General features: G+C 36.2%; 6 protein-coding genes across 13 annotated transcripts in view; 1 reads left to right on the top strand and 5 right to left on the bottom strand.

Moving 5' to 3' along the window:
- The window catches only part of LOC141426619 (uncharacterized), a 72,242-nt gene extending 61,826 nt beyond the window's left edge, over window positions 1–10,416 (bottom strand). For both annotated transcript variants that reach the window (XM_074085660.1, XM_074085650.1), the window contains exon 1: window positions 10,213–10,416. The gene's annotated coding sequence lies outside the window, so the exon portion shown is untranslated. The remainder of the gene's footprint in view (window positions 1–10,212) is intronic.
- An 18,273-nt stretch (window positions 10,417–28,689) lies between these two features.
- KFase (kynurenine formamidase) lies at window positions 28,690–55,487 on the bottom strand. 4 transcript variants are annotated; one of them, XM_074085614.1, is made up of 6 exons: window positions 55,333–55,487; window positions 42,905–42,961; window positions 39,092–39,220; window positions 37,419–37,520; window positions 34,065–34,278; window positions 28,690–31,227 (listed from the first exon to the last, which is right to left on the bottom strand). In XM_074085614.1, the coding sequence occupies exons 3-6, from the start codon at window positions 39,207–39,209 to the stop codon at window positions 30,768–30,770; spliced, it is 894 nt and encodes a 297-aa protein (XP_073941715.1). In that variant the 5' UTR covers window positions 39,210–39,220; window positions 42,905–42,961; window positions 55,333–55,487; the 3' UTR covers window positions 28,690–30,767. The 4 variants fall into 4 exon arrangements, with proteins under 4 accessions (XP_073941715.1, XP_073941692.1, XP_073941708.1 ...); XM_074085591.1 differs by lacking the exon at window positions 55,333–55,487 and adding an exon at window positions 47,555–47,585; XM_074085607.1 differs by lacking the exon at window positions 42,905–42,961 and having other exon boundaries at window positions 55,333–55,483.
- A 20,589-nt stretch (window positions 55,488–76,076) lies between these two features.
- Window positions 76,077–86,322, bottom strand: LOC141426608 (carbohydrate sulfotransferase 4-like). The gene is made up of 4 exons (XM_074085638.1): window positions 85,186–86,322; window positions 83,658–83,837; window positions 82,476–82,692; window positions 76,077–80,905 (listed from the first exon to the last, which is right to left on the bottom strand). Exons 1-4 carry the CDS (start codon window positions 85,905–85,907, stop codon window positions 80,795–80,797), a joined length of 1,230 nt encoding a protein of 409 aa, XP_073941739.1. The 5' UTR covers window positions 85,908–86,322; the 3' UTR covers window positions 76,077–80,794.
- Window positions 86,323–93,603: 7,281 nt separating this feature from the next.
- Window positions 93,604–97,150, bottom strand: LOC141438492 (ATP synthase F(0) complex subunit g, mitochondrial-like). 2 transcript variants are annotated; one of them, XM_074102400.1, is made up of 5 exons: window positions 96,955–97,150; window positions 96,190–96,279; window positions 95,018–95,124; window positions 94,681–94,827; window positions 93,759–93,849 (listed from the first exon to the last, which is right to left on the bottom strand). In XM_074102400.1, exons 1-4 carry the CDS (start codon window positions 96,995–96,997, stop codon window positions 94,720–94,722), a joined length of 348 nt encoding a protein of 115 aa, XP_073958501.1. In that variant the 5' UTR covers window positions 96,998–97,150; the 3' UTR covers window positions 93,759–93,849; window positions 94,681–94,719. The 2 variants fall into 2 exon arrangements, with proteins under 2 accessions (XP_073958495.1, XP_073958501.1); XM_074102394.1 differs by lacking the exon at window positions 94,681–94,827 and having other exon boundaries at window positions 93,604–93,849.
- Window positions 97,151–98,397: 1,247 nt separating this feature from the next.
- LOC141426779 (uncharacterized) lies at window positions 98,398–102,628 on the bottom strand. 3 transcript variants are annotated; one of them, XM_074085966.1, is made up of 3 exons: window positions 102,469–102,628; window positions 101,450–101,661; window positions 98,398–100,694 (listed from the first exon to the last, which is right to left on the bottom strand). In XM_074085966.1, exon 3 carries the CDS (start codon window positions 100,633–100,635, stop codon window positions 100,249–100,251), a length of 387 nt encoding a protein of 128 aa, XP_073942067.1. In that variant the 5' UTR covers window positions 100,636–100,694; window positions 101,450–101,661; window positions 102,469–102,628; the 3' UTR covers window positions 98,398–100,248. The 3 variants fall into 3 exon arrangements, with proteins under 3 accessions (XP_073942067.1, XP_073942059.1, XP_073942052.1); XM_074085958.1 differs by having other exon boundaries at window positions 101,321–101,661; XM_074085951.1 differs by lacking the exon at window positions 101,450–101,661.
- A 21,846-nt stretch (window positions 102,629–124,474) lies between these two features.
- Window positions 124,475–144,179, top strand: part of LOC141426861 (beta-1,4-glucuronyltransferase 1) — a 114,326-nt gene continuing 94,621 nt past the window's right edge. The window contains exon 1 of the mRNA XM_074086085.1: window positions 124,475–124,704. The gene's annotated coding sequence lies outside the window, so the exon portion shown is untranslated. The remainder of the gene's footprint in view (window positions 124,705–144,179) is intronic.

Raw genomic sequence — 144,179 nt, forward strand, 5'->3', positions numbered from 1 at the left:
CTATTCTAATAAAATATTTACTTAAAACTATCCTAAACTTAAAATAAAAATATAAATAACCTAACCAACAAAAAGTTGGAAAACCCCCGACATTGTTACTTCAAAGTTCAATATCTCAAAACCGGATGAACCGATTTTGATAAAACATGTCTAATAAGTAACAATCGCTAAAAAAATGAAAGAGTTATCTTTACCGACAAAATACGATAGTCCGGTCGGTTACGGGTTGTTCCATAGCCCAGAACAAAAAACTTTGAAAAATAATTTATGTGTCTTTGACTGGTTCGTTTTGACAGGTGACACTCTTTACCGTCCCTGATAATACCGACATGGAAATGCCGACCCTGCTTTTCATGTAAACACCCATAGAAGCTCATGTCACACTATTTTTTACTCGACTACGGCAAAGGCAAAGGAAAAGTAATGATTTTTTATGATTATCTTTTATACAATTTATTGAATCAGGCGTTACTTTAGGGAGGCTTTACTTTTTTAACATTATCTTTTATGCCAGAAGCTGTCAAAAAGCCGTGGTAAGTGTGGTTTGACCTATGGCCTCTCAAGCAGAGGATCTTAGGGTCAAATCAAGAAGCACGCTTCTGACTTTTTAACCCCCGACGCAAAAAGAGGGGTTTTATAATTTTCACCGCTATGTATGTCTGTGTGTCTGCCTGTGGAACCGTAGCTCTTAAAAGGGTGAACCGATTTAAACACGGCTTTTTTTTATTTGAAGGCAGGATTCCTAGCGATAGTTTTTAGATATGTTCTATCTAAATCGGTTCAGCCGTTTTTGAGCGTTAATGCTTTCCACCGTCGATATATTACCTAATTTAATACATTAATTTTAATTCTTTCATATAGATTACACGTAATTTTCAATGTATGCACTAAATTGACGGCACATTGATAAATGTTTATCTTAAATGTAAATGACAAATTATTTTAAGGCCTCTGTACCATAACAAATAAGACAGCGATAACACGGCCGTCGAAAGGCCGTCGGCCGTGCATGTCCGATACTTACACTTATTTAATGATTAAACTTTGAAGATCAATAAATTATCTAAATTTTCAGTTAATTTTAAAATGTTACAAAACAAAAGAAGCTCAGCTATACGAGTAGAATCGAATCTTGCGTTTAAAACCCCATTGTCAGTGACACCCTATATACTTCCTTGTTCCCCTAACATTTCCAATATTAATTGGAATGTAATGGAATATAAATAATATGATTAATAAAGAGTTAATGAATCTGAATTCAAAGCCTCCCTTTCATAATTTATAGCCGGTCATTAGTCTGCACTAATTGCTGGTTACGGAATTTCTTGAATTATTCTAAAGGAGCTTTCATTTAGCACCCTGATCGAAGCTGACTTGTTTTATTAAATTTATTATTTCATTACTATGGAGCTTGTTGTTCACATTTTATTTGTTTGGTGAGATATTATGTAGATACACAAAATATCACACAATGATATTAAATTTTATAACAAAGAGAACCATAATTATGAACCAGTCATTATGAAGTCAGCCGCGCCGGCCTTAGCGAGGTTGGGTAAGAAAGTTCAACGGTTTAAACAAAAGCTTTATTTAGGTAAATAAAAAAATCCTCAAATAAAGAACAAAATAAACGTCAACACATGTGATTTTAGTTTCAAATTATTCTTTCAAGCGCACATGATTGTGTAAATAAATTAGTATGGAAACCGTTCCACCTTAAGGCTTATAATCTCGAGGTGAAAACTTTGTTTTACACTTCGAATGTTAGAAAACATAGATAAGCAATGAACTGCAAAATCAGAATTCTATATCATCTGCAGCTCTCATAAAAAAACGCAATTGTGTCACGGAATTTTAACTATTAGGCATTATTTTTTACCCGACTGCCTGAAGGAAGGTTTTTTGTTTTTTTTTTTTTTTATTCGACTGGATGGCAAACGAGCGAGCTCGTGATGGTAAGAGATCACAACAGCCCATAAACATCTGCAGCACCAGGGGTATTGTCGATGCGTTGCCAACCTAGAGGCCTAAGATGGGTATCTCAAGTGCCAGTAATTTAACCGGCTGTCTTACTCTCCATGCCGAAACACAACAGGATTAGCGAGTAAGATTGTGGTAGCAATCCGGGCGGACCTTGCTTGCTTTAGTCTTCAGTAAGTATTGTCTTAGTAATGTGTATGATTTGTCTGTTCTTTAAAAGCAAATTTTGGTAAAATTTGTAAAAAAACGGTAAACCAATTCATTTCGACACAGTTCTGTCGTTGTCACTTAAATGGTAATAAAAAACAAAACAAAAGCAGTTAAATCTTGCAAAACATTACTTTTAACAGTTTACACATCGTATCAGAGCAGTCTTACCTATTTGGCTCGACATCTTTATGTAGAGTTTGCTAAACTAATATAATGAAACCGGCCAAGAGCGTGTCGGACGCGCCCAAAATAGGGTTCCGTAGCCATTACGAAAAAAAAATATTTTTCTAAGGATTTCGTATTTTATACGGAATCTTTCAAGTTTAGGTATATTTTATACCTTAGGCTGCTATTTATTTACTTTTAAACTACTAATAATTCTCAAGAAAACTTAGCCGTTATAGTTTTCCTTGATAGTTTGATATTTTAAGTATGAATTTTTCCACCCACCGGTTTAGATTTTAGAGGGGGGGGGGACGCTCGATTTTCATGAAAATTTGCACTTTAAAGTTGAATATTTGGCAAACAAATCACTGAATCGAAAAATCGTCTTAGCAAATCCCTAATGGTTTTAAAAGGCATATCCAACACACACTATAGGGTTGGATGAGAAAAAAAATCACCCCCACTTTACGTCTATGGGAGGTACCCTAAAAACATTTTCTTTAGATTTTTTTGTTGTACCATTTTGTCTGCATAGTTTACATATATATCCGTGCAAAATTACAGCTTTCTAGCATTTATAGTCCCTGAGCAAAGCCGCGGACGGACGGACAGACAGACAGACAGAGATGGCGAAACTATAAGGGTTCCGTTTTTGCCATTTTGGCTCCGGAACCCTAAAAAAAGCATGTCTTCGGCATAGCTTCGGCCATCACAAATTTATATCCTATCGTAATCGTTAGAGTATAAGTACAGACGAGTTGATCTCTGACCCGTCAAAACGTTTTCACAGTAAATACTCATCATAATTTACCTTATTAGACAATCTCATTTTCTTTTCCACATCGGGTCACTCACTATTCAGTTCCTTCGGTAATACCTACCTACGTTATATTACGAGTATGGTGTAAATGTGTGTACTTTTGTTAGATGATAGATACGACCGTGCCGGCAAAATATATATTTTACGATATTTTTTACATACAACATAATATTCTACCCAAACTAAGCTTAGTGTTGGAATAAAACACCACTTGTTTCCACCATAATGTCTGATTTTACAAACCGAATAAATGAAAAAATATAGTATACCATAGCACTAGTCTCGTGCTTCAGTAAGTCATTCACCCGTTACAGGTCAGTGCAAACGAAAAATGTGCCCAGAACGCTCAAGCTTTTGTCTTGGAGTAAGCCGTGCGTTCGGATGTCACGCAGGCCCTATACTACGAAGAATAAAATTCGAACTTCGTATCTTGCCGTCCCGCTGACGCTAATATTATTTCATGCTAGAATGAGAGGGACGGTACGATACGAACTTCGATTTTCGAATTTGGTAGTAGCCCCTCTGGACTCGGCTAAGTCGGGCACGTAAACGCTACGCTTGACCGCCGCTAGAACGACCTTCTGTATTTTATATTTCTATTTACGGTTAGGTACCGCTCTGAAAAATACCGCTAAACTCGTCCTCTGTTTTCTTAGAATGTTGCTGTAACAGTACATTGTGTCTTAAGGGCGGTAAATAAGGAATTACGAACGAGAGTCTATTAGAAGCCCGAAATCGAAGACTGAGGGCTTTAATGAGTCGATGTTCGTAATTCTAGTACCGCCCGTGCGACATACAATGTTTTTCATCACATTTATGAGTAAAATTGTATATATATTTGTACTTAAAAGAAAAACTAATATTTTTTTTAAATTGCCGATACCGCTGACTACACTCTTGGCAGCGCCAGCTCCCCGCCGTAGGATGACCATTTAAAAATTTTAGAAAACTGTAAGGTTTCAACGGGAAAAAAATTATGACAAATTATGATTCGGACAAAAATTACGGTATGATTAGCGAAGAGTATGCGAACTTTGGCGCTTCCTTTTTAAGGGTAAAATACTTTTCTGTTAACACCTTTTGTGCCATTAGAACTTGTGCGTGGTACCAATTAAATAGGGTCACTATTTAAATGAAAAGTGTTACAGTTCTAGTATTTTCATTAGTGTCCGACCGAAGTTTCGGTTTCGGTTTCGGCCAATTTCGGCCAAAAAAGTGATTTCGGCCGAAGTTTCGGTTTCGGCCAGTACCCGGCCGAAACCTTCGGCCGGGCCGAAATTACTTCGCGGCCTCTCGCGACTCTCGCATCGGCAGCGCTCGGCTTAATTCGGGCGCACTCGGCCGGGTAGGTATAGGTAATGCATCGGCGGCCGTCCCAGCCGGGACCAGCGATAGCAGTATGCATGCAGTTTGTGACGTTCACGTTGGTTTGTGAACCACGTGCCGCGCGACAAAATATGATGAGTGTTGTTTATTTATTAAATTATTATTTACTTTTTAGAATCTGTTGATTGTTTTTAGATGCTGTGATTAATGAACAATAAGTTTGATATTAGGATTAGATTAGACGTGATAAGAATAGGTTGTTTGTTTTGAATAACCTATGCCGCGAATTAGTGCATTAGTGATTTATATGTTAAAGTAGCATGAATGCTGTGATTTCTCTTGCAATGTTCGACTTTGTCACACGAGATATCATACTAAAACTTTGTTTAAAGATCTCTCTGATTACAGTGATAGTACTATAATTTATGTAAAAGTTGATTTATGTTTAAGCTGTCATTTATCTTGCAATTGACTTTGTCCAGGTATTATATTAATTAGGTAACTTTGTTTAAAAGTTTAAAGATTTGATTTTATTTGGTTTAAAATGTCATAATTTACCTCTAATTATATCTATTTTCATTAAAAATAAACGATTTTTATTTTGTTTAACAAAAAAGTAACTGTTCTTATATAAGAAATTCTTACTCTCTCTTCTTCTCTCTCCTTACGATTTGTACAGTAATTTTGAATATTTTGATACGTCTTCAAAAATTTCGGTTTCGGTTTCGGCCGAAATCAGAAAAAAAAACGAATATTCGGTTTCGGTTTCGGCTAAAAATCGTGTTTCGGTCGGACACTAATTTTCATTTAATAGTGTAGGTATTTATAGATTCTCGTAAGTTCATAGATGGTAGAATATCAATGCGCGTGTGCAATCATACAATTTGTGGATTACGCACTAATGAATAAGTAGATATGCAGCTGTCAACAAGTGCTTGTTTACCTACAGAGCCCGTAGGCACAAGATCAGGCCTCGATAAATTACGCATATAATATTAATATAAGGATTTAGTATAAAGGTTTAATTTAGAAACGTTAAACTTGATCGTGAAAGCGTCCGCGTCGTTCGAATTATTATAATTTTTATCAAAATGAAAACGAGGAAAATAACAGATAAAAAATAAAGCTCTATTAAAGCGCACAAGATTCATGTAAGTATCTTGAGTTAAGAAATAGGTAGGTACTTTGAATAATACTGACTATTTATGTAGGTACTTATATACGTAAGTACAACTCAATATTATGTTTATATTTTTTGTTTGACTACAAATTGACCTGCGATGAATCGAGTTTAAAAAAGCTATATTTTGCAAAATTGTTGTTTAAAATCGCTTCGATTATATTTACGGAAAGTACATTTAGAAAAGCATTATGTCTCGAGGGCTTAGGATACACTGCAGTCGCCGTCATGTACCCAGAAAAGATGTGGCCGGGCCAATCAACTTTTTTACCCACCCTAATCTGTCCGCGACATTTTTCAAACAATTGCGGATTTTTGTAAGTAAACATGTTTTTTCTGTAATTTAATAGATGGTGTACTTGAATACATGCCATCCTATGTAAGTTCAACCTATTAAACCGTGAAATATCTGGTTGGAAGTACGATTTTATGGTAACGCCAGAGACAATTTTGGTAACGCAGGAGACGCCCAAAGTGTCGGTAAAATAGTTGATTGGCCCGGCCCCTATTCTTCAAGATTCTAAGGCTTCTGGATGTGCTAGTTCAGCGGCTAGTACACCCCTTGCCAACAGACATGCGAATTTGAAACGGTCGACGAAGTTAATCAGGCGTATACCGAGAGGTGCCCGCGTTTGAATCGCCCAGAGTCTAATGGAGTAATTGAGGAAAGTAGTAGTGGAAAATTCCATAAGTTCCTGGGAGAATCTCCTTACTTTTGCGTATCGCACCTTTCATATCGGAGATGATTCAAATAACAGATCTCTCACCTCTATTATTAAACTAGTAATAAAAGACTAGATGGAGGTACACTTGTGCCCTGGTGTCTCGCACGTGCTCTAGTTTGGGACGCCACTTGCGTGGATATGCTAGCACCGTCTCACGTCACAAGCACCGCTCGGAGAGCCTGGGCTGTAGCCGAACAAGCGCAATTAATAAAGTGCAGAAAATACTCACAGCTATGCGCTAATTACGAATTCATTGCGCTGGCTGTGGAGACTTTGGGCAGCATGTGGTCGTCTCATACGAAGACGTTGTTCAAAGAGCTATCTACACGTTTTTGGTCGGTGTGTTCTTACTAGTTCCATTGACAGTAGTATCATAAAACTCTATTATAGTACTGTCAATGGAACTAGTGGGAACACACTCATGCCAGGGTCAGCCAGTTCTGTAAAGTGGCGGCGGTGACAGTGGCGGTTGTAATTGGCGCTGTATGCCACTTTAAACAAGCTGTTTATAAACTTTATTTCGTTTGTTGTTTGCTTCAAAGAGAAAGAAGAGTATACAGTATGTATGTTCGTCATAGACCGAAATAACTGTAAGAAAATGAAACAATAATAATAGCTAAACAATGATGATAAGATAATCGTAGCGAATAGCGTAGTGTCCAGTCTACAAAATGTTGCAGCGTTGTTTTTCAGCAGAACTCACTATAAATACCAACACGGAAAAAAACTGTACTCTGGGGAGGTGAACGCCAGCGGGAACTAGTTACAAGAATTGTTTACACGTATACACCATTACACTCCGTTTACTCTGAAATATTTGAGAAATTAAATAAAAACGAACTTAAATTAAAATTAATACTACACAGGACTTAACACTTATATTGCTGTAATAAACTCGACGTTTCCGTCACACTAGCAGAAATAAAAAAAATAAAAAACGGAAGCCTTATAGGATCACTTTGTTGTCCGTCCGTCCGTTGGTCTGTCAAGATATTTTATCTCGGGAACGCGTGGAGATATCGAGTTGAAATTTAAACCATATACTCAAATCTACAGTCCCATGAAGCAGTAAAAAAAAACAAATTTCTAAGTTTGCAAAAAAAACAGAAACGGCCGTTTATGCCGCAAAAACCTATATTTCGGCATTCTCAAGGGAATCAAAATTTGTAGGTTATTTTCTTTGACCTAGAATTATGAATTTTTTACTGGTTTTTCATAAATACCTACAAATTTTCACGGGACCCTCTGTGCGCGAGTCCGATTCGCACTTGGCCGATTTTTTTATTTAGTTGACAACTCAAATACCACGCTCCAGCTTATAAATTTTAACTTAAATAAAATGAGTTGTTATGCTATGCATATGCCACTTTAAATAAACGAAACTTGTAAAATAATACCACTTTAAAATTAACAATCAAAACTACAGTGAACTACCACTTTAAAAATCGCCATGCTTATGTACAACTTACTTACTTAATCTAAATTACCAGTTGGTTTGCCCTTTTTTATATTCACTTCTCATGCTCTTAAAATTTTACTTTAGTCTCTGCATATCGGGACTAAAGCTCCTTTTTATTCTCTAGGGATTAAGGTTTTTTTTTTAATTTACATTGGAAACCCCTAAACAGCTAACACTGCATTTGTGAATGGAGGATTTATTAGGCGTGGAAATAACCTCAAAATGACAACTGTGCAAAAATATAAATAAAAAACACGATTTAATTTCGTCAAACACAATTAATTATTTCGAATATGAATCTATTTAATTATATTAAGGATTAATTAATTTTATTATGCATAGTCCAATTAGTTTTAAAATAGTTTTAAATTTTGAAACTGTTAGCTAAATATCATAATTTCATAAACAATGAAAGAAAAGAAAAACCACGCAACATTTTTTTTTCTATTTGTATTTTGAACAGATGGCCTGTCCATTACTCGAGCGTAAGTTTTTAAAAAGTAATGTTGTAATTTTGAACAAGACATTGTTTTTATCCTCGCATTCAAAGTGAAAAGTAGAGTGTTTAACGCGAGACTAAACAACCATAATGCCACTCGAACTATAGCCACTCTCGCTCTGCTCGGGTGGCTAAACATCTCGTGTCACTGTGACTTGTTTTAGTCCTTTGTTAAACAATCTACTATTAACCAGACTGACACTAGAAAAAATAGTTAATATGCAAAATATTATATTTTTTTGCATATTTCGTATTGTATTCGTATTAGTTTGGAGAATAAGATATTTACTTAACTGAACAAAAACTAAACAGCGCGCGCGCCAAAATTTCCTCAAAGTTTCAAACACATATTATCATAGAACTAGAATAGTACCGAAGAACTTTAATGCCAATTAATAATAATAATTTATTCAATAATTTGCAGTACAAAATAACAATAGATACAATGTTTTACAAAATTCACGTCACTAGGGTTATTGTTATTAGAAAACTCTGTGTCGCAGGCTTAAGAGAGCTAGCATAAAATGAAATAAAATAAAATTACAAAGAATTATATAAGCTTAACAGTACAAATAGATACTATGAAAGTATGCAGACATTAAATAAGTGAAAACAATAAAAAAGTAAAAACAAAATATGCGTAGTAATCACAAATAGTACAAATAAATCAATTGAATTTTAGTATTTAATGTATTATGAGTACAATTAAATCATTAATCATTATTTGCGAAAGAAAAAATAAATTTTAAGTCCCGTCCGCATCATTATGGTAATGAAAAACTAGCTAAGATATGGTAGTTTACTTATGAACAACTAGCTTGTGACCGCGGATTCACCCGCGTGGAATTTGGTTATCGCGCGCTGTTTCAACACATACACACACTTTCGCATTTATAATATTAGTATGGATTATTGTTTAAAGTAAATAGTCCTCACATTTTAAAATGTCTCCGTTAGTGTATTCCGCTACTGTTATGATTATGACAAAAATAATCGTTGACGACTTATATTGCGTCACGCTAGACTTGTCTTAGTGCTTGTCTTGAGATTGAAGAAGAAATTAAAATGTCGCTTTTTGGTTAAGCTGTAGGACGGATACCTCCGAGCCAGTGTCGCATTTAATAAACCCTTGCAAATTATTGCTTATGATCTTTAAAACCGAAAAACTTTGTAAATATCAATGTAGGTACATCCATAAAATTACGAAGATTTTGGGTTTTAAGGGACTCAAAGGAATCCACGAAAGTATTTGTCCCTCTTGAGATTTTAATTAGCCGCTAAAGCATTTCATTTCAAATTTTGACATATGTGGTCTAATTAATGTACCACATAGCTCTGAATCCTAAGAGAGGTTTCGCATCAAATAATTAATGGATAATACAAACCAGTATTTTATTTACCCAGGCTTTTCAATTCTGATCTAAATAGAAATTTAAATTTTTAGTTAGTAAGAATGATAAATAACTTGTAGCCTTATTACGCATTCTGTAATGTACTTAAGTAGAATATGGTTACATTTTGTGCAACGTAGTTTATTACAGATACTTTTGGGCCAATATTTATATAAAGTTTTAGACCAATAATGGTAGGTACATGTTTGCCAAACACAACATATTATATACCTACTATCAAACTTTTTTTTAATGTTCTTAAGACAATTCTAGTTTCGCTTGAAAAAAAATGCTATTTAAAACTACAGCATTTTTCATAGGAATGATAATAAAGTGATTAAGTACAGCGGTAAAAGTAAGATTTTTTTTAAGCTGAAAAAATAAATCCGCAAGCTCTAATCCCATTCGCATAGTCGTTAAAATACTTAGTAAATAGTTCTACAGTTATAAATCTTACCTCAGCTGTTGCGCGTAGGTAATGTCCACGTCAGGCAATTCGCGTCAAAGTAACTTGTAACTATCCTAAGTAGTTTTACTGTGTGAAATTAGCGTTTTCGGGTTATTCCTCGATTGGGATTAAGCGTCGTATCGGTAAGTTAGTGTGTAGAACCGAAGGCTCACGGTATGTGTGGCCTGGCAGGCGTCCGGCCGCGTTGTGCAGCCTTCGCGACTCCACCCGCCTTTTAAACCAAACATCCCTCAGCAAGCGAAACATCAACGCAACTTGACATGGTCGCCATTGGCTGAGAACCGGTAGGAGGATATTTTAAGGTGCAGTTTCTGGAAGGTTTTAACTCTACATGAATAGGGTAAAAGAATTAGAAAATTATGTATTTAATTTCCGCGGGACAGATTAACTATTAATAAGAAAGCCTTAGCTGAAGGCAAAACTAACTACTATTTAGTGCCGTTAAACAGTTTTATTTAACTTTATCGTATTAAAGCTATACTGAACTTAAGTTTCAAGTGTAAAGAATAAGAAAACGAAGGGCCTCGCATACTTCAGAAGCTTCCGGAAGCAAATTTTCCGACGCAAAATCGTCCACGGGCAATGTGTAAGAAAAACATAAAATATAAAATGATGTTAAAAATATGAGCAGCAATCATTTTAGAAACAACAAGACGAAAAGGAAAATATAAAATTATAGCCAGAAATAACTTTGTGAGGTGTTTTTTGTACTGGATGATATTTTGTTAAATACGTTTCCACTTGTATGAAATGAAAAATGTACCTACGTATGTATAGACCGAGTGATTAATAAGGGCATTATTTATAATACCCTTATTAATCACTTGGTCCATATATTGATCTTAATGTTAATTAACAAAATAGATACCTATATAGTCAAAATACCACAAACGGGACTTATCACGCTATTATTATACAAGTAATATTTCTCCTCGTCTCTCGGTGGCGGGGGGTGTCTACTCGTGACCACGGCAACTGTAACGTTGCCGAAACGTCGAGGTAAATATTACTTGTATAATAATAGCGTGATAAGTCCCGTTTGTGGTATTTTGACTATGAGTGAGAATCACGAAAGTTTAAAACGTTAGATACCTATATAATCTGAATAAATTAAATTATTATTATTATTATTAATAATACCTGGGCATTACTGGGCAGTCGGCACCGCGTCCAGAATTGAATACAACCATTATAGATAATTTTCTTTGCAGGTTTTGATAGATATTTAATTACATAGGTAAATGCTTCTATAAAATATAGGAATTTTATGTCAAAAATATAAATAATAGTAATGAAGCATACCTATATTTTAATTACTCTGCCCAATAGGTGATAAACATTATATAATGCCCGGGTAATTTCATTAAATAAATAAATATCACCGGACATTATTGACACCAAATTGACCTAGTCCCAAACTAAGCAAAGCTTGTACTATGGACACAGGCAACGGACGGATAAGTATACTTATATAGATAAATTACATACATACATCAAAGACCCGCGAACAAACATTCGTATTATTCTTACAAATATCTGCCCCGGCCGGGGATCGAGCCCGGGACCTCAAGCTTCGTGGTCAGGTTCTCTAACCACTTGGCTATCCAGTGGTCGAATTATTTGAATAGTTATTACCTATTTATTATCAAATTGCCATCTCATATTGGTCATTATGAAAAATTACCCATTTATCACTTGGTCTACAACAGTATAATTTAAAACAACACTTACCTAATCTCGACAGGTATCTACGAGTACTACGATTTACTTTTTTAATAGCAAGGAGATCAATGCAATGAAAATAGTAATGAATTAATGATACACTGGCACTTGAGGTATCCCATCTTAGGCCTCTAGGTTGGCAACGCATCTGCAATCCCCCTGGTGTTGCAGGTGTCTATGGGTGGGGGTGATCTCCTATCATCAGGAGACCCACTTGCTCGTTTGCCATCCAGTTGAATAAAAAAAAAAAAAAAAAACACATATTTGCAAGTCAGCACGCCAGGGTTTGCATATTAGAAAACAACCATTCAACTAACCTAACCAACAAAAAGTCGGAAAACCCTCGACTTTGTTATTTCAAAGTTTAATATCTCAAAAACGGCTAACGAGCTACGGTACCACAGACAGATAGACAGACACACACACAGACATACAGACACACAGACACACATAGCGGTCAAACTTATAACACCCCTTTTTGCGTCGCGGGTTAAAAAACGAAAAGCCTTAAGTACGAGTAGGTACACCCTATGCTATGTTAATGCAAAATTTACCTTTTCTGTATCTGGCAACGAAATTGTTAAGACATATAAAGACAAATAAATAGTAGCATAAAATTTTAAAAAGCATTTACGCGTACTGGTTGAAATTATCTTCGTGAGATCCTCGGCTAGGTATATAGATTCGTAATGACAATATTAAAATTTATTTGGCACCGACAAAAATGCCGTATTATAACAATGCTGGTATATAGGTACGAGTATCTGCCACTAACTCTGTTGGCTTTCAATAAAGGCTGCCCGCATACCCACTGATAGGAATCTCTGCGACTGGAAGGTCCATTTATGCGGATGAATTATTTCAGTGATGCCTTTGTTGCGATAAAAAAAAGCTTTTGTTATTATGCCTTGCTGACGACCTGGCCGGTGACATGACACGTTGTAATTGTAATCGGAACAAAATATAAATCAGAAAAAATCGTCGTGAGCAATTGTTAAATTGTTCATAATGTAATTATTGTTATAGATTTATTATCAATGGATTTAAATATAGTTGGTTTTTTTTTCAATGTTTTCAATAAATAATGTTTTCTTTAATCGAAACCATTCATCAACATTTATTTTTAACAACGTGTGTTGGTACATTTTTAAGTACATAGATAAAAACGAAAACTAAAACGTGATATGAAAAAAAAAATACAAACGTTCGAACATAGAACCTCCTCCTTTTTTGAAGTCGGTTAAAAAGGAGTCCCTTTAGGCATAGTTCCGAAGCAGGCAGCGTTTCCTTTTTCAATAGCTAAGCTTATTCCTTGCCCGAGGTAGCTTTCGGTCCCCTGTCGACGTCGACTTTTTAATTTAATTTAAAAAATATTCATACAAAATGACTGCTACGAAAAAACAACGTTCTACGTTGCTGCAGGCACTACACCGTAGCAGCGTAGCGGCGTAGCCTACGAACAGTGGCCCTATTGTGTAAGGCCGAGTTTAGACTTGCAAGAAAACTGGCCAAGTGCGAGTCGGATTCACGTACCGAGGGTTCCGTACAAATATTTTTATTATATGATGTAACTAAAAATTTATGCTTTTCACAATTTATCCTTTATCTGTGCTATAAGAAATTGCTTCGTACCAAATTTCAGGATTCTGAGTTCACGGGAAGTACCCTGTAGGTTTTGATTCCCTTGCAAGTGTCGAAAATTTGCAGCATAAACGGCTGTATCTTTTGATTGCGTTAGCTTAGAAGTTTGATTTTGTCACAGCTCCAAGGCACAGTAGACCTGAGTATTTGATATGAATTACAGCTTGATACCTCCACGCGTTCCTGAGAAAAAGGGTCTTGGCAAAGACAGACGGACAACAAAGTGATCCTATTTACTTATAAGGGTTCCGTTTTTTCCTTTTGAGGTACGGAACCCTAAAAATCGTGCAAGTTGCATTACATTGCGTGGCCGTAAAGCCAACGAGCATGTAGTGGTCAATCGAGCGCCGCAATGTACTGCAACTTGCGCGATTTTTCATGCAAGTCTAAACTCGACTGAACGCTCTGGCGCTCGCGATCGCATACACTAGCTTATTCTTTTATCTTCCTACGCCGTGTGATAGAAAGAAGTGGTGAAAGCGATCGTGATTGCGAGTGCGTTATATAATTATTGCGCAGCTTTAGGGAAGTAAAATGACAACATGCGCCTAAATTTAAACGCCCATCAACCAAGATAGATGACCCTTTAATCCTTTGGGTTGTGTTGACAAGAAAAGGTCCAGCTATAAGTAGGGGCTGCGTTATCATTACGCGGTTTTATATACCTTATTTAAAACAGAATTCCAAAACATCAAAGGCATAATATCTCCACTCAATCCTAATTGGGATATTATGAAGGGAACGTTAGTTTTTTTATAGTACTTAGCAGTCGCGATAAAAAGTTGAATCCCAGTAGATATATGTATATCGGTATACATACCTTACTAACGCGCTTGAAAATAGTGTTTTCATTATACATATTGTTGAGCTTATGGGCAGCTCTGGTTTATTAAATTGCAACAGAACTACATTAAAAAGAAAAATGTCAAAGATTCACGTGTCGCAGATAGATAAAAGAGTTGAGACCTGAGGCCGTATTGCCTAACGTTTCTGACGATTGCGATCGCAATCAAATGACAGTTTTTGTATGCGTAATCTGTCATCTGATTGCGATCGCGAGCGTCAGAAACATTAGGCAATACGGCCTCTGAACAGGAACCAGATTCTTAAAGCGCTTTCTTGAGTAATACATTGTGTTGTTTTTGAAACTATTTATTTATTTATACAAACCATACACTGTTTTGTTTTGTGATCCGTCAACTTTAAAAGAACATTCACCAGGTCAAATTAATTTAATTCTCTAAGAAACTTACTTATTTATAGTGGTTTATCTCTTTTTATCTAAAAACGATTAAAAATAAAAGTCTATAATATATAAAATTCTCGAGTCACAATGTTTGTGACCAAACTCCTCCGAAACGGCTTGACCGATTTTTATGATTTTTTTGTGTATGTCATTCGGTAGGTCTATGAATAGGACGTAAACTTTTTTCAAACTAGTAGACGGTAGTAGTAATTTCTAATTTTGTATTACCTATCCGTAATTTATAACGCAATATTAATTTTATACTTACATGTTTCTTACCAAAGGTGTTTTTAGGGTTCCGTAGTCAACTAGGAACTCTTATTTTTATATCCGTTCTTGAAAATCATAATTTGGTGAAGTGGAACTGATGATGAAGACCATAGTTGACCATCGGAGTTACTACTTAATAACAAGTATTTCACGAGTTGAATTTTAATTACTTTGTCACAGTTGATAAGCAATTAATGCTCCTCGTAATACATATGGTAAAACGGGTGGTGAAGCACCAGTACCCCTAGTGTAAGTTTTCGGTTACAAAATACGTCTCGATCGCGTTCGCGTAAAACTCAATTTGTATGGAAACACGAACATCGCCTCTAGTGGAACGTTTGCGATGTTCGTGTTTTCATACAAATTGAGATTTTAACGCGAACGCAATCGAGACGTATTTTGTAACCGAAACCTTACACTAAGGGTACAGGACTAATAATGAACGTCTCTGCATCGGAAAAAGCAATCTATCGTAAAAGGTGACAAGCAGTTGATATTACTATTCTTGTATATTAGAGTGGAGACTATTATTAGGTAAAAAATAGAAAACCAAAATCAAATGTTTTATATTTTTAGAACAGAAATTACAAATTAAACTTAAATGCAAAATACTTATCGGATAGTACGACAACACTGTTAAAACGCTGGCGGCTCGTTAAAAAAAAGACTGGTCTATTTTTTTTATTTTTCTTTCGGACGGACTGTTGCTGTTAGCCTCAAACGGCTTTTACAGCTTACCGGAGAGAGGACGAGCAACCAGATGGGCTGCTCAGCAAGTGTCCTAGACTGGTCTAACGTCTGCGGCGAGGTTTTATGCAGCGCTGACACGCGAGACGTTCCCCCTCCGCCCTCGGCCTTAACTATCTTCTACACGGCCTCTCCTGACAGGAGACCGTCCTCGGACTCCTTTTTAGAGTTGCGTTAGTTCAGAAGGTCGGACTACGGCAGCGGCCTGGGACTTCTGGGCTTCGTCGAGTCCGTAGGCATGCTGGCGGCAGATGTGTTGGGCAGCGTTTCGGGTTGAGCGACCGCAGCGGCGGCTCGTGGCTCCCCGACTAGCTAAGTCGTGTTAGGGCTTAATGGAATCGTTGTGAGATGTACTTTGGCTACAAATCACTCAAAAGTGAGAAATAAAGATTTTTTTTAATAAAAAAGTAAAACCGACTCCAAAAAAATAAAAATAAATACAAAAAATGGAACCGACTACAAAACCCTTGGCAATATTTTTCTAGGTACGTACTAGGAGGGATTGAAACACATAGTATGTAAAAGAGGTAGACGACTATTGTTCCACTCCTGCTGGCTCGTGCTGAGTCACCCACTTCGAGCTATAGTTTAAAAATATTGTCAAGGGTTTTGGAGTCGGTTTTACTTTTTTCTTAAAAAAAATCTTTTTTATTTTACCACTTTGTAGGCGTGACTGATATTGTAGGTATATATTCATGCCAAACCGGATTTTGAGTACTAGCGGTCTCTGAGCTTAGCCGCGGACGGACAGACAAACAGACGGACAGGCATGGCGAAACTATAAGGGCTCCTTAACTGCGGAACCCTAAAAAATGTTACCACGAAAATTGAGGCAGTTGAAACGCTCGAATAATGGCCTAGCAGCATGCCGTAGCGTAGGGTGCTACGAAGACGGACTCACTATTAACAACATTAGCTATGTCGACCATATGGACGGTGCTCTCAGGAAATTATGATATAGGAAATGTATGTGAGACCTATGCGGAGGCTCAAGGCAAAGCTTGGTTTAGAGGTACAATGCGAATAAGTTTTTGTTAAAAAAACATTTTAAATACAATCTTATTTTGTTGACTGTACTTGTATTGTCACCCAAACTACATTTGCATACCAAATTTCAAGTCGATGCCATTAATCGTTGGAGAGTTCCGTCCTGTGGAGACGATCCTGGCCGGACTACCAGGATGTCACTACCAGATTATTGTGTTTTCACGCAATCTACATAAGTATAAAAAATTTCAAGTCAATCCATCTACTGGAAGTTGGTCGAATTTAATTTGCAAGATGTGATTACAGACAGACAGACAGACAACGGGACGGGTGAAACTAAATAAAAGCTTGTAAAAAGAGTGAGTGTGTGATGTGGTTTTTGACGGTGGTGGTGAGAAGAATGAATTGTAGCTACATTCCACCTGTATCATTTTATGGTATGAAACAGAGTTGTTACTACGAAGTTTGAGATCCCGGGTTCGATTCCTATATAAGTATGTTTATCCGTTGCCTAGTTTCCATAGTCCAAGCTTTGCTTAGTTTGGGACTAGGTCAATTGGTGTCAGGTGTCCCATGATATTTATTTATTATTATTTATTATATCCGCGCTCGCTCAGCTTCACTTTCTACCCTCCGTGTGACAGAAAAAAGTAGCGAAAATGATTGTGATTTCAAGTGTGTCAGACAATAAGGTCGACGAAGGCTTCAGTACTTAAATATGGCAACAATCGTGAAAGACGTTTCGTTGTTCAACGTTTTCTGCTGTGTAGGACCTTGCCCTTTCGATATTGGTCTGTGGGTCTATATCTATATCAATAAACGACAAGTGCGTGACTTTTACTTTCCCCTCCCTTTTTATTTAATGATTGTTCCTTTGTCCCTGTTTTTCTTTATTAAAACCAAATCAAAATGTACCCTATGACATTATCTATACGGTGGCTTATAATTGCGATGTGTTCTTCAATGTTTCATTGTTATCGATGTAGGTACAGTTATTGAAAATTGATGTCGGTGACTCAATACCTCCGTCACAAAGTCCTCCGTATAATAAACACAATAAACAGGATATCGCATGTAATGCGTTTCGTTTTCTTGTAAGTATGTAACCAAGAAATTGCTTAAGCACCCTAGGTCAATCGTGCGTGCGTGCGTGCGTGCGTGCGTGAGTGTGTGTATTTATGTGTATTTTACAACAGATTCGCAATAGCCTACTATAAACAACATTTTATAATACATGTAATTAAGTATACGGTTTCAAGATTTACTAGGAAATCTTGTCAAAAATTGGAAACATAAACTATCCAGTAAAAATACGGTTTAATTTCATAACAACAATAATACATATTTAATAATCCAGTGCTTTAACTAAATTACTACAAAATATTTATTCTATGTAACTCGATATAACAATGCATCCGTATCCTCGTAACTTAACTTCATTAACCAATCAGTTATAGATCTTTTACATTTGTATAACAGTAGCACAGGTGAGCTGACTGTGCTGCAAATTGCCTTTTTGCAAATACAGACTTGGTCGTCAGAGTGGGGGCAACGCCGCGCTTTCGTCTACGTTCTTGAGTCACGGGTTTATATTCTAAAGTTTTATGTAATCTAAGCGTCACAGAAAGAATGTACAGTTTCCTCATTGATAAAACGTTAGTTAGTTGATAAAGTTCAATAGTTGGAAATCTGTAGGGCTTAAAGTACATTACTTTTAACAGACAGCGTTGTCCCCTCTCGACCTCCAAGAACTTAGTTTTTGTTGAACCACCCCATACTGATATACAATAACACATGACGGATTGGGCTAGTGTAATATATAATTGATTTAAGTGGTTTTTAGTGGTAATGTGCCTAAGTTTTTTAAAAATCCAAATCAATTTACGTATTCTGGTATTGACGTACTCAATATGTGTATGCCATGACATTCGTTGGTCCAACATTACGCCCAAGTATTTGATGGAATTTACTTTAACTATTTCTTTACAACTATTACAAGAAGGACGATCAGAACTTTGACAGGTATGGATTTTCAAGGTAAGACTGTTGTTTGGTTGCGTATTGTTATACTTTGTGAAACATATATAGTTCGTCTTATTAATATTAAGTGTTAGAAGGTTACATGTTAACCAATTGAATACTCTATACATACCCGTTTCTGCACTTTTAAACACAGACTCCCAGGTTTTCCCTTCAAAGACTATGGCAGTGTCATCGGCGTAAGACAGGATGTGCCCACACTGTAATCTAAGGTTAGTCAAGTCGTTGATATAAATTAAAAACAGTTTCGGCCCCAAAACAGACCCCTGGGGGACGCCGAATGTTACTTCAGCTTCATGGCTTATAAACTCACCAATTTTGACCATTTGAATTCGCCCCTGCAAGTAGTCACTCAGCAAACTTAATGGTTTTCCCCTTATGCCAATCCTCTCCATCTTACGAATAAGAGTGGAAAGAGAGACGGTGTCAAAAGCTTTTTTTAGGTCTAAGAACACTGTAAACATTTATTGCCCTTATCTGTCCCACCAGCTATTAGTTTAGTTAGTTCTAATATCGCATCTTCAGTAGATTTAGACTGTCGAAAGCCGAATTGTTTTTCAGATAGAATGTTATATTTGTTAAGGTATGAGATCAGGCGGTTATTTAATAGCTTTTCAATTACTTTTGAAATAGCAGGTAAGACCTATATGGGCCTATAGTTATTGACATCATCCCTCTCCCCACCCTTATGAACTGGTGTAACAATGGATTTTTTAAGCGGTGTTGGAAAGATGCCATCATTAAAGCAGAGGTTTGCCAAGTGACTAATTACTGGAGCAACAAGAGCTACGATCATTTTTAGGAATCTAGTTGTAATGCCGTCCCACCCAGGGGCACTGTCCGATCTCAAGCCCATAACAACGCCAACGCCTGAGGGTCTGTGTCTAGAAGAGCAAACGAGGATGTTGTCCAGTCTGAAGAAGTTCCATCGTTTACATTATAGTCCGTATAAAAGTCACCAGGACTATTTTGTTGATTATTAAGAATGTCCTCAGCTAAGGACTTGCCTACATTTGCAAAAAACTGATTAACAGTCGTATAAAAAAAAATAACTAAATCGACTGAGTCATTAGGAGATGATTCTTTGGTTAGCAAATCGAGATTAGAAGATTTGATGGCTTGGCTGTAGTGAGTAATTTCTCTTAAAGTTTTCCATAGTAGTTTAGAATTTTTTGAAACGTTGGTTAATAATTTTCTTTCATAGTTTCGTTTTATTTTTTTTATTAAATTATTGCAAAATTGCGGTATCTTTTGTAGGTGACACCCAGGATCTCATTATACAGTTCTAAGCGTACCTTCAGTTGCAGTTTGTTACGATGTCTTATACATCGCAGTATACGCATAGTCATCCAAGGCTTCAATGTGCGTTGGCTTCTAGGTATAAGCTTTATAGTTATGCTTTCCTCTAATGATTGGTTTAATTTATAAATCAATTGGTCAGCTACAAATCTTGAGTCACTATTAAAGAGAAGGAGTTCCAGGTTCTTTCCCATAAGTATTTTAATTGCGTTTTCATAATTTACAGTAATTTGTTTTTTCGTTGTTTGTATGTGTGACTTTACATTATTAGAAAGCGATAGAAGAATTGTGAGATGGTCGGTTATTGAAGTATTGAAAAAAGCACAAAGCGCCGAAAATTCATAACTGTTTATTTTTAACATAAAATGGTTCATACAATTTGAAAGCCTAGTAGGATAAATGTGACCCGGTAAAATACCGTGTAGAGCGAGCATATTTAAATACTGCTGTCTATTAAGATTTTCATAAGTTCATTCGTTTTGTCTGGCAATGAGATTAATGTTAATTTTACCAGTTATAATTGTTAGATGAATGTATATGTTCAAGGTAGGTATTGAGAGAATTGATAAAAGTTAGTGCATTTACATTTGAGGGTGATCTGTAGATACCCAAGATTGTGCAGTCATTAATTTCAATTTTAATACAAGTTGAATTTTCTATTTATTTCATATAATCTAGCGTTTAAGCTGGTATTAACGTAAACCACCACCCCATCATTTTGGTTCTGATTAAAATTAGTTGCTAAGCAGGAGTAATTGCTGAGGACAGGTAATGGTAAATTGGGGTTAACACGACACTCTGTTAGGATTAGAACATCAACCTCAATTTTCAGTTCCGAGAGACTCAACACAAGATCATCAAAATTGCTATATAGTACTTAGATACAAAGCTTTATAAAATATATATTATACATAAAACAAAGCGTAAAAAACCCCCGCACAGAAAAACGAAAGCAAATGTTATATAAATTACCTAATGACTTATCGTTGGACGGATTTCCTAAGGTGCAATAAAGATGACATAGAATTTATATACATTCGTTTCTCATTTTAGCTTAGGTTCTGGCTGCCAAAATCATTTCCGGGCGTGTCCGAGGATATCTAACACTAGTTTCCATTTTTATCGAAAATTATACCACTACCTATTCGTAAAGCGTAGTTTCGACTCGGGGTAAGGCTTAGATATAAAACTGTAAGTTTTTGCAACAGTTTCAGGCTTTCAGGCTCGGGAATGCTATTGGGCAACTTGTCACTAAGTAACAACTTTAAATAGCAAGTACGCAATTGGCATTGTTCACTTTTTTTACTACTCTTATTTATCTTATTTTTTTAAAATATAGATAATTTCAAGGTACAGTCAACGTCATAAATAAGTGATCATTTCTGTACCTTGTCGCTCTCAGTTGTTACACAATTTCGTATGGCTTTTCAAACATGACGTTAAAGTGACAAGGTACAAAAGTGATCACTTATTAATGATGTTGACTGTACTAATTTGAATATCTTGGCATAGTTATTTTTTTTTAATAGCTGGTACGACGTCTCGTAAATTACACATCACGGCTGAAATCAAGTGAAAGGTCAAGTAAAATAATATTTAAAATAGTATTTTATGCAACTGTATCGTAATAGGGGTTCTTGAAGCACGAGTCATAATAGGGTCACATGAGTGTTTTAAGGCCTAATTACGTACAGTTGCATACAATATTTTATCTATATCCATATATTAAATCTTCTATCATGTGTTCAAGAACCATTGAGAAAGACCTGCATTAACGAGAACTAGGTAGGTATGTCTGCCCCACGAGCTGCGCCCGCTGCGCGCGCGACGACCTGCCAGATTTCTGTATCGTAATGACCATTACGATACAGCCGTGTTCATTATAGAATCTAATGTCGTAATGCTGGTCATTATCTATGGTTTTTGAACGCATAATTGAGGATTTACTATATAAGTGTAGATAAATATACATGTAATTGTGTATACAAACTATGATACAATTTTATTTTAACTCATGTAGGGGGTATTTCAATAATAATAATAAAGTCATTGATTGCCAAAGAAAATAAGATAGGACTACATATATACACAAATAAAAACTAAAAACTTTAGCTTTACTACCAAGCCTCATGACATAATAATAAAAATAACATTAAAAATTACCTGCAGTAAATTTAGTAGGTACTTAACGCGATTTTCAGAATAAACTATTAATATTTTTTCTATATTCGGAACAGTTAAATTACGGCGTCTTTCTGTAAAAATCCATTTCAAAGAACTGAACGATCTTTCTACGTCGGTAGTTGTAATAGGCGCGAGTACATTAGGGACTTAATCTCTTCAGGTTCATATCATAATGACTTATCTGTTTCATTTATTTAATATTATGTTTTAATGTTTTTTTTTCAATTAATTACTCATTAGGCAGAATCCTGCAAGAGTAAATTCTGTTTTTTATATCAATACCTACTCTTTGGCTAATGTCAAACATGTATGTGACAACTGACTGATATCAATGTCTGCCTGCGACTAGCTAGCTACATAATCTGTGCCTGCGACCTGCGGGGTTACTACGAGTTTCGAAAGTCGAAGTTCGTGTCGTTCCGTCCCTCTCACTCTCGTATTAAATAATAATAAGCGTCAGCGGGACGGCAAAATACGAAGTTTGAATTTTGCACTTCTTAATACGGGCCCTGCTTGACAGATACCATAGATAAACCTAGATCCTTAGGGAATCACCTTTCAGGTAAAGGGTTTTTTTTTTAAATACGAAGGTCAAACTAAGATCAAACATATTTTTGCCTGTATATTCGAAACCCTAAAGTATTTTCGAATCAGAATAGGACAAAATTGTTCAAAAAACTTATCCCTCGAAATGGTTTTCAAATCAGGGTACATTGGTAAAATATGAACAATGCCAATTTCAAATTTTAAATAAAGACAAAATTTATTTAAAATTCATCGTTTTACGAAAACAAACGAGTATGAGGCCTGTTAAATGCATGAGATTACACATGTAAGTGTAGTTGGTAGTATAATAATGGATGTAGACAAATATGTAAATTATAAAGTTGAAACACACGGGGTAAAGGTACGGGGTTTTGATCCAGACATAGGCAAGAGATTAGTTTAGCAAGTGGGTTAGAGGCACGGAGATGAAAGCGTAGGGTAGGCGTGAGGCCCCAGGGTTCTTATCGTTTGCACGAATTTCTTGCGTAATAATGTACCTACCGTTTTCCACAAATTGATTTATTTCTGAAACAGTGTTTTATCAGAATCATTATTAAGGGGCTGTTTCACCACCCATTGATTAATTTTATTTGACGGATAACTGATGCCGTCTCCGTCTATTCGAACAAAACAAACAGAGACGGCATCACATTTATCCGTCAAATAAATTTAATCAATGGATGGTGAAACAGGGGGTAAGTATACTAACCTAAAGCATTCTAAAAGATATTTTCAAAAATCCTGTGAACAGCGAGTTCTTATGTATTTTACGACATATATTGTTATCGCAAAGGAAATAATGACTATGGAAAAATTAAAACTAAATGATACGGGACCGGGACTAAGCCTTTCAAATGTTTTTGTTAAAGCTGCGAATCGAATAATCCTAGTTTCCACTGCAGTCATCAAAGAAAACTCGAAGAGGGTTTTCAAGACTGAATGTACAGAAGCCAGGCATAAAGACAATTTTTTAAAAGAGTTTGGGCTTTCAATTGCATAAAAAGTGTTTGGTCAGCCGTAATTTCGAGCAAAACCAGTCATAACCAGTCATACGTGTTACATAGAATTTAGTAAAATATTGTATCTATTGTTATTTTGTACTGAAAATATTGAATAAATTATCTTATCTTATCTTATCTTATAATAAAATTAAGTATGTAGGTACCTTTCTAATCAAACTACCGAAAATATATGCCACGTCTTTACGAAAAAGAGCGTGGTGTAAATTATTTGAACCGTTGCACATAAGTAACGACTAGGTACATATTTTTATCATACTGGGTTTGTATTGTACGCGGTTACTCGTACGTTGGACAAAAACATGAACCTTGATTTGGAATCTGTTTTGATTCAATCGTCTGTATCGCTGCCCGGCAGATACAATAGATAGAAGCTGTAAAACAAAACGATTGGCGAAATATTGTTTTGTGTTCTTTCAATTATACAATAAGCGCACAAATGATAAGCAGTGCTTGACTGTAATGGTTAACACAAAAATAATAAGTACCTAACGAATTCCATGAAACTTTGTATCTACATTTCAGTAAAGCGTTGTCAACTAAATCAAATAATTTTATTTTTACCTCAGCACCTGAAATAGACAGGTTTTGATACTCAAAAAAGCGAACAAAATGCTATTTTACTCAATTTTATAGACTCTTACAGAACATTAATATTATTTATTATATAAGCGCTCGTTATACCTAAGATTTCTTTACACACTAGTAGTCCTGATAACAATATAGCATTTAATAAAACTGTTCACTCCTATGAGTCTTATTTCTTCCCTTTATTATTATAAATAGGTATAGGTATCCTACATACACTGGGATAATTACCTGACTATATATTTCGCAACGTTTTTCTTCAACGAAAATCTCATACTAGGTGAATTGCAAGTGTAATTTCGCACGCAATTTCTGAAAAACTCAGATTTGGAAGTTCGGGTTCGAACCTAGGCTGCCACGGATTTTATCCAACTAAATAGAAAGAAGAGAAAGAAGTAGTCATCATTTTAATTATTCTGTAACTCAAAATCTGTCGCCACTCATCGCCAACTGTTACCTTCCTTGCACATGCAAGCGAGGGACTGTTCATTGATTGTCTTACTGCTTCCATTTGATCAGTCCACCGAGGATGTCCTTCCACGTGGGAGTGCTTTCGACTCAAGCCTGAGTGTATAAAGTCTACAACAAATGCTATCGTTCTACGTTCCTTGTATAGATTTGTTACGATATGGACATTGAAAGTGGACTATTGGACATACTAGTTTACAGCCACATAATTTGCTACCTCATACAAGCCTTTACTTAAATTACAGTTTTCGAATGTGAAATTTTAGTATCGCTCGGAAGTCATTTTTTTCCACTTATATAATAGGTAGTTGAATAACACATATTGTATTATGGTTGACATATGTATTTAGGTATTGAGCTCCAATGGCCATGAAAAAATTTATAACAAAAAATTTAACCGACTACAAAAAACATGAAAATAATTTTCTCCCAGTCTGAAATCGGTCGGTACCTCAGCACGAGTCAGCAGGAGTAGACCTATAGTCATCTACCACACCTACGCAGTTTATATTGGGCTTCAATCACTCGTGCTGGCTCGTGCTGAGGCACCGACTGACTTCATACTGTGAGAAAATTATTTTCATGTTTTTTGTACTCGGTTAAATTTTTTGATAAGTATAATTTTTTCCCGCTTTTTAGTGTAATTAATCTAATATACAATAGTTTAATATCAACTGCTCGTCACCTTTTACGAAAGATTGCCTTTTCTGATGCAAAGACGTTCATTAGTGAGGAGTCCTGCTGCTTCACCACTCGTTTTACCATTTGCATTACGAGGAGCATAAATTCAAAGTAATTAAAGTTATTTAAAGTAATTAAAATTCAACCCGTGAAATACTTGTTATTGAGTAGTAACTCCGATGGTCAACTGTGGTCTTCATCATCAGTTCCACTTCACCAAATGATGATTTTCAAGAGCAAATGCACGAGTTACTACTAAATACATATATCTAATTTACTTACTATAGGTGTCCCTACAACATTTGAAGAGTTCCCTCGATTTCCTTAAGATCCTATCATCAGATCCGGATTTAGTGATTATGGGACCTAAGTGGAACATTCCTAGACGAACGCAAAAAAAATTCTAATCGGTTCATAAATGACGGAGTTCTGAGGTAAAAAACATTAAAAAAAACAAATTGATAACCTCCTTTTTTGAAGTAGGTTAAAAAAACAAAAAATAGCGTCAAAAAATATAGCTTCCTAAATCTATATTTTAAGTCTTGGCGTCTGATGTATTTAGCACATTTTATAAGCTATTTCTATCGAATTGTTGGTTTAGCCCTCTCATTCTAAGAAAAGGCCTGTGCCCAGCAGTGGGACGTCTATAGGCTGGGGATGATGATAATGATGATAACTCGGTTTTTAAACAGTTCAATGCGCTTAGGTACTAGGCCTGCCTGATAGAATGTCTGTGGTTAGTAACCTTAGTAACTTACCTACCTATCTATAAATAACTTAGGCTTAATTATCGAACACCTGGCTGAGCGAGCTTCACTCGTCCTAGCAGTGGGAGCCAGATGGGTCGATTCCTTGCCACGTGCACGAAAGCATTTTTAGAAAAATAATATCGGTATGTAGCTAGCTGGACATCTGGATTAACATATATGTTTCTACTTTTTATCCCGATATTCTGATTTTATATCTCAAAATTTCACCAGCTCCAATTATTTTTAACCACTTTACGTGTTGGTAAGAAAGAATCTTAACTTTGTCTCCGTAGTTAATGTAGGTACGAGTAATAAAATAAATACCCATGCATAATTCATATAGTAGAAAAAACACATAAATATATAGAGCAGAATAAGCTTTCTGATTGATTTGTATCATCCTTTGTAATCTAATTATTCTAAGCAAATAAAGAATTAGGTATTATTATTATTATCTGTATTTATTTTCATTCTTAGATTTTATTATTATAATTACAGCTTCCTAGCTAAAATACTGTTAAACTACGAAACCATAAAATGCTTTACTAGATTATTTTTCAATTAATTGTAAAATTTTATTTTCACCTCAGCACCTCAAACAGGCAGGTTTTGCTACGAGAAATCAGTGAGCAAAATATTTTGCTCACTCCGTGAGACAAAGTAACTTTTTAATTTTTTTTTTAAATGCCGAGTACCTACAGTCGACGGGTCTACTCACTGAATTCTTAATATTTGAACTTTACTTTGATCTGTTATTTCACTTTAACACGAAAAAAGCGAGAGATAGGATCAAATGTGCTGATTACAATCTTAAATTCAATTTTTGATTATTAAAAATATATCGATGCCTAATAAATTACATGACAACGAAACATTTCCAAAATGTAAAATTTCCCGATCTTTTAATAAAGTATGCAACCTCGTTGAACGAAAGCCACTTCTCTTGTTTTTTTTTATAAAATAATTCCGTATACTGCCTCTACAGTTGGAATAAATATTTGTTAAATTGAATGATTTTTTAACAAATCTATTTATGTCTATGTAAAAGAAATCTTAATTAAATTCATATTTAAATGTTTAATAACATTTATAATAAATTATACGTTAATTGTTAAACCTTTTTAATGACCCCAAGATGAGATTTTTTGCAGTAAGTATTAAAAAAATAAGTGTGACATATAGCACAAGAAGTTCTAAGTTCAAATTACAATGCATGTTATGACTGTATGAGTATGAGATTTGTATTGTATCTACTGGACACTTTTTTATGGTTTTAAATGTGATTATTACATTTGTTTCTTAATAATCGGATTATATTTTAAAAAAGTGTTTGTTTTGTGAACAGGTAGGTATATGTGGTTTTATTCTTAATTTAAATGATGTTCTCGCTGCTGAGGTGAAAAATTGTATGTGTCACACGAATCCAAAGTTTTTTTGCATCTTGTGTGTTTGAATCCCTTGCTGCTCTCAGGATTCTAACCTAGAATCAATTCAATTATAGAATCCTTCGCTTACTCGGGATTCGAAATCAACACTCGCAACAAAAAACAGCATGTTGTACAAATAACTATTTTAGATGACTAGAAATAACGTAAATATATAGTTAACTAAGTAATTGAGTTGGTAAAGAAATTATGCAGCTATAGCTTGTGGAGCCGTATGAGGAACTAGTCTCTAAACTAGGTAATGAAAGTATAATTTCTTGTATGTTTTATTATTTCATCAATTTATTTATAATATTTCATTCATACACGATAAAAATCATAGGAATCCCTTATACTCGTACAGAGATTCCATCCTTGCACAATTTGTTCCCTCAAATTCAATTCCTTTCTTGCCATTTTCAGTTCTTGTCTCGAATCTAAATTAGCATGAAATTTTTTATATAGAGAAATGGCATAAATGGATTTTTTCCTTATAAATTGCGTAAATACCGTAATAGAGGCAGACCGAAGAGGAGATGGAGGGACGACTTAGATGCCTATAATGTGGGATGGCGGGAGCTCGCCTTTGATAGACAGGAGTGGAGCAAGAGAGGAGAGGCCTTTGCACAGCAGTTGGACACAAAAATAGGCTAATAAAAAAAAATAAAAAAAAATGCGTAAAGCTAACTAGTTACTAACTAAAACCGTCAAGGATGAATTCTCTTTGCAAATAGGGGCAGAAATGTTAAAACTTTGGTACCACAGTGATCAGGGGTGTTTTTTTAGTAAAAGTAGGTACCATTCTTAAGCAGGTGGTGGAATCTGCGTGTTGCTACAAACCTACCATGACACTAAGCCTATCATTTTCTCCTACACTACTCATATTCCAGTTTCAACACAGCTTTCCTGTATTTTCGAATGCTGCCTTTAATTTCACATAAGAACCTAGGTACTCCGCAGTCATACGAGCAAGACAGCGTTCTGTGAGAGATATAGATATGTTTTACCCGTCCTCCTCCGCTTTACCTTAAAAATCCGATGACATCAAAGAGTGAACTCTTTCTCTTTGCTGCCGTCGAGACTTTATGTTACACAGACTGAACTACACTATGTGTCGCATAGATGTAGCCGTCTTGCCCGTACACCTTGCAGAGTAGCAAGGTAAAATTTTGTTCATTTATACAAACTATCGCCCGACTCACTTAATTTCTTGTTACCAATACTTTAATAAATTTGCCTTTAAGCTACACACTATTTTTTATGTACAGTGAGCAGCAGAAGTAGACGAGTGGTTGTGGTGTTCAAAATTATCTAAACACTCTTATGACCTTGGCAGTAGAGTCGTGTGTAGATCGTTTAAGCACCGTAACCGCACATCCACTTCTGCTGCTGACTGTTCTTAAATCTTAAGCCTTAGTTAAAATTATAGTATAAAGAAGTTATACATTCACAACAGCCTCTTGTTAAAATGCCTATGAACACAATTAGTGATTTAAAACGATAAAGATAACAGAAGGTACTTATTAGTATTATTATCAAAACACCTTATAACAATCACTTATTACTAACCATTTCCGAGTAAGCTATATAAAGATAACTTATAATAAACCTAATTGATTAATATCATCATTTTCATAACAGCAGGTTTAAAAGGGCACCAAAGATTACAAACAACAATATTTAACTTACATTTTTACTGCTAAGTTCATACCGCATTTTAACACAGTGTGAACACGTTATTACATAGGGTACAACTACAACTTATTAAATTATATAGACACAGCTCGGGAAGCCATCTTAAAGATATCACGACAATAATATATTTTTAAGCCATTTTTTTTGCGGTTTAATAGAAGGATCTTGAATGATTTAAACTCAGTGAAGTTTACCCAGGTGCTAAAACCAGCACTGTACCCAGTGTCCAAAGGCGTCGCCTCTAGAGGGCAGGGAGGGGCAGCTGTCCCCCCCCACCCCTAGAGATTCTAAAAAAGTATACTTTCTCATTCTCAATATCAACTTCCCCATTTCTAGGACATAGTTTGTAATAGATTAGTATCCATCTAAATAATTCATAAACAACTTACATTATACCTATTATACAAGACGTCTTCAAACTCTACCGGAACATTTCAGGAGATTATTGGGTTAGTATAACTGAAAGCCCCTACCAATAATGTGCGAGGATGTGTGGCGAGGGATGTGCTTTTTATTAACCAATAAAAGCGCTTCATTTACACATGCTCAGACAGCACATCTTTGATGGAAACAGCTGAGCGTAGCGAGGCGAGGTAAATCAAGCGTTGCTATTGGTTAATGCAAAACATATTTTATATTCCTCACAACAAAATATCTTCGGACATCACTGGTGGCAACGATGCTTTAAGGTTTTACATTACAATTTTTGACTTTTTTGTAGTCACGCCCCTGACGCAGTATACTTTGAACCTCATACATAATAATCAACCTCTATACGTGGACGGCTGGGAACCTTTGCTAAGTATAATTAAAAAGTCCAAAAAAAACAATATATCTCATGAAATCAATCACCTGCTGAATTTAATACTGGAAGAATTTTAAGACATCTTGTACAGGCAGGTAATTCAGTTTTGTATTTAACAATTTTCAAGTTTTAAAATTTATAATAGTGACGCTAATACTGCATACAGATGTACTGAATAATATTTTTTCATCGTATTGTCGGATAAGTTCGTATTTATCTTGCTATCTCAATTAGTTTCAGTAAATTTTAGTAAGTTAGTTGAGAAAGCCAAATGAAAACGAATACGACGGCAAAACATTATTCACTACAATCTGAACACAAGCTACAAAATTAATACAAATATAATGTTAGGTATATTACGAATAAAAAGGCCCTTACAAAATATTGTGCAATACTTTCTAGTGTAGGTACACTAGACTATCGTACGGGGCATTACAGATGCTTTCTAATATCGTGAACGAGCAAATTCTTCAAGTAATTGTTGTCTTTAGCAAAGCATTCAACGATGTCAAAGTGGTCCATGTCGTCTTTGATTTCTAGGTACATATTTTGCATGAGGCAGTGATTGTGCAGCAGCTCATAGAACTCTCTAGATTGTTTTTTAAACGTAGGACTATCGTTCTGTGCAGCCAGGATGTACAGCCTTATCCTACTGGTTTGTAGGTGTGAGTAGGAGTCGAATTGTGGGGAGAGAGGGATTGCCCACTCCGATGGTAGCTGGACGGCTTCGTTGACGCTTGTGTGGACGACATCGCGAAGATCGTAGACTCCTGAGACGAGGAAGGCGCCTTGGAGGCGGTTCGAGCCGGGTGTGTTGTCAAGGAAGTCAGCGCCGGCCAGGAGTTTCGCCACCAAGTGGGCGCCAGCTGAATGGCCCGCGAAGTATACCCCCCTGCCAACATAATAAATATTTGATAATATGAAAAAACAATCTTAGCGTCAATTAGACGAAGTGCACAATAAATCTGGATAGTAATTGAGTTACGATTTGATACCGTTGATATACAGCAGAATCAATACACATTACATATACAATCAATTTATTTCAAAAATATTCTGGGTCACGTATACGACGTTAGATACCTCTAAATAAATTTAATGCCCAGTTTTTTGGTCACCATTATTTTTATATTGGCACTCGTAAAGCATGCACTTAAGGGTATTCCAGAGGACGACAGGTCTTTAAGTATTCAGTACCACTACCATGAGTTTACAGTGATCGTACTCGATAGCGACGGCGTAAATTATTTGTAGAGGCGCTGTACAATTCTCCATACAAATAATTTACCTCGTCGCTATCGAGTACGGTCACTGTAAACTCATGGTAGTGGTACTGAATAATAACTACAAATTAGCTTAATAATGCATTATGTAAGAAGGATAAGCGTGTGAGCGTCGCTCGAACGTATCTGTATTTATTTTATTTATATTTTCTAGTCTTGAAAAATAAAAAGCATTACTATATTATTATTATATTACGCCTGGTATTTGAAATAAAGCAAGAATTAACAGCGAGGGCTTGAAATACGCGGATCAAAAATATTTTTATAGCAATACAATTTGTTATTTTCAATACCATTACACATACATCGCCGCACACATTATGTACTGAAAAGGCACATTTTTAGGATTCCGTAGTCAACTAGGAACCCTTGTAGTTTCGCCATGTCTGTCCGTCAGTCCGTCCGCGCCTAAGCTCAGAGTCCGTTATGAAAGCTGTAATTTGGCATGAAGGGCATAATTAGGTACCGTTTGTGGCCACTATACCATTTATATTTATTGATTAAACATTCGTTTGAAATAAATTTATAGTAATAAATCATTGTAAACTTTATTCGTTTCAGTATAAACTTTTGAAAACTCACTAAGCATATTATTAATACTATAACTTTTGATATATGCCTGCAAATGTCAAATGGCGAAACAAGGGCTTAAGGTGGCGAATCGGTAAGTATTATCAGGCACGCCGACAAAATGATATTTTTTTATGGTACCTCCCATCTTAGACGTCTGTAAAGTGGGGGTATTTTTATTTTGCAAATTTTCATTAAAATCGAGCATCCCCCCCTCCTAAATTTAAAGTGTTCAGTGGAAAAATTTGTCAAACAATCAGAATGGTAGTAAATATATCAAATTTACAAGGAAAATTATAGCGGCTAAGATTGCTGGAGAATTATTAATAGTAGATTAAGAGCAGCCTAACATAACATCATAACACCTAAACTTGGAAGATTCCGTACACAATACGAAATCCATAGAAAAATATTACTTGATTTTTTCGTATTGGCTACGGAACCCTATCCTGGGCGTGTGCGACACGCTCATTGCCGGATCTAGCAGAGGATCGTGGGTTCAAACCCCGGCTCGCACCTCTGAGTTTTTCGAAATTCATGTGCGAAATTACATTCGAAATTTATCACGAGCTTTATGGTGTAGGAAAACATCGTGAGGAAACCCGCACAACCCTGCGAAGCAATTCAATGGTGTGTGTGTGAAGTTCCCAATCGGCACTAGGCCCGCGTGGGAACTACGGCCAAAGCCCTCTCATTCTGAGGGGAGGCCTGTGCCCAGCAGTGGGACGTATGTAGGCTGGGATGATGATGATTATTTTGTTAAGTAAAAACATAATATTTAAAAACAAAAAAAACACAATATGTATTTTCTCGAGTTTAACAAAATGTTAGATGTGCTCTTTCGCATTTCGACAGCAGAATAACTGTCACCAAAAGTTGATTTAAATAGTAGATTGTTCAACGAGGGACTAAAACAAGACATAATAACACGAGATGTTTAGCCACCCAAGCAGAGGTACTTTTCACTTTGAATGCGAGAAAAAAAAACGACGTTCTGTTCAAAATTACAATAAGTATTACTTTTTAAGAACTTATGCTCAATAGGTACGACTAATGGACATTTGTTCAAAATTCAAATAACAAAAAAATTTGTTCCTCGGTTTTTTTTTTCTTTAGTGTTTTTTCGTAAAGTGTCGCTTTAAATGCATATTTAGCCAACAGAACTATTTTAATTGGAATACCTATGCATAATAAAATGAATTCATCCTTAATATTAGAATCATATTCGTAATCATTAATTGTTTCAAGAAATTAAATCGTGTTTTCTAAGTAGGTATTTTTGGACAGTTGGCATTTTGAGGTTATTTCCAAGCCCTAAAAATTGTCTATACTTACACAGTCACTGAAAATGGCGATAATCCTCCATTCACAAACATCATGCTTGGCTGTTTAGGAGTTTTCAAAGTGAATTATTAAAAAATACTTTAATCCCTAGAGATTAATGAGGAGCTCTAGTCCCGATATGCAGAGACTAAAGTAACATTTTAAGAGCATGAGAAGTGAAAAATAGTATACATACATATATTTACTGAGCGGCAGGAAATCGACCATCAATGCAGTAGGTAATAGGTTATTTTGTATGTAGTTAGAGTGGGCCAAATTTTGTGCCACTGAGTATATTTGATTTTATTAATGCAGAAGATATGCAGACGTTTTGTTTTCGACGGATTTTTAGCGTAATTTTTGTCAGAATAATATAGTTAACGGCGACGACTCTGGGTAGTACTACTTACCCACCTATACTTACTAATTATACCTAACTAGAATAAAGGTATTACTACAAAAATATAGAAAGTCTTTGAACATTGTGTTTATCACTTATTGTTTAAGAAGTTATCAATTCGGTTGTAATTTTTGCAATAAGGCTTTAACATACCGTGCATTCAGTTTTTCGGCATATTCAAAGACAAATTTGGCAGCGTTCTGGATTTGGTTTACAATTTCTGGCAGCGTCGCGTTGGGACAGAGGTCGTAGCCGACGACGACGGTTTTCACGCGGCAGCGGTGCAGCGGCTGTACCGGATACCGGGAAATCTCCCGGTTCAACTCCTGCCAGAAACCGCCGTGGACGAATACCAGGATCGGCGCATCTGAAATTTACAGAAAAAGTAGTAAAAAAAAAACTTTATGAGAGGAAAATCGTAACTACTTTGGCGACCGGGTGGCCGAGTGGTTGGAGAAACTTCTACGAAGCTTGACGGCCCGGATTCGATCCCTGGTCGAGGCAGATATTTGTATGAAAATGTTTGTTAGTCTTGGTTGTTTATCATGTATTTAATTAAGTATCGAGTTGGAGTCTGATCGATAGGAACTGAATCGTCATCACCATCGACATATTATTAATAATCACTCTAAAGAACTGGATTCGATAAGGAGTCGGAGTCGACAAGTGGACTACATGGATACATACATACATACAAATATATCCACTAAGTCTAGAGCCATGCAATTTTGCACAGATTTTCTTTTTTTTTTTTTTCGGATGGACTGTTGCTGTTAGCCTCAGACGGCTTTTACAGCTTACCGGAGAGAGGGCGAGCAACCAGATGGGCTGCTCAGCAAGTGGGTTGTTTACTTAGCATGCCAAAGGATGCTCCTATTGAGCCGACCTCGGACTTTGGACGCTAAGGGAGAGTTGCAAGCAATCGGATTTTTATGCTACGTCGTTTCGGAAGGACTACGTTAGTCTCGACTGAGAAGAAACGACAAGAAACTCAGTCGGGTTGAGGTCTGATAGGAGAAAACCTACCCGGGACATGCCGGTATCGGTTGAAATAGTGGGGTCGCCCACGTGTGGTGTTCTGTGGGGGACGGCGTCGTCGCCTCCTCCGGAGGGGGCGGTGCGGTGAGTTCAGACAGCTAGTGTCGCCCTGTGATGTTCTTGGGCATCTACTATCTATGTCGGATCGAGCTTGGTTAGCGACGGTGATATCGTCGTCGGGGTCCGTCAGGTCGTGACGGGGCCTCCGGAACCTACGGGAAACATCTGGAATCGGATGGTACTCCACCGCCTCCCTAAGGAGATGGTTGGGGTGGTGATGAGCCGAATCGAAGTACCTACGTGAGGACAACTTCATAAACTGAACGACGGTGGGAAGTTGCGCGTCCCAGTGAAGATCGACGTTGCGCTCAAACCATTGAGCCCCGATAGCACGGCGCAGGAACCTGTTTTGTAGAACCTGTAGAGAATTGAGAGCTGGGCGCGAGGCGGCGTGCGCAAACACGACGCTCGCGTATGTAAAAACTGGTCGTACACAAGTCTTGTAAATTGTGAGTTTATTGCTAAACTTGATATGTGGCCTAAACGTCATCCTGCTATCCAGGGTGACACCTAAGTACTTGACTTTCTTAGTCCATGGAATAGGACTACCGAAAAGTCCTACTGGGGGAATGCGCGAGGTGATTCGCTCTGGATTACGCTTACGCGTGAACAGAATTGCTGAACTTTTTTCGGGATTGACTTCGATACGCCAACGCCTAAACCAATCACCGAGAGCGGTGATTGCCTGCTGTAACCGTCTAACTATCACAACGGGGGACTTTGAAGTGGAGTAGATGGCCGTGTCATCAGCGAATAACGCATAATGCACGCCCGAAACCTTTGGAATGTCGTTAGTGAACAACGAGAAGAGAATGGGAGAGAGAACAGACCCCTGAGGAACCCCGGCCCTAATCGAATGCGAGACAGAAAGCGTACCTTCCACTTTATAGCGAAAGCTGCGATTACGTAGGAAATCTTGTATTATGCGTACAAGTCGGTCAGGAAGTCCCATGGCATAAAGCTTGTAAATCAAGCCATTATGCCAGACTTTATCGAATGCTTTCGCTACATCGAGAAAGATAGCCCCTGTAGGAGCACAGATTTTCGTCACAGAACTTAAATAAAAACCAGAGGCCGTATTGTCTAACGCGCTGATGTTCGATCGCATTCGCCATCTCTTTCTACCCTCGTCCTATGCCATGTGACAGAAAGAAGTGGGGAAAGAAAGAAGAAGACAGAAAGTGGTGAAAACGATTGTGATTGGACGAATTACATAAAATTTGGGGATTTCAATTCTACTGCCAGAGGTTTGCGCGAGCGAAACCGCAGTTAAGTAAGGGTTAACATGTTTCGAATAAAGGCTACACAGTTTATATTTTATCCCAGTATGCCGTGTACAAGGTTGAGCGGATTACTAAGGCTTATCTAAGGTACCTATTGAGAAGAGAATTGGTAGGATATTAATAGAAACCGTTTGCTTTGTCAGCATTCAAAGCGTAGATATATTAAAGAAGATATACCTACTGCTAAAGATTTTAAAATGCGATACGCTTGCAGTGCCGAGTTGAAGGAAAGCTTAAAGGTCTCTGCCCACTATAATTAAATAATTGTAATTAATTAGAAACGTGTCAGGATCAGGAATGGAATGTCAAGCACATACATGACACGCGACGGCGACGGTTGGTTAGGAAACGTGCTCGTGGGCATAGTCTCATACTTTTCAATAGGTACAAGGAATATTTTTTGCCTGACACATTGCTATTACGGTCATGGTACGAAACGTTAAATGAGTAGGAACCTTTATATAGTGAAACCCCAACATACAGAGAACAGCTAAATAATATTTACGTAAGTACCTAATGCGAACATTGCGACACAATTTTCCTCTCCTCTCATCCACTCAAAGGTTAACTGGTAGAGATCCCTTAAAGGGATAAGTCCGCCTTTGTACAAGTATCTTAAAGTTTGTCAGTTGTATTTTGTTAATTTTCTTTTGTACAATAAAGATTTTACATACATACATACATACAATTTTAACAAACAAACACAATTGACAAATATATATATCTACGGAGAATTAATTCTCTTAGCTTTATCAGTCAACCTTACCCTTGATAAGGAAAGTGGAGCATTTAAATATTTGACTATAATTAATGTAATATACATGACTATAATTAACAATTACCGACCGTCTGTATCCGATAATCACCGCATAGCAATTTGATAGAAATAGACCTGTTTGCGTGATCAACAAAATAAATAAACACACAAGAATGTTCGTTTAAAGATATGATAAGGTTCAGTTCAAAAAGCTATAATTTGTAACTTCCTAGTCCTACCGTCCCTCTAACTTTTTGAACTCCAGCCTTAATTGCACGGTATTTCTAGCATACGTAAAGTAAGCTATACATTCGTTTAATTGTGTAAATGCCGATAATTGGTTTTGAGCTACGTTAATGAACGTCTTACCGTTTGGCAGGTCAGTGCCGAATATGTCGAGTCGCTGGTTTGCTGTCGGCCCGTATTCGATCTCCAGTTTATGAGGAATGTTGTTAGTCGCCTCCTCGCTCGCTGAAACATTTTTATTACAAATTTGAGCTGTAATGATAGAACAAAACCCCACCCCGAGTTATTAACATTGATGTTTTAAAAATACAAAAATCCTTATCGTAGTCAACAACAAGTGCATAAGTAGTGAGAGATGAAAAAATTACATAAGCCTGACTTATTTAGCGCAGTCTATTCTAACAGAAAAGTATGTAAGTAGTAATTTCTAAAATTTTCGTCATTTTTCATTTCGGGGAGCTTTTCAGCTCCAAATTATGTGACATTGAGTAAAATTTATAATGTCAATTACAGGTTAATTAACAATACCCATGTAACTATACCTAATTGGATTGTATAATACCTATTCAATGTGGCACGAATGGTAGATAAGATTTTAGAAATACACTGAGTATTTTTTATATAAATATGTGAGTAGGTATCTATTGTTTTTTGTTTTTAAAGTGATAGCCTATATTCACTATGACTTTTATCACTAAACGCCCAGATTCTCTTCGCCTGTGAGTAAATCAGATAATAATAAGGTACCTACTATGACCAGAATGCGATAGCGTCAATTTTAACCTTTTCCACGCCAACGACTCATATGTAGGTATATACGCACCGCAGGTTCCACGCCAACGACCTATACATATATACGTCCATTACTTCAATGCAAAAGCAACCTTCGTTCAATTATGTTAGGTTCAATTTTAGACATTGCAATATAGAAGCCTGGCGTATGGGTGATATGTGTCTTTTGTTTTTGACGTGGCGGCGAAAAGGTTAAGATCTTAATTTTAGGTTAGTATCGAACTCGATCTTGTAGTTAATACACACTTCATCTTAATACTGGCAATAATTTACTGAAGCCTGCGTATAAATGTTAAATTTGCTCTGCATTTACATAACAATAAAATTCGCAAAGCGATTTTCAGATTATAACAAAAATAAACAAGTTAGCGTAAAAAACATTATTGTTACAATTTTATCGCTGACTGTACCTTTGGCTGAATGCAATTTCACCGGTATTACATATATTTGCGGCATGTACGTAGTTGCCGATATTTCAATGCAGTTGCATGCATCATGATCACGGGTCGAAAATCGAAGTTGGTATCGTACCGTCTCTCTCAATCTCGTATTAAATAATATTAGCGTCAGCGGGACGGCAAGATACGAAGTTCGTATTTTACACGTCGTATTACAGGCCCAGGTAGACTGGCATACTCGTGATCACAATGTGTGCAACTACGTGAAATATCGATAAGTCATTAAAGGTAATCACGGTCTACATCCCTTAACAAATATAAATATCTAACGTAGTTGGACTTGCAACCAATTTACACTTACCAAATTTCAAGTCAATCTTACCCACTAAAAGTGGGTCAAAGACGACATTTTAAAACGCTTCTACGACAAGCCGTTTATTCTGGCAAGATTATATAGGTACATGGCCCGGTTGAATAGCCAACTACAAGCCGGCAAAGCACAAAACTCCGGAAATATTTGCTCGGGCCTTTGCCTACAACAACCTTCATATGAAACCTTCACTATAAAGGCGGCTACACATTAGCCGTAGGGTTTAATGTACGCACCTGCCGTTACGGTCTGAATGTGGCTGTGAATCACGTCCTGAGCGGAAGCGAAGCGCGTCGACCACTGGCTAGGAGAGTACTCCCTCTCGAGGTCCGAAGAGTCCGTTATGACTGACATGGCGATGCAATCTGTGAAAATATGGACACTAAAAGTACCCGTATATGTTCAACCATGAGACAAGGTGCGTACCTACCTATATGAAACTGATGCTTGGTGGCATGAGAGCAAGATAAGTAAAACTTTGTAATTATTTCGCTTGTAGGCGTCGTCGAATTCGATTGTTGTCCTTCATATTTCGACAATGATATATTGAATATAGATTTATATTGTGAATTTGAACGGTTGTATTTAATAATAAGCCATACGAATAAATAAACAAATATTTCAACAAAATCTAACAGGACACGCGGACTGCGTTTTATGAAATTACGAAGCAACACAGTTCTGTATTACACAATCCTGATCCAATGATTTATTCTTACTATACTTTTTTTTCGAGGCTAAGCGCACCTCTGTGACTATGCCAGCCCCATTGGAAGACTCGATGTGTTACCATACTTATTACACACCTTTTACATTTAGTCGATACAAACTGTCTTTTACGACGTCTAACTAAAGATTGGTTCATCTTACTAGGTGCATGCCCGCCCAGTCTCATTAGATTGTTATGTCAGCTTAAACCCTAAACAAAGGAAGCTTTATGTACTTAATATTACTCGAACACATTTACATTTTCCTGTAATGTATCTACATTGTAGTTGTATTTTTCATTAAGTACACTGTTTCATACACTGTTCAAAGGGGCTTCCTAGGAATTCTGTGTCAGTTTTATTCCAAAACAATGGAAGTTCACTATAGGCTTAGAGCGTTTATACCTGCTGAGCTGGCAACGTTGCATTTTTGTTAGTTTATCTCGATTATTCCATAAAAATTTAATGAAAATTAAAAATGTGGTCTGATAGAACTCTTCTTAACATACAAGTTAATGTGTCTACTCCAATAATTATTCGTGATAGACTTTTATATATTTTTTAAAAAAGAACAAATGTTTATTAACGGTTTTTAAAGGAAATAAAAGTCTATCACGAATAATTATTGGAGTAGACACATTAACTTATACATATATATTAAGAAGAGTTCTATCAGACCACGTTTTTAATTTTCATTGAATTTTTATGGAGCTCAGCAGGTAATAAACGCTTTTAAGATAATATAATATTTACAATTTGTCTACAATAGACTGCACTGTTAATCAGAACCTCAATTAAAACGCAACTGCCTACTGCCGACTGCCCATGTATACATTTTCCATTGCTGTCGGCAAAACTGCACGGGATCTGCACGCCAGCTGCGCTTGAATTGTGTGAGTGAACGGTCCACATTTGCGGTTCAGTTGCAGTTTGAATGCAGTCAGTCTGTAACAGCCCTAATCAATGCGGGAGGTCCACTCTTCTGATATCGCGAGAATATTTATATTACAGGAACAATTAAAGTTCGGAAGCTAATTATTTAGAAGAGCGATGAAATTCAGTTCAAATATTCGTACTCTTTAGAAATATCAAGTTGTTAGTCGTTATCTTTTTTATTCTGACTCGTGTAAATTGTAGGCAAATGTGATATTTATCGTTTCTTGTATGGTCTCACTTTGTTAATAGGTAATGAAAGACACTGCGATTTACTTATCCTAGCTAATTTACTATCCCGAATAAAATTGTCTAAAATAAAGTGGCTCCGAAGCGGTAACGTTTCGTGTGCTCTGCCTACCCCATTTGGGAATACAGGCGTGATGTTTGTGTGATTCTGCCAAATGAAGCATGTAGTGAAATTTCAAAAAAGGATAACTCGGCTTTCTATGTAGGTATATTCAAGTTATGACGAACCATAACTCGGCTGTACCTACCTACTTAGTTTCATATCAGGCCTACGCGTCTGTTCCAGACGAATTTTGGCGTGTTGCCCTACTTAGTGTAGAAGTTAACCCCTTTATTTTGAACTTTTTTGCTATATTTTTTTTATTTTTTATGTTTATCAAGTTTGTCTAACTATTGAAGACTTTTTTAGTTTTGAGATGACCCTGGCTACTGATTAATTAGGCACATAAATAAGTAAATTAATACTATTTGCCTATTTCAAAGTCATAATATGATAACAATAAGCATTCAATTATTAAAACTACCTATCCTAAACTTAAAATACCTACTTGCATAAGATAAAATAAAATCTAAATTAAAACAAATTACTTTAAAAGTACCTACCCCTTTTGCAAAGTCCCGAAGATGCTGGCAGCGTTTTCTCTTTGAATAGCCAAGCTAATTATTTGTAGTACATTTTCATCGAAACTGAACTATGTAAATGCAAAGTTTTGTACAGTGCCATTAACTATTGATTAATTATTGAGGAGTTCCATCCTGCGAAGACGATCTTGACCGTACCCAGAATTTCACTACCAGATTATGTATTGTCACCGGATTTCCATAAGTTTACCTAGTTTCACCACTATCGGATACCAGGCAGTGGTCAAAAACTATCTTGCAATTTTTCACGGCATACATACATACCTACATGCAGAGATCTCAAATTAAACATTATGTCTTAAACATTATTATATTGTGTCTTAAGGGCGGTAAATAAGGAATTAATTACGAACGAGAGTCTTTTAGAAGCTCGAAGTCGAAGACTGAGGGCTTTAATGAGTTGATGTTCGTAATTCTAGTACCGCCCGTGCGACATACAATGTTTTTCATCACATTTGCGAGATTTTTTTTATATTTCTAAAAGAAAAATATAATTGTTCAAAATATGGGGTTTCATGACAAGCACTTTAAGGTCGAGGGTTTTACTTGGGGGGTTGCAACCAAGCTAGCCTGCATGTTACGACACTGTTTACGAGCCAGTGTGATGAAAAAGCTTTTAATGAAACTATAATTTATCATATGTCAATCATTAATTTATTTATGGTTATAAAGTACACTAGCTGTTGCCTGCGACTCCGTCCGCGTAGAAATATGGAAAATAGTTTACGTCCTATTCTAAGATCTACCAAATATACACAAAATAAAAAAACGTCAAGCCGTTTCGGAGGAGTGTGGTTACAAACACTGTGTCACGAGAATTTCATATGCCTATTGGATTTAGCTCCTCTGCTTTGCCTATCACCTATGTACCTACTTATGTGTAGGTACACAAGACCATTCCATTTGGCATTTTTCGGCATTTGGGTACCAATGTAACGCACCTGCGTTACATTGGTACTTATACATTTCTTTTCATTATTTTAATTAATTTTCCTCACTCTCTCCCTGTAGCTGTAGGCATTAATTTTTGTCTCCTCTTAATTGAGGCAAGGGAGACCTTGTTCAAATTAGGGTACTTGTTAATAATATGAAATTACGTTTCTGTGCATGCCGTCTCGTTGTGACCGTCTCGTAATCAATACGTTTCATAAAGTAATATAATAACTGTTTATTGACTTGTCAAAAACTACTGAGATACCACGAATGCAAAATACGTCAATAAGAAATAGTTTTTGTGAACAAGCATATTGTTAACTTTCTTAATTGAATAAATTTAGGTATAGATACATATTAGAAAATAATTAATATACAAACTGCTTCATACTTCAGTAAAAAAAAGCGTTTTAGCTACTACAAGCAACTTAACTATCTTTACATAGTATAAAATAAAGTCACTTCCCGCCGCCTCTGTATGGTACGATCGTTTAAACTAAGCAAAGGATTTAAATGCGGTATTTACCATCAGTTATATAATTGTTCACAGCTAGAGGGGTTTATATTATTATATAATATACGTACATGCTAGTGACGCGCCCCGGCCCGGCTTCAGGCGGGTATGATTTTTGGGAAATGGAGCTGAAAAATGTGAAAAGTGAAAATGTATAATGTTGTGAACCAAGTGATAAATCGGTCATTTTTCATAATGCCCGGGCATTATGAAAAATGAGAAATATGAGACAGCAATTTGATAAAAAACTATTCAATTAATTACACTGCCCGGGATAAGTCTATCCCCTATTCGGCAAAGTAATAACAATTTTTTTTTACCTAAAATAATGAATGTACAAACATCTATCAAAATCTGTAAAGTAAGTTATCTTAATGGTAGAATTTAATTCTGGCACTCGCCGGCCGCTACCGCGGCACGCTCGCTTCGCTCGCTTGGGTCGCGCTTGTTTTGGTCGCAGTTGATCCTAACACGCTCCTTCTCGCTGCGCTTGCCGTCACACGAACAACCTAACATTCCTATTGAATGAATCAGACTTCAGCTAGCCAAATATCAGTTGTAATCAAATTACCCAACGATCATGTACCTAGCAATATTCATAATACCCGGACGGACAATGTGATAAATAATGAAGTTGAGATGATAATTATCATTTTGCCTGGCATTATACATAATGCCCTTATTACTTAATCACTTTGTCCATAACATATACGAGTACCTACATAGGTAAGAAGTGTGTGTCGCTAGTATGAAATAAACATAGCTAAAATCTAGAAAGCTAGCGCTAGCACTTGTTTAACTATTTATCTTTTCTTATTATAATATTTTGTTATTTTTATTTGTAAGAAGGTACCTAAAGTGGTTGTAGCTCAAGCATCAAAGGCTAAGCTGTGGCCAAGGGCATTTCGGGTGTGGATTCACATTATTTCCGACCCACACACTTTTCATTGTTTGACTGCTTTAACTATATCGACCACGAGCACAGGCAGCGCCTACGAAACACAAACGGAGGTCACACAATGACAAATTAGATTAGCGACAAAACTTTCCTAATAAACTTTGGCCGCATGTAAGTGGACCAAAATCAAAATGAAAATTACTTTTTCCCAGAAGTCTACTTTTGCGTGAACGTTGAAAGTATTGTCTTACAGTTCCCACTATCTAAACTTAGGACAACTTTACAGGTAAATATGTCTTAAAATATGTTTAATTAACCTTTCGAACGCGGAATGTAAAAAAGTGCGTTCCAGTCTACTTTGTTTCAAATAACAATCATAACGCAAATAAAAATAGAAAAAGATAGCCTTAAATGTTGGACTGATCCGGGCCAAAGCAATATGTAAGGTTAAACTAGTTTGCTAGTGCCGTTCCGAACACGAAACAGAGGATCGGTTTTCTTTTTCTTTCTCATAATGAGTCTTCAGGAAAACGAATAAAACCGACGAGTCCCGAGTGACTTTAAGGGCATGCGCGCACGAGCAACTTTTGTCTCCGCGACTATTTTGTCTCTCACATCAAGTCTATGGGTTAGTATGGAAGTGCGCACTCGTCGACGCGATTACCCATAGAATTGATGTGAGAGACAAAATAGTCGCGGAGACAAAAGTTGCTCGTGCGTGCATGCGTACCCTAACATTATGGTTGTAATGTAGTGCTGTTCAAAAAACAGTGTTGGTTACGGGCTCTCAACTCAGGCAGATAGTACCTATGAATGACCAGATTCGCTCTTCTGATATTTCGAAATACGGTATTTGACAACTCCTGATTTTGCCATATAATATTATTATGAAAATATAGATATACAGATAGTGTTTAGCGAAGAGAAAATTTAAATCGGTTGAAAATTGGATTTATAGTGATTTTTTGAAAAATCTATATACCTGTCTCTTTCTCAAACACTTTTCTCTATGCAGCAAGTGTGGCGGTACTGGCGTGTGACGTCACATGCCAGTATGTCTTTCTCTGTCTAATCTTGAATTTCAAACCTTTATAACTTTGTTATTTGTAAAGTTAGCTTAAAAATTGTTTTTCTATTCGATAACAGGCATTGTGTAGTTTTAATTTATAAAACGTATACAAAATAGTCAAATACCGTATTACGCGCGATATAAAATTCGCAGTAAAAAGGGTTTAAATCTACGCACATCCACTTTACGCAATTAAGTGCGTCCAGACCAATACCCTTCCATTTTGAGAGGCCTGTGCCCAACTGTGAACGTATATTTATATCTTTTGCTGTGTTTATTATTCTTTTGTAGGTATACAGATAAATTGAGAACCTTTTCTTTTAGGGTTCCGCAATAAAAATCAAAATAACCAACCACTTTTCTTTAGCAAAGAAAATAGTACCTACCTATATGTAGTTCATTTATGTATTTCAAACTTAATTCGTTTTTATTAGAACACCAGTTTATAGTACCTAAATCAAATTTGACTTTCAACATATAATAAATAAAACTCCTTGTGATGTTATAAACTGGTTAATAGATTTCTCATTTACTTAGTAGATACTTATTTAATTCTGTACAAAACCCCCATAGACATAAATGCTTGTTAAACTTCTGCTAACTTATCACTCATTTGTCTTTCAATTACTTTTTAAACCCAGTCCATGAAGACATCATATGAAAATGGACCGAAAAATGCTTTTGGAATCGTTTTATAATAATTATTTTCGTGATAATATCTAATTGTTTCTTATGATTAAAGACGCATATATTAACAAGTAATTTGAAAAAACAATGTCCATACATGTGTCTGTGCTGAAGCTCATAACACTGTAAATGTAGAGCATTTGAAGTGCACATTATCTGTACCTATTAAACAGTTGGAGGAACTTTGTTTGTAGAGGTAATCTCTAAAACTGAGCCGATTTTTAAAATTCTTTCAGCAATAAAAAGTTACACTACCTATTCTTAATTGACATATGCTACTTTTCCTCCGAAGAAATTGTACCTACGTAGTAATCTCAAAGAAATGATAATGAAAAAATCACGCGTCTAATTTCAAACACAACATACATTGTAAATGGAAAAATTTGTATTGTTAGTAGTTTGAATGAAATTTGGCACGCAATTTTGCATCTTCCTAGAAAAAGAGTTGCTTATGTCAATCAGGGATAGTGTAGCTTTATATTGGCGCATGAGTTTTTAAAATCGGCTTAGTACTTTCAGAGATTAGCGCCTGTACTGAGACAATTATTATTATTATTATTTAGAAGCCTGTAGAGGTGTCCCACTGCTGGGCAAAGGCCTCCCCCATGTCCTCCATTCTACCCTTTCTTGGGTGATCTCTGGCCAGCTGCGAAGAAAGGCGTCCAGATCGTCCCGCCATCGACGCCTGGGTCTACCACGCTCCGAAGTCCATTTTGTGGTATCCAGTCTGTGGCTATTTTAGCCCACCTATTGGGTTCCATACGGCTGACGTGGCCTGCCCAGTCCCATTTCAGCCTGGCAGTCTTGACACCCACATCAGCAATGCGTGTTTTGGAGCGCAATATAGTGTTCCGGATCCGGTCAATCCGTTTCACTCCCAACATACTGCGCTCCATTGCTCTCTGGCAAACCTTCAATTTGGTCTTCTGTAACTCAGTAAGTGACCATGTTTGAGCACCGTAAGTTAGGACAGGCAGTATACACATGTACTGAGACAAAAACTACATATTTTTTTCAAAGTGCTTTTGAAGCTTATGCTAACTACCTAATTGTTAACTTAATATTCGTTTGTTTCTAAATAAGGTAGTTGTTACTTTGACACTTGCTTTTGACTGTGCTGTACCTTATAGGATTGTAACTTTTTACATATAATTATAGATGTAAATCAGTATTTTTGCCTTAACTATAATGAAGTAAGTAGTTTAAATCTATCGGTGCATTGTATAAAATGAATATTTACTTATGACTTTATACAAGTATTAAACAACTCTATGTCACTGAAATATAGAAACTAGGTACCTAATAGTAAAGCATAAACAAAGTTAAGCGTTAAACAATTAAAATATACATTAATGATAATGATTTAATAGTTATATTAACTTCTATCTTCCGTTAATATACATTGTCATCTAGTGCGTCCACAGACCTACTAACAAAGTGATTTATAATACATTAATAATATATATTTATAATATATAAAACTATTTCTTATCAAGAATATCCCATTTAAGGTTTATGTTTATGTGAAGCTCGGTAGTCTGTGTGTTGATATTTCATTCTGAGGTTAAGATTACCTGTTTTCCGTGTAAATAAACAAATCAGTAATATCTCTTTACGATCGGATAGGTAGCAATCTGATAGAAACGCTCTGAAAGACAAGTTAATACTCACGAAGAATATTTCAAAGTTAGGAAATAAAAAATACTATTATGAATTAAATAGTGAAGCAAAATGTACCTAATCAAGAAACATTATGTTAAGACACAGTTACTTTAACGCATTTCGACATATGCATCCAAAAACGAGACGGTAAATGAGGAAAACAAAACGTATCAAATTATAAACTTTGCATCAACATCAATCAATACCGTTTGAGAAATATCGTTGTTTAAATTCATACCGCATACAAAGCATTTCCAATAACTTTACAACATAAAAACAGTAGCTATGCTTATTTGTGCCACATCGACGCCATGTAATTGTCCGAAACCGCAAAAGAATCTTGTATTCGTAAAGAAGATGCTAAATTAACATAATAATTGTCCAAAAAATATTTTAAATACTTACTGGAATCCATTTCATGTAATTAAAATAGTCATTGTGTGTCCATATTACTATCTTCGTCAACTACCAACACATAACTACATGACCGAGTGTAACTCTACACTGTTAATAGGTCGGTCGTCCTAAGGTATCGATATCCGATATCCTTACAATGCAATGGAAGGCTTATTTAACACCAGTATCGACACATGATTCATGCAATATGTTATTTATCTTCCTAATTCATTAGATATTCTATACAAATAACAATGATAAAATGCTAACTTTGTTCGTTTAGTGTGTTCCGTGTTTGACACCATTCCCGCCTAACAAAGACTAGATTTTATTTTGATGATGCAAAAAAAACAGTATTAAGTAAATCTTAATATTTATCAACTCATGGGAAAAATATGGCTAATGACCGCTATATCGGCTAAGGTTTTCAATATTCAGAATTCAATCTAAAGTAAGTAATTGATGTAAACTAGTATTTTTGCCATAATTCATTCGCAAATTGTATAACAATACTAGCTTTTGTCCGCGGTTACGCTTGCGTTAAATTTGGGGTAGCATAGATTTACTTTCTACAATCCTTTTATTCCTGTTTTGAATGATTTTTTGGAGGATTGGAAATACAGATACAGGCACAGTCATTGTTTTAGGCAGATGGTGTAAATTTTTGGAATTCAAAAATCAACCTATAAATTACTTGTTTTTTTGCAACATCTGTACAATTTTTATATAAAATAAACAAAAATTAAACTTGATAGCTAAATTACACGTTTTCATCATCTACAACCTGTATTTCAGCCAAACAATCATGACACATGTACATGCAATGTTAGTTGCACAGTAACTTTTCACATCTATTGCACCCTTTTCTCGTCTTCTATTTTCTTGGACGGACATACTGCGCATATTTTGATGATCCAATGTCACAAATCAGGCGATTTGGTTTCAGTTTGTGCAATTTGTTTAAGTTGGGTCTTTTAATGATGTGTGGTCTAGTTATCGCCAGGAAAATTTCTTTCAGAAATGTTCGTCATAACAAAGACTGGTTAGTATTTTCTTTGTATAGTATCTGATTATTTAATCAAAACAAACCAAAAATCAATGTTTTTACGATATTACATCAAAATAATACTATATGCAACGTAACGGGGTTGTCGTGCTACGGGGATGTTGTGCGTACGTTGTCACGGGGTGGTGTCCGTGGAAGTTGTTTGAGTAAAGAAGAAGGCAGGAACAGGGCAGATAGTAATATTTATTTAAGATAATAACAAAAGGGCACCTGCAACAAACAGGCGCGGTCTTAAGTTTCTAAAAGGTATGCTTTGACACTGTATCAACAATTATAAAAATACATAGTTAATCAACTTACGTTTCCGTGCCCAGTTCTTTATTTATATAATTCAATGGCACTGAAGTCCAGCAGTATTATTTAATAATCTAATAAACTTAAGAAACTTCACAAATGCACTGTACAATTATTTGAAAACTGGATAACTTCTGGATCAGGATAAAACCTTCCTTCGTATAGGAATAATAAATTATAAACTAGTTATGGAGTTTTAGGAGATTTGTAGGATCTAGGATAAAAGAAAGGTATGTGTTCAGCTCGGAGGCTCTACGTAAATCGAACAGGTGTGGAATTAGAACAGGAAATTTGAATTTAAATGTTATTTTTTCGAATATGTGCTAAACCAGACAGTACAAAGAGTTAGGAAGAAACGAGCTGATGACACCTCGTAACTACGTCTCTACTGAATGAGCTCTAAACAACGATACTCCACTCGATGGGGTAGGTCAAAAAATATTTGGTCCTCCTTTTGCTCGTAATATTTTACTGTGAAAATTTTAAGACTGTAGCTCCAACCGTTTTTCGGTAAATTTGAGTGACTGTGAGACTGACGGACAAACGGATATGTGAGCGAGACCTGTTAGGGCTCCATTTGTCATCTCATACACTTGATATTTTATATTTTTTATCAGATCTGTACCTAAATATTAAGTTAGTTCCCCTGGGAAAGGGAAAAGCTAATTCAATGCGGACGAAGTCGCGGGCACATGCTAGTTTAAATAGATACAGATAATATCCAGTGTTTACCGATAGCGATATATATATATATATATATATTTATGTAGAATTGATTTGTCGCCTTTTTGTTCCTATGGCGCAACGACAACAATGCAGTTTATGTATTGTATTCTTACTTTAACCAATCATCTTCTTACCTCCTTGTCTATCCGTTTTGTTAAACTATCGACGCTAGCGGGTATTCCCCAACTCACCTATTTGCTACACTGCTTAGTGCTTATTAGTCAGCCTATTAAATAATATAGGTAGTAAAAATTTTCGGCGATTAAAGGTATTGTCCTCTCGGCAATTTAAATAAATGCTTCAAAATTATACACAGCAATAGAACTCAATTTAAAGTGATAAAAATGTTCCCTTTTTCACAAAAAAATATCTAATTTTTACCGGCTCCTAAACAAGCTTTCGAGCTATGTAGTTAAAACGTTAAAATCTTTAAAAGTATTTGTTCAACAAAGGGCTATTCAAGGGCTTATTCCCTAATTAATTGGGTAGGTACAGGTAATTGGGCTAAAGAAAGTAACAATGAAATGAAGTGAAACCGTGACTGACAGTCGGACAACAAAATGATCCTATAAGGGTTCCGTTTTTTTCTTTTGAGGTACGGAACCTTAAAAATGGATCTCTTGTAATATGCATTTTTTATGCCGTCTAGTTTAAATCGGTTTGGTGATTACCTACTTTTGTTTTTTCCTTAAATTAAAAAGTTTTTATTTATCTAATATACCGAACTTTACTACCTATGTACCTACCTACCATACCTATTGTTTATTGACTAATAATCCTGTAAGTGAATTTTAATAAACTTCAAATGGTCAGATTGACTTGATATTTGATACGTGACAATGGCAATGTTATTTTTAACTAAAAACTCATTTTACTTTTTAAAAACTTTTAACTACAAGAATGTATCAAAGTATCCGACACATCCGAGTTTGATGATCGGCCGTACATTCAATTAGAATTGGAAAAGTGTGTCTGCAAAATATTAATTCGAAGTCCTTTTCGCGTTGTAGAAATTAGGTACAAAATTAGTTGGGTGTAAAGCAAAAAAAAAAGAAAAGTATGCTCTGCGCATCTTCGTTTTATCCCACGTAGATACAACATGTCGTCTTCAAGGTCTCTCGCCATGTATCTCCAAGTTAAGTGGTTTAATAAAAACAAGATAAGAATTTCGTCACTAAATCGTCCACGTTTTGCCTACTTTTTCGTATTTCATCTGTTTCGACTGTTAATGGTAAACAACCTGTTTTTAAACATCTGATTAGCAAAATGTTTATTAATATGACATTCAGTTAATCTACGTAGGTAAGATCTGAGAGTATATAGGTAGGTAACGTATTTTTAACGTTTTTGTTAATTAACTAAGTATCTGAAAGGTGTCGAGTAAAAAATACATTAACATGATCTATAGGGCTCTGCAAATTAATGCATGAATCAATCGATTATTTAAATAAATAAGTATTACTAATTTTAACTTTTAACATGGTTTCAAGATTTTGCATACTAACAATACTAATAATAGTAGGGGAGCCCAAGAGGGGATTTGGCGTTTTACTCAAGCGCGTCAGAAAACCTTAAAGGGAGAATCCTTGTACCCTGTAATGAACCCCCACCATATATGAACCCTTAATATAGGGGCGTGCGTTGAGGGTAGCCGATCAGATTAGTAAATACGCTCGAAAAAACATAACCCTCCTTCGGGCAGTCGGGTAAAAAAATCAAATCTCAGAAAAACTCGAGTGCGTCAGATTAAGACAAGGTCAGTTAATTACACGGAGACAAGTGTTCATTTCAATTATCTGACGATTTGAGCATGACATAAAAAATGGGAGGATCACGACAAAGTTGTAAAAAAAGTCGAAATATTCAAGCGCGATTAATTTTTATTTTATTTTGAAGGAAATCCTTTTTATTGCGGAAAAAATTACGACTGACTGATGATTTTCTCAAAAAGCAAAACAACCATTACTTTTTTCAACCTGTCAGATAAACGAATGCCCATCATATAATTGACAGATTTTAATTTAGGACGAGGACATTAACCTGAACCGTCTATATAAAAATCTAACGCGCTTGAACATTCAAATGTCACGTTTTATTTTACATTTTCAAAAATCGGGTCATGACTTTTCGTCGCGTTCAAATTTTTATTTTGTTGTTTATTTTGAAGTAAGAAAAAAAAAACACCCCCACTTTTCGTCTATTGGAGGTACTCTGAAATTATTATTTTTTGATTTTTTTATTGTGCTATTTTGTCGGCATAGTTTACATTCGTGCAAAATTACAGCTTTCGAGCATTGTTAGTCCCTGAGCAAAGCTAATAAATATTATAAGAAATTGCCCGTTAAAAATATGCTGCAAATAATGAACTGGGCATTTAATATCACAATCGATTGGTTATGAATACGATTTTAAATAGTCACTGTAAAAGATACGAGTACGACACGTTACGGGCAACTGCAATTTCTCACACACTTTTGTTAACATTTAACGACACCCACATATAGCATATACATATCGCACCTTCGGTGAGACAAGGGCACAATTGTCGAAAAACCCAAAAATGAGTTAAGTATACAGAAAGTTCTAAAAACTATGTCTTTACATGGAGGAATAAAGACATCTATTAAATTCCGCGTTAAATCGCCTGAGGGCGACAGTGACTTTGTCTCATTGGTGCGTTTCTTTGGTGTATGTTGGCACGACAAAATCTTATTGGCCAGTTGCCCAACAGCCCGCGAGTGAAGAGATCGTTTGCTGGAGCAACGAGGGCGTAAAGGTTAATATGCCTTTCGTTATTTAAATTTTTGGAAGAACAAAGTCACATTTGATGAATTTTTGCGTATAAAATGGTCACGCATTTGGAGATACAAAGTCGCTCAAGCAATTTTGACTTTGTACTTCCAATAACCTTAAAACTTTATAGTCTTAAATTTAAATGCGGCCTTGTTATTCCATTCCATTAAAAAAAAATGCCATGTAAACAATTATGACCTTAGTATTCCAATATTTACTTAAAATAAAATAAATGATTACTATTAATGATGTTGTCGTTCCAATTATATTTTTATTTGAGCAGTCATAATTTACAACTATACTTCATGTAATTTAAGGTTTGAATTAACGGTCAAATTGTAACACACGTTTCTCGGTATTTCAAATATAAATGGACTAAAAATACCTACATGTACATTTATTAGCGGTATTTATTATGTTTTCATTATAGAAGTTAACACAATTACTCTCGTGTGGCCTCACCCTTACTTTTATAAACTCACCGGCTAAAAATTTGGCCCACAGTCCACCTTTCATACAAACGAGGCTACTTTGATATTTCTACACCAGGATAGTGCCCCGGTTGAGATTTGATGATGGATATCCAGAGCATCGATAATGGTGGAGTATGCGGCGTCCACACAGCACGATCGGCAGTTTAACCGATAGGGACACAGCTATATTTTAGAATGAGAATGAATAACGCAACTAGGTGTGTGGGTAGGTGGGTATCTTAGGAACTCTGAATGCCCTTTATCAATGCTCGGAGTAGCCATCATCAGAGCACAGCCAAAGCACCGCCTAGTGAAGAACCAAGACATCAAAGTGACCTCGTTTGTATGAAAGGTGGACTGTGGGCCATATTTTTTGCCGGTGAGTGTATTGAGTTGATTCCAAAGGCTATTTCTTTTGATCTCCTGACTAAAGTAAACACAAAGTTGCTAGACTTAATGTAAGTAATAAAAAATAAATATTTTATAAAAATAAACGAGTTTTTTTAACGAATTATTAGTCGTAGTTTTAGTTTGAACTCAGTCATAATTACAAATTAACTTAAACTTTGGAAGAACAAAGGCATAATTATATGTACACCTTTGCTTAAGAAAATATTATAAATGAATGAAGGGTTCCTAATTCCTATAAGCAATATTTCGCGATTCACTAAAGTATAAGGCTTGTTCCATGCGAAGATAAATTACTTCAAAGCTATACGAGCAACACAATACAACATTGAACACAAAAAAATCTTAAAAATGTCTCTCCCGTAAAATCATAAAAAGTGTAGTAATTCCCTTGTCTCACCGAAGGTGCGATATGTAGTCTACATATGCGTCTACTAATTACTAATATATAACGATCGAAGAATGCTGTAGATAAGTACCTGTAGTGTAACCATCGTACCTATTATTTGTGGTTGTTGACTATATTCATTAATTATACTACACGCGTAATAAGAACAGGTATTTGAAAAATCCATAAATAACATGTGATACTTTTATTTCATCGTGCAGTTTATGTTATGAACATTAAAATAAAGGACAACTGTTCTGTCTATCTTCTCTAGTACCTACTTAGGAAGGTATGTATATAAGTGCTCGTAAACTAGACAAAACTGTATCGCTGGACAACGCGAGTAAAAATCGCTTCTAAACTTGCAATCGCGCGCACTCGTAAGGTGGATATCGTCACTACTTTGAAAAAAGCTCGTACCTTAAAATTGATACTTTTCCAAGTGAACCTTATGAACATTATTTGTAAGGTCAATTTTGTTGACGTATTTTTTTGAGATACGAGATTTTTAGGGTTCCGTTGCGGAACGAAAACGGAACCCTTATAGTTTCGCCATGTCTGTCTATCTGTCTGTCTGTCCGTCCGTGGCTTTGCTCAGGGACTATCAATACTAGAAACCTGTAATTTTGCACGAATATATATGTAAACTATGTGGTACAATAAAAAATTCAAAAAAAAAAAGTTCATTGTACCTGCCATAGACGAAAAGTGGGGGTGTTTTTTTTTCTCATCCAATCTTGTAGTGTGGGGTATCGTTGGATAGGTCTTTTAAAATAATTAGGGGGTTGCTAAAACGATTTTTCAATTCAATGATTTTTTCGCAAAATATTCAACTTTAAAGTGCAAATTTTCATTAAAATCGAGCGTCCCACCCCCCTCTAAAATTTAAACCAGTGGGAGGAAAATTTGAAAAAAAATCAGGATGGTAGTAAGTATATCAAACTTACAAGGAAAACTGTAACGGTTAAGTTTTCTTGAGAATTATTATTAGTTTAAGAGTAAATAGCAGCCTAAGGTATAAAATATACTTACCTAAACTTGGAATATTCCGTACAAAATATGAAATCCTTAGAAAAATATTACTCAATTTTTTCGTAATGGCTTCGGAACCCTATTTTGGGCGTGTCCGACACGCTCTTGGCCGGTTTTTTTTTTTCAAAGTATGACGATATGTAGGATTTAACTGGCGGCGTGTAGCGTTTTGTCTGTCACCACGGATTGGGAGCCAGCAATTGGGATAAAAAATGATAATTTTATAAGCATTTTTTGTTTATAAGCCAAATTCTTTTTGTATTTTAATTAAGTACATACCACTGGTTTTAAAATGTTAACCTAATACATGCAACAAAACTATCTGCGTACAATATACTTATTAACCTTGAAAGTTACATTCGTTATGATGACAACATCGTTTTATTTATATTGCCATATAAAATAATCACTTTGATATACAAAACAACGCTCTTTTCATAGTGTACAACAACCCGACGAATTTTTAATGTTTTAGGGATATTCAACAATGTATGTAATAAAGAGAAATCAGACGCTATAAATAACTTGTTTGTTTACCATTGTTGATAAGCGACAATCAAATGTAAGAATAAACAAGAAAACAAATTGAGACTAAAAGCTTACTTACTTTAGTTTTCCAGTATGGGGGCACCGGGTGGAGGAAGCCGGTTTTGTTGTTTGTAAATAAATGCGTCGTTAAACTTGCCCACGCGCAGCCAGCGCGCCGTGTGCCAGTGGAGTGCGCTAGACCCCTCCTACCGTGACGCATTCTTATTATAACTTGAACTAGTATTTGTTCGGATTGTTTGACCGACAACGCAACCAGATAAAAAACTCTATCAGCTGACGAGGAGCGGGCATTTACTAAATTACGAGTACATACCATACATCATATTATGGAAGATACGCTTTCGAGCATTTCACGTAAGAGTATAAGTAACGTAGAAAGTGGCGCCCTCAATAGGTACTACCTACTGCTTCGTCTCACTATTATGGTAATGTTTGTTTGGATTCCGTAGTCCTACAAGGACCCTTTTATAGTCTAAGTATGTCCGTCCGTCCGCATAGATACTTACTGTTATTGCTACACGGCTGTGATTTTGCATGGTCATGTATAACCACGTCAACAAAGCAGCAAAATATTTTTTTAAGAAAAGATTGTTAAAGGTACCTCGCCAACACGTAAAGTGGGGGTGAAGTTTTTGCCCGTCTTGTCATCTGTCAAATCTGATATGTATCGTTGGATAATTCTTTCAAAAATATTAAAAATTTGCAAATACCCTTTTTCCATTTAGGCATCCGTTAGCAAACTATAAGACTTATTTTTTGTTATAGGCAAATGTAGGCCCCCTCCACAAACTAAATCATGATGGTAGTAGGTAAATTATGAATTTATGAGGAAAACTATCACAGCCTGGTAAGTTTTCAAGGTAACGAGTAATAATCCACACCAACAACAATAATAATGATATTCTTTATTTATTTAGGCATAAAATTTATCCATTAAATCAAAATACAATTTTCAAATTAAATTAAATTTTAATTCAAAGTTAAAATCAATAAAATAAAAAAATCATCATCATCCCAGCCTATACGTCCCACTGCTGGGCACAGGCCTCCACTCAGAATGAAAGGCCTTGGGCCGTAGTTCCCAAGCATGTATATTAAAATTTGATATATCTACATAATGAGTCAATTGACATGATACCAAAATTGAACTAGTCCCAATATAAGCAAAGCTTTTATTATGGGCCCTAGGCAAGGGATAAACATATTTAAATAGATAAGATACGAGTACATGCTTAAATACATAAACATCCAAGACCTGAGAACAAACATTCGTATTATTCATACAAATCACTGCCCCGACCAGGGATCAAGCCCGGGACCTCAACCTTCATAGGCAGGTTCTCTAACCACTTGGCTATCTGGTCGTCGAATAATATTATGTTTGTATAATGTAATAATAACTCATACCTACACCGTCGGGTGACAGCCAAAACTAAGTACCAAATTGACACCACGAAGATAAACGTGATTATATATTTTTTGATTTTATAAATCTGTGTAATCTAATACCTTTAAAGGAACAATTCTTGTATATATACAATCAGAATCTCGGAAACGGCTACAACGATTTCGATGAAATTTGGTACCCCCTACGTACGTACGTGTTCGGGGATGACAAATCGATCTAGCTAAGAAAAAGAAGAAGATCTAGGGAAAACACTTATTATCGAGTTTTAGCTACTTAAAATTATATAGATAGTTTAATAGTAATCACGATAGTGAATAATTACTTAAATTATTATTACAGCGAAAAATTAAAAAGTTAAAAAGATTGTAGGCGCGGTAGCTCGACAATAATGAATTAGCGCGCCTGCAATCAGTCACATTTTTTTTTAATTATTATTATTTATTATTATTATTATAATGGCCGGTATCAGATATTTTGTTGGAGCTCCGGACTTTTTCCGGATTTTTAACTATTCTATTTGTATGACCTCAAAGTTGAAAATTGACAGAAGGCACGCCCATCTGTCAAGTGTTAACTCCAAGTAACCGTACTGTACTTAGTTTGTGTTTCTGCTTGTAAATGTTACTTCTTTATAAGAAGTAAAATTTACGCATGGCCAGGAATGACCCTTGTCAAAAAGTCTGAGTGATTTGCTAAATAAAATCGATAATAGGCTAATAATAGGCAACAGCCGTTGCCTTAAAATAGTTCCATTGCGTATATCTTTTTTTTAAGTTTCACTGCCAAGCCATAAACTAAAAGAAAAAACATTTTTGAAGTTTAAGAAAATGCAAACTTCTTTCAGCCGGATCATTTTGAAATGATGTTAGAGTTATCACAACAAACATTTTTCTGTAATAAATTTCATTTTAAATAAAATTAAGGATTTTAAACAAATTTTATCAACCTGCGATGGAGGGGCAACTCAGGTAAAATAGGAGTTTCCTATGAGGTAACACTCTCATAATCGTATTTTGATCGTATTGCTCCCAGACGAAGGAATGGGCCTTGTTTGGGCGAGGCGCTGAACAGAGTTGTAGGTACACTGGTACAGGCTTTACCTAGATACCAGTACTCAAAATATACCGAGCGGCAAAAAATTTGGCCCTCAAATGTATGCAGAATCGGTAATTTTGTATGAAGGGTGGGCCAAATTTTGTGCCGCTGAGTATATTTAAAGCATTAACTAACTAAGACATGTTCAGCAAGTCTTAGGTTTATTAATTGTCATTGAAGTAAATTGGTCTATAGAATTGAATTTCAATCCAATTTATAAAAAGTGATTTAAACTAAGACGCCATTAACCCGGCCAAAGATATTTAGTGATGTGAAAACCTAGAAACCTATTGCAAAATAATTCATCTGTTCACTAAAACTAAATCGATTAGATTAATTCGATTATTAATTTAATAGATCAAAGGTTTTTTGTCTATTTTATTATTTGTAATAATTGATTTAATTCCAAAGACTGTATTCAATTTTAAAAGCAGTAACTTTTTTTTTTATTTTAAGGTAAGTAAGTGGTAAGTAAGTAAATAAAAGCCGATTGAAGCCGTGGTGGCCTAGTGGTTTGACCTATCGCCTCTCAAGCAGAGGGTCGTGGGTTCAAACCCCGACTCGGACCTCTGAGTTTTTCGAAATTCGTGTGCGGAATTACATTTGAAATTTACCACGATCTTTGCGGTGAAGGAAAAAATCGTGAGGAAACCTGCACAATCCTGCGAAGCAATTCAATGGTGCGTGTGTAGTTCCCAATCCGCACTGGGCCCGCGTGGGAACTATGGCCCAAGCCCTCTTGTTCTGAGAGGAGGCCTGTGCCCAGCAGTGGGACGTATATAGGATGGGATGATGATGATGATGAAGTAAATAAAAACGCTTATGCAATCGAGCATTAACCGGTTTTTAAAATGTCAAATTTTTCACCATCTCTACGCTAGTCTATGCTCCTACATATTATACACGTGTTTCAGTCAAGAAATATCGTCAGATTGGAAATATTTGTATTGACGAAAATTTTTCTAATGAAAATTAAATATTGGAATCGAGTGAATTTTGGTGACAAAAGTGATTAGACGTCTACCTAGTTAAAAAACACGAATTATAGATAAATGTGTTATTGAATCGATCCAGTGGGTGTTTAGGTATTGCAAGAATATTGATGAAATCGGCATTTTATAAATTGGGTTGATTCATCTATCTATACATATACACCGTGCTATATTTGATATCCGTTAACTTTAAGGGGACAATCTACAAGTAAAATGAAGTTAATTTCTCTAAGATGTAGGTACATGGGTCTAACTCTTACTGTTTAAAAAATTATTAGCAGTAAGACAGCGTTAAGGTTCTTAATTTGTGATTTTTTAAGTCCATAACTAATCAGTGTTTAATTCACACATATTTAGCAAAAAAAGGTTAAATATGTGGATTTTTTTGATGCCTCTCTTATGTGTCACGTCAATGTCACTTGTCAAGTTTATTTATTTCACAATTGGGTCTTATTTCGCCCAGAGGCTGAGCTTAGCCGTGCAGCGAGGGAATGCCGCAAGCATGCTAGGCACATGCCCCGCGTAGGAGAGATACAGGGTTTAGATATTTTTTAATCTACATATATAATTGTTATCGTTTCTTTTTATACTATATTATGTTTGTTGAAATAAAGTCCCTTCGACATAAGAAGCACTTAGGTAACTTCGCAATTTTTATATATTGAATTGATTTCATTAACAATGAAACCGATAGTGTCTTTTCAAACCTCGTCATTGGCGGAATCATCGTTAGTTTCGATGGAGCTATATTTCTCCTAAAAATTGAATTGAATTGAATTAACAATGAATGTGAAGCTATTATATGCAAGAAAAAAGATTTAAATTTTCGAAAAAAAAAATTCGCGATAAAGTTAATTATCGGGTAGTTCATATTAATGAAATGAGTCGTCTGCCGAAGTTAACGGATATCAAAAATAACACGGTGTATAATAAAGGTGAAGAGGGTTGAAAGTCTGTATACATTTTGCAGGTGGTAGGACCTTGTGCAAGGTCCGCCCGGATTGCTACCACCATCTTGCTCGCTAATCCTGTCGTGAAATATGTCCGAAATAAAGTTGGCTGGGGATACTAAGAATCGATTACAGAACACGTTCCAACTGTTTTTAATATTTTTGTATTTTTATCGTTTATTTATACGCGCATCACGTGAGAACGGCCGAACGGATTTTGATGCAAGCTTTACTAATCTGTCGAGATAATTCCCGGCCAGGTAACAGCAGGGCTACTACGAAACTCGAAACACGAAGTTCGTGTCGTGCGGTCCCTCTGACACTTATACTATTTAATACGAGAGCGAGAGGGATGGTACGATACGAACTGCGAGTTTCGTCGAGTTTCGTAGTAGCCCTGCACTGGCTATAAAAATTCAACCTCTAAAGGGGGGGGGCGGGGGTAGCCACTACACTCGATTGAGTTTAGTTTGCACTTGAATCTTATGAAATTACTAAGGAAGGAGGTGCAAACTTTTTTTCAACGACTTCGAGTGCCCTGCTAACCTAACAGATGGCGCTGAAATTAAAACATTGCTAGACATAGATACGTTGGTTTGTGACATCAATACGTCACTGAAGAAGGATTTTTCCAAATTAACTAAATTTTGAAGAAGGGTACGGATATCAACAAACTTAATTGAATAATTGATTGAATAATACCTATGGTCTATTTCCGCAATGTAGATACTAAAATGACAGTCTGAAATGTCAAACGTAAAAATAATGTGGCCAGCATAAAAGGAACAGTGCTGCTCCATGATTTCGGTTTCGTAAATAATCGATAAAATGTATATTTTACGATAGCAAAAATAACATTAAAGCATTCAATATTCTACTTTCCATTTTGAAAATATAAATACACTTTTACGATAAAGTGATAAAATCTAAGCACAGGTAAAAATACAGTGTTCATCAATTAGTGCCAACGTAAAAAAATATAATACTTACAGAGGGGCTACTACAAAACTAGAAAAACGAAGTTCGTATGGTATCGTCCCTTTCACTAGCGTATGAGATAAGCGTCAGCGGGATGGCAACATACGAAGTTCGAGTTTTGCATTTCGTAGTTAGAGCCAGCAGGGCTACTACGAAATTCGAAAATCGAAGTTCGTGTCTTTCCATCCTTCTGAAACTACTATGACACTACTACGAGAGTGAGAGAGACGTTACGGTACGAACTTTGGTTTTCGAATTCTGGAGTAAGCTATCACACAACGTCATTGTTCATGTTTTTCGTATTGAAGTGGTATTCAACCGACATTCGTTACTTTACTCGTATTGTCATCGGATGTGATCAGTGCACTTTCTCGTGTTATTGTTGCTGTTATTTGTTAAATTTGTTGAGTTAGACTTTTTATTTGTTAATTTTGTTTTGTTTCGTCGTGTTTTTGTTGAGTTTTGTTTGATTAAACATGGACTCTGAGCAGCCAAGTACTTCGTCGCATAGACGACGCAGCGAAGAAATACTTTCGCCTCGGAAAAAACGGAAAACTACTTTACAAAACATTTATTTAGTAATAATAAAGCTCATTTCAGTTTTCTAAAATTATTACAAATGCGTCTATAATTACAAAAAAAATACAGAACAAACAAGAAGAAAATAGGATATCAAATGATGAAAAGAGATTCGGAAACACACCCGAGAAAAAAAAGCACAATGACACGTTCTGAAACGTGGTTTGTCATTATTTCATTAATATAAATGCGTTAGTGTTTTCATTCTTGTTATTAGATAAGTAGGTATTGTTGTTATTTATTAATACCAAAAAAAAAATAGATAACATTTATTTACATTTTGTTCTATTACATAAGTTTTTTCGTCTTTATTCAAAAAAAATAACGACATATAGGTAGATAGATATGTGGTCAAATTCAGAACGCACGGAATTAATGTAAAAATTACTGGGTAACTCACTTATCAACGTCCAACCCAAACCCTGGATCTAGAAAGCTGAACTTATACTTGGACTTCTAAATTCCCTCTTTTTATGGAGACAAGAACGTGGATGTATTTTATATTTCCATGGGATGAGAATTCTGCGATTTAGAAGAAGCCATTGGCATAAGCTAGCTAGCATAACCTGGAACTGATTTATAAGAGTGTTCAATTTATTTTCTTCCATCTACATTTTTCTCGCTGTCGTGAGGTGAAAAATTGTGTGTTTCGCTCGGCTGTAAAGTTGTTTAGCATCTCGTGCCTTTGAAACCCTCGACTTCGCTCAGGATTCTTCATTTGAACCTCTTGCTTTGCTCGTAGTTCAATCCTAGAATCCTTCGCTTGCTCGGCTTTCAATATAAGCACTCGTGCCAAACAGTTACTTTCCAGCCTTGCATAACAAATAACTAATAGGTATGTATGCGTTCCCCCCTTCTAACTTCTGACGGTTGAGCAACTACGTAACCGTACACTGAGCATGGCTCGACATGCGGTTGCCTGGTTTTATTAAATTTAGACATTTATTAATAGTAAAGAATATTTATAATTTGAGAAAGTCCACCTCACAAAATATTATATCATCTGAGAATGTGCTCTATCTGAGAAAATGCACTTTTTGAGGAAGTGTAGCTATTGGGAAGTGCAATTTTAGAGACAGTGTACGTTTCGAGAAAGTGAGCTTTTCAAGCCTGACCCGAGAAAATCTCATTATAGGTACTATGGAGTATGTGTAAATATCGAAATCTACGCAGACGAAGTCGCAGGCAAAAGCCATCGCCCTCTGCCTTTGGACTCCCCCCGCCTAGCCAACACCCCCCCAGTTGGATATTGGCCGCCGTCTAGCTAATCCACCTATTAAATTTACTTGCCGTCGTTGCCCAGAATGCACCAGGCCCAGACGCTACACTTCTCCATCCCATGAGGCCAATGGATAGTGGGAAGTTGTAGCGTCCGAGCACGCGAGGATGAATCCGACATTGCACCCCCCCCCCTACGTTAAGTTTAAGATAAAAACTGTTGACACTAGTACAAAAAAGTTTCTCCTTTCCTTTTTCTAAATTCACCCCTGTTTTTAATTTCAGTGATGAGCCTCCTACCATTTATGAAAAAGTAGCCATTGCGTTGAATATAATGGGATGCATCGGATGCTTATGTTTTACCATATTTTTAATTTTGTGGGCAATAGGTAAGTTATTTAAATGTAGTGCTAAAACCTACACTAAACGACTTGGGATCTACATATCGTTAAGTTAAGAGTGGTAGGTATATAATAAACAGAGTGATCTTTAATCAGTAAGTATGTTCTCGTTCATATTACCCGTCCATCATAATTCAGTTAGCATATCTGCTTCATTGGTATTTTGTTAGACACTAACTGAAATCTTGTGCTATTTAGATCATAAACTTCATATTACTAGCGAAAATAGACTTACAGAGGTGCGAGTGAAGAAACCGATCTTTACGGCATAAGCTATATGTGGGAAAGAGATAAAATCAAAATGACAGCGTGACCCGTTTTGAATCAGTGAGCCTCCTTTCGCCTCCTGTCAAAATTTTCTTCGTATTTGTTTTGTGTTTTTTTCTGCAATCCTTTCGATTTTTTGCATAAATCGGTAGGATTCCAAAATGGTGTCGTGTTCTGTGTTGAGCTGTGATGCAACCTACTGCAATAACCCAAATAAACGTACATTTCACAGGTAAATATGATTGTACAAGTACCATTTTCACAGCTCTTATTTTCATTGAATGTATTCTCAAATTTACTTATTAGTATGCTAATATGAAGCGGTAAACAGTCTATTTCATAAATATGGCTTGATTTCTAATAATTATGTGTTAAATAAAAATATATTGTATCCGTGAATTGAGCACTTACGGCGTAGTTTGAATATTTTTTATCGATATGGCGCCATTTCATGATATACCTAAAAGTTGATCAGGCATATCACGATGTGCCTGAGAAATAATACGGCAGATCGATTAGAGCAACGCATTCGTCGATGTATATTCCTAGGTCTATACCGGGCACATCGCGATATGTCGAAAAAGAGAAAAATTTAGGTACTACGAGCGAAGCGAGGAGTGTTAGTATGAATTGTGACAACAATGCACCAGCCGAGCGAGCGAAGCGAGCGTGCTGCGGTAGCGGTCGGCGAAGTGCCAGAACCGATATGGCGGCGTTTTATGATAGGTATGCCTAGATATTTCATGATCTGCCTAATCTTCACTAGGCAAATCGTTAAGCGGTCAGTTTTGAACGATATGGCGGATGTCCCTTAGCCAATCCATGAAATGGCGCCATTTCATGATATGCCTAAAAGTTGGCCAGGCATATCACGATGTGCCTGAGAAACTAAACGGCAGATCGATTAGAGCAACGCATTCGTCGATATTCCTAGCTTTATACCGGGCACATCGTATATGCTGAAAATAAGAAAAATTTAGGTACGACGAGCTAAGCGAGGAGTGGTTAGTATGAATTATGACCACTACATAAACCACCTTAATTCTGTATAGCGAGAGCGAGCGTATCGAGCGCCACATTGTCATTATCGACAAGCACGTTAGCAAGAGGCGTCTACTCAAGTAGGTATATGATGACTAACTAACCAGCCTTTGACTTGCAAATGTGCAAATAACTTGCAGGCGTCACTTGTTTTTAATCTTATCCCATATTACGCCCTTCACAAAATGTGCTGACATTTACGTGAGCCGCTTATCACGAACATAATTACAAAAGCGAGGCACTCTGTCACACCTAACTGAACAACTGAGAAGACTTCAGTTTAATTAATAAAAGCTCGCCGAGTACTTATGACACCCTGGTATAATTAAATTACTATACGTCAAAATTTGAAGCTTTTTGCCACCATGTTTTGTCAAGTGTCTAGGATTCAATCACGTTACGTACATGAAGTCTCAAACACGTTTATATGTTTGTCTACTGTTACACACGTTTCACTCTAACAACATAATTATCGACGTGTTTGTTGTTTTACAAGCTTTTATGTAATTTATATAATGGTCGTATCACTTATTTATTTTCAATCTTGCAAGTCGAATTTCACCAAAGTACTTCTAATGATCAGATTGACTTAGATGAGTGCTTAGATAGTATGACAATGCAAGTACACTCAACGAACAGTGCCGTCAGAAAGAAAGGTTGTATTTGTGGGGAATTCCAAATTTATCTTAGAGGGGTGAATGCACGGTAACCATCTCTGGATGTAGGTGCTTCGTAGAACTGCCGCTGTATTTCAACGATATCTTGGAAGTAGGACTATTGTAACCCTCTTTGATGAGTTCAAGTACATATCAGGCTCTGGGTACACTATTTTATTATCTTCACATCTAAAAGGTCCAACTAGAAGAGTAAATATTAAATAGTTGTTACCTATTTAATACATTTATGTAACACCTTGGTCCCAAAAGGTAAAATCGGATATGACAAAACGGATAACGTGCTATTTCTAACTCATCAGGGAAAACGCACAATCCACTTACGACGAGAGTTAGCTCAGCTTTGCTCTATATTTTCGCTGCTAGTTTTCATCGGTGGCTAGCTATCGTAACAAAAAGAGAAAACAAAGATTGTAGTTTAATGAAAAATAATAATAATGAGAAACTTAACTGCTTACAAAAACAAATTGATTCCCAATATTTGCATCTCACAGCCGCCATGTTTTTTTTTAACGTCACCTATCTCAAGACAGGGTTGTCGGGACAATACCTTAATTGTCTTAATCCGTTCAGCCGTTTCAGATATTGTATGCGGTAATAAAGAATATTATAAGTACACTTAGGTACATACAAAATACGCGCGAAAGAAACAACTCTTTATCTCTCTCCTTGCAGTCGGGTATAAAAGCGATGTTCCACATGTAACAGTTGCCACCTTATTGTCCCATAATATTACTGCCATCTCCTGTTGCAGTAGGTACCTAGGTACTTTGAGAAATTGCACGATGTATAAATATTTTCGTGCTGCTGTCGGAGACAATACAAGAGTGATTGACGTGGGTTGAACGGTAGAATCATCCTATTTGGATTTATGAAGTGCAAAAGTGGACACGGGACCGGCAAATTTTCCATACATTCGTATAGCAATATGTGGATATGTTTCAAGTGAATCAGTGTACTGCTTGCTAAGCTACAGTTTTGTGACAAAATCCACATAACTTTATCAAATATCTGAAAAAAATTACGTCTGGAGAATCGCTCAGTTCAAAAAAACAACATCCTGTTTAGTCAATAACAAACATGCCAAGCTGAACTCAATTTAAGTCACGAGTTATCAGGATTTATTTCACTACCTGTTCATTCACAGAAAATTCAGAGTAGGTACCTAGGAACTTTAAAAGAAACAAAACCGATTGTAAGAAAAAATACATAATAACAAAAAAAGTAAAACCGACTCCAAAAAAATAACAAAAAAGGGAACCGACTACAAAACCCTTGAAAATATTTTTCTAGGTACGTACTAGCTCGAAGTCGGTGCCTCAGCACGAGCCAGCAGGAGTGGGACAATAGTCGTCTACCTCTTTTACATAGGTACTATGGGTTTCAATCCCTCCTGCTGGGTCATGCATGCTGAGTCACCGACTTCGAGCTAGTAGGTACTGTACTAACTTGTGTAGTTCTAATTTTAATAATAATAGGAAACGGACGCAAGGGTGTTAAACAGAAGAGTATCTAGCTGCCAACGTAGGAACGTGATCTTAAAATATACAAAATAATAACGAGTGTTTTTCTTAATAAATAGGGAAATATTAAGCTTGGACCGTTGCAGTCTGCATTTGCGCCAGCCAAGCTCTTCAACTCACGATGTCACGCCACATCATGTTGTCATCAGTATCTAGTCAGAAAATATTTTTAAATACAACATGCAACTATAAATTCATTAAAAATTATACATTCATCATTAATTACTTTTCCATTAAACATTCTCATAACATAAATATATCATCTCTTAACCAACGGCGAAAGTGCTTCTAACCTCTTGTGTCGTTGATTCGATGCTGGCAGCATAGTTCTAATTTTAAATAATAATAGGAAACGGACGCAAGGGTGTTAAACAGAAGACGGGTATGCTAGCTGCCAACGTAGGAACGTGATCTTAAAATATACAAAAAATAATAACGAAGTGATAGGGAAAATTAAGCTAGTGGACCGTCCGTCCACTACAGTACCTACGTAGAAAAATATTTTCAAGAGTTTTGAAGACGGTTCCATTTTTTATTATTTTATTATTTTTTTGGAGTCGGTTTTACTTTTATGTTATTTGGCTGATGGAAAGGAACCTACCAGTAGATCTGCAAGTGTGCGCGGATACGATAGGTGTGGGATGGAAAACAATGACATATAATTGACTGTTTAGGTTATTAATCTGTGGTGCTCACCTAATCTGATTTGAAGACCGATCACCTTTTATAATTAACTAATACTTAACATTTTTTTTTTGTTTTCCAGGGGTTATATTACCAGAACCTGAAATTGCCCCTGCCCTAGCTGAACTTATAAAGGCAGGTAAAAACAAAACGACTGTGAGGTTCGGAATGCAAGAATATTTCTCAATCTACGATTTGTTCTAGGCTACAACTCTAAGATATTAGGTTAGGTAGACACCTTCATTTTGTTTTAAGTTCTAGTACTTATAGTATCTTGAGCACAAACATGCAATAAGTGTACCTAAGTATGCATTATTTTTTAATTTTAAAATAAATTTGTTTTTAAATAACACGTTTTTAATTTACATTAAGTATGCTGGGCTAGATTTGGTAGGCGAGAAGAGACGGTTGTTGAGCTGAGAACGATTGAGAATAGAAGAGGGATTATGCTGGGGCACCTGGAGAGACATGATAAGTAATTACATAAAATCGAAGGGAAAATATTTAGGGGCTGTCTCACCATCTATTGATTAGCGTTAACCGACGGTTAAATGTGATGCCGTCTCCGTCTATTCGAACAAAACAAATAGAGACGGCATCACACCTAACCGCCTGTTAATACTAATTAATGGATGGTGAAACAGCCCCTTAGAGGGCAGGAGAGGCAGAGGAAAACCGAGACGTGCGTTTATGGATCAAACCAAAGAGATTAAGGTTAATGTAATGTCATATCAGGAGCAGGAGCTCCAGCGAGGCGTGCGTAAAGGCGATTACTCCAATGACAACTGCTGTACTCTTAAATTTATGATGATGATGCTGGGCTAAAAGTTTTTTTCACCTCAGCAGCTCAAACAGGCGGTTTTGCTATGAATAATCAGTGAGCAAAATCGCATTTTGCTAACTCCGTGAGACAAAGTAACTTTTTAATTATTTTTTAAAAATGCTGAGGACAGTGCTGGATCCACTCACTGAATTCCAAATATTTGAACTTGACTTTGATCTGTCAAAAAAGCTGTGAAAAAAGCAAGACATAGGATCGAATCGATACTAAGTTCTGTAGGCCCAAAAAGAAACAAACAAACGTTCGGATACACATATAACCGCAAAATTACGTGTATATAGTGCATTACTTAATTAAAATAAAGGATAAATTGAAATTAACAAAACACAGTGAATTGACAGCAAAATATTTCCGAAATGTTAAAATTTTCCCACTTTTAATAAAGTATGCAACCTCGTTGTACGAAAACCGCTGCTCTTGTTTTTTTTAAAATAAAATCGTTCCGTATACTGCCTATCTCTTAAAGTTGGATCAAATATTTGTCAAATTGAATGAATTTGTAAGTAATCTATTTATATTAATGTTTCAAACAATAGGAACTCTAATAAAATCATATTTAAAGCTATATTTTTATAAAAAAATATACGTTTATTGTTCCACCTTTTTAATGACCCAAAGCTGAGGTTTTTTGCACTATTAAAAAGTATGATGTTACGAGTATGAGATTTGTATCGTACCTACTGAATACTTTCCCGTTCCATATTCAAAACCTGTCTACTTACCGGAGACTTTTGATCGTTGTCTGGCATTCTTAAGTGACTTTTTAAAAATGTAATGGCGACTGTATGAATAATTTTTGAGAAAAAGTTTTAAATACGATTAAGTAAGTAAGTAAAGTTGTTAAAAAATTAATATAGTTATTTAACATATTTTAAAGTTTTTGATATTTTTTGTCTTCTAAATATATGTGGTTTTTTTTTAACCTTTAATTTAAATGTTCTCGCTGCTCAGGTGAAAAGTTGTATGTGTCACACGAGACCAAAGTTTTTTTGCATCTCGTGTGTTTGCTAATCCCTCGCTGATCTCAGGATTTCTAACCTAGAATCACGAGTGTAGAATCCTTCGCTTACTCGGGATTCAAAATCAACACTCGTACCAAAAAACGACTGCTCTCTTGTTGCCATCAACTAATTCTTTTAAAACTTTGAGGTATTAATGCGGTGCAAACTAAGATCTTAAATATACTCAGCGGCCCAAAATTTGGCCCACTCTACGTACAAAATTACCTCTGCATATATTTGAGCTCCAAATTTTTCGCGCCCAGTTTATGTAGGTACGTAGTTAGAACGGTCGGGTTCATTAATTTTAATTATATTAGCTTTGTTCTGACACTTAACATGGCATTATTATATTTCAAGTAAGGATTACAAACAGAGATGTAGAAGCCATTACAAATTAAATTCGTGTCTTTTTTCACTCCATGACAGTTTTTGTAGTATGAGAAATCTGACATTTGATTGCGATCGCGAGCATCAGAAACATTAGGCAATACGGCCTCTGGTTTACAAAGGCTACTTAAAACTCTTAAGTATTTTTCATCACACTTGCTCATCAATGATGTTATTCCATGCCTTCATACTAAAGGACAATGGCCTCAATTGTTCCCGCGGGAACTATGGATTTACGTTAGTTTTTCTCCCCAAGGGAGTTATGACTTTAAGTTTTAAAATTTAGTAGGTGCGTCATTTTGGACTAGAGGTTTCAAGTCAGCCAAATTTTTATTTTCATCTTTAAAACTAAGCTATAACCCAATTTTACCCCATAAAAAATTGCCACGCTTCATGAAACTTCGTTATTTTTACCAGGCTTGTTCGCTTTTTTTTATAATTCTATTATCTTAATAAATAAAAGCTTAATATTCGTTATTTTTACATTTAAAATGTATATCAAATAATTTTGCAATAATTTTAGGACCTAAATATTTTTTAGCACGTTGGAACAATCTGGCCGTAAGACCATTTGAATTCTAAACTAAACAGTTCTTCGCATTATCTTGGTACTTAGACGACTCGAAAAAAGTGACAATCAGGGGGGCTACTACGAAATTCGAAAATCGAAGTTCATATCGTTTTCCTGACGCTAAAATATTATTTAATACGAGAGTGAGAGGGACGGTACGATACGAACATCGATTTTCGAATTTTGTAATAGCCCCCTGTATTGGCGGGTCGCCATTATTTTATTCCGATGTTTTCTTAGCACCTTTCTTTTGCCGACCTGTGAAGTGTTTGGACACAAAATAATTTAATTTATTGCATTTTTTTCCTCGCAATGTGATGAAAATCATTTTGTGTATCATCATTTTGTGCCTCTAGGGCTTCTAAATAGACTCTCGTTAGTAATCTCCTTCTGACGCCCCTTAATGCTCAATGTACTATTATATAACCTAACACTTCCTTCCTACCTATACTTTGCTTGGATGCTCTAATGAGCAAGTGCTCCCAATCGCAACACAATGCAGTTCATTATTTGGCACGCTTTTATTATCTAACTGTATCGTAAAATCAATCAATCCGCTAAGGGTCCAGTAGTTTAATTGTGTTTAGTATAGATAGCACCGATAAGCTCAAATAAACTGATGAAACTTTCCGCGTGTCAGTAATGTGTCAATGTTTGAACCAGATGTTCATTAAACATAATATTGTGATATTATCCTAGTAATAGGCTAATTGACCAAAACAATATTATCTCAGTCATATTAATAGATAATTATATTCTAGTATAACTAGGATCATGAGGGCATTTGAAGCAACGGGAGGTATGTATAAAATTAATAGATAAATAATTTAGATACAGTAAAGTTCAAAAGTACAGGTCAATGCACAAGAGCTGGCAAGAATGAATTAGGTAGGTACCTTTGTCAAGGCATAGTGCAGATAGCAAAGCAACAACAAAGTTAGTACAATATAATTAGAATTCGTTAAAAATAGATACATATTGTTAATTAATCCCTCATAGGTAAACAACATAATACTATGATTTACTTTGTGGTACCACATCTAAAATCGTGAGGCCTGAAAAGGGTTATAAATGAATATAGGTACGCGTCGACTTGAGAACCTCCGTATTTTTCGTCGGTTAAATGAACGTGCAGATAAAATTAATAATGTTTTCTCATCGTACTTTGTCGGTAAAGTTCGTATTTATCTTGCTTTCTCAACTAAGTATCTTACTGAAGTTTACTGGAGCTAATTGAGGAAATAAGAAAAAAAACTAATTTATCCGACCAAATACGATGGAAAATCATTATTCACTGGATTTTGATTTGACGACCGGATGGCCAAGTGGTTAGAGAACCTGAACATTTTTTTTTTACTTTTTTTTATTGTACCACTTGGTCCCCGTGACTGATATCTATATTCATGTCAAATTACAGCTTTCTAGTACGTTACGGTCTCTGAGCTTACCCGCCGACAGACAGACATGGCGAAACTATAAGGGTTCCTAGTTGACTACGGAACCCTAAAAACCAAGTGGTTCCGTAGTAAAACGGTAATAACCCAAAAAAGTTAATATTTTTGTTCTTCTAAACTATGGATATTTTGTAGTGGTTTTTGTGTTATTAGTTCTACTGCTGAAGATTTATAAATGACAAAAAAAAGATCACGGACCATTGATTTTTATGACATAAATCATTAAGTCAAATTTTCATAACACAAAAAAAAATTAGGAGCGACCGCTCTAAATAAACTTATTTCAAATAAAACTTAACTAACTTTCATTAAACTATTTTCATTTACTTAAAGACCCACACAAATAATTAAAAAAAAAAATATTGGATTGCAACTTGGTCAAAATTTAAAAATAATCAAGAGGTAGAACAATTTTATTACAGACACAAATAATAGGTTCATCTATCTACCACAAAACTATCTAGAGCGATCGATCGCTCTCATTTAAATTATTTTTTGTTATGAAAATTTGACTTCGTGATTTGTGTCATAAAAATCAAAGGTCCGTAGTCATTTTTTTAGTCATACTAGAACTAATAGTATACCTGAAAACTGCTCAAAAATAATATATATTTTTTTGAGTTATTACTGTTTTACTATATACGGAACCACTTGGTTTTTTTTTTTAATATTTTGTATGTAACGGAGCTAGTGAGTAAACTATATAAAAAAATAGCTCAAGGGCAGATGTTGTTCCCTTATCCAACTACGCCCTTTTTAGATAATCTACTCGTAATCAATAATAATTGTTATTGAATTTTCTAAGAAATAAAAGCTGTTCTGCCTGGTACTTTCAGTTGTCATAGAAACTTGAATTTTGGTATGATTCATTACATTGAATTTGATTACATTATAATATGTTTAAAGGAATCTTGTTTGTTAGTTACCTAAATCTATTCAGGTAATTTAATGAAAGCAGGATTGGATTCACTCGCATCAAAAAAAAAAAGTATACGAGAAATGTGGTCGTAGTCAATTTAAGTGTAGGAGGTTAAAGCTAAAGATTTAAATGGAACAGACTGGCTACCTACTACACGAGACCGGCAGCACGGCAAGCGTTTTCTCAATTCGTAACGATTATTCGCAGTTAAAGAAAGAAAGAAAGAAAGAAGATATTTATTCACTAACACAGAAGCACACATATACTTACAGCATAATTTATAAAAAAAATACAGGAAAACACATGAAAATAGTAAATTTATACATATACCTACACAATTTTGTATGTCCCCGCGAAAGTGAAACGGTCGCTCACACAGCATATTATTTTTAGTATGAAAAGAAAGGAACTACTGCGAGTAAACCTTCATTACTCGGTCGAGATGGTCGCCAACTAATGGTTACCAGTACCCTTAGTGTAAGTTTTCGGTTACAAAATACGTCTCGATCGCGTTCGCGTTAAAATCTCAATTTGTATGGAAACACGAACATCGCAAACGTTCCGCTAGAGGCGTTGTTCGTGTTTGCATACAAATTGAGATTTTAACGCGAACGCGATCGAGACGTATTTTGAAACCGAAAACTTATTTTTTTCTTATTCGACTGGATGGCAAACGAGCAAGTGGGTTTCCTGATGGTAAGAGATCACCACCGCCCATAAACATCTGCAACACCAGGGGTATTGCAGATGCGTTGCCAACCTAGAGGCGTAAGATGGGATACCTCTAGTGCCAGTAATTTCACCGGCTGTCTTACTCTCCACGCCGAAACACAACAGTGCAAGCACTGCTGCTTCACGGCAGGATTAGCACTACACTAAACTAAACTTACACTAAGGGCACTGGAGCACACACTGTGCGCAGAAAAAACACTCGCCGCGCCGTCGGTCGCACATTGTCATGGCAGAACCTTAACAACGTAACCGTCGTATCAGCGTATTTTGACACAGCTCCAGTCTCCCCGACTTTGATGGAGGATTATGGGCTTGGTGTTAGTTAACTAGATTTTTTTGTGTCCTTTAGGCTTCCAGTTCTACATGGCAGACAGCAGACTCTCTAACAGTGAGCAGGCATTCAACTCTGCGCCGGATCCCGGCTACAATATCGCAAGAGACATACTCAACATGTCAGCCACCACCATGGTGGTGTGTATCGTCATTGTTGGTATCTTCGCAATTTTCGTCAAAATTTATTGAAACGATAACACTCCATGCGGCTTATATTATGAGATGCAAGGTAGATTAGGCGGTCTTATCGCTTAAAAGCAATTTCTTCCAGGCAACGATTTGTGAACAGGAACTATTTAATACAATTACGTCGAAGTAGCTGACGGAATTAAAAGCACTGTAGAAACAAAAATCTAAAATATTAAGATATAATATTTTCAGTCTTATTTTTAATGCCTTGTTATCAGCTGCCGCTTGGACTGTCACTAGCTAACAAATTATTTAAAAAACTCCTACAGATATTTTTTACCCTTTTTCTGAAATTTTTTAATAAAGCAACTATTACCAAAAAGGCATTTAATTAAACAGTATATTTCCTGGGTACTTCATTTTTTTATTACTCAAAACCTTTATTTATTTTCATGTGGCAGAGATAAAATAACACTATAAAATTTATATCAAGCTTTTGAAAGACATTAAGTAGGTACTTACTTGCTTTTGTTTGAGCCGTCGGTATCTATTCAATTGCATCGGTCATCTTTATTAAAACCTAGTTTTGTTTTAGTAAAAAGGTTAAAGTTAAGGCCGCCTTACACATGCTCGTTACTAGCATGCTAATAAGCATGCTCGTACCTGAAGTACCATTATGCCACTAAATAAGTATGCTTAATAGTAAGCAAGTGTCCTATACACACATGCTAGAGTAGGTAGCATTTGCTAAATAGTAGAATGCTTTCGTGCTAATAACTAGCATGAGTAACAATGTCCTTACTAGAACACAATAACGCTTATTTTATTTTCATAAAACAATAGTTTTTTAAAGAGACTTCAGATTTCTTATTGCACTTACAATAGTTGATTTTACAACAAGAGCATAAAACGAGCCATTTTACCCGAGAGGTTCATATAGCCACCCGAGCCGGTACGGCGAGAGTGGATAGAGACGTCGATGGGAAAATGGGTTTAATGCTCGAGTTTTACACTCTGCTCGTAGTTAATAATTATACACATCATAAATATTTCGAGATTTTGTCCCATGCGCAACTTATTGGTATGAAATTTCGCTCGCATCGTCCACCCTATCGCTGCATCCACAAGAGCTGTGTGATAGAGCTAAAAAAACTACCAATACAATTGCATTTTCGGAAAACTGATAAAAAATTACAAATTTTTTTTTTTTTATACAAAATCGCAAATCATAATTTTGTAGTATTTCAAAAATTAAAGTTACAAAGAAAGCGGCGCCCCCATTTCTTTAATAGCTACTTTTTACCGTCGCACTTTTAACCATCAGATCTGTGGGAGTAAGTGACAGCATAGATAGGCGTATATGGGGGGTGGAGGGGGCGGTTGGACTGTGCCCACGCCATTAAGTATGGTCTAGTGCCCACCCCAGGATGTCGCGCTACCGATTCTAAATTCTAAAATACTGCTATCTATTTAATATCTACACAAAAAAATCCAGGCCAGATGTACCGCATGGACGTCATCGATCGAAGAAGGACATGGACGTAGGTACAAATGAAATCAGAAATCACACATGAAGCACGCGGACTGTGAACCTGTTAAGATAATAAAATAAATAATTGAAGTAAATATGGCTATGGCGCTATGAATATGGTGGCACTATAACCTAGGTCCTAGAGGGTATGTACATCGGGGTGCAATTAAACAACACCCATATTGGAACGGCTCGTCCATTTATTGTAACTTATCAACTTCAAACAAAAAGATAATACAATGTTTGCAATGAGTAATGCTGGCCGTGCTATGTACTTAACTACAGAGTAAACTTTCAACATTTTGTGTTCACTCAATTAACTCTTAGGCTAATAAGGCTACCCTTAAATTCTACGGCATCCAATCGGAACATGGGCCTAACTTTTCGTCTAAATTTAGTTTGAACAATATCAACAAAATATTGGAGCCAAAAATACGTGAGTAAACATACAATGATTTGTTCATAGTCCACGATTATTTCCAAAAAAAAAATCATTTCAAGAAAATTGATCACGATTTTTCTTAACCCGTCACGCGTCCTAGAGACTACATTAATCCCTAACTTTTTTGTGCAGGAAATGTCCTTTGATGTAATTTAACTTTCTGTAATGTAGTCTCTAGGACGCGTGACGGGTTAAATGGGTTAATAGATACCTATAAAATCCTCGAAATTATGCTTTTACGATATTTAAACACATTATTCTTATAAAGAAATCAGAAAAATAAGTTAAAATATACATAACTAGAATGAAAATGTTGAATATAAAAATAAAGTTATACTCGATGGTGTAAATCATGAAAAAAATCGTGAGCTACGATAAAAAAGAATGTAATTTACTAATACAATTACAAATTAATTAATTATGTACGTATTATAAGACTATTAAAATATTTAAACATAACAAAATAATTTTATTGTAATAAAACTAAGAGTATTTCTTATCGACGTAAAGTAAAAGCGCATGTAAGTAAGCATTAGAGAGCTTAGCTAAGTGCGAGCTTAGGTTTTTCCGCTCGTTTACGCTCGTTTTTGCACGCTCGTAGGCTGAAACTGGCCAAAACCAGTTCATGCCCGCGTACTCACAGACGAAGGGCGTTTCATTCGAACGTGCAAAAACGAGTTAAGATTCGCTATTAAAGGCCTAAATAGAAATCACTCGAATAAATATCACTAACCAGCACAAGCAACCCTTTCATCGCAATAATCACTCGTCAGTGTATTAATATCTTATGATATGCTAATGATATGATAAAAAATCTACACTGGGTCCAGCCAGCCACCAGAACGGCATTATTAAATAGGTTTATTACATGTGTATAATAGTTTCTAACATGCAATTCAATAATAAAATCTTAATTATATCACTACCAGTATTTCGTTAAGGCATAACTGAATATTTTATTATATTGTCAGATCTATTAGGAAGCATGTTATCTTAATTAGTAATTGATGGTTCATATTGACATGATTTTAATACATTTTCTAAGCACATTACTGTAAACATTATAGTTATAACATATAAGTGCAATATTTTCGTCAAACTACTTAGGTACTATTGTAATCAATGTTTAGGCAACTTTTAGGCAATAAATATTAAGGCAAAAATATTCTAGTTTATATCTTTGTTTTCAGATCCTCTAATACCTTTTCACCAGCGATTATCTTTGTTTTCAGAACCTCTAATACCTTTTCACCAGCGATGAGAAGTTTCGGCAATTCTATAAGTTGGTACCTTGTTAGTACCTATATATTATGAGAATGAAGAATGTTTTATATTTGCGATTTATGATCATTAACAACAACCTTTATTATAAATATTAATTATAAAAAAAAACTTATGAAAGTAGTAACGTTAATTTTCATCGAACTTGATATTTAATAATTACAAATGACAACTTTTGAAGGATGTATTTCTAAATGATAAATAAAATTCGATGATGTGTTGAAACATACCCTTACTTTAGTTACAATGGTGGTGTTATGTTCATTATTTTTAAAAACTACGTATTGAAGAATTTAAGCTGGCCTTTTTTATGTGTAAAACGCACTAAATCTATTATCACTATAGTCCATTTATTGAAGTCAACTATAAATATTGAACTATTACAAATAGGTCTAGTTTATAACACGTAAAACCCTTGCCAGGCTTTCCTTAGTTCTTATTGTTAAATGGATTAACAATCGAGTAAAAAGATGCCCAATATTAAAACTAATTTAATCGACTTAAGGCCGTGCAATTATCCAACCGAGCTTCAAAAACCTAAAAATTCTAATTATTATTACATTAATTTGAGTTTTTGTAGTATCTTTGTAGCCAATTATTTATCATAGCAAATATTATTCTTAAAGATTTACGTCAGTAGGTACCTATGTTGATCGTCAGAAGACAAAATGTTTCAATTGCGCAATTATTTATAAATAAGTAGAGTAATATATTTATTCATTATAATTAAATATTTCTAAATACGTAATACATTAGAGACGATAATTATTTAAGTGAGTATCTTTATTGATTTTCAAATTTGGGATGAATCAATTTATATTATTCTAGGTAATAATTATTTTATTTTTTGTTAATACATAAACATAATATTTCAGTAATATACATTAATCTTTATTCAGTTTAATATTTAGGTTTCTAAGTTGGGAAGTGAACGATACACTTAGAATAAAATAATGGTCCATCCCAATTAGATACATAAATCAATTTTACCATCCAAAATTAAAATCAATCAAAGGTTTACGAAAAGTAATACACTCAAATTTAATGCTAACGTTACAATCGGTTTTTAACCTAAATATTATATTACCTACAACCTTACGAACAAGTGCACTTAATGACTTCTCACTACGTCAAGTTTTATCTTCATCTGTTCGAGTTTTTAGTAACTAATGAGACAACAAACCGCCACGCGCCATAAAGGTGCGCACGCGAGCACGTAGTATAATAACAGAGATGTCGCACTAAGGCGGGTGCTTATTTATAAAAAAATAAGCATGGTTTACTATAGTAGTAAATTTTAATGTTTGGAAAGGGCTATTGATCAACTTTAAACGAGAACTCAACAGCTGAACTAAAAGACTTTCCTTGCTCACCCGCGACCTTAAAAAAGGTGAAAGTCAAGGTTAAGGTCGCGGGTGAGCAAGGAAATTCTTTTAGTTCATTGACATAGACCTCCGCAAGGTAACGCCTGATTCAATAAATTAACTCAACAGCTGTTGATCAATAGACGCTTTTGGTGTTTATAACAAGGGCCGAGTGCTTGTGATTTACCACTGAAGAGCCCCCGTACTTGACGCCAGTCGACAAAACCAGTTTAGACCGTATCAATCAGACCGGAACAATCTTAGGCAGGCAGGCACACACACACTACTGTAGGTGGTAACAAGTCTCCATGGGGCATAGACTCCGTGCTCGCAAGACTACACTGGCATAACACAGAACGTTTAATTAAACTTCAATTCCAAATCAATTCGGTATTAACCAAGCGCATCATAACTTACTAATTTATCTTTGAGTAGCAAAACATTTGCAATTTATAATTTCTCAACGAAATGCCGTGAAATATGACTAATTCTATAACAGTGCAACTAAGCATTTTTTCAAAACGCGAAATATTTTTTAAGTCAACAATATCAGTCACAAGTTATTATTGCGAATACATGGAACCGAGCTGGCTTGCAGTTCGAGATGTCGAAGATCGTATTTATCTCATGGACGGAGATTATTCAGCTTTATAGTTCGTATTTTGTTTGACATGAACGAAGATAAATCATGTTGTAAAACGTTATGTTTATTACTTCACCAAGTGTCCGGTAAAGTAAGCACTTAGTGAGTGGGTGTTATACGTAGAGTAGCGTAACCGAATATTCTCTAGTATCGAAAGCCACAATATTAATGTAAAATGTATCACATCAGGCAGCTGCAAAATGCACTCGCCAGACCCCTGTTTATTCATCAAATCCGCGCTAGTCAAAGCTGTCTGTATATTTGCAATTATATTATATTATATACACACAGGATGACTGGAAGGTTAAGATATACACTTAAGAAGAAAATACTTCTTATGATAAAACCTAATTATTTTCGAGATAACCGCAGTTCAATGAACTTATTTCAAAAAGGAAAATTTAAGTTATGTAATAATTTTGTATTTGCAGTCAGTGGTGTAAGCAAAACAAATGAGAAAGTAAATCGCGGTTTTATATCAAGGAGTAAGGTTTGACGTCAAAGAAAGTTTGCCTCAAAGTGTACCAAAATTACTTAGTTTATCAAATTACCCTTGTAAATGTGTACCGACCCACCAGCCGCCATGTATCTGCGTCTCTAAACTATAACAGTGTTTAAATTGAAAGCATTAACAATTCGTCAATTCCATCAGTGCTAAATGCCTAAACTTATCAGTAATTGAAATGCATTAAGTAGAAAAGACAAAAATTGCTTGTGCACATGTACCTACTTAAGATACATTGCTCTTAACTATAATACCGTATCGATTAATCAAGCAATTTTGACCTCTCGTAATTTAAATGGTCCATCTTTTACTTTTGGATATAACAACAACACACCCACGGTGTTTCACACAACCTGAGCTAATAATTACATCTAAATTTTACTTCATGACATAATTGGAGTTTAATTTTAAAGCGCAAACTTTCTACTGAGCTAATAAATTTGTTAGTATAATCATTTGGAAGAGGAAGGACAAACGCTGGAAATGCATTCAGTCTTCAGAAAATTCACAATACGTAACATTACGAGAAGCAAATTTTGAAACCCGTTGATGGCTAAATTTAGTAGAAAAGTGCATTTTTTTATCGTGTTCCAAAGGTTTTGAATTGAACATCCGTCTAAACGTTAACGGCATAAAACATTTGCTATTCGCTATGTTACACACTGTTTGAATGGTATTATGTTCTTTCAATGTATTCATTGAAATAGACACTTAATTCAATTGAACATTCAAAACCCTGTTTTAATAAAAGGGATGTACCAACACGAAACTAAAACACACACAAATCATCTTAATTCAAATAATATCGTTAATTCCTGCGCATGTACATCAGCCAAATAAGTGGTCTACCAATTTTTAAACAAGTTCCTCTCAAATGAATATGTCGCTAAAGTCGAACTTTCAAGTTGACAGACACGTTTATTGGCGTTATTGTTTCATGGCATGCAAACGATTATCAACTTTAGGGTGGTAGACCACATATTTGGCTGATGCTACCACGCTTTCAGCTTTTTTTGTAACTTGTGTCTTCGACACAGATAGTACGACTTTACACTAATAAGAAAATAAATAAAATTAATAATATATCAATTCGAGTTTTGTCCGATAATTCGCTTTAAAATACTGGTAGACGAGAAGCAATTGTCCTTTAACTTATCTCAACTAAAAACTTACTTACAACAGTATAAGCCCCTGTGGGAAGAGCAAGAGCAAAGCCATTCGGAAGACACCTTACTATGATTCGATTCAAATTCTTTTATGATATGACCCTAGCAGAAGCAATTCACAAGTTAGGCCGAAACTAAATTCTGATAAGGTTTAATTTCACTCAACATGAAAAGTTTTTAACCAATTATTTTGAAATTGATTTGGTAAAATTGTTAGACGTTTAGTGTTCCTATCAAATTCTAGTCTGAAAATGCTTGCTTCTATTGAGGCGTCTCAAGGCTGGCGTTGCATGTTTGATTTAAAATAATTCTAAAACAGAATCCATCGTGTAAATACCATAAAATTATAAAAACTATTTAAAATATATGTACTTATGCTCCTCTTTTTGTTTCTAGGTTTAGTGAGCATTTTCACGGCGTAATAACGTACTTCTCTAGGGGGTGGAACTCTTTGCTAGTCATATGCGTCGCGTTGTGCGCCCTTCGGTAACCCCATAAATCCATGGCCTCCTTGCACGCCATCTGAAAAAAAAAGCAACGTCATCAGAATACTTAAACGCGTGGCCTCCATCAGACCAAGGTTTCTTTGCGTCTTTGTACAGGCGGAACAGAGACGCAAAATCTGATCTCATTCCCTCGCTTTACATGAAAACCACGTTATAGCATCTATACCTCTATCAGCCATTTTTTAGCACTGCTGATTGCGGCAGAATTAACGAGGTAGCGATCCGGACGGGCCCTGCACAAAGTCCTATCACCTAGGCAGAAATTTAAACTAACCCTTGCAAGACAAAGACGAAGGAGAGTACCAAAATTAACGAAATGTATGATCGAATTAGTGGTAAGTAGGTTAGGTAAACTAAGCACCCTCACACGATTTTGCGACATGTTATTTTGGTTATAAACTATAAAACAGAAATTTCACTTTCATTATGTTGCAATATTCACGCCTCAACCTGAATTAAAAAATATAAATTTTGATGTTTTAAATTAGGTCTTGGATTATGATTTAGATTTACGACGTCATATGTCAGACGAATGGTGAATGGAATGGTGGGAATGGGAATGGGATGGGGTTCTATGGAGAAAGTCCACACTGCCCAAGTTCAGTAACAAAAAAAAAGTCTACACTAAATTTAATTTTTCTAGAAACAGATCGAATGCAAACATTATTCACTCTAATCTTTTGATGATTTTTATGCAATTCGTTTTATTGTCCAGTTTCGTATTACGTTCAATTATTTAAGAGCGAATTTGTGTTCCAGGCATATTTCCTATTAAGTATTAACCTTCCTATCAAAGGGGCTACTCAAAGCCCCAGAAGGCCCAGCTTACAGTAGCATTACCAATAGTATTGTGTGCATACATAGAACCGAAATTTCAGATTAAAAAATCTGCCACACAAGCATACCAGCAATACAATTCGCAGTGGCACAAAGCTTTGAGTAAGCCTCTTGGAATCACAATCGTTTTCACCACTTTTTTCTATCACACGGCATAAGACGAGGGAAGAAAGAGATAGTGAATTCAGTCGCGAACGTCAGTGCGTTAGACAATACGGCCTCTGGTCTCGTTGTACTGAAATAAAACTTAAAAACATTCTATACCACTTCTAATCTTTAATTTTAACAAATAAATGTGGGAAGCGTGCACGCGTTGACCTGTATAAGGGTTAGCTTACTTCAGTTTGTACACTGAATCTGACACTAATAAAAAAGACATAGGTATACTTGCATCAACTATCAATACTTTGAAGTTGTCTGAACAGGCCTTACTTAAATATGTTCATAATGCCATACCAAATAAGTATGCAAATGTGGCTTTAAAGTCTACAAGGTTTTCTTGTAATCTGTTCTAATGCCCTGTAATTTGCGTCATCGCCCCATTACTTCGCCCGAGTTAAGTACTAACATCATGTATCTTTTTAATCGGAAATTAAAATTTAAATCCTTAATCAAATATGTTTTTCAAAACTATTGGAGATACTGGTTTTTTGGGTTCAAAATATAAAATGCTTATGACGGTCGCAGAGCAACAAGGTAAGATTTAAATTTCACGAGGCGTTTTGGTTCTTGCGATGTTGGTTTATTACCTGAATTTCTTCGACATAGTCAAAGTCCAGAACATTTCTCCATCTGAAGGGCACATCTCGGGAAATTCTGAAGGTTGAGCTTACACCTGCTACTTCCAGGTTGGTGTGAGAGTGAAGAAACTCGGAAACCGAGGACTGCATACTGAGGCCAAGGAACTTAAATAGTTGATGAGTAGTGCTGTTTGGATCTAGAGCTAACTCTTCATATCGCAGGGCCCTGTAAATGTATGTGAAATTGTATCCATAACATGTATAAAGTGATATTACGCTAATAACTTCCTAAATCTTAACATAACTGTACAGTTTTGTAGGAATTACAATAATTCCTGAGAAATGTTGCAATGAATAAATAGTAAATACCAACTGTAATGACTAATGAGAATTTATTCAAGCTAATAGATAAAATAAAAATCCTCAACATTGTCATTTTAAAGTAGTCTGATATCTCAAAAACGGCAGTACCGATTTTAATGAAAATTAGGTAAAAACTTTATTGATTACCAAAGCCCGGACGACGGGAGCAAAAATGCACTTTTCACTAGTGCTTAATTAAATATTGACTATTGTATCAACATCCATATGAACAATTTTTGAATCAGAAATTTATTGATCAAACTTATTATCTTACGTGTCAGGTTGTTACACAATATTACATCAGGTACCTAGGTAAGCTTATTGTATATTATTTCAGTTAACTAATTACATACAGCAGCGCCGAACATGAACCTCCGCGAGTCAGTCAATTGCTAGCATCGCATTGGCTCAGGCTCTTAGGTTAAGTTAGGTTTAAGAACTATTTAATGTAATTTTTATATTTAAAGTAAAGTTATTCCATCTAATTGGGTTTTTGGACTCTTCGCCTGCAACTTCCATATTTCTCTTTCATATCTTATTTGCTTATCACAATTATAAACAACCGCTATCTGACATTGACACAAGTCAATCAATGTCAAAAAAATACAAACAGCTCATTTTAATTTTGTTTACAACTACCTATAATTTTTCTGAATTTTGTAATGGTGGTCCATCATGTACATCATGCTTTTTATCAACTTCTAAAATGTGTGTCCTTGCACTAATGAGATGTTCACGCATAATTTATCCCGTCATCCAGGCTTTGTTGATTACCCTAGCCAGGCGTATGAGGCAAACCTTCTGTCACTGAACAAGATAGGAACTTACATTAGCCTGTCAGGGAACTTCTGTAGTAACCTTCCTGCTGCCACATAATCACTTATCATGTCAGCACACAGGAGCTCTGGTTGCCAGCAGTCAGGTGCGGGCTGGCAGAAGTCCCGGTGTTGCCTGGACTGCATCACCCCGCGTGGGTCACGGATCAGCAGCACCACTTTTACATTAAGCCTGTGACAACAATAAATAGATATAAATCATTTTAATAGGTACACTTTAAAGGGCTTTAGCCTATAATCAAAAAAGTTTTTGTCAGGGTCTTAGCTAGTGCAAACAAAGTATTAAGTTTATATACAAAGAAGAAAAGCTGGCACATTACCATGTTTGGGCAGCCTTTGTCTAGACAGCTTTTCAAACTGAATCTAAAGCCTTTTTACTCAACTGCATCAAAAGAATAATATTTTAGTGTAATATATAACCATCTGTATTGTAATAATTAAAACATTTTTTTTTGTTACAATTGGACACGATTATATGGAGCTAAATGAAAGCTTCCTGTGAATATACTCTGTTATGATACTGATATTTAGTAGGAGTCAATTAAATAATGCCAAGGGTCATGCAGCGTGATTGTTGTTGCCATATACTACAGCAGGGTGCAATGTGATTAAAAGCTATTTAAGTGGAAGGAAATTAAAACAAAGAGTACATTTTTTTAATTAGTTATGGTAGCCATCATAAATTCAAAATAGTCTTGTCTCTCAAGAATATCCGAGCATATGTAAGTATGTATGCAAACTCTTTATTGTACAAAAGAAAAGAAACAAAACACAATTGACAAACTTTGAGATTTGATTGCATATAATTATACAATTGAGAATGAGATTATGTTGAGAAATTGTTGTGTTTGTGTTTGTGAGGGGTCCAGGTAATGTTTGTCAGAACAATCATTTTTCATAGCTCTTTTTTCTCTGAATCCAATAAGTGTTCAGAATTGTTATGAAACAAACCTAACCTAACCTATAGTTTTCTATAGGATGACCATTTAAAAATTTTAGAAAACTAAGGTTTCAGTGGAAAGAAAATTATGACAAATGATGATTCAGACTAAAAATATGGTATGGCTAGCGAAGAGTATGCGAACTTTGGCGCTCCCGTTAGAGGTCTAGATTAGACAGCTCTATTATTTGTTAAGGTAACAGTGCATAATTAAATTACAGCTATCCCAGTGTTGTGACATAATTAATTTGTTCAAGTTTTAATAATGTTTTTGTCTAGTACGTTATATGTATAGCAAAATGAATGCATAATTAACAAAAAAGGTTCGGATATACTATTTAAAACTCGACGCCACACCAATCTTGCACACACACCTCAAGATTTTAAATAGTATATCTGCTCTGCACCTTACATAATTATTGTATTTTCTGTATCCATGGACAACTAGAGAACTGGGGCCTTGTTACATATTGTTTGAGGACTATGTATATTTTGATAATAGGCACTAAATGATTACAAATACCATCAATGGTTCATTATAAATCATCGTGACTGTTTGTAAAAGGTGAAATAGACTTACTCATTGTCTTCAAGGATGTCCCGAATAAGGTTGAGCCTGAGGCGCACAATCTTCATACTTTGGAAAGGAAATAGTTTACAAAACCTTGAAGTGAAATCTGCATCTAAACAAAGATCTTTCTTATATTTACAGTGGTCCCATAGTCTTATGTTGTGGCTGAACTGGTGCCAGTGAGTCTTTCCATACTCGAAATAGTCCTCCATACCATTGAAGTTACAGTTAAGCATACCCTTGATAGTGCTCATTGCTTTATCAGCATGCGGCTGGCCCCTGATCTGGATTATTTCATACTTTAGTAGAGGCTCGTAGTGGTAGAAATTTCCGGGTATAGCATTCAGAATGTCACCCAAAAACGTAGTACCCGACCTCCAAGTCGATATTATGATGCTTCTCAAAGGCTTACCCCCTGACTCCATCAGCAAGTCCTGTAAACGACGAGCTCCAGAATGTGTGTAGTTGTAATCCGACAAATCGAAATTGATTTTGCTTCGAGTCTTCTCGAGTATCTTATCAATGTTAGGCGAGCCGTCATAGGGGTTGGTCGGGAGGGGCTGGAAGTTGTCGTCGCCATCCTCGACCCTCAAGAAGTTCCTGATATTCCTGCGACTCTCAGGATAAGGACGGTTATTTGTGTTATCTGTATATCGACTTCCAGCAAGAATTAAGAGAACACTTAGGCCGAATGCGAAACATATCGAGTAAAAGTTAACTCGCCGCAGCATTACGATGTAAACACGTGAAGGAAGAGCGATCGACGACTAATTGTAAAGGTAGATAAATTGTAGAACACGAGCACTACCAAGATACACTCACTCCCATTTTAAGTCTTTGGGTGCATTATAATCATAATTCTTGGATACTTGTTACTGCGGAAACACCGCAATGCACCTTCACCGCCATTTTGAATAAAATGACGTAAACGTCAAAGCTTTTTTTTTCAAATTTACCCTATTCTGTCACGCTGTCACGAAATGCTGCATACGTCACAACTCACAACCAATTAGATGTCAAAAATTTCGTAAAGTTTACCGCCGAACGCAAACTACCGAAAACTTACATTATTTAACAGATTACGATTTTATTCACCTTATATTTTATAACTATGCTCGGTACCTACTGAGCACGTCTATCACACCAGGCGCCTAATAATCAACTAGCTGGCTAGCTTCTAAAACATCCGTTAACTAAGTTTTTTATTATGAATACGACTGTACGCTACTTAGTGCTACGCTTACCAACGAGACTGCTACTAATACTATCACTCATTTTAAGACACTTTACAGTGATACCCATACACTGTACTGTCTGTAGGTAGGTAGGTAGGTTGTATAAAATATACTACACCTGTCGAAAGTATTCGCTTTGATTTACTGACTGTGCTGTCGGTTCAGTTTGAACAGAAGCAAAATACTTAAAAAACGATAGTTAGGTAGGTACTGTGTCTACCCAATACTTTGTATCTAATTCATGTAATCCTGGTATGTACGTACAGTCAACGTCATAAATAAGCGAAATTGTGTACTTAATGACTGAAAGCGACAAGGTACAGAAATGATCACTTATAATTTATGGCGTTGACTGCACATGCGCCAACCCAATGGTTTATTTTTATGTGCCTTCAACGACGAAAACCAAGAACGTGGACCGGAAATAACTAAGTAGGTAGGTACATGTAAATCACGTAATTTAATTAGGTAGGTACGTATTTTAGAATGTATCTATCTATATAATTATATTTATCCATTGCTTAGTACCCATAACACAAGCTTTGCTAAGCTTACTTTGGGACTAGGTCAATTGGTGTGAATTGTCCCGTGATATTTATTTATTTACGTATATAGGTAGGTACTTGAAAAGGATAAATGGAATCCTTCTAAATCACAATGTCATTATGTGTCTGTGTGTGTGTGTCATTGTGTGTTATGTGTGTGTGACTATCTATCTATAGCATATCTATAGTGACTAGGTAGGTACTACAGGAGAAATGATCTGTGGCCTTATTGCCTAACGTTTCTGACGGTTGCGATCGCAATGACATGACAGATTTCGCATACAAAAACTGTCATAAGATTGCGATCGCGAGCGTCAGAAAAGTAAGACAATATGAATGAATGCACACACACAACACACACCCGCACGCACACACACACACACACACACACACACACACACGCACGCACACACGCACACACATACTTACACTTATTTTTTACAATTATTTTCTTCTTTTATTTTCTTATCTGCGTTGATATATCAGTCAGTCAGTCAGTCAGGAGTTTGAATTTTATACATAGATAATTATCTTCTATCTTTCTATACTTATATACAATTCAAAGTCCTGAATGACTGACGGACTGACTGATATATCAACGCACAGCCCTAACCGCTGAAGCTAAACGCTTGAAATTTTGCATACATATACCTACCTTAAACACACACACAACGTACACACATATTCTCACACACGTGTGATGTATACTAATTATAAATAATAATTATCTTCTATCTTAATTAATTATTTTCTTCTTCTATTTTCTTATCTGCGTTGATATATCAGTCAGTCAGTCAGTCAGGACTTTGAATTTTATATATACTTAGTATAACAGACTTCAAATTTGGCATGCAAGTAGGTAATACTAACTGCAAATAACTGTTTTCTGTATTTTTCGAAATTCTCACGGGATAGGGAATAAATGGGATTTATATTTTCACTTCCAAATGGCTCTATTTCCGTAACTATAATTATAAGAGACTTCAAATTTGGCATGCAAGTAGTTAGGTAATACTAACAGCTAAAAACGATTTTCAGCATTTACCGAAATTCCCACGGGATAAAGAATAAGGCGTACTATTTTATACTAGCCAACTAGAGTCATAGAGGTAGGTAAGTAAAAAGGGATTTTTCGATATTCCCGCGGGATAGGGAATAAATTGGATTTATATGTCGCCTCAAAGTGGCTTTAACTCTGTAATTATAAATATGAGACCTCAAATTTGGCATGCAGGTATAACACTAACAGGTAAAAACTGTTTCAAGATTTCCCAAAATTCCCACGGGATAAAACGTTTAAAGGGGATTATCTAACTGAATCATAAAACGCACAAGCTAAACTAATTAACCTAAGGACTGTAGATTTGACATAATTATGTAAATCTGGTGACAATACAATAATCTGGCAGTGACATCCAGATAGTCCGGCCAGGAATGACTCCGCAGGAACAAACTCCTCAAAAGTTAATGACACACACAAGAAACTTTGCAAGATTACTTATTCAATTTCTATCAATGACAATTCATATGAAAAAAAAACTGTTTCAAAATTTTTCCGAAATTCCCACGGGATAAAACGAATAAAGAGTATTTTATATACCAACTGAATCAGAAAACGCACAAGCTAAATTAATAAAACTAGGGACTGGAGATTTAGCAAACTGATGTAAATCTGGTAGCAATACATTTAGCAGTGACATCGTGCTCATCCTGGCCAGGATCGTCTTCGTAGAAGGGAACTCCTCAAAAGTTGATGGCACACACAAGACTTTATATTATTGTTAAATTTTAATGACAATTTGTTTATATGATATACATCACCTGATGCACGTGATGTCTACTGATGACGGAACTCCTCAAGGGCTGATAGCACAGATACGAAATTTTACATGTACGTTCAACGACACAATTACTTTGCTCGCCTGCGACCTTTATGATAGCTACTTTTATGCATAAAATGTGTGTTAATGCAGTTCCTCCACCTCCACACTGTAAGGAACACACACAAATGACACAAATCCATCTATCACCACCACCACCACCACATTACACTGGCACGTTTCGAACTCAACCAGAGCAACCGTTCGGCATGCTACAGTACCTACGTGTGGAGGTGGAGGAACTGCATGAAGACACATTTCTTGCATAAACGTATCATATAAGGTCGCGGGTACGCAAACTAATTGTTTTACTTAATTGATATAGACCTATGCAAAGTAACGCCTGATTGAATAAATTATGTACGTTCAGTTTTGATGTACTCGTACACATCACTTGAGAGTGAGAGACTTAAATATACCTACATATAGCTATGAAAAAAAAGTTTTCAAAAACAAGCTCTAACTTAAATATGCTCTAAAACGAAAATAAACATTAAATACCCTCCCTACGCCAAACCAATCAACTCATTACGTGACACAATTTATTTATAATTACCTAATCCTATAATACCTGAACAGTACTGACTGTAGTAGTTGACTGGCTGTCTGACAGACAACACATAGCCAAAACTACTGGTTCAGAGACTTGAAATTTGGCATAGATGGACCTAAAATAATACAGAAGTGCACTAGGAAAAGATTTCTAGAAAATCCCATGGAATAGGAAAATATTTCAACTTTGTTTGTTTCTTTGTTTGTTGGGGACGTTGGGGATAATCTCTGAAACTACTGAGCTGATTTAAATAATTCTTTTACCAATAGAAAGCTACACTATCTCTGATTGACAGACTAATTAAAAAAAAAACCTCAGAATCAAAATAAGTGAATTCAATTTCGGGGCAAATTTTCAAGTCTTTCAATTATACAACAATGTGTCTCTCATCGACAGTTAAGAATATTAAAATAGATCATAACAGTAATTCATGTTCCGCGGGAACTTTACAATTTCTCGGGATATAATCCTATATCGTGTATGGAAGTCGTGGGGGAGAAACGCGTACTTAGTACATACACCTACTTGAACGCTTTCTAAAATTCCACCCCTGAATCAGCGAAACAGCAGGGTTTCAAAGTCGGTACGAATTAATTTAGGTAATTACGTATGTAGGTTGATTTTTGAATTCCATAATTTGCACCATCTGTCTAAAACTAGTCTAAAACAACGTCTGTTTGTATTTGTATTTCCATGTAAGTATTGTAATCCTCCGAAAAATCAATCAAAACACGAAAAAATATTTGCAGAAAGTAAATGTATATAACCCCAAATTTAACGCGAGCGAGGCCGCGGGCAAAAGCTAGTTATAATATATGTACCAAGCACCAGAGTGGCTGGGTAACGAAATGCAAAATTTGGGGTTGGAAACGAGGAGCTGATGGAACCGTCGTTGAGCCAATTACCACCACTGATCCTCCAGCGCCTGACAAGGCGGCATCGTGCTGACTTACTTATAAGTATTTTTTGTCGTGGCAAAAGTGGTTGACCCCTGTACTCGTATAAGTCGTTTATTTAAATTTTTAAACTTTCCTGCCTTGATATAAAGTATACTTACTCACCGGCACAATATTTGGCCCACTCTACATACAAAATTACCTATAACTGCATAAAATTGAAGGCCAGATTTTTTGCCGCTCAGTATATTTTTCATCCATTAAACAGCTGGATGAAAGTCCATTCTAAGTATAAGACTAGTAGATAAAAATTATGTTTTCGGCTGTAAGTAGGTCGTCGTTCATTGTATGTATGGAAAAGATTAAATTTGATTAACACATAATTTTTAATAGTAAATTTAATTTAGAAATCCAACTGCTGTTGATTTTACATTATAACGAGTAAAAGGTAACCATTTAAACATTCAGTGAGTCGCGGTTGCTCATTTTACCTCCGGGTCAGGGCCGCGGTGCAACCTTCGACGATAAAATATTTATTTACTAGAACTTATTAGGAGCCCCACGTCGATTACACGAAACTGGTTAAAATAGCAATGTTTCGTCAGCAAATTCATGGATACATATAGATACAGATACATAGGTACTTAAAACTATAATTATGATTATACTCCATTTAATTTAAGATTTGAATTAACGGTCAAATTGTAACACATGTTTCTCGGTATTTTAAACACAAATGGACTAAAAATACCTACAGGTACATTTATTAACGGTATTTACTGTTTTTATTACAAGGATCTGGACTACTAAAGGATTTTTTAACTCGGAAATATTACTACAGTATAAATGAATAATAGAAGAATAAAGAAAAATAGTTATCCTGTTATTATTATTGTAATTAAAGATGATCTCATTGCACTAGGTATTACTTGTCCTATTATCTATTCATTCTGTGATACCACATAAGTTTTAAGTTTATGTTATTTCTAGATAAATGTATAGTTTATTTAGATACCTTACATAAAGTTAATTTATACTTAAGTGTTCCTTAAACCTCTTCCTAAAAATTACATGAGGTTAAAATAGCATAATATGTTTGCCACGCCCCAACAGGGCATCATTTTTTATATTTTTATGTAAAAGGTGTTGCAATAAATAAATACTGAATACAATTTTAAATAGTTTCGTTGTTTCATTTTAAAACGTGTGTAAATTTCACTGTTAAGTTTCAAACTCGTTTCAAATGTTAAAATAAATGGAGTAAAGGTATGAAGAATGCGCTTTTTGGAAGAGGAAACTTCTATCTGTATTAATGTAAGAAGGCACAGATTACATATAAATATGTAAATAATAGTTACTACGTACCCTTACAGCATTCGACATTCGCGCTTGATAATTAGGTACTTTGATTTGCATGTTCAGCTACCAGCCGCAGCCGGCCTACCGCCGACGGTGTAAGTAAGCAAGAAGCATGCAAGAAGTAAGTAGGTAACAGTTGAGACACTCGAACCGAAAAAAAAAACACTCGAAACAACTGATTCGTGACCCACTGGCCCCCACCCCAACTTGGCAAGGAAATTTATTGACACTTACTGTGAGAAAGTCTTACTGTGGGTCAGGAATCAATGGCTCTGTGCACGACATCAGCGCCACCTAGCGTCCGCAACTTTTTTGGCTCTGATACTCTGACGTTTCGAAATTTCATCGCGACATTGTGACAAAAATCAAACCTATAACGTATTAATTTATAATACAAAATTACTGTGATACCGTGATTTGGGTGGACAAAAGGTTGTGAATTCATTTTTGGTCATTAAAATTAAATAAGGTAAGTAAAGTTTATTTAAAAAGTTTGTTTTATTTTAGTTATGTCAGGGTTTGTTTACTTCATGTTTAGTTGTACTTTTACTGTAAAACGAAAAGATAAAGCTATCTTATTGGTTTCTTTGAATAATAGTAAAATTATATAATTGTTCTTATATCGCTAGTAATAAATTAAATATTGTTTTTAGATCAAAATGAATATCATTTTGAAGACTGGTTTTGTGAGTATCACTCAATATAAAATTTCAACCACAAACCGTTTCATAAGGAAAATTGTTGCTGGACATGTCCGAGATGTAGAGGAATTAAGAACAAAACAGGGACAGTGTTCAATAATTCAAGCTCGCATCATAACACAAACATTACTAAAATTAGGTAGTTAAAGTCTATACAAATTGCTTTGTTAATGACAGATTCATATGAGTATGACAGATGACAGGGCCACAACTATTTCTACTTTTGGCCACCATGAGCGCTGCGATAGATTTCATCACCCCCACCTAGTACCTACTTCGCACCCTCCCAATACATTTCAGTCTGTCAACTGCCAAAGAGGAGAGATAGGTTTTGGCTTGGACGCGTGAGTACGCGTTCCCGCTCGCGATTCTTTTAGCGTACGAGTATTTAGGAGTACGGCGGCTGACAATGTTCCGCCAACTTGAAAACAAGAATTTATGTACACTTTTTAACTGAAAATTTTATAAAAATTGCTGACAGTACTAAGCATGTATAAAGTATGAAAGAAAGTGTTTAGTCGGTATTTAATAGTATAAGTAAAAATAAAAAAATATATGAGGTGTCAAGACTGACTGTGACGTGGAATTCGGTATTCGGTAGTTCGATATTCGTAAAACTACTAAAACTAGTACGGTGTACATACGCAATCACGGGAGCGCATTTACGGGAATCATTTTGTTTACGCAATGAGTCGATTGAGTTAAGTACTCGTAGATACTCGTGGACCTAGTCATTGGATCTAGTCTTTTTGTGGACGCGTACACGGTACACGGTAGCCCAATGCCCCGCAAATATGTCACAGTCCGGCATCGCCGCCAGGAGCGCATTGAGCATCGCCAGCGCGCGCGGCAGCGGCGCGTTGCGGCGCGACACGGTGCGCGACGCCGGATGATAATACAATCAACAAAAAGTACAGTCAGCAAAAAAGCTTGTATTAAAAAAAATAACGAAATATTTTTTTCTTATTATTAAAAAAAGTTATCAACCGACTCGTTAATGTATAAAAGCTTTTAAAAATTGGATATTATCACGAAATTAATTATTAAAATATCCCAAAAGCATTTTTTCAGTCCATTTACATGACGTTTTATTTAAGGGATGGTGTATAAAAAATGGGCCACCGGATCTCCAGGCAACATTCAAAATCATAATTTGCAAGCTTTTCTGAGTTCAAAACTATTCACAGAATGCGGTCCTCATATTTTGCATACTCAACTTCCCATGGCGCCTGCTCCAAAAATTAAAATACAGTTTTAAAATTCCAGCAAAGAAATTTTATTTTCAAAATCACAAATACACAAAAAGAACAACAAAGAATTTAACAGGTTAAACTCGTACTTTATATCCAACGATATGGAATTTCCCAATGGTTTCACCTAAGAAGAACCAGAGACCAATTTCAATTGCCACAAGGATTAGCAGCCAGGCTTGTTTGACGGTTAGAAACTTGTGACAACCAGTTTTGAAAAAGTCCTTCAGCAATTTGAGGTCTTCAGCCAACTTCTGTGGAAGACATATTTGATAATGCAGGAGTCGTTACAACAGCTTAGGCATTTACATTTTACATTTCAGTTTCATTGCGCCAAAAATGAGGATGAATGTGTTGTGTACATTAATCGCAACCAATATCTGACACAGTGCCAACAAAGCACGACACTATTTCTAGGGCCGGTAGGACGTCTCAGATATTTTTGCACGCTCCGCTGTAGCAGATACTGGCAGATACTGTCCAGGAGATGTTGGCAGTTGCGGTTACGGAACGCAATCTGTAATAGCCCTAAATTTGGTGACTGAAAAAAACAACTAACTAGTAAATTAGTTACTATAGGCAGGGGCGACTTTATAGATAAGTACTTTAGTATCGAGATTACTTAATTTAGTTGCTTTCACAATTTTTTTTTCATCTTTTGAGGATAATAGTGAATTATCCAAAAGTTTGAATCTTAAATTCCGGGGTTTAATTGGCCAGATGGCGATTATGGTGGGGGATAACCACTCTAATACAGTCGAGGTCAAAGATATCTTTAAGCCGGGTGCCGGGTGTTGCATGGTCTAAAAATTTTTTTCCTAAAATTTTTTGGTATAATATTATATGACATACTTCTTTTTTGCATACATATTTTTTCCTAAATCACTTTGTCTATAGTTGTTTAGTCAACATTTTTTATTACTAAAATGCTAAATCCATAATATTGTTAGATCTAATTATTATTTAGTCAAAAGAAATCATTAATTCCATGTCCTAAAAAATGCGATGACAACGATAAGGTCGTTATGACATACGAGTATGCCTGCAACAGCGTAGTTAAGGGTTAAAATGGAATAGGTACATACAAGTTAGTGGGGTATCGAGTAATGTGTCGTGATCATCAATTAGGGTTCAGGGAGGCTGGGCTGTTGTTTACGCGTAAAGAAGTCCACGGGCCAGGCCAGTTCCGGATTGAACGCCCAGACCAGGACAACAAGTAGTAAGTAGAACACCTGCCCGAAGATCAAACAATGTCAGTGTCAAGAGGAACGCACGAAAGCATCGAATAGGGACACAGAGGGTTTTACTTTCTTAATTATTACTTGAACAGCATCTACTGGCATGACTTTATCCTAGTCTTTAATTTAAGAATTCCCATTTGATGGTGTATGATTAACTATGGAAATTAGAACCTAAAGTTACCTTCATTTCACCGGACTGAACAGGTGGTGCCATTTCCAAGGTATAAAATCCCTTGGCGACGCGCATCTTTGCAGCTAATTCTGACTTGGATGCCCGCTCTGCTTGCTCTGCAAAAGTGAGTTAATTTACGCTCAATAATATTACTACTTAGGTCATAATTACGTAGGTGGCAAACCTTTAAAGAAAGAAATTATTTATTCGTACCAACATGGAAAATAACCTAACCAACAACAAGTTGGAAAATCCCCGACATTGTCACTACAAAGTTCAATATCTCAAAATTGGCTGAACCGATTTTGATGAAACGTATTTAAAACCATCGCTAGAAACGCTGCTTTCAAATAAAAAAACCGCGTTCAAATCAATTCACCCGTTTAAGACCGGCTGTTGTTCGACGGAGCTCCGCCAAAGGCCCCAGATCCTCTCTCTGGGTATTTTGCCCTTCGGGTGCCTTCGGGCAACTGAAGTTACCTAACTAACCTAACCTACCTATTTTTGTATTAAAGTATAATATTTATATAAATAAATGCAAATATAATATTTCCGGGTTGGACAAATTAGTTGGACCACGGGTACGTCACTAAACTTATAACACCCCTCTTTTTGCGTCGGTGGTTAAAAAATAAAGAATGCGCATTGTTACGGTGAAATGGTCCCAAATTCTAACTACCGTTACGGTGAATACCCATATTTTTATTATATATACAAATAATAATCTGGCAATGGATGACATAAAAGGAGCAAGACCTGATGATATTCTTAATGATCGAATGTAAAATTAAAATATCAATAAACTTGTAAATTATTACAAAGCATAAATAGTTGAACGTTACAATAAGTATCCAGGTACAAGTGAAACGTAAGCTCGAGTGATCATAAATAAAACTTTTATCGAAAAATGAATTAATGATACCAGATCGCAGCATCGGTCTTGAATGACACTCTAAACCTTATCTTTTATGTTTTTAGCATATACCGATTAACAGGGCACCTAAGTATTAACAGATTCGAGTTGGCTCCTTTGATTGTAAAAGTTTGTGTTTTTTTTTTGTAAAAGCTGCGCAATGACCACAGATAACTAAGTAATATGTAGCTAGTTGCAATGAAATGACTCCCCAATCCGCAATGACAGGCTTTTGTGTTAACTGTTTTATCATGACATTCATGCATACCTTTAATCAACTCCGTCAATTTATCGCGCCTTCTGAAAGCTTCACGCTTATAGACTTCAGACAACTCTAACATCATCTGAAATCGGTTCCCTTTAAAGAATAAAGAAACAGCTAAATTAATGTAAGTAGTATCAAAGTCTTTATGTGCTACGTTATACACATATTTGGGTAAAGGCCAAAAAGTTTCACATCTGTTAAAGCTGCGTTAGCAAGTACTTATAATTACTATTAATTTCTTCCAATGTTACACGAAAATTATCCAAGTATTATGATTAATTTTCGTATCACAATGGAAAAGTTAATGGTATTTTTTTAACTAGGTACAGTCACCAGCATTAATATCTGCCACAGCAGAGCGTGCAAAAATATCTGACACGTTCTAAGGCTCTAGAAATAGAGTCGTACCAGATATTTATGCACGCTTGTTGCGTCAGATATTGGTGCTGGTGACTGCACTACTAGCTAACGCAGCTTTAACGTGGTGTGTAATTTATGTACAAATAGGTAGAAAACCAAAACATGATTCCTTCCTTCGCTATAGAATGCCTTGCAAAGATTGACTAGGTACTTATTATTATAAGCCTACAGCGTACCTAGGCCCTACACGCAAGCCGTGGGTAGGTATGGTAGGTATTTTATAAGCCTTTTGGCGCAACTCTACTTATCTAAATTAAATTAAGTCAACGTTCTTGTGATATAAATTATTGCTAAGAAAATGTTGATTATTGAAGTGGGTTAAAAAACAATGTGAGCTATAATTCTTACTAAATGATCCGGTAAACGCTTTCAAGATTGTATTAGTTGCCATTATTTCACATTAAATCAATTAGTGTCGAATGTTTCAAAATGAAGATTTAAATTTAAAAGAACTGTATTTTTTTCTGTATTCTTTTACGCTGGGACAGCCACCAAAGGCAGTCACGAAAACGTTACTTGGCCGTAGTTCATAGAACGTCAATGTCAACGCGTTGACAACACAAATTTGTTTATCAAATATTCGAGGTTTTGTTTTTGTTTTGTTTCTTATTCTTACTGTCATCAGAACGGATTAAAACCTTCTCAGAAAATAATGATGATGATGATGATGATGAACATATAAAAATATGTGACATGATAAGGTAAGTACCTACCTACTTATTTATCATTACATATTTAACCCCCGACGCAAAAAGAGGGGTGTTATATATAAGTTTAACCGTTATGTGTGTCTGTGTGTCTATATATATATCTGTGTGTCTGTCAGTGGCACCGTAGCACCGTAGCCGTAGCCGTAGCCGTCGGTGAACCGATTTCATTGCGGATTTTTTTATTTGAAAGCAGGGTTTCTAGCGATGGTTCTTAGGCATGTTTTATCAAAATCGGTTCAGCCGCAGATATTGAACTTTGAAGTGACAATGTCGGACTTTTCCAACTTTTTGTTGGTTAGGTTAGGTTATTTACCTAAGTATTTACCGGCAGGGTACTTGGTGGAAGAGCGGCGAGTGAATGTGTAGGTACTTTTTTTGTTTAAGTATACCTAATTTTGTTTGGAGAATAAGAATAATTGATTACAATAAATTTATGAAGCTGAAAACGCGCATAATGTTCCCGTGTCATGTAGTTTCACAGATAGGACATCGCAATGGATAGACATAAGTAATTAGAAGAATAAAGCGGCAATTATTTACACTGAGTCGTTCGCCGCATGCTGTATGCGGCGACCGCAAAAGTGTATAGAACACGGTAGTCGGCTGCATTCGGCGAGCGACAGCTGCCACCGCCTTAATATGGCCGCCGCAGTAGACGGACAGACTAATGTAAAGACGACGTTCGTTCGCCGAAGTAGTTTGAAACAAATTCGGCGACCGCATTAGGTGAACGACGCAGTAATTGCCGATTACCGATACCGGGTGGTTTGATTCTTCTTTATTTCCTCTAGAATGGTCTAAGTAGTGCTTTTCGCTCTTGTAATCTTTTTCATTGCCCGGATAAATTAAAACGGTATAAAAAATTGTTGTTGTTTTTTAGAAAAATATGGCGCTGTCCATTGCAGGACAATTTTGCCAGTGTCTAGTAGGTTTTGCCGGTGTACGGTAAAAAAAATCTAGAAAACGAAATATGAGACGTAATGGTGGATGAACGATGACCGATTCGATGTCGATTGTCGGAAAATAATTTCGGTATAAAAAATTAACTAAGTATGTATACAAATGAGAACACTGATTGTTACGTCAAAAGTCAACCTGTAACTTTTATTCTGTAGGTAGATAGAAATAGTAAGTTCCAGATAACAAGGACAATAAAAAAACAAGATAAATCTAACTTATAAACGTTAAGTGATAGAGAAAACTTTTACAAATAAATACATTAATTTACAGTAGGTATAACTATAAGTTATATTCGCAATCGTCCGCTTTCTTCATTTTCCTGAAAGTCCGAATTAAAAAAAAGGAAACCATTTTTTGTTTCTAGTTCGAGCAAACTAGTTTAAGTGTATAAAAATTTACCTAAGTGCAGTGAAATATATCAGAACAATGATGTTTTGCTGGTTTGCGTTTACATGCGGGTGTGAGTAACCAGTTTTACTTAATGTATGTCACAATTCAAATTTAGATTTACATTGCTATTTGCCAGACTGATTTTCAGGGTAGCCAAAGCCAGCTTTGAGATTTTGTTTCTAAAGGATTATAAATAAATAAATATAATGGCACACTTAAATTGACACCATTTGAACTAGTCCCAAACTAAGCAAAGCTTGTATTATTAGTGGCTGTGGAAAAACTACCGCCAAATACAATGTATACTATTTATTTGACGTAAGTAACGCTCAATCTGTCAAAATTCAAGACTAACACGGAATAAACTACAGCACAGGGTTCCAGAGACATGCGCATGGGCGTACCCAGGGTGGGGGTGCAAAGAGGGGCAGCTGCACCCCCCTTGCATTTTGTTTACCTCCCTACTAACTATCTACTGTTGTCGATAAAAGTTTTTATTTTCAATACAGTATAATACGTGGATTTTGACTAGGTGCTTATAAAATTAGATTCCCCCCCCCCCTTGCCCAGAACCTGGGTATGGGTACGCCCATGGACATGCGGTATGCGAAACGAAAAAGGGTTTTATTCGGTTATGCCCACATGACGTGATAAATCAGCAGCTTTCAAGTGATATTGTATCCTACTCGCAATGTTTAAGCGTGTCACACACACACTAAGCAGATACGGTAAGATATATCTGTATTTGAACGCATATCTTTCAATATCGCTTCCTATGTAATTCAATGGACTAGCACACACAGCGCAGATAATTTATATGTTATCGTAAAGTATCTGTGGAGACTGACATTGGCATTATTTATATTGAAAGATGGTGCGGATATTATCTGCGTATACAAATTAGTTAGAGTGAAGTCATCTCGTATATGACGTTTACTTTCTCAACCTCGTATCTGGTCACATTAAAATTCTTTATGTCAAGTATCATAGACTGTTAATTTGTTGTATACAATTCGGGTAGATACGAGGTTGAGAAAGTAAGCGGTCTATATTGTCGTATCTGCATAGTGTGAGAGACGCTTTACTACGTACAGTCAAGGACAAAGATATCGACACAGCCAAAGTTGCAAAAATATGTATAGACGGCCTTAATGTTAAGTGCATAAAGTCGTGTATACATATTTTTGTAACTTTGGCCGTGTCGATATCTTTGCCCTTGACTGTACTCGTAACAGTTATTTTGACTCAAATACGCAGATACGCAAAAAAGACGTTTTAAAAATCAGGACAATATTCTCAGTAACTTCACATTTTACGATAATTGGTCAAACAATATAGGTATACTTATAGAAGAAAAGTAAAACAAAAAAAATTAAAAGACAAATAAGCCATCAACCAACAATCGTGACAATCTTAAAATTAAATTTAAGTATTACGGATTTACGGCTCCAAGCACAAATATAAAATATGGCATCGTACAAGTGTTTATACTTTTACTACTAATAATTTTTATACTTTAATTATACGTGAAAGTTTTTTCAGTAGCTTTTTTTTAGCTGCTCATCTCGCCATCACCCCACGTTTACTTCTTAGGTTTTTCCGCGGGTTTAGCTTTTTTCGCTTTATCAGCGGCTTCCGCTGCAGCTTTTTCAGCCTTAACTTTATCTTCAGCTTGTTTTGCTTTAGCAGCATCCGCTGCTTTAGCTTCGGCTTCCGCAGCTTTTTTCTTTAATTCTTCCTTTTTCGTGGATTCTGCCAATGCGCGCTCTTTTTCTTTTTCTGCAGCAGCTCTTTCAGCGGCCTTTATTTTTTCTTCTGCTGCTTTCCTTTTAAGTTCGGCAGCAGCATCCATTGCTTTGATTGATGCCTGTACGCTAGCCATCACCGAATCAAAAACCCCTCCCACCGTCTTTTCTAATGCTTTTCCTCCTAACCCTTGAAAGAAGTCTTGCGTCATCGGTGGTACCATTTCCACTTTCGCGTACTGCCATGCCTGTGCCGCAGCTGGTCTAAACGCCTTGCCCGCAGCTGGAAAAAATAAGTGTTTTACCTATGGAATTTCAATATACTAAGTTACCCACCATAAGTGTTTTGTCCGATATTGATACTGCCGATTAAACGTATTTTAAGTTTTATCTCAACATCATTATTTTATACGTGATTTAATTAAACTCAAAGCTCAAGCTCTGTATCGCCGTTTGATTAATTTGATCCAGTTATTGTTTGTTCAAATAGTATGTAAAAAATTTAAAAAGTTCTTTCTTTTGTAATGGAAGTGAAAAATACAATTAAGCACCCTAAAAAATAGAAATCAATTTTGTGCGGGTTTTTGTGATAAAAATCGAATTAGGTGTCGCGTAAATCGTTAGTATGTACAATGGCATAGTCATTTATTTTTATGATGAACCTTGTGACACTCGAATGATAGCTCTAATCTGAAAGATAGATGCCAATAAGGCTATTTTTGAGAAAGTTTTACACATAGGTAACTACGTCACAGGCATCGTCGTCAAATGACTACCTTAACTTCACTATTTATAAGAAAACTCGGATATACTCTCAGAAATAGATAAATTTGCGAGTACGTTCTTTGAATATTATTAAAATGTATTTCTTGTGTATGTATAATTGAAATTAGTAGGAATAGTAATTACCTAAGTTTAATGTTGATTGAGGCAACATGCTACGAAATTAGGCATTTCATTAAAATAGCTAAGTAATTAATATTTTCTGAAAGAAGAATCTGCTTCGGATTCTTCCAATTTCTTTTTCACGCGCTCTACCTTTTCTTCGAGGTACTTTAATTCCCCTTCATACTGTTTATGACGAAGATCTTTCAGTTTGCGTTCTATGTACAACGAAAAATTGTCCACTTGATTCGCAATAGCGATCACCACAGGATTCATTACTAACGGTCTGGCCCGAGTACTCGCAATGCGCTCTTTTGAGAGATGCCACGCCTTTGTAACGGCAGGTTTTACTTTTTGAAGAGAAACTGTAAGAAACAAAACAAATGCGGATTTAGAATTCAAGTTATAATTCTATAATATAATTTGTAAACATGCCTAAAAAATAATGTTCGAATTGTTACTATTGCTACAGACATCCACCTTTGTTTTGCTCTAGTTTCTATTCCGTTAGCATAGGCGTATATAGGGAGGGGGGGGGGATGTGCCGTGCCCACCCCAGTATGGTCCAGTGCCCCCACCCAGGATGTTTGGGCTACCAATTTCAAATTTTATAATACTGATATCTTCACACAAAAATCATGCATATCAGGGGCCAGGCCTCCCTGAAAAATAACCCTGGATACGCCAATGTCCGTTAGAAGGTAACACTCTAACCAAATCCAAGCATAAGCGAAATAGGTATCAGCGTAGGCTTACAGGCTCTAAATTTCAAAGACTATTTCACAGCTAGGACAACTCTAATCAAATTGCTTAATTACAGTAGTCCCTTCGCCAGAACCTTTATAATCGAGCTACTGCGATTATTTTCACACTAAAGCGGAAAAGGAATTGCAGTGGTTCCATTACGAAACTAGAGCGAATAATTCCTCCGAACGTGGGCAGGGCAGTGCACAAAATCAAGTAGGTATAAAAAGGGAGATGACACATGTGAAGCACAGAAGGTATTACGAGTAATGTTTGGATTTGGGTTCCCTTTTTAACACTCTCGGCTAGCATGACATGGTGGCTAAGTGTGTTCCTTTTTTAACTAGCTTCTTGTGACACTGAGTGGTAAATCTGAATATCTGAAAGTCATGCTACCCGTTAAGGTTAGGAGACGCTACTGCACGTACCTAAAGCTAATTCGAGTACTACTCTAGCCATTCTTGATATGGAAGCGTTACAGGGGAGAAAATGCCACTATGTTACTGTGAATTCACAAAGATTTGTGTTTTGCATGAAATTATTGTTATTACGCCATTTGTTGTTGACTTATGACTACCACTATCTGACACCTTGATCTGACGTTTGATATTTTTTGGATATTTTGCATATGAACGTCACATCCTCTTTGGTCGCATTTCTGGAAAGAAGGTCTCATGTAATTTATGTTAACGCCTCTGAGGTTTATTTATGCAAACTTCGTGATTTAACTTATTTTAATGAAATTAGTTAAAAAAAAACATTACGTTGCTGCGCTCTATTGACCACTTCTACTCGTTCCCTTTATGACTTGTGACCTCACAATGTTACAACTTACACACCGCTTTTCTTACAAGTCTAAACTGGACTTACGATATTTATTTATAGCCATTTAGTCTGGCTTTTCGTGAGAAAAGTTCATAATTTATGATAATTTCAATGTAATAATAAAAAATGGACCGAGTTAATTCAAATGGCTAAAGTTACTCTTCAGAATTGAAGTAAACCAACTTTACACTGTATATACCTACTGTAAAACCAACTTACTATGGAATCTGACGAATTATCAAAGTAACAAAAACATTTTAAACATACTTAATAACCGGAAACTTAATAACAAAGGATACCGCCAAATTAACCACAAAATATGGTGTACACCTACATTGTAATATAAGTTTATTACCGAATTCCTGGGTCAATGGCATCACATCCTTGGTTATTGAACCGTCCTTTTCCATCTTTGCAAGTTATACACCGTCTCGATGAATCGGCTTTATGCAAACATTTTTTCCAGTGTATTTTATGGAAAAAAACCTCTAAATATCAACTTTCAGAATTCAATAAAATATAAAGTTAGAAGTTTTTATACATAAAATGAATTACAAAACGACCAATGAAATACTTAGATATATTATCATAGGCGCCGGCAGGATTAAAGAATTTCAAGGTGTATGGTGTATGTATCCACCCTTATAATTATAGATGCTGTGTCTGAGACTTCTTCTAAATTTTTTTATGGCGCAAGGTGTACCTACTTGCATCCCAATCTCGGCGCTAATGCGTACTATAAATATCTACAAGTTAACTGGTTTTTTACTTGAAACCAAAATACATAATATCAATATTACAAGAAAAGTTAAAGCTAAGGTAAAATGTCAAAAATAGAGACACAAATTATCGCAGCCGCAGCGGTAACAGGGGATTGACTTCTGCGTTAAAATTACCGTTCGAATGAAATTACAACGAAATTACGAGTACCTACAGACTATAAAGAGCCTGTTCTCACTTGTCGGGTGTCGGCTCCGTTTTGTGTCGGATGGCATCATTGACATTTCTATAAAAAATCGCGTCAGGCAAGTGTGAATAGCTTTAAGTATATAAATGTTCTGCCACTAGAACAACCGATTAAAATCCGGGCCCGACATCCAACAAGTGAGAAACCAGCTCTTACTCGATCATTGTTATTGTATTTAAAAGTTCAACAATGTTTTTCACCAGTTTCGGATGATGGTAATTTCAAAAATAGATCTTTAGGTTACTATTGACATAGACAGACAGCATAGTCAAAATACCACGCACAGGACTTATCACGCTAACACACACAAATAATTGTGTGATAAGTCCTGTGGTATTTTGACTATGAGTGAAAATCACGAAAGTTTAAGACTTTCTAAAGACAGACAGCCATAAAAATTAAGACTTTTCTTATCGGTTGTGCTAAGTTTCTCGTGGCACATGCTTCTTGGCAATGATGGTCTTTCCGATAGCGCTAGACTTCGCTGGTGTTATAAAAGAGTGACATGTAAAAGAGTCCTTTGCGGCCTAAGTATTTACAAAATAAATGTTTTGATTTTCATAAGCGGACGGATTTAAGAAGCGGACGCCAATACATGTACACGGTTGAAAATATGGCCTCTCGTTACTTAATCCTCTTTAGTATATAAGGTGTTAATTAAATAACTGAAAACGTCAGACACCCCAATCCGTTTTTTTTTTCATTTTAAGTTAGGTGATTGCATTTATGTAACTTCATTATTTTAAAAGATATTCGTGTGTTTTGCTAAGTTAGTAATTCTACTTCATTTCTAACTCTACACTCATAATTTGTATTTGTCAGTTGCGCTGTTACGTTTCTAGAAGAAAATCACACAGTGACAGCAAAACGGCCAGATTAAACTATCGAAATCAAGTATTAAACCTCGCTAAAATACTTAATTGACGCTGGTTGCAGTCGTAACTTTTAGACGGGACACAGTAAAAAAGGTATTTAAGAACACAAACACAACCTAATTTAAAACATAATATAACCAATTCTACTCTCGATTCTGAGCAAACTACTTTCTGGTTTTCAGTTATTTAATTAACACCTTGTAATTATGTTAGGGGGAAAACGAGCAGGTCAATTAAGTACCTGATGGAAAGCAATCACCGCCGCCCATGAGTTACGGACGCGTTGCTGGCCCTTTGATTAATGGTATAGGCTCGTTTTTGAACATCCCCTAGTTGTATCGGTCCGGAAATACTGGCGCTGCAAGCTGCCAAATTTTCACCGTGCGTGACAAGAAGTTCCGCAAGAAACGAATACGCTCTCTCTTCTGCCTTCAGTATCTACAGTAATCTACACAAACTACAATCTAATGGCGAAATATTGGGGTAAATCCTGTCACCCTTTTATTCTTTCACCAGCCTAATAAAATTCATCACCATTTAAACAACATTATAATATAATATTCTGATAGAAGACATTTCAAAATAAGTAGAAGTAGGTATTTGTACAATGCCTCCTAATTTCCCTTTTTTTTCTTAAATAATATTGATATTTAAATACATATACCTATAAACACAGGCCTTGTTTAAAGTATAGTTGAACTTGATTGCCCCTTTACTTATCATAGTAGGTGGGTACTCAATACTCAATAGGTACATTCTCGATCGCCTAGCAGGTAACAGATTGTTGCACAGAATCAGAATTCGTAATCGAAAATAATCGGCCAATGAGCCTAAAACGCGTTTTGAGACAAATACATTTTTGAACACAACGGCTAAGTTAATTGTCATGTTTATTTCTTCACTTCTTTCTCCATTTTTCAGCGTTGTTATGCTTTAAAGTTATTAAAAATCCAACATACAACAAAACAATTTTCATGAGTTTTATGTAGGTATTTAAAAATCAAGGATGAGTTTTAATACCCATATAAGCCACACTACCCATCAGCGGGGTCTATGTTTTTGTGTTTAGGTATCGTCTAGGAAGCATTGTTCAAGATTAACAACTCCAAAACGTCTACCTGTTCGAGAGCTGGTTGGAAGACCATTACATTGAGTAAGCATATTTAATTCGCGAGTTCGAGGACCATTAACCTAAATCAATTGTTTGGTCAAAGCAAATTCGGTGTCTCGCGAAATGAACAATAAAATCAATAAAAATCTAGGTCAGTGATTGCTAAAAGCTCTTAAATACTTGAGTAAATTAAGTACTTGAAAATGAATTAATATTTTAATGAAAATGTGATTTGGCTTAAGCGTGTTGGCTTCAATTAAACAGCACCAAGTAGGTAAGCTGAAAACCAACGGAAAAAGACCACGACCTTATAGTCAAGTGGTTAGAGAATCTTGGTTGGTGGAGAAAAAAAAACAACCCTACTTTACGTCTATGGGAAGTACCCACAGATTACAGTACGATTACTTGGAGGTGCTTGGAGTTAACACTTGACAGATGGGCGTGCCTTCAGTCAATTTTAAACTTTGAGGTCATACAAATAAAATATTTTTTACTTACATAATCTGTAAACGTGGGTAGCGGTATACTAAAAATGGTTTTATTTGTATGACGTCAAAGTTGAAAATAAATAAATATCATGGGACACCTAGTCCCAAACTAAGCAAAGCTTGTACTATGGACACTAGGCAACGGATAAACATACTTATATAGATAAATACATATTAAACATCCAAGACCCGAGAACAAACATTCGTATTATTCATACAAATATCTGCCCCGGCCGGGATTCGAACCGGGACCTTAAGCTTCGTAGTCAGGTTCTCTAACCACTCGACCATCCGGTCGTCAAAAATTGACTGAAGGTACGCCCATCTGTCAAGTGTTAACTCGAATTAATCAAACTGTACCCCACAGATAAATTATTAATTTTTCGGCGTGACTGATATATTAATGCAAATTACAGCTTTCTAGTACCAACCGTCTCTGAGCTCAGCCGCGGACGGACAGACGAACAGACATTATGGCGAAACTATAAGGGTTCCTAGTTGACTACGGAGCCCTAAAAATGGCTTAGATTCACGTAACAGAAATTATCTTGAAGGTTGTAGGTAGGTACGTAGATAAATATAATACATATGTATGTATGTATAGTAATGCAAAGTTATGTGGTATTAGGTATTTGTTTTTCGAGTTTTTAGGTTATGCGGGTATTGTAGAGCAGATAGCGATGTTAGTTTGCAAATAGTAGGTATTATTTCAAAGCATAAATATTTTTCCACTGATTACCTAATATGCCTAAATCTATACTATCTACAATATTTATACTAATATTATAAAGAAGAAAGATTTAGATTTTTGTATGTTTGTATTTTTGGATGTTTGTTACGAATTAACTCAAAAACTGCTGGACCGATTTTAAAAATTATTTCACTAAGTATTAGAATGCTAAATTATTCAAAAATGCCATAGCCTATATTTATTACCAGGAAAAATTAGGATTCGTACTAAAACTTCAATAATGTAACTCAAAGTGTAAAAAAAGTTGCCATAAAACATATTTCATCGCATGCGCTGTGGAAACTATTGATGATAAAACTACGCTTTTTTACATTTTAAAAGTTGACTGAAATACCGACTAAAATCAGACCATGTTATCCAAATAAATAATTTAATATTCAAGACGGTTTCAATACCTGTAGATTACTTTTTAATGAAATAATAATATAAAATAATAATAATAAATATCACGGGACACTTGACACCAATTGACCTAGTCCCAAACTAAGCAAAGCTTGTACTTACTATGGACACTAGGCAACGGATAAGCATACTTATATAGATAAAATACATACTTAAATACATATTAAAGATTCGTATTATTCATACAAATATCTGCCCCGGCCGGGATTCGAACCCGAGACCTTAAGCTTCGTAGCCAGGTTCTCTAACCACTTAGCCATCCGGTAGTTTAACTATAAATTCAAATCGGACATTCCATTCAAATGATATAACGAATTTAAAAAGAACATTTTTAACAAAAAAGTAAAACCGACAGAAAGTATCATTTGGTAAACTGAACCTGATGAAGAAGACCGTAGATGACCAATGGAACTCGTCAGAGCTAAGTAATGCTCACTCTTCTATAAACGATCATGATTAATATACCTAGATAAGCGACTAAGTAAGAAGAATATTTAAGTAAATGATTCTTTCGAACTGATCTGATGCTGAAGCCGGAAGGTAGGCAACGGAACTGTGTTATAAAACAACGTAACTAGGTAAGCCGTGTTTGGCCTTAATGGAATCGTTGTGAGATGTACTTTGGCTAAAAATCACTAAAAAGTGAGAAATACAGTTTTTTAAAAAAAAGTAAAACCGACTCCAAAAAAAAAAAAAATGAAAAATTGAACCGACTACAAAACCCTTGAAAATATTTGGCTTAACCGGATGATCGGTCCACACTTAAGCGTCAGCGGGACCATAAGATACGAAGTTCAAATTTGGCACTTCGTACTATAGGCACAGAATAAGTACCTAATAGGGTCAGTATCGCCAATATGGGCGATGTCACTCGAACCAACTAAACTGAATCGTGATTGTGGAAACTTTTTTTAACCTTTTCGTAGAACAAGTCATAATAACATCGCATTGCTTCACAAGGGAATTTATTATGACACTTCCTGCGAGAACGTTCTACGGTGGGTCAGGAATCAAATGGTTCGACTGTACTCTTGCCTACGTCCATAACTCACTCGCTAATTGATCCTGACACAACCCGTGTGACACTTTCACTGTCTTATGTAACTCATTTACGCCACGAACTTTTTCCTCGCCAGTTAGCACTATTACCGCCGGCGACTGTGACCTAGCCGGTGGTGTTAATGCGATGACAATGCGCGTGAGAGGTAAACTATGTGTTAACAATACTGGCCACGGATTCGATCGCTAGCAGCTAGTTTTGGACCCAAATCGAAATAAAAGGTGAAAAAATTGTAACGCGGTGCATCAAATATACTTATCTTCATTGCTTAACAAACCATTGTTTAGGTATAGTATTTTATGCAACAGTTATATAACAGGGTCCAAAAAAGGTGAGTGGCATGAGTTACGGTATGAGCTTTAGCAAACATCGTAAGAAAAAGACGCCACGAGCTTTTTTTGACTTAGTTATACAACGTTGCGAATACTTTTTCTTCAACTACTTACTTATTAATTACAAAATTAGAGAAATAGTAAACTTTAAACGTGTTCATACTTTAGTAAAAAGTATAGCAAACGCAAAGAGAAGGTAAACAACAATAAACAAGTGAGAAATATGAAAATGTAAAAATTTGTCTAAGTTAAATTTTGTTTTTATTCCAGAATCTTGTTATGTATGCTGTTATATTACTTTAATGCTCGTGATTAAGTAAATCACAGATTCAGTACATACATAGGAGTAGAAAAAATATCCTACTAATACTATAAATGTGAAAGTTTGTGAGTGAGTGAGTGAGTATGTTTGTTACTTCTTCAAGCTGAAACGGCTGGATGGATTTGGATGAAATTTGGCGGAAATTTATTTTATAACCTGGATTAAAACATAGGATACTTTTTATCCCGATATGCCCACGGGATAGGGATAAAATCTCGAAATAACAACCGCTGGGCTTAGAGTCATGAAATATGGTATGTGGGTAGCTGGACGTTTGGAATAACACATAGGCGACTAATTGACCCGATATTCCCACGGGATACCTAGGGTTAAAATCTTGAAATAACAACCGCTGGGCTTAGAGCCATGAAATTTAGTATGTAGGTAGCTGGACCTCTGGAATAACGCTACTTTTTATTCCGATATTCCCACGGGATAGGGATGAAAAATTGAAATAGTAACCGCTGAGCTTAGAATCATGAAATTTGGTATGTAGGTAGTTGGACGTCTGGAATAACACATAGGTGACTTTTTGACCCGATATTCCCACGGGATATCTAGGGATAAAATCTTGAAATAACGACCGCTGGGCTTAGAGCCATGAAATTAAGTATGTAGGTAGCTGGATCTCTGTAATAACACATAGGCTACTTTTTATACCGATATTCCCACGGGATAGTTTTGTAACTAAGGGACCCCAATACATCCCTGTATTATTATTACTATTATTTTGTATTTTTTTGTTTAATTGTACCTATACTGTAGTTTTTAAGTATTTTATTTGTAATTATTTTATTTTGAAAAAATGACTTTCTGCCTAGTTTCTTGCTGGGCATTCTTCTTGGCAATGATGGTCTTTCCGAAAGCGCTGGTAGTTTAAAAAATGACGTGTAAAAGTGTCCATTGCGGCTTATTTACTGAATAAATTATTTGAATTTGGATTAAGAATTTGAATTTGAAAAGGGAAAAATTTTGAAATTTCAGCACTGGGTTTAGAGTCTTGAATTTTGTACAGTTCTTCACAACACAACCTCAATGAAGACCAAGATATAAATTTTGGAAATTTCTAGGGGAATTTTGTAAAATCCCGAAAATTTCAATTGTAACTACCAGACCGAATAGTTTATGCATGCGAAGCCGCGGGTAAAAGCTAGTTAAATAAACACGAAGATATGGACGTTTTAAAACGTCAATTAGACAGAGAGGTCTGTCATAGACTGACGTCATATGCTACGACGGCCAAAGAAAGTTCACCTTCAATCTCTCATACGGCTATATATCTTGCTTATTTTTCAACAGATATTGATTTTTACCTTATTTTTACGTGATTCGTTTTATTTTCCGGTTTTATTATTTTTAATTAAGTAATTTATAATTCTCTATGCTAAAAAAAACTTCTCATTGATATTTTCTGTTCAGACCACATCAGAGAAGCATCAGAGCAAATATTACCTATCGAAAATACAAACTGAGACATGGATGCACAGAAAAACCAGGAAAAGAGACCAGCGCTGGGATTCGAACCCAGGTCCTCAACAATCCATGCTGCATGCTATAACCCCTACACCATACCTGGTCCAGCGGTTATGTCTGAAATATTTCACTCACTCAGTGCATCTGCACTTAGCTCGCGACAACATAATATCGCAGCAGATCAACACACCACCGTATCAACTGAAAATAATGTATCATATGGTGTTATCTATATATCTGGCACTTGAGGTATCCCATCCTTGGCCTCTAGGTTGGCAACGCATCTGCAATACCCCTGGTACTTATTGCAGATGTTTATGGGCGGTGGTGATCTCTTACAATTAGGAGACCCACTCGTTTTCCATCCAGTCGAATAAAAATAAAAATAAAAACATATAAAAGGCTTTGTCCTGAATGACTGACGGATCAACACACAGCCTAAACCGCAGATCGTAGAGACCTGAAACTTGGAGGGTGTGATCTTTGTTTGACGTAGGCATCCGATAAGAAAGGATTTTCCGAAAAGGGGCAAGGGGGAAAGGACAACGTGATTCCTTGGTCCAATCTACTTCAAATTTTGCATAAACATTCATTAACAGAACTGATGGACACATCCCTGTTTTGAGTCCCGGAGAAGGATATAGAATAGTTCTTATCCCGGAAAATTAGTTCCCGCGGGATAGCGATAAACGAAATCTTTGCGGGCGGAGTCGCGGGCAAAAGCTAGTTATAACATGAAGTCCGGTTATTTCAGCGATTGGTTAGATAACAGCATTTATTTTTCAAAATTATGAATTTTGCATTTCGTTTTCAGAAAAACTACAGGTCTGAAAAGTGCGCAATTTGAGAAAAGCAGGTTTCGGGAAATGCATGGTTTATCGCTCTCCTAGCTGGTCCAGCGGTGGTGTAGGGGTTATAGCACGTAGCACGGATTGCTGAGGACCGGGTTCGATTCTCAGCGCTGGTCACTTTTTCTGGTTTTTCTGTGCATCCATGTCTCAGTTTGGTTTTCGCGGGATACCCGTAAAAGTAATAAATTTGGAGTTGAAATAAAAAATACAAAAAGACTCCAATAACCAATCACAAATATTACCTGTTTAGCAGCAAAATTGCACATGCTGAGTGGAGACCCTTTTTCGGTGACAATTGGTGTCATCACCATACAGTTTATTGTGATTTTGCTTGTATAGTAATATATTATTGTTTTTTGTGTTTGGTGGTGGTACTGTTGGGACCGTTAATAAATCATTTTTCTTTCTTTTTCTTTCTTTCAAAATTTGCCTTGTACTGATTGACGATAACATTATCCAAATATGCTTTTTATTCCTTTCAGAACTGGTAAATACCATTGTGTGGTTCTTAAGATTCACTTTTTCTCAAAAATATTCGTATTATGTGGACGGGCCCGGTATCACACGATTGCGCATGACGTAAATCGTACATTCACGCGCAAATATGCCGGGGCCGTCCACATAATACAATCCATCCAATAAAAAGCGAATCTTAAGTACCACACAACTGTATTGACCAGTTCTGAAAGGGATTAGCCTGTTGCATGATTTTCTCAATGTCAACAAAAACGGCTGTACAATAGTGAAGTTGTAGTTTTCATGTTTGCTTATATGCAGGTAAATAATATGTGTATGTTTCACGCCTCAAGCTTAAATTGGCATATTTTAATTCCGTCTCAAATATCATGACTTAAAAAAATAACTAGGTACTTCTTAGGAAAAGCCTTCGATACCAAGTATAATCCATTTCAATAGAATCTGACAATCCTGTAGACACGTCCAGCCAAGATAACTAATATGAACACCGAGTTGCCTAGGTCGTGGTGATGAGACTATTATTCTGTTTTGATTCCTTTTATATTATAATCACATCAACAGGGGCATACATAATTAAGTGTACCCACGTAAGGGTGTCTTAAATGTCTAGAAATTGACAGATTGTATTCAAATATATAGTTTAGTTCAATTAGTAGATCTATTATTGTAACATTTACCATTTAAATAGAACATGATAGAACATAAATTGCAGTCATAAAGTGTATTGGAACGCCATCTAGTTAGGGCCTCTAAAACTAGACGCTAACGTTTGTCATCTGCATCGTAGTGATGGCGAATAGTGTAAGATCTCGCAGTAAAGTTCTCTATCATTCTAGTATTAGATCGCGAAATCTGGCTTTTATTAAGTGTTACATACGAGGTCAATGCTGCAGGGTTGAAAAGTTTTATGATTGCAGCAAACAGAATAGTGACAACTTATTTCTCCAGTTATTTAGACTTGTCTTTTTCTATAACACCTCATTAACGTTTAAAAGATATGAATGCGATTGTTAAAAAAGATATCAAAAAAAAGTAGAGGTAAGGTAAGGAGAAGGTAAGGAGAACCCTAAGGTTTTCTGAAATCTGGTTGAGCTGAAATTTGGTAAACTTATGTACCTAAATACGGAGATCTCATAGTTTATGGCGCAGACATGAAAATTAGTATTTTTGATCAGTTTTTACGACTAAGCGATAATAAGATAGATGAGATACGACGTGATGCTGCAGACAGGGTCATTTCTTCATAAGGGAATTCCTCAAGCACAGACACAAAAATTTTCACGTACTTCAATTTTGATGACAAAGTATGCTAAAGGTCACTGGGCTGGGAGCTATTGCTGACTTAAGGTGACCAAGCTTTTGACATCCACCCACGCACCGAATTTTACAATGGGATCTTATACTTTTAATTTTAGGTTTCAAGACAAACATAATGCTTTTGGCGAATTCATATCTCTCATTATTTCGGTTAACAAACCGCGAAGGCTGGTCATTGAAGGCTGCCAAGTTCTAAGTGTTAACCGTGACGGTTTGTCGAGTAAATTGCCGATATAGTCATTAACTGTGGCTTATTCTACACTAGCTGTTGCCCGGGCCCGACTCCGGCTGCGAAAAATTGTTTATCGCAATTTCGCGGGAACGATGCACTTTTCTGGTATAAAAACTATCCTATGTTCTTCCCAGAATCTTCAAAAATCTCCATGCCGAATTTCATCCAGTTTGGTCCAGCTGTTTAAGCTCGAAGAGGTTACAGACAGACAAACAAAAATATATATAGACAGACAATAAGTAACAGAATAGTAAGGGTTTTTTGTAAGGGGGTCAAAAACCATAAAACAATCCAGAAATCTATTTTGTTTGCTGATTGTAATTTTGTTGACTGTACTTGTATTGTTATCCAAACCGCATTGTTAAACAAACTTCAAGCCAATCCGACTACTAGAAGTAGATCAAAATTAAACTTGCACGATCTGAAGCAAACGTACCTATGTAGGTACTTAAATACGAGGTCAAGTTACATAAAAGCTTGTATACAATAATAACTCTATGGCTGTTTACTGTGGACTTTATATTAAGCCAGGTCCAGACGAGTGTAACGTGTAATGTAATCTATCGTGTAATGTAACACGAATTCTACGTGTGGACGTCCCTACGAGCATTACATGTAACACTTGGTGTTGATCCATCGGCTGTCGGTTTTTCGCGCGAACACAAAGGCGCTCGCAGTGCCGTCCACACTGTTGACGCTAAATTACACGTAATGTTACATTACACGTTACACTCGTCTGGACCCGGCTATATATGACCTTTGTTAATTTGTCTATTTCTATCATTTATCCTTTTCGTCCCGCACCTACATACTTCACGATCCTTGCGTAACAATGCGAAACTTTACTCAGCTGCTTGTTTGATTAAATCTACTTTCATAGCTTTTTGCGTAATCAGGTTATCGCACTTAGCTATCTGTGACGGATGAGTCCAACCAGTCAAACCAATAACGTTTTCTATTATGCTATATATTATACCGAACCCAAAACTGTCGTCGACTTTTTCCTTACTCCAGAATACTTAGAATGTTTTTGTGGCCTGTCCCCGTTCGTAGGTTCGTTGCCTCCGACATCTAACTGCACAGTTTTTTTGACCGAGTGCTCGACAACCACTCGATATGACATAGCGGGTGCGGCGCCTTTATTTTTTCCATTGCTTTTTATCCTTCTCTCTACGAGTGGGTGTTGTGACTAATAAGATTATTATTCACGCGCCATACATACGTTTTATCTACAGTTATGGTAAAAGTGGCCCAATTACTATCGCGAATAATGTAAGCTAAGTTTAAGCTCAATTTCTTCTTAATGGTACTAACTAGTGTACGGCAATTCTGATTCGCCGGGCATCCCATTGGCCAGCCCTCTGGCAAAGAATACTAACTATTACTACGTGCCTCTGGTCACGGTAAGCCCCAAATAAGACCAACTGACAAATCTAATCAGAAACGGTAAGCTTAGCCCCAACGACTCTGGGATTTTGACCCCAATATGCTTAAAATAATATAGAGTGACTCCAGTGGAGTTTGAGGCCATTCTCCGAATATCTTCTTTATGAAACAAGACATCATTTAACATTACGACGTGTATTTCATCAGAATGATGTTGAGACTCATCTTAGGGATAGGTACTTGGAGCAGTAATGTTGGTAACCCATCTTTAGTTAGGGTAGGACTAAGTTTGTACCTATCAAAGAAACACACCAGATAATATTCCTCTTCCTCTCTTTTATTGCTACTGGCGTTACAAAAGACTATTCGTGAACCTTATCACTAGTTATCACATTGAACTGCAATGTGACTGGCCTTATACCTATATACTACGAAGTGCAAATTTCGGACTTCGTATCTCGCCGTTCCGCTCACGCTTATACTATTTAATACAAGGGTGAGAGGGACGGTACGATACAACGATACAACTATAGTGTTGCCAGCTGTAAAAATACCTAGAGGTAAACGGAAATCATGTTTTTTTTTCATATCCTTTATGGCTCTGGATTGCTCCGGCATGTTTTAATCATTCTTGCTTCACGTGTTTATGTTTCGCACTTTTTACTTCGCATTTATTTATTGCGTGATCGCTGATCACTGATCATTGTACAAGGTTGAGATGAGTACATTTTTACCGAACAATCGTGACCGTGTCAAAATTTTGCGGAAGTTTCTTAAGCATGCATGAATATTAATTTAATTAAGTACTACCAATTAATAACGAGGTAGAATTTGATTAAAACCATTCAACAAATATTAGCGGCTCATCTTATGTCATCACTAAGATGCATCCTTGAATACTAACCATAGGTAAATAGAAAATTATTCGATTATGATTACTTACTTTTTGCAAATGTGTTCCGTGGGCTTAGACTCTGGCCAGCGAAAGCTGTCCACGCATTTTTTTACGAATCTTTAATCTGGTATCATTTTTGAGACTGTCAAAATTGACATATTGTCATTCTAGCCCGGCTTAGATAATTTTGATACTTCTGCTTAGCTAGCTACATATTAGTAATCTGTGCTTCTGCTATAAGAAATAAATAAATATTATCCTCAAAGTGCAAATGTTATAAAATTATGTTAGAATTAAAATTTTAGAAGATAAATTCAATGCCAATCTGTTCATAATGGTCCAAAAATTTATGCGTCTGAACTGTACGTAAATGGCCACTGACAAAGTTCATGAAATTCACCAAGGGACTCCTAAAGTGCATCATCTACTTTCACACATTACTACATGAATTTTGATGCAGCTTAAAGAGTCCCGAGTAGAATTTAATATCTGGAAATTTTAAATAATATCTAAGTATCAACATCAGTGTAAGTGTAAGTTCCTAAGTAGGTTTTTATAATTTAGAGATTTTAGAGCATTACGAATAAAAAACTTATGATTTCATTAAAAGTGAATACTGCATTCAACCAACAATAAAATTTCGTGATGCGTTTTCATTGCCTAACTCTATTTAAGTATACATATATACTCGTACCTTTTAGCTGTTGAATTAGACGGAATTCCGTCTGCGAATAATTCATTTAAGTATCGCTATCCCGCGGGAATTATGCCACTCAGGGTAACAAACTAATCTCAATACTGGGTAATTATTTGAGGTGTAAGATAAATGTTACAGAAATAAAAACACATTTTGATGTGGTCTGTTTTATTTTGAACATAAGGATATGTACCGATAAGATGCTTTATATTATAAGAGATCGATAAAGTTTATTTTGGTTAAAAAAAGCAAAAATCCAATTTTAACGGTAACGAAAATGAGCATCGAGACCACGAAAAAGAACATTTTGTTTATTTTAAAATCTTATAATTGTACTATTTGAATGAAAATCCGATCATAATGAGAAAACGAATAAGCATTATTTAATTAATCAGGTATCAACAGAAATAGACAATCGATATCTATATAAAAAAAATTAAAACTTGACCACGAAAATGACGACTTCAAATTGACATTTTTGTAACCTTTTAAATACTATCTAGAAATTACTTAATTAAAGTAAGATTAATAACTTCAACTCACAAACCAAAACAGTTTTCAATACCTTCCCCCCCGTGCAGGTCTACGGTAAACCAGAACGAAATTATGTTACAACAAAATGCTCCTCTAAATGACGAAGTTTTCTTTTAATATTTAGATATATACATTTCACACGTACATTCAGGGCAAAATAATTCTTGAACCTCTCGCCAGTTAACAAAATTGGCGACGCACTGGTCATAATTCCTATAACCACACCTGGAGCAAATGTTGTTGACGGTCAACCATTCTTCGTTTAAATCAATTAAATCAATAACGGCATAAACGATTACACTGTAAAAAGCAGAAAATTCTATAAAAAGTGTTCTGTATTTTTTCTACTTGTAGGGAAAATCATCTTTTTCGTGGTCTTTAATCAGTTTCGTGGCCCATAGGACCACGAAAATGATGACCACGAAATTGAAAAGCTCTTACTTTCGCGGCTCTGCAGTAAATATCCTATAGATTTGAAGCAAATGAAATCAATATTGAATAACTTAACTGCAAATGACACAGCACCAGTAAAACATTATATTTATTTACCCAATACTTACCAAGTCGCAACCGTAACGAAAATGACGCTCGATCTTTGACGCAAATCTAACTGAACCTTTATTACATTAATTATAGATAAATAATTATGACTTGCGATAAACATTATACGTTATATTGACGCAGTCTTATTTTCAAAGTTGCTTATAGTTAAAAAAGGATTTACAGGAGGTTCGACCTCTTTTTTTTGTTTAAAATATACTTAATAAGTGTGGCTACGAAAATGATGGTGTATTTTGGAACAACGGGAAATGTTGAAAAAAATAGTCTTATCAATGTCCTAATTTTTTTATGTTTGCATGCATGGTATATCATATTATGAACATTCAATCCATGTTTTAAACAGCAAGTTTTTCTATACCTTGTATTTTTTACAATACTACAAAGTAATCAGGGATAATCCGAACCTGACCACGTAACTGACTTTTGTGCAGAAAATTTAAGTTATTGTGGAAAAAAGATAAAACAGAATAAAATGTATTTACCGCAAGTTTCAGTGATAATATCCTAAGCAACTTAAAAACAATAAACGATATATTTCTAATTTTATAACTGAAAATTTGAGTCTGAACACTATTGAACCTCTCGAAATAATAACCCTACTACTCTATCTAAATCTTTTCGGTTTAAGCGAGACAGAGGTAACAGACAATACGCCGTATTTATGATATTACCTGGTAATGGATTATGCCTCATGCCTTATTAAATTTTAATTTTAGCACCGTAACCGTAATGTAGATTAAATGGTTACGATAACGAACGTGACGTGCTTTTGTGTAATGCCAGTTTTTTAGCGGTACCTACCTTTTTTAGTGAAACTTTATGATTATATTATGACCTGCGTCATTCAAACCTATTTTCATTCAAATAGACTAGTTATTACGCATTATCTTGGGTTTTCTCATATTTTTGATGCCAAAGTCGAAAACTTAGACGGGAATTAATTTTATACAATTTATAAGCGGCGAAACAGAAGATATTTCTTCTCTCACATCACTACTCGTACCCAGGTAACTATACGAAATAAATCTTCTGTTTTGACATTAATTATTGTTGTATATTATTAATCATTATTATTTAGCCTGGATTAGTGTCCCACTGCTGGACAAAGACCTCCCCCCATGTCCTCCATTCCCCCCGATCCAAAGCAATCTGAGGCCGGTCGTCGAGAAATACCTACATTAGGTATTCATTATTTTATTAGCAAAACAAACAAGACGAAACTGTAAGGGTTCAGTTATTGCCATTATTGCTACAGAACTCTAAAAACATTACCTACATCGTGATAACATTTCTGCAATTGCTATTTTTAATAGGCGTAACGAACACGTCCTCGGTAATTCAAACAGGTGGGCTGTTATGCTGTTAACTGATTGATGGGTTGTTCGTACCTTTTTATTATTGAAATAGGCTAAATTGTTTGCGAAGTAAGTTCGGTCGTGACAGGGAAGCCTTGCGGTTACGTCATACTTATTGTTGCCGTGACGGGCTTATCTCACCACGGTGCTACACTCAGGCAAAATAAAAATTTAAGACAGAGTAAGCCAGGCCTTGCTTCGTACACATGTGTGTAGTTTGAAGCGAGTTCCAGACGGTGGTAAACCAGTGTCACAACAGAGGTGACCTTGTCTGGAACTTGGTTTACAACCAACCACGTGTATTTCAGCTACACGGTTTTGTTAGCGATCACTAGGACTCGTCTCGTGGCGTGAAATCTGTACTGTGGGAATGTACTCGTATCGTGCTGTTGAAATCAGTGGCGTGTGGCATAGCTGTCTTATAGCCAGCTGGTGCAGTGCACCAGGGCCCCGGAGTTCAGGTGGCCCTCTAACCAAAGCTTTGAAAAAGAGGAGCATAAAAGAAAAAAAAAAGCCGCAGAAGTAGAGGCAGGCCTAAGCTCAGATGGTTGGACGGCGTCGAACAGGACACCAAGAACCTGGGGGGTAAGTTGGAGAAGGAAAGCTATGAACAGATCGGAATGGAGAGATTTACTGGACCAGGCTAAGGCCCACCCATCTTGTGAGCAGGCTCGAGCCATTTTTTTTAAATGTTTTTGAAGGCCAATATAAGGTCAGCTACGTGGAAAGAGGGGGTGAGGGCCCGATTATTTCTCTATGCACCGGGGGGCGGGGCCTTTGTCCACCTAGCTACACCACTGGTTGAAATGGCTCCAAATTTATCCAAATTCAGTTCGTTTCTTGTGGAATTTTTTGCCGCACAAACGCATTTGGAATCAACTTGCAGCGCCAGTATTTCCGGGCCGGTACAACTTGGGGATCTCCAAAATCGAGCCTACTCATTTCTCAAAGGGCCGGCAACGCATCTGTACCTCGGCTTTAGTTATGGATTTCCATGGGCGGCGGCGATTGCTTTCCACCAGGTGACCCGCCTGCTCGTTCTCCCCCTATCATAATTTAAATCAATTGCTTAGTTTAAAAGATTTAAGTGTACAGACACGTCAGGATGACTTCATTTTACACTATGTAAGATGAGTCCTATACTAATAAATAAAATAAATAAACTGCACGTTAATGAATATACCTGCAACGCGGAAATAACAATAAGCAGAATTCGTCTTAAATCATCAAGTTACCAACATAAAATGTGTTCTACTTATGCCACTAGGTAAATAAGTCTCGGTGGAATTTAGTCTTCAGAAAAGAATAAATTGGCGCAACAAATCGACCTCAGCAGCTAAAACGATTTAGGCTTAGCAATTTAGGCTATAAGAAGCACTATGAATGTCAAAAAAAATCTACCAGAGATACTAGAGATATTATACCGGTAATATGCATTTGATTACCATAGACCCGCTCAGAATAATCTCAACTTCAGCGATTACTTCTGTTGTGCCTACTTAAAACATCATCTGCACATCGCTATAATGGTTTTAAGTTATCCTTAAGATGCAAACGGAAAACTTTAAAAGATTCTTACATAAAGCGGTTGCTTAGCATAAAAACACTTAACTTATAGAACGATTTACATGCCTATAATCATAACTCGCACGCATGCAAACCGCAGGAATCGCAGGCCCGTTGAGAAACGTTAACTAATAAATTCATGGAAACTCTTCCATCCAGTTTTATTTTACCACTTACTCAGTCCTTAGAACTGGCAACCGCACCAGTGTGGCTCTAATGGCAGAATTACCTGCAATCATAATATGCTGCTAACGAGTGGTGTCCTGCACCTCGGGATGAAATAATGTCCATTCGTCAGCCCCAACGTCGACGTCAAAGTCATAAATATTGCGCCAGTATCACAAATCAACGTGTGTACAAAAGCACATGGTACTAGAAGCTATAAACAAATGAAATTACACTACTCGCAGGTACTCGTAGTAAAAGCCAATCTTAAAAGTTCTATAAGTTTAGGATTTTAGTGCGCTTTGGATGCAACACGCGTCTGAGTGGATTTATACAAATACAAATATCTTTATTCAAAGCAGTAAAGGGTAAAACCAATGCTTTATTAAATAGTTATCATGGTACATTTCACGTTTTATTTATATATTTATTAATCGAGTGGGTTGGCAACTTAATTAAAACACTGCATATCATAATGGTCTATGATAAAAGTAACTCTAGCACAGTTGCTTAAAAATGTCTTACATAGTTTGTTCAAGACGAGGTAGAGTCAAAGAAACTGAATCGCGTACCAAGGTGGAACCTTTGAGCTACTGATGTCATGTATTGACATTCCATACATCTGCCAAAGAAATCATAGCGAAATTGATTATGAAAAGGTCCCACCTTGGTTCGCGACTCAGTTTGGGACGACGATAGATATTATATTATAAGAAGTATGTGTTAATTTCTTGCGAGGCTTAGCTGAATAGTTCAAGGTTTTTGTGCTGGAGACAGTGTTGATGTCATCACCATCATCATCATCATCATCATAAGCCAGAAGACGTCCACTGCTGAACAAAGGCTTCCCCCTTAGAACGCCACTATGAACGACAACTCGCCACTTGCATCCACCGGCTACCCGCAATTCTCACGATGTCGTCAGTCCACCTAGTGGGAGGGCTGCCAACGCTTCGTCTTCGGGTTCGCGATTGCCACTCGAATCTTTGCTCCCCCAACGGTTATCGTTCTTCGAGCGATGTGGCCCGCTCATTGCCACTGCAACTTGCATATTTTTACAGCTTTGTCGGTGACTTTAGTTCTTCGACGAATCTCCGTACCTATTCCGGATTCTATCGAGCAAAGAAACTCCACGCATAGCCTACCATATTGTCTGAAGAATGACGCGATATATGAACTCCCTATGTTTCGACACAGCTACAAGCGTTATAATCGCGGGTAGTTTTCTACCAAAAAATTACAGATGGGTCTTAGATCGCGGTCACATGAAATCGCTCGACGCTCGTTTCCAGTGTCAAATCTGGTCACGTGACATATAGCGATAATACAAAACTGTTAAAAAAATCTCTTCAATTTCGGCAAAAATACTGTTATTTTCTGAGTGAATCCAATTTCTTTTATTTGTAGCACTGCCATGACTGCTACTAAATGAGATTAAGAAATGAGCTTCCAAGGCCAAGATCATTCCTGCAAGAAGCCATCTTGTCGCTGCTGCTCGACGCGGCGACTTGACGGTACTTTGTTGAATCGCGGGAAATTCAAAATCACCTTCAAAATGGGGTCACGTGATCATATTTATCGCTGCAATCAAGCCAATCGAGCGACGAGCGACTGCATGTGGCCCCACCCCCACCGTTAAGGTTGTCTTTCTAAACATCTCTGTCTAGTCTATTCTACCCTCTCTAGCGTGTCGACTACGCGCACTCACTTACAACTATACGCGTGCGTATTTATCATTCGATCCAAACACTTGCTGTATCATCCGCGCTCTCGACACAGAATAAGTAATCTCTCGATAACAAATGTTTAATGTAATTAACCGTGAATCATTTAAAAGAGTAGTGTTAACGTCATCAAAGCACGTCCTCCAATTACGCTTTATCGTTGGGCGACTAAACGCATCAGTTCCAGGCAGGGCTCGAGCGCTGACATTTAAGTGCGTATGAATCAATTTTGGGTGTCGTTTTAGGTCACATCAGTGAAGTTGCCAGTCGTCGTCAAACTACTGTAAAAAAGCTTTACTACCTAACGCACTCGGAACCACAATAGTTTTCATCACTTCTTTCTATCACACGGTGTATGACGAGGGAAGAAAGAGATGGTGAATGCGATCGCGGACGCTGAGGCGTTATGCCTCCTCTACATATCGACGGATGTGTCGGCAGATGGATCCGCAACCATATCTTCGGATAAATTGGCCGATGTGTGGACAAGCGCGTTGCGTTGGCGCTGTCACCCTTTGATCCGTGTCGAAAAAACCGACACCAAACGGATGAGTGGCAGATGCATCGGCCGACGTTAAATACCTACCACAGACAAGCAAAAACCACCCTCTACACCTCGGCGGACGCATCCGCAGATACAATCTGCCGACGCATCCGTCGATATGTAGAGGAGGCATTAGACAATACGGCCACCGGTTTATCTCCTTCGTTTTCCTTCTCGCTAGTCGCTTACTAGTTTTGTCAATTCTTTAGGAAATAACAAATTTTTCGAGAGATATTAGTTTAGACTCCGGAGATGTGTAGTAAGTATAATAATTACATACCGCCTATCTACGCTTACGTAACGTAATCTAATATGCCACCTGGGCAGAGTGGGTCTATATTGGAATCCCTAATATCTCTTGTCCTAATTGTATGTCACTTCTGCTGCTGACTATAGGTTAGGTACACATAGGTACACATTCAAAACGTTTACCAAAAAATACCTAGGCGATTGTTTTAGATTAGAACACTGTAAACCGCTTTTATTCCACTGTTTTTCTATCTTTACACGGATTAAAAATCATCCAAATAAATATATCTACCAAAGGGGACAGAAGAAATGTTTTCCCATTGAAGATTGATGAATGTAGAGGAAGCGAGAGTTTATGTACGTATGTATGTATGATTTTACCGAGATCGGTCATTCGTCGACTATTATAATTTGTGTGGAAGCAATTAACAATAAAATTTTGCAGTCAAAAGAAAATTCGATATATTTTTGTAACGGGATGTAGACCGTGCGTGATTACAATTTTAATGAGCTCCCGATATTTCGACGCAGTCGCAAGCGTCATGATTAGGTACCTACGGATAGTTAGTCAGAACACAAACAAATATTATTATATCTAGGGCAATAATTAATAATAGACTAGAATTATTAATTACTAAATTGAAAACTGTTAATTGAAAATTGATCTGGTTCTCACGGCTAAAATAGGTGGTGTTTTTTTTTTAATTTCGTCCATTGCGTCGTGTCGTGATATTATTGGTTTAGGTATGTTGTCACGTACGTAGGTAGGTAGGTACCATTATTATTCAATTTACAGTACAGATAAGTGCAGTTAACCAAATGAGAGTAAAGAGTTGATAAAGAACCATGTAATTTTAAGCATAGGTACAAAAGTGTCCGTAGATATAAAGTGATCTATTTATTTTAGATTTATTTGTACTTAAATAGATAACGGACGGAAGAGAGGGAACGCGACAGTTGACAGCGCAAAGTACCTACAATAGCCCTTAAAATTAATGCAATGCCCGGCAAAAGTTGACATGACGCATCAAAGCCATCAAACTTTCGGCAACCCTCTCCATGTGATTCAATTGGCAGTAGCGGGCAGAAAGTCCTTCGACGAATTTGGTCAGGCCAGACGGGTCTTTGTGCTAAGCTAGACGGGACAAAAAACGTCGGGTTGATTAGTGGCCCTTCTTTCACGGTCCCTCGTGTTGGCCGCGCATCCGCGCCATACAACTATACCTACCACGACACGACATGGCGCTCTTCTGGCCCGTAAGCGTAAGCGGCGGCGGGCCGGGCCGGGCCGGCCAGTACGACGCGCGCCGCCGAACGGGACGGGTTGCTAGCGTAAGCACGCGCGCGACACGCGACTCACCACCACAACTGCATTGTGCATCACGCCGACAACATTCGCAACAATCCTATAAACCGAAAGTGAAACAAACCGGCCACCCCGTGCTCCCGTCATTCGAATGCGAGTTACCACTATTCGTGAGGAAAAAAATAAACATAGCACTTCGGTAAGTTTATTTATTGGGCGCCTTAATACTTTAATCTTTACTTTCTATCGCCAGTGATACTTTGTGTGTTAGCCCTAAGGATGTTGGGAATCTAAGTGGGATAAAATACTATTAAAGCACTTTTGTTTACTCTTCGAGCGTAGAGCAGATACTAATGGGGAACTTTTGAACGAGTTATGCTAATACGGCTACACGCTAATACTGATTATATTTGATTTTAATAATCTTCCTACAGATCCATCCATTCTAAGCAGCGAAAGCGAAAATTCTTATAAATAATTAGTAGGTAGTCTTGATTTTAGGTTGTAAATGCGTATTCATCTATTTCAAACAGCTTGGCAGCACATCTTGGCTACGCTCTTCCACATAATCGACTAAATTAGTAATTACTTGTAACCGCCGGCGTTTATATATCTGGATTACGCATTCCATTTCGATCTCAAAAGTTTATACTATTACGATTCGGAATGCTCTCGTTCGGTCATACATAACAATGATGATTGTGAATGAAAGTCCCTCCATAATGTTAGTAAAACATGGTGAGTGCGCCAATTGATATTCAGTTTAAACAATCTTACAATATTCTTCCTGTTGTTGTCGTCTGAAGGTTAGTTTAAAACGACACTTTTCTTCCGGTGAGTGAACAACAGCGTGTAAGTACTATCTACATTGTGCATATCAACCAACATGTTGTCCATATGATGACGGGATGATAATTTCCTGTCGCCCTTTATCAGGTCCAAATTGCTCGTGCGTCACATTTTTAAGCAGACATTGTTTTGCTACCTAGTTTGCAACTTCACTTGTTGCCGAAGAATCTCCAAGTCACAATGCGTTCTTATGCCATTATTTATAGCCTGAACTGAAGCATCAAATAAAATTAGAGATTGGACTTTTTCTTCTATTTTTCGCTCGCATCAGTTGTGTTGAATTTTTTCAATTAGCGCCATCTAAGTATAACTGGGATTCTCAAGGCGCGGCCACATGCTCTTCGCTCGACGCTCGTTTCCAGCGTCAAATGCAAGGCTACTACGAAACTCGAAGTTCGTGTCGTGCGTGCGGTCCCTCTAGACACATACTATTTAATACGAGAGCGAGGGACGGTACGATACGAACTTCGAGTTACGAGTTTCGTAGTAGCCCTGCTGGTTACGTGACATAAAATATAGCGATAAAGCTGAAAACGTGGAGCTTTATCGCTGAAAAAAAAACCTCTTCAATATCGGCAAAAACACTTTTTTTTAATTCACTCCAATTTCTTTTATTTGTACCTACCACTACCACGACTGCTACTAAATGAGATTAAGAAGTCAGCTTCTAAGACCAACATCATTCCTGCAAGTAGCCATCTTGACGCTGCTGCTCGACGCGGCGACTTGATGCTACTTTTTTGAGTCGCGGGAAATTCAAAATGGGGTCACGTGACCAGATTTATCGCTGCAAACTGCAAACAAGCGACGAGCGACTGCATGCGGCCGCACCTTCAAGCTGTCTCTGACCCACAACCGACCCTATAATTTCGATATCTTCTCGCCTTCATCGATGTTATGTTATACCATCTTCACCTAATTTTAGGTATACCGCCTTATTTAAAAAAATACAGATCTTTTACTTAATTATTTATTCTGTGCCTGGAAAAGGCAAAATGTCGCAGTAACAGATCAAGACAAATGAATGTTATGTTAACAGAACAACAAACGTTAAATGATTTTTATTAACAAGATGGATCTTTTTAGTTTAGTATCATCATTCATCGTCATCTTTCCAACCTATATTCGTCCCACTGCTGGGAACAAGCTAGATATCTCTCAGAATGAGAGGGTTTGATTAGGCACTTCACACACCATTGAATAGCTTCGCAAGTTTGTGCTGATTTCGTCGCGACGTTTTTCTTCACCGTAAAGTAGTACATTTCAGATATAATTTCTCACGCGAATTTCGAAAAACTCCACATTGCGAGGGCGGATTTGAACCCACGATCCTCTGCTTGAGATGCCATAGGTCAAACCACTAGGCCACCACAGACGTACTTTAGAAGTACGGCACGTTAGACAGTCAAATAAGCACCAAAGCACAGAATATATAATAGTACTACACTAACGTACAGAATGGCCACGCTCCGCCCCGCACCGATTTGAGTTACCCCACCCCTCAAGCGCAGATTGCAGGAAAACCACAGGAAAGCAGTCGGGTGCGCAACCAATGCGCAAAGCGATGTATGGCGGCCGCGCGGCACTAAGTTCGGGAGCAATAATTTTGCGAAATGGTAACGGTACCCTACCTACTTCCTTTTTCTAAATAAATAATGATTTCTGAAATTATCGCGATTAATACATGAAATAACTACCTACCGTAATACGTTTAAGTTTGTTGTCGTATATTTATTGTAATTGAAAATAATAATGCTTAAATGCACAGACAGACACATTTTAATTAGGTTTAAATTAATAAGTAAGATTAACGATTAGATTGATTTGCACTATCTAAGCCATACCTACATACCTTTAAATGTCATTGGTAACACTTATTAGGGTTTTGCGATAGTCAGCCCTGTGTATCTTACGCACACATTGACGCGTGTACAGACGTCTTCGTGCCTATGTAGATTCAAAAACGCGTATTTTTCTAAGGATTTCGTATTGTGTACGGAATCTTCCAAGTTTATGTATATTTTATAATACCTGCTACCTACTATTTACTGTTAAACTACTAATAATTCTCAAGCAATCTTAGTCCTTGTAAATTTGATATTCTTACTACCATCCTGAATTTTTTCAAATTTTTCCACCCAACAGTTTAGATTTTAGAGGAGGGGAGCGCCCGATTTTAATGAAAATTTGCACTTTAAAGTATATATAGGTACATAATATACACAAGAATTGCTCGTTGAAAGGTATCAGATTTCTACTGCTATAAATACCTACGGTGCAATGCAATACAAATGCGATCCTCTTTGAATACAATTTCTGCATTACCCCATTTCTTTACTTATTCCTGCATATCAGACTTTACGGGGAAACTAAATAATATTACTTACGGCTTTTTAGTTATTTAGCTTACGTGGCACTTTCATTCTTCTTTTTAATGGTTCTGTGGTGATTTTACTGTAATGTAGTGAATTTCTTATGTAACTATGAAGTAAGTTAATGTTTCAATCGTTTTTGTTTCGTCGCTTTGTTCAAATTTCAGTGTTATAAAAACCTATTTGTAAGAATGTTTTTACAATGATAATGATGCACTGATGACGCCACTGACTTATCTTTGCCACAAGGCTACATCTAATGATGGTTTGTACTCTCACTCTCACTGCATAATTTTTGATACGATTAATAATTCCATGGTTCTTATTTTCTTACATCTACCTTTACTCAATAATACTTGCAGCGATAAACACAGTAATTGTTCAACAGCTTAGATAATAAACCTAATAGGCGTAAAAGTCACGTCAATTTAATACGCGGGGTAAATGAAAATTAGACGAGTTTATATAGTCCTCCTCGCCGTATCCGGCGACAGCGACTCCGTCAATTGTCCTTGTCCGGGTTGTGAAAAGCTCGGATGTGGCTCGCGAAACCGAACTTAGTCCGGAAAATTCGATCACATGGAGCGCAGTGAAGTTGTCTGGAACCGTTGTATGTAAGTGTAGGAGGGCCTTGGTCGCGTCTTACGCATTTGACGCTTAGCATCCAGGTCCTCCAGACGCATCCGTTCGAAACGTTCGACACTTTTGCGAACAATAGAGCGCCACTCAAAGACGAGTTTATTGTCCGTGTTAAGAAACACATTAAGTGAGTATTTATCACGACTACAATATACATAATTACATACCTAAACCCATTCTGTACCTAATGAATAGGAACCCACCAAGGATTGTTAGCTTGGAGCGCGTATAGAAAACGTTTCCGTCACTAAGGATAATGAAACACGGTCGTGAGATTAATTAGAGACATAATTTAAATAATTCCACTTTACCACGAAGGTCTTACAGTTATATTAATCAAGCGCGCGGAGAGTAAGACAGCCGAGGAAATTACTGGCACTTGAGGTATCCCATCTTAGGCCTCTAGGTTGGCAACGCAACTGCAATCCCCCTGGTGTTGCAGGTGATTATAGGCGGTGGTGATCTCTTAACATCAGGAGACCCACTTGCTCGTTTGCCGCCCAGTCGAATAAAAAAAATGCACCCGAGTCCGAGTCAGCATCAGCTCTTCTAAACTATACGAGTAATTATTTAAGTTTTTCAACAAACAAACACAAAGTATTGTACATCTTCGATGTTCGTTTTTTCGCCTGCCGTAGACACAGAGTATGTATAGTTAAGTTTTGTTCATGTTTATCGATTAGTTTAAGCATGTTCAAAAATATGTCACTCTGGCCCATAAACTATCTCTATGCCAAAAATCACGTCGATCCGTCGCTCCGGTTCGACGTGAAAAACGGACAAACATACAAACACACACACTTTCGCATTTATAATATTAGTATGGATTTAGACACTTACTTAAAACACGGGTAAGCTGAGTATTTTTAAGAACTTGCGGACTTAACGAATAAAGAATTCCACCAGGCGCTACTCCCATTGATTAAACTTTAAATTAATATAGACGAGAGGATAAGAGTGAGTTTGACCGTAGGAAGATATGTCATGTAATAAATAATTTTACAAGTATACAACATTCAGTCTTAAAAATTGTGACCTGAAAATCGATGCATGCTTGTCTGTTACTTGACCTTATCAAATTTATACGCTTCACAATGAAATGATCAGGACAATGGGAGCAGAACATTATTGTGATCATTGAATCGTACTAATATTAAATGCGAAATTTGTTAGTATGTGTGTGTGTGTGTGTGTGTGTGTGTGTGTGTGTGTGTGTGTGTGTGTGTGTGTGTGTGTGTGTGTGTGTGTGTGTGTGTGTGTGTGTGTGTGTGTGTGTGTGTGTTACTCCTTCACCACCCTTCACGTAGCACAGTCAAGTCAAGCCAAGCGTGGCGAATATTGGCAACCTCCCCGCACAAACCTCATAAATAAAACCAACCAAAGCAACTGGAGGTCTATGGTGAGGCTATGTCCAACAGTGGACGTCCTACGGCTGATACGATGATGATGATGATGAGTCAAGTGCTTAGATATCGACACGGCACGGCCAAAGTTACAAAAATATGTACCTGTACACGACCTTAATGTTGAGTAAATAAAGTAAATTTCAATGCAACTGCCGGATCCAATAGTTTATTCGTGCGAAGCCACGGGTAAAGTCTAGTGAATTAAAACAGCCGGTACCCTCATCATGCGGTATATAGGGTACCGTGGTAAGTGTTAATCAACTAACTAAGGCGGGGCTTCCCAAACTGTGCGTTGTCCCAAATTGTCCCAGGGACGTCGCGTGTCAATTTTTTTTCATTTTTATGTTAAGGACGCTGTTATGAAATAGTGTGTCAACCCTGATTAATTCTGCAATACAATGACAACTCTTAGAAAATAATTTTAACAGTTGACATTGTTTATGTTTTGATTTGGTTCTTATTTTCTAATTAAAATTATAAATTTCCAAATAGTGTTTATCTCATAACCTGTTACAAGGCTAGTACTAAAACTGATAAGAATTTTGGAGGGCTGGTTTGATGGGCGTCATAAAAAAATGGCAAAGTCGCAAGGGCATCACAGTAAAAATAACTTTGGGAAGCCCTGAACTAAGGGATAGGTAATAGCTGCAAACGATGGATATGTGAGTATATTAAAGCTTCGTAACCGCTATCGAGTACATGCGCAGTAAATTTTTATAGTTAATTAAACTACTAGCTCATTAAACATGCTATATAATGTAATGACCAATAATCGACGGTTTCATTATAATGTTCGTTAATATTACCTCTAGTAAAGTGTTTACCTAGTGTAAAACATGTTTTTATAGTTTCCCTCCCTATGTCCGTCTGTCTGTCTGTCTGTACGTTTCTCCCAGCGTAGCTGCTTAAATACTGCAAGCGCTAGAAAATTAAAATTCAGCAATCACGCACGAAGTGGCAATAAATTTTTGGAGAAAAAATTTAGTGTTCCTCCCCTACACGTAAAGTGTGGATGGTTTTTTTACGATCTTTGAAAAATATTGTACGTTTGCTAAAAACAGTACTCGATTTAGGAATCCATTTGCAAAACATTGAGCTTTTTAGCGCATAATCCAATTCTAGTGCGCTTTGTCCCCTGGACAACACAAATTTGTTAGGAATATATATGTCCATTTTGAAAGCTTTGTCTCGAATCAAGACCAGAAATATATGAACTTTCAAACACAGACTTTAGATGTGTTCAGTTCCTATCGTATCTTGTTATTAGCTCACGTTAAACTGGTGGACTAACCCTTTCCCTGTTAGTGCGAGCGACTGTGGTAGGTATAACTATGGACTTACTGGTACATGACGGTGCCACACATGGCTGCACATCCCTCTTATGACATTTCCCCTCACACACGCGATTTAAAAGGGGGCTTGTTGTCATGCTGTTCGAAGACATGCGTCCGATACATGACGCCGAACGCTGCGGGCATAAGCTATAATTAATATCTACTTAATAAAAAAACCGACTACTTAAAAAACTTATAAATAAAAACTAGATATAAGTTTTTTTACTGACTGTAGGTACTTTTTGCAGACTGCACTTGCATTGTGATCCAAACTGCATTTCCGTACCAAATTTCCAGTCGATGCCATTAACCGTTGTAGAGTTGCACCCCGCGGAGACGATCCGGGAGAGACCACCAGGATGTCAATGCCAGATTATTATATTGTTACCAGATTTAAATAAGCATGCCAAATTTCAAGTCCATCCGACCACAGGAAGTGCGTCAAATTTAACTTTCAAGATTTGACCCGCACATAATTATAAATAAAATAAATATCATGGGACAATTTACACCATGTATGAACCTATATACATACAAACACACGTACATACATACATTGTAAGTTGAATAAAAGCTTGTAAAAAAAAAGTAGCGACAAAAAATTGCGAGTTCAACAGTCGGGTCGGGACCCATTAGTGGCAATTTTTGGGTCGATGACTATTTGGGTCTCGATTTTTTAGGTCGCATAGTACGAGTAAAACCTGTGAGTAAGATGGTAAATTATTTCTAGTTAAAAAATTATGACTCATTCAAGCAAGATAAGATGTCTTTAAATGAATCCGAAATGGTTCTTCAGATGGGTGGGTTAGTTGAACTTAAACGCACTTCTACAAAGGTTTTTCAGGCTTTTAACTAACTTCAAAAAAGGAGGTTATTAATTCGGTTGTATTTTTTAAAATTGATGTTGACATACGTTACCATATTTACACTGATCGATGTCCTGTCCAGGTCAAAGATATGTTTAAACTTATCGTTGTCCCTTCATGTTTGAAATTTTGTATAAAATTGTCAGAAGGCTTACAGTGACAAGGTACTAATGTGTACTGCATCAAAAGAGTGATAACACTAATAAAAAAATCTACTGAACAACTACAGGGATATTCAGTCAAAATAACCCAAGAACTTGTAAAAAAATTGTGTACTTAAATATGCATATGTTAATCAGTCAAAATATTTAGAACAATATAGGAGCTAAGAGTTTAAGTATACTATTTTTGAGAAACGTAACATAAAAACATTCCTACCCATTATCACTGAACCTTACTCACTAGTTAACTCACTTCATAGCAATTTGAAGACTGTTGTTATGGTATTTAATAATGAAACTGTAGTAAATGCGCACGTCGATTAAAATGACTACATACGAGTTAATGAGTACATATAATACCGCCGTGCTTGCGACATTGCACATTCATTTCAGTCCACGTTTGTATACGCGATAGACTTTACTGACTAGTGGACATAACGACTTCAACCCCTTATTCTTTGGTTTCAAAACGAGTAGGAATTATAATTGTGTCAAATTAAAGTGATGGTCAGTACATACGCCAGCGCCTTATTCGATACGCAATAAAGAGTAGTTTAAGACGCCTGTGTGTTGTCCACAAAAGTGTGTTATCCTATGGACCATAGTTAGTTGGATACTTTCTTGGCAAACTGCCCAAAATCGCCCAAAAGTAGGTTCACGATGTTTAGATAACTGCACAATACCTACCTACCTGAGTCTGCATTCCTTCGGCATTGAGCTGAGTCAGGAATTAGCCTTTATGTTTATTACTTTAGAACGGCGGGTGCTTCCAGCATTCACGAGTGAAGCTGACTAATATAACTAAACGGAACACGGAACCCTCAGTACCTACTACTATTTCCAGGCAGTCTTTACTCGTATGTTTGCCAAAATGTGCTAATAGATGGTCTTCGGTCTTCTTTTTCTTTCAAATAATACTTTAAACAAACTTGTGGAATAACTTCAATAATCACGCGTAAATATGAACGAAAATACATCGCTTCAATAGGCACTAAACTGTTCCCGGGCGCCAAGCTAAAGTTCACTGACCCGTCGGTAGGAAGGGCTGTTGTTTCAATGAGCATCAAAAACTGTTCATTAACAACTTTAACTTAACATTCTTGTGTTATAGGTACCTGAGAATTCTCTTAATTGGCTTGGACCAGTCCTGCTACCAATATTTTTAAAGCTTAGAATGCAGTGCAAAGAAAAAAACCGGCTAAAAGCGCGTCGGGTTTCGTACAATATGCAGCAGATATTTCATTTTAATGATTTAAAAAAACTTTCGCGATTTTCACTGACAATAGTGATAATACAACAGAAGAAGAAGCTAATATACCGAAAACGGCCAAGAAACATATTGCAGCTGTCATACACAAATTGTTAGATAAACAATTCTGCCATTGCAGAATATTTGCTAAAGTTAGGAGCAAACCATTGGGGCTATAAAATCCCAAAAACCTCAATTTCTATTTTAGAATGGTGTGTGTAACTGATGAAATCAAAAAGTATGATCGAATGTAAAAATAGGAACATATCCAACGCTTTAAAATTATACATGTGCCACTGACTCTTACTCCGAAGTATCCAATAAGGCCGTGGTAAAATTTTTGAGTGGTTTGAATAAATACATATTTGGCACTTGACTGCACCTACCTAGAATAATTTTATCGGTAGGTATATTGAAAGCTTTTGTGTTCATGGAATCAAGTGATAGGCACTTATCTGATGTAGGGCATTTATAGGCGTCGTGGAAAAGTTTCGGAGGAAGAATAGCATATTGTCAGTGTTGTGTCGATGTGATAGAATGACGGTAGGTACAAGATCAAGATCAAGTGCATTTATTACGAAAAACTTGCGCGGCTAAAGAAACGAATATGATAATCTTCACTTCAGTTTACTCTTGACTATTGCTGTCGAGCTTATTCATTATATTACTAGCTGTGCTCACGAATTCATCCACGTGGACTCAGGCCTATCATAAAAATAATGTAGAAAGTAAGAATCGCGAAAGTCGAATTGATAAAGATTCTAGTTTTGTCATTTCAGCTACAGAACTCTAAAAACCGGCATAAAATGTCCATTCACATTTGGGGTTATAAAAATTTAATCACTCGAACAGCCTTGGACATATCCCAAAAAATAATATTGCATAACACCAACCAGTCCAAGGTTATTAGTGAATTGGCTGAAATCAGTATTTCGCAGCGATACTGTGTATACCTAACCTACTAACCTTAACAATGTCATTGGCATCCGATCACAAATCACGAACAACACATAGCAATTAGCAAGTCTATGTCGCACAATCTGATTTTTCTTAATAACTGACCAGATCGTAATGTTAAGAACTAATTTGCCATGAAATATTAAGTTCATAAACAAAAATCTTATTTAGTTTCGGGAGGTATTACTTTATTATTATTTTCAAAACAAAAATGATATGTACATACAACAATTGTTTGAAATAAAAACTATCCTAAAACTAATGGGACTATTGTAAACAATTCGCCTAAATCTTGTCCCTGCGGAGGGATGTCCATTGGACTGGCAGCTAGTAGCATTTCCACGCTGCTTTCTGGATTATGAGGATGCTAATTCCTTATTTTGGTTTCTCTTGATCTAGGCACAGAATAGATAACATCTATGCAATTTAGACTTATCTGGGGTCTGGCAAGGGATTGACAACAGACAGAAGGTAAGCTATGCTTGCTCGGGGGGTGCATTGTATATTTAGTTGGCAGTAAGCCATGGGGCGATGCACACCAGCCTGAAGAACTAAAGCTAATATTGTAAAAAAAATCTAATTACAATTCAAAAAACTAAAAAGAACACTACTGTCGAGATCGAGATGCGACCATTTGAGCCACATAGCCAAAAGCAACTATAGAACTATAGAAACACAGGAAAGCTTAAAGTTCCATCTTACAGACTGGCTAAAACCAAAAAGTCGTTTCTGGGAAGTTGCATACGTTATTATAATAAAATTCCAAAAAATATTTCAAATGTAACGGATACCAAATTCAGATCTATTGTCAAGAAGACATTAATATCTAAGGCGTATTATAAAGTTAATGATTATATCATGGACAAGGATATTTGGAAATAAAACCCGATCCGCATTGGCGATCCCTTCAAATAGCGAACCTACTGTGTTAAAAATAAAGGTGTGCTAAATACTTGCGATATAGATATAGATATCATTTAATAATATTATAAATCTGTTTAAAAAAAATATACCTCGTTGAGTTTCTTGCCGGATTCTTCTCAACAGAGGTTTTTCCGAACCGGTGGGTCCTAGGTTTTTTTTGACATTCATAAGTGCTTAGATTAGATTAGATTTTTAAAAAAATATGGCTCTGTCCATTGGAGGACTATTTTGCCAGTATCTAGTAGGTTTTGCCGTTGTACGGAAAAAAAATACTAGAAAACGAAATATGAGAGGTAATGGTGGATGACCTTATAAGTGCTTGTTATAGCCTAAATTGAATAAAGATATTTTGCCTTTGACTTTGATAGGTACCCATTTTTCTCCTCAATGCCGTAACTTTTAGGTACCAACTTACCACTGTATAAACTTATTTTCAATAATAATAAAAAAATGAAAATGAAAATAAAGTTTTTTTTTCATGTAAACAAAATGCGGCCAATTCATATTATGGATACTTTTGCGCCATTTGTGTTTGACTTTTAAAGTCAGAATGCTTAATTCGGTAAGGCATACCTCGCCCTGTCATATTAAAATCGAGCTTCTGTTTGCAAAAAAGACAATGGAACCAATATGTGCGCAGTCGACTCATTGCGCTGTCAGACTAAGCTGTCGATTCAGTAACATGAGAATTATTGAAACACACGAAAGGTTTCAACTTACATACTCGACCTACCATTATGTACACATGTTCACTGAGCCGTAGCATTTATAAAATCAACATCAACATTGCCGCTTAGGGTTCCGTATCCAACAAGACTATCATCATCATCATCATCCTAGCCTATGTACGTCCCTATGCACAGGCCTCCTCTCAAAATGAGATGGCTTGGGTCGTAGTTCCCATACAAAAAAAGCTTTTATCCGTTTTTTTGTGCTTGTCTAACCGTTACTAGGGGTATTAGCTATGGCATCGGAAAGACGTCGGAAATTCTCACAAGTGTGCATTTAAATTGCCGCCAAATAATTAAATAGTTATTTATGTGGCGTGGCTGGTGCATAATGAGAGGCAGTAAAGTACGAGTGTGGTTTCATAATAAGATCACACGAGTGTTTTAATGCCTAATTATGTATAGCCGCATACATAACTTTATCTACATGCATATCATAAGTTTTCTATAATATGTTCAGATATGGCCTGTATTTTTAAGTTAGTGTTACTGATAACTAGTTTGAAGTACCTACCAAAGCTTAAATAAAACAGATAATAATAAACTAAAGTTTTATTTATAATAATAATTATTATCTACATGCATGTCATAAGTTTTCTACAATATGTACAGATATGCATTGTTAAAAAAAGTATTACCGATACTTTAATGTAAACATTAAGATGCACTGTACTTTAATGTGAACATTAAGATGCACAAGCAGATACCAGGTTTCTTAATAAAGGCCATTTGATAGTCGTTTCTGAACATATAATAGGGAAGTTATGATATTCATGTAGATAAAAATAATAATATTACCACCAAGTAATGACAAAACCACCGAGTGGACGCCCACCAACTCGAAAAGGCGACCCGGCAGACCGTGATGGTGGGATGAACTAGACTACTTCTTGAAGGACTGGCCCTTAAATGCAGGGGACAGAGAGCGATGGAAGTATCGGACGGAGGCCTTTACTCAGCAGTGGAATAGAATAGGCGAATAATAATAATAATGACATAAAGTAAAAAATCAACCTGTATTTTTCTGTACAAGACGGTACGGATTTCTGCGTGTACGAATCCTAACTACATATACACTTGACCGTGCACATCAGCCTGTAAGTACCTACATCAAATCAGATATGATTTTATTTCATCCATATTCCATTTTTGAAGTATAGGCACTTAAGTACTGATGAATGACTGTCAACTTTCCGTCTGATACCAAACGTAGGACTCAACGTTTGATCACAGTTAGGTAATTTACAACAACATCCTAATGCCTCGTCGACCCTTCTTGTCTTACATGTAAGTGAGATGGTAATGTGAGCTGAGCACCGTGCATTGTACCTTGTCATAATAAAGACGTAACAAAACAACTAGTAACAAGTGCTACTTACGTAGTCGCATCATCGGACAATGGAACTAAATGTGACTGAACAGGTTGTTTTGATAAAAAATGCACGTCATTCGTTGAACCGGATTCTGGCACAAACACCTTTCTTTGAAAAACTTGCTTACTTTTTAAACGACTTCAAAATTCTCAATAAGGACGAGTGTTTTACTTTTTCCGTCGATATCTTCGCCGCGTGTGAAATCAATTGAAGTATTGCTTTTTAGTATTTGCTTTTACAAATCCAGTTATCTATCATAAGAGGGCCGCGATGTGTGGTTTTACAGAGAATCCGTTTCACTTCATTTCTGTTTTATTTCAAAGAATTAGGAGTAATAATTGCAAATTGGACAAATTGACAATGCGCGAAACCCTGTAAAATGCTACTTACAATACCCGGCCATAAAGATTGCACATCGGTCTTTGGAAAGAGACTCGACTAATTTCGGCTTCATGGAGCGTTGTCAGTCACACACTACTTATGTGACGTTTGTCAGTCGTTGTACAGGTGCAATAGAGTACGGACGCATTTAGACGAAAATCTATAATATACATAAGTGAACCGCCAGAACGGGACAACAAAAACGAGACAGAGCAGGATGGCGCTCTACAACACCATTTTGAGACGCTTCTCCCAAACAACGCATTATTTCTCTGGAATTTTAAAGCAATTCGATTCTTTGACCTTGGGAATCGCGAAAAACTTGAAAAAATATGATATTGGGTGTGTACATTTTGTATATTAAGCAAAATAAAATCTCAAGTTCGAATTTCGAGCCAAAAACGAACGATCTATGCCAGTGCTGCCATTCAGGGAAAAAGAAATCTATTCATTATCCTGCATTGCAATCTGTAAAGCTCTATACCTATTCATTGCCGCGCGCCAGATTACGCTGGTCATGAAATTTGGTATGTAGATAGCTGGATGTCTGAACTAACACATAGGCTACTTTTATTCCAATATTCCCACGGGATAGTTGTTCTTAACACAACACCTCAATGAAGATTACGATATAAATTTTGGGATTTCCCATATGAATTTTGTAACTAATTCAATTGTAACTACCAGATCGAAAAGCTTACGCGTGCAAAGCCGCGGGTAAACTAGTATATAATAATATAGGATTATTGATCCCCCCAAAACTTTAATTTTACGATGGCATCTTTAGGAAAAGGACTCGTTTACAAAACCATAATGTCAGTCAATTGCTCGTCACTTTTTACAAAATACTTATTGCTTTTTCTGGTGAAGGGATGTTAATTGTTAAGGAGTTCTCATAGTGTTTCACCATAAGTTCTATTTCATTAAATTCATTCTGACGAGCATTAATTGCTTAACAACTGTATTTTAGGTAATCGAATTGTAGGCCATAAAATACTTAATCATAAATAGCTTCGGTTACCATCTGTGGTCTTCTTCAATTCTACTTCATTAACTAAATGGTGATTTCCAAGAACAAACACAAGAGGTGGTTTAGAAATTACCATAAAATTTGAAGAATTCCCTCACTTTCTCAAGAAACCTATCATCTGATCATGACCATTATGAAAATTTACTCTTTCAGACAAATGAAAATTAAAAGCGTGTAACAAGCCTGGTTGATTTTCTTCCTCAAATTCATGCTTCGCGTCGTTTAAAAATTCAATTCAAAATTTTAATTTTCGTATACTCCCTGTACTTTCCTATTCAGCACTTTGTTTTACGTCAATAAATTCATGCTCAGCTCAGCAGCCGTACTATTAAGACATGCTTAAGCCTCAAATATCTTATAATTTTGACAGTAAATACCTATTCGTGCTCATAATTGCAACAGTTCCCACAGTTCAGTGAATCAGTGCTTTTTATAACCAGTTTTATCTTACACTTGTATCCAGATTTATGACCCTCTAAGGGACCTTGTAGGCACAATCGTGCCTTCTATCTTACCTTTAAAATAAACATCCTTGATTGAACATCACCTACTTTTGTTTTTAATTCTTCATCATCATCTGTTGCTATATAATATACGCATCGTGCCAAGCGATCCGCTATTGAGCAAGAAATGTACAATACAAACATGCATAAAAATGTAGGTACAGTCTAATGCACAACCTCTAAAAAAAAGTCTGTTTAAAATAGACTTTCACCGAGCGCCAGTTTGTTTTTCCCTTGAGATTATGGTCGTGGTAAATATAGGCAGTAACGGGATAGGATCTCGGATCGGTAGCATTTCACGGGAGTGGCGCCTGGCGGGGCGCCGGCCGCCATCCCGGCCTGACTAATACCCCCATCGTAAAAGAATACTGACGAGCAAAAATAGCGGGTCACTTTTCATACAACTATGTACGAAACTCGTCAGTGTATATTTAACCGTCAGACAAAAAGAGGTAGAAAATGGAACCATAAAATTTCGTACAAAATTTGACACTATGGCTGCATACATATTTATGTCCTGGACTGTACGTCCAAAACCTATTATCTATCTACCTAATCTAATACCTAAAATCGAGAAATTAAAATTGAAATTTGGTATTTGGGGGTTTTCGGGGATGACAAATTGATCTAGCTTGGTCTTATCTCTGCAATGGGTAAACGATTATTATCTTGTTTCAGCCCTAGCAAAGCTCGGTCGCCCAGGTATTTACAAATAAAATGTCGACATTATTAAATTTCTCCTTTTATTGTTGCACTGGAATGTGCTTCACACTATGAACCACGCTTTGATCAAGAGCAGGAGCTTTACGACAACTTCGCTATATTTTATGTTAGTTACCTAAGTAACTCAATTGTAGTTAAACATGATTTAGTTACCATTATGGTGGTGAAGGTCATTTTTTAAATATGCTTCATCAATTCCCTAAGTCAGTGTTAGAAAAAAAAGAACGCTTTATAATGTGTATAAGGCATAAGAAACTACTTAAATAAAATTATTTAACCACTTACTCAAGTGAAAAATAGGATATTTCTATGTAATTTGTCTCGCTCTTGGAATAATCCGTTCCTAATACTCAGTTATCCGTATAGTAAGTATAATCTATTTTAAGTTTCGTAACGTTCGGTCATGAATGATGTTGTCAAGGTTGTATGTCATTCGCACTTCCACAGTTCATAATAGCTAATTGGTTTTATCAATAACACATACCATTCAAAAACATCTCCGATTAGGGATCAATCTGAGAATTTGTTTTGGAATTAATTTGTAATATTAAAATCTATTTTTACCAACATTAGCTGTCCGCTTTGTTATTATATCAAGACAAGTTTGTACGTGACACCCGGTAGAACCCTGCTGCAGTCAAAATTTGCCGCAATTATTAAAAAAATCTTGTTAAGGGCAGCAGAGGCTCCCTGCGACATGGTTCTCATGCTTGTCAAGTTATTATATAAGTAGTGTTGATGTTGTTTACTAAAATATTATTACAGTTCTGTTTTAGTGACCCGGTTTTCCCCATAGCCTTCTTATCTTCACAACAGACAGTAAAGTAAAAAAAATGCTTCTTTAATAAGTTAAAAAAAAAGTTATTTTTATAATTGACTGGCTGTTGCCCGCGGCTTAGCCCCCGTTGTTTTTTCTGTATTTTCTTCCAAAAAAACCATCTCCAGACAGTAATGAACACAACAAAAAAAGAATAGCGAAATCGGACCACTCGTTCCCGAGTTTTGTGCTTAGCATAATGCGTGTGCATAATGCGTATGTGAATAATAGCATAATAGCATAATATATATAATATAAGAAGAAGATATGCGACTCCACAGCTCCTTAGTGCCTTGAAAAGGGGCCCCTAATCCCGTGACCACGTTCCGTCATCGCACAATCGTGAACAGGAAAACCTTACCAAATAAATCTGACTCATTGCTACAAGATTCTTCCGACGATTCCTTACGCATAGAATCATCGTATCGGAAACTAACTTCGTAAAACTCAATCGTTTCATACGATTATTAATAAAATAGCCGTTGAAATCCGAAACCGAACCTGTCTCCATTTACCGAACTGTATTTATTTTTCGACTTAACCCTTTCAGAACTGGTCAATGAATACAATTGTGTGGTTTTTCTCAAAAATATTCGTATTTATGTGGATGGTCCCGGAATCACACGATTGCGCGTGAATTGTACGAATATTTTAGAGAAAAGTGAATCTTAAGAACCTCACAATGGTATTAACCAGTTCTGAAATGACAACTCACGCGCATTTTTCTCGGTACTACGACCTCGCTCGCGTGTATTAAATTGTCTGCGGATGCCGATAATGTACGTAGTCATGGGTATTTACAAGCTTTTAAAAAAGTGTGAGTCATTCAGGCAGGCGTCGCTAGGATACCTACCTATAGGGCTATGCAGGGCCCCATTATACGGTCTCGGTAGACCGCATTACCAGTTTAAACCTTATTAGTTGAGGCATAGAATGCACATTTAATTATGTCAATACAAACAGCTTGTGGGACTTAAAATGAAATATTAATATCTTAAAGGGAAAAATGTTTAATTGAATTAGGTTTTTTGCTGCGTGGGGGCTTAATATTGAAACTTAGTATAAAAAGGTGGAGTTTTCTATCTCCCAATAACGCTCGAGTTACTCCGTCGTTCCAACATGGAAATATGTATGTGAGGAAAAAAACAAGATTTTAGAAATTAAATTCCAAAAATACAAAAGTAGAGTAACCGTTCACTATTTATTTCATGTACTCTTAGTAACTTAAAATCCTGATTTACTGCACCATAATCGTCGGGTGTGGTCGGGTTAACATTTTGATTTTTGTTTAAATCAGTTTGGCGAGGTTTCGCAGTCTCTTTTGCTTTGCAAAATTGCTGTTTGCGGTATAAAATTAAATTACGCTGCCGTCTGCCAATCGGTAATATCCGGTCGTTGCAACTAGTGTCGTAAATTCGTTATAAAACAGTAACCATCTTGTACAACTTGAGAACTTAACTAGGCGCTAACCGTCGTACAGTCGACGTCAATTATATCTTTAAACTTGATCACCTTGGCACAGTATGCTTTTTGACAGTTGTGTACAAAAATCAAACATGAAGTGACAGCGACAAGGTAGTCGTAGTAGGTGTAAACATATCATAAGAAAAGAAGATACCTAGTACGAGAAAGATTAGATTCTTAATTATTCTGTATCAAAGTTCAAGACACACAGCAGTGTATCCAACTTATGTACGGTCAAAGAGTTTAATTCATGAGCCACCATGGAATCATTTCACAGTAAACGTCATAGTGACATTGCGTTAATTAACAATGATAATCGTAATGACTTTTGCTTAGAAAAGGTTCCATGGTGGCTCATGAATTAAAGTCCTTGAGTGTACATTCGAAACAAAAACCAAGCGAGACTGCCATTAAAAAATTTACCGGAACCCTTTAGAGTTGCTTTATAACCTGGTCCCCCATTCCTTAAGTTACCTCACTGATTGCTGCGGAGAAACTGACTATTTACGATTAACCAAGTAAAGTCAGTTCTAAAAATTTCGTGCCATGTGATAGAAATTACATAAATGAGTTATTTTATTTATGAACTCATCAATAACCCGCTTATACTACCGACTACTTACTGGTACCTACTGATATCGCAACAAGCACTTAGTTATAACATTTTGGTTTTGGTCGAATAAAACTATTTGACTGCACGAGGTGGTTCTACTTGAATCATTTCGAAACTAGAAGATGGGAACTGTGAACAAGTGTACCTACGCGTGTTTACCTACGCTCAAGTCTATTTTGAACGAATAATAAACTAAGTAGGTACAAAAAATTAGTATAATAATTGATGGGTTAAATAAAATCTCGTCGGTAAAATTGCTACGTTTTTTCAATGATTTACTTTTTGCTTCGCGTTGAACTTCAGGAAGTTTTTAATGGGAGCCCTTGGCACGGCTGAAGCAGGAAGTCATTCGACCTTACTTGTATTTTCCCTTATATAAACAACTTGTATATTAAAAGCGTTAAAAGTTTCACAAATGAAGTTAAATTAATGGTTGTTAGACAGTAGGAACCAAACGACCGCTGCTCTTCTTACTATCGTATTGTAACAGGATGTGTGGCAATACGTGTTGGTCACTACCACCTAAACTAGAGCCCACTAATTTTGCGAATAATCCATGATTACGTTTGTTACTCCTACGTACTTTTTTATTCAATGGACAAGCTACATTGCTAGATGCTTTCTACTCGTATCTTGCATTTATGAAGTCTTTACCTTCTACTTTAGCCGCCTATTGTTCCGTTTATGTGTAGATAGGTTTTTAGGGTTCCATAGTCAACTAGAAATCCTTATAGTTTCGCCATGTCTGTCCATCTGTCTGTCCGTCTGTCATATCAGTGACGCCGACAAAGTGGTAAAGTAAAAAATAAAAATAAATTTTTAGGCCCCTCATAGACGTAAACTGGGGGTGATTTTTATTCTCGATTAACCCTATAGTGTGGGGTATCGTTGGATAGGTCTTTTATACCATTGGGGGTTTCGAAGACGATTTTTCGATTCAGTAATCTGTTTGCGAAATATTCAACTTTAAAGTGCACATTTTCATTAAAATCGAGCGTCCATCGAATCTAAACTGTTGGGTGGAAAAACGGCTAAGATTACTTGGGAATTATTAGTAGTTTAAGAGTAGCTAAATAGCGGCCTAAGGTATAAAATTATATACCTAAACTTGGAAGATTCCGCATACAATACGAAATCCTTTGTAAAAAAATACTTAATTTTTCGTAATGGTTACGGAACCCTATCTTCGGCGTGTCCGACACATTCTTGGCCGGTTTTTTTTTCTTTCGTTATCCTAACTTTCTGTGATTTATAGTCAAAAACCTCTGTGTATCTGTTTCTGTGA

Source organism: Choristoneura fumiferana, chromosome Z (genome assembly GCF_025370935.1).
Source record: "Choristoneura fumiferana chromosome Z, NRCan_CFum_1, whole genome shotgun sequence".
NCBI lineage: Eukaryota > Metazoa > Arthropoda > Insecta > Lepidoptera > Tortricidae > Choristoneura > Choristoneura fumiferana.

What these genes read in the sequence shown, in the direction of transcription:
- KFase (XM_074085591.1), bottom strand. An exon ending in CATTCAGACCGTAACGGCAG is followed by an intron (nt 37,521 to 39,091) that starts GTGCGTACATTA and finishes AAAATGTTTCAG; the next exon opens with CGAGCGAGGAGGCGACTAAC. An exon ending in CGGCACTGACCTGCCAAACG is followed by an intron (nt 34,279 to 37,418) that starts GTAAGACGTTCA and finishes TGTAAATTTCAG; the next exon opens with ATGCGCCGATCCTGGTATTC.
- LOC141426608 (XM_074085638.1), bottom strand. Translation starts at nt 85,907, where the DNA reads ATGCTGCGGCGAGTTAACTTTTACTCGATATGTTTCGCATTCGGCCTA. An exon ending in AAGTTCCCTGACAGGCTAAT is followed by an intron (nt 82,693 to 83,657) that starts GTAAGTTCCTAT and finishes ATACATTTACAG; the next exon opens with GGCCCTGCGATATGAAGAGT. An exon ending in ACTATGTCGAAGAAATTCAG is followed by an intron (nt 80,906 to 82,475) that starts GTAATAAACCAA and finishes TTTTTTTTTCAG; the next exon opens with ATGGCGTGCAAGGAGGCCAT.
- LOC141438492 (XM_074102394.1), bottom strand. Translation starts at nt 96,997, where the DNA reads ATGGCAACTAATACAATCTTGAAAGCGTTTACCGGATCATTTA. An exon ending in ATTGACGGAGTTGATTAAAG is followed by an intron (nt 95,125 to 96,189) that starts GTATGCATGAAT and finishes TCACTTTTGCAG; the next exon opens with AGCAAGCAGAGCGGGCATCC. An exon ending in TTCAGTCCGGTGAAATGAAG is followed by an intron (nt 93,850 to 95,017) that starts GTAACTTTAGGT and finishes TGTCTTCCACAG; the next exon opens with AAGTTGGCTGAAGACCTCAA.
- LOC141426779 (XM_074085951.1), bottom strand. Translation starts at nt 102,499, where the DNA reads ATGGCTAGAGTAGTACTCGAATTAGCTTTAG. An exon ending in AGTACTCGAATTAGCTTTAG is followed by an intron (nt 100,695 to 102,468) that starts GTACGTGCAGTA and finishes TATTTTTTCCAG; the next exon opens with CTGCGGGCAAGGCGTTTAGA.